The sequence below is a fragment of the Dromiciops gliroides genome, chromosome 3 (genome assembly GCF_019393635.1).
Source record: "Dromiciops gliroides isolate mDroGli1 chromosome 3, mDroGli1.pri, whole genome shotgun sequence".
Classification (NCBI taxonomy): Eukaryota; Metazoa; Chordata; class Mammalia; order Microbiotheria; family Microbiotheriidae; genus Dromiciops; species Dromiciops gliroides.
Genome location: NC_057863.1, coordinates 226333982 through 226478160, shown reverse-complemented (window position 1 = coordinate 226478160; position 144179 = coordinate 226333982). Strand labels below are relative to the sequence as shown.

General features: G+C 38.6%; 2 protein-coding genes across 7 annotated transcripts in view; both read left to right on the top strand.

The window, feature by feature from the left end:
• WWC3 (WWC family member 3) overlaps positions 1-13781 on the top strand; it is a 212791-nt gene extending 199010 nt beyond the window's left edge. For all 4 annotated transcript variants that reach the window (XM_043996696.1, XM_043996697.1, XM_043996695.1 and 1 more), the window contains 5 exons: positions 2602-2763; positions 3786-3878; positions 7577-7804; positions 8404-8531; positions 10655-13781. In XM_043996696.1, coding sequence (XP_043852631.1) covers positions 2602-2763; positions 3786-3878; positions 7577-7804; positions 8404-8531; positions 10655-10721 — 678 coding nt within the window. In that variant the 3' untranslated portion in view covers positions 10722-13781. The remainder of the gene's footprint in view (positions 1-2601; positions 2764-3785; positions 3879-7576; positions 7805-8403; positions 8532-10654) is intronic.
• A 15288-nt stretch (positions 13782-29069) lies between these two features.
• Positions 29070-128739, top strand: CLCN4 (chloride voltage-gated channel 4). 3 transcript variants are annotated; one of them, XM_043992558.1, is made up of 13 exons: positions 29072-29220; positions 31753-32062; positions 60404-60558; positions 62347-62446; positions 67888-68075; positions 71916-72038; positions 85980-86186; positions 86283-86363; positions 87533-88078; positions 93015-93201; positions 96740-97138; positions 112064-112280; positions 128152-128739. In XM_043992558.1, exons 3-13 carry the CDS (start codon positions 60415-60417, stop codon positions 128240-128242), a joined length of 2283 nt encoding a protein of 760 aa, XP_043848493.1. In that variant the 5' UTR covers positions 29072-29220; positions 31753-32062; positions 60404-60414; the 3' UTR covers positions 128243-128739. The 3 variants fall into 3 exon arrangements, with proteins under 3 accessions (XP_043848495.1, XP_043848493.1, XP_043848494.1); XM_043992559.1 differs by having other exon boundaries at positions 29197-29220; positions 31756-32062; XM_043992560.1 differs by lacking the exon at positions 31753-32062 and having other exon boundaries at positions 29070-29220.
• The last annotated feature ends 15440 nt before the right edge of the window (positions 128740-144179 follow it).

Genomic DNA, 144179 nt, shown 5'->3' with positions numbered 1-144179 from the left:
ATACAAGAAATACAGTAGATGGAAGATACTCTGAGAGGGAAAGCAATAGTAGCAAGGGGGTGGGATAGAGTATGAGATACCTATGGAAAGTAGGATTTGAGCTGAGTCCTGAAGGAATCCAGGAAGGCTAAGAGTTGGACGTTAGGAAGGAGAGTATTTGAGGCATAAGACATAACCAGTACAAAGGCAGTGGAGTCAGGGTGTTGTGTGTGAGGAACATCAATTATGTTAGTGTAGCTGAATCATAGAGAATGTGATGGAGAGTCAAGTATAAGAAAAATGGAAAAGTCGGAAGGATGCCAAATAGAGGTGGAGGTTTTGTTTGTTTGTTTGTTTACTTTAAATTATCCCAGGTAATAGGGAGCCATTGTAGTTTATTGAGTAAGTCATTATCAAGCCTGGGCTTTAGGAAAATCACTTTGGCATTGAGTTGGTAGATGGATGGGAGGAAGGTAGAGAGGTATAGATTGAAGAGCGGTAGTTGAGGTAGAGTGATGAATCGGGAAATTATTTCAATAGGCAAGGGGAGAGATGATGAGTACTTGAACAAGGGTGGTTGCTGTGCTAATGGAAAGAAGGGTGTATATACAAGGGGTATTTTGGTGGCAAGAGATGGTATATGTGAGGTGAGTGCAAATTGAGCCAAAGATGACATGGAGGTTATGATCTTGGTTTTCTCAGAGGCTTGTGTTATTGACTACAGTAAAATGGATATTTGGAAGAAGGGAGAGTTTGGAGGGAAATATATTAATGAGTTCTGTTTTGGAGATGTTGAATTTGGGATATCTACAGGGCATCTAATTTGAGATCTACAGTATATCTAATTTCAATGTGCAAAAAGCAGATAGCTTTGGGAGAGCAGTTTCAGTTGAATGATGAGATTGGAAGTCAGTTTGCTGGTGGTTTTAAAATAATGTGAAAGAAGTAGAGACACATAGTCTCCACTAGATGGCTTTCCTAAGAAGTTTAACCATGAATGGAGAAGACAAATAAAGGACAAGAGCTTTCAGGGAAGGTTGTGAGTCTTTGTGGCTCATGAGAGCCATGTTTATGGGCAGCAGGGAAGGAACCACTAAATGAGGAGAGATTGAGGGTTTTAGAGTCATTAGTGATGCTACTAGAGAAAATAGTAGGGGTTGGAATCAGTGATGCATATAGAAGAGTTTGCATGTAGATTCATGTAGAAGAGTTCTTCAAAAAGAAGGAGATACTGGGAGAAGACATTGTATTGAAATGAGGTAAGGAAGAAAGGAGAAGAGGGAACTTTTGACCAATGGTCTCAGTTTTTTTAGGTGAGGTATGAGTTGAGGTCCTTAGCTGAGAGGGCCAAGTATAGGTAACATCTACCTAATACTTAACTGTCAACTAGAAATTCAAGTAATAAACTAAATAACTTGCTCACCATAAATAGTTCTTTAATATCAAGATATATTTCCATTGTTCTTCCTTCCATACAAGTCAATAAATGCTAAGCTCCTGATTTGAGTTGTCAGCTAATAGGTTATATGAGTTTTGCTTTTCAAATGAAAAAAAAAATAAGGTATGGGATACTAGAAACACTAATAATCCTAAAGCCAGCCTGCCAAACTGGACATGGATTATAGATTATAGATGCTTAAATTAGACTAATTCTGTAAAACCCTGGGCCACATTTACAACTTCAGTAATGAGTGTAAATATACATCCATTAAATTCAAATCATTTCTGGCTATTATTCATCTAGCTTAATTTTAACTAATAGTACTGAAGTAAAAAAGCTTGATTTTGTAGCTTAAAACTTCTTGGAGCTGAATTCCAAGTAACTGATGAGTTTTTCCTTTGAGTTCTCTTAGATTTGACCCTTTGTTTCCATTTTTATTGCCACTACCTTAGGCAAGGCCCTTATTTTCTTCATACCTGGATCACTCAGTTCATCTTTTCACTAATCAAATACCTCCAGCTTCTGTCTTTTGCCATTTATTCCACATAGCACTCCCAGATTAATCTTTCTGCAACACTGCTTTCCATGTTATTTCTGCTTAAGTATCTATTTTTATTTCCTGTTCTCTCTCAGATCGCATTCAGGCTTCTCGGTTAGACTTTAAGGTACTCTGCTAACTAGCTTTGTCTTATGTATTTCTCTTCTTTGCTCACCAGTCCCCAATACGGACTCTCCTTCCTAGTATAATCCCTTCCTACCATTTTCCACACAATACATTCTGTTCATTTCCACATGTTTACTCACATTGATTTTTCCATTTGGAATACTCTCCATTTTTCATTTTGTGACTTTAACACCCCCAATTCCTTCAAGGCCCATTTTGACTCATTTTTTCCTGATGACATTTCTTGACTAATTTCACCCAGTGACCAATTTCTTATGCATGATGCTTATACTATATGTATTACACACTTGATTGTGTGATTCCTTTGAACAACTCTAGTTTTTATGTCATTTTTCTTGTTTCCTCAAGAAGATTGAAAATTCTTTGAAAGAAGGGACCCCCGTTCTTCTTTTATTTCTATCCTTCATTGTGTCCAGTTTTTGCTGAATGAGTACATCAATTTCATTTCCTTATGTCCTGGAAATACTAGTGATAGTAAATATAATTTAACTTGTAGGTTGATAAGGAGACCAACACAGAGGATCTTTTCCCAGAAGTACCAGTTCTTCCAAAAGAGAGGACCAGCCGCAGGTCTCGTGGTTCTCCTTTTGTTCGGAGTAGTACAATTGTTCGTTCACAGACTTTCTCGCCTGGAGCACGAAGTCAGTATGTTTGCAGAGTAAGTAAAATATTAATTTTAACATATTTGGAATATAATGCAATTCAATTCTCGGGATAATGCAGTGAGGTAAGAGTGTGTATTATCCCAAAACATATTCTGAAATATTACTTTAGGATCCATTATATGATACCTTTAGGCAACTGGATTTAATTTACTCAATATGAAAAAAGAAATGAGTTCTTCACTTTCACATTTCTTTGTGAAAGTGAGATATTTTTCACTTGCCAGGAAAAGGAGATGGATCAAACCTTGTTGTTGAGGAGTGTTTCTTTTTCCTTGGTGTGCTGCCTTGTCCTTCCCGCCCCCCATTGAAGTAATTTATGTACAATTACTGGAGACTCTTGAGAAAGAGCTCTTTGTTTGGGGGGGGAGGTTATGCTTTAATACTTGCACTGATTTTAAGTTGTCATGTTGCTAAATGTTACTTGAGAATTTGGGGTTAATTCACATGGAAAATAAGCATGTAAAGTTAACTAATTTGGCACTGTCACAGTTATGTATTTATCCTGAGGGTAGAGATTAAAACCAAAAAAGAATGAATTATATCTTGGAGTCCATAAAAGAGGCATTATGTATGGTTTTTTTTTTCATTTTAATACAGATTTTCCTCTGACTAGAAGAGCAGTATTTTTGTAATATTGGCTTATTCTCCAAGTAGTAATGAATCTCTTTTTAGAAAATTAATTATCCAAGTCATATTAAACATAGGAAATAACCCCCAAATGACAACTTTATTAATAAATATGGAAATGTGCTTGTCGTCATCATACCTAAGATAAATGGTAGTTTGTATTTATAGGAAGGAACTTTGTCAAATGAAACAGCCTGGAGATATTTTTCGATGACTTATATAGAACTACAGAAAGTATTTATGGCTTTCAGCCATTTTAAAATATGAAGATTTAAGAAATGCGTAAGGGAGACCAAGCAAAGTTCCAAGAAGGGTAAAAAGCTACTTAATTCACAACAAATATCCAGAATGCCTGCTGGATTTCTCACTACCTTTATACTCTTTGCAGCTCTATCGCAGCGATAGTGACAGTTCAACCCTGCCAAGAAAGTCCCCCTTTGTCCGAAATACATTGGAACGACGTACTCTACGCTATAAGCAGGTATATTTCATAGAGTGGTCATGAGGTATCAATTATCTTTCTCTGTCTTTGCTTTTGTTAACAAATTTAGAGGTAATGTTTTTTCTTTCAAATCCTCTTGTGTATATATATATGTGATGACTAAAAAGCATCTAAGATCATCCCCCTGGGTGGGTCCTCTCTGGAGAAGAGAAGATAGAAGTAGGAAAACAAAATTGCTATCTTGATTTTAAATACATGAAGCATGAATGGTTTTGTGCAAGAGGGTTTTGCCTTATTTTCTCCCTTTTTTTGTGGGTGTGAAAATTTTTATATATTTTTTCAAATTACATGAAAAAAACATTTTTAGCATTATTTTTTAAAATTTCGAGTATCATATTCTCTCCCTCCATTCCCCCTCTCCTTCAGAAGGCAAGCAGTTTGACATAGATTATACATCTGCAGGCATACAAAGCATATTTCCATATTTTGGCTTCTATGCTGAGACTCCTTACAGAGAAGAATGTGTTGATGGTATAGGGAGGCATTTGAGTTTTCTATAAGGAAGAACTTCCTACCAATTAAGACTTCTTAGAAAGCAGAATAGCCTGTCCTTTTTTTTTTTTTTTTGAGAGCATAGGATCATAGATTTAAATCTGGAGGGACTCAAGACATCATTAGTCCAATTCCCTTGTTTTATAGATTAGGAAACTGAGACCAAGAGAGACTAAGTGATTTCTCCAAATAATACAGGTTAAAATTAGGGTCCCCTGAATCCAGATCAAGCATCTTTGCTATTGTCTTTTTTTTCACTGTCATTTATACTTCTTTCCTTGCAACACCTACTTCTGCATTTTCCACTCTGTAAGATTTACAGTGAACAGAGGTTCATGGTACACAGACATTTTTAAGTTTAATTTCTTTTCACTGTGTTCTCTTAAGCATCATAGCTTATAGCAACATTGTTTTGTTTCTTGAAATTTTCTCAGGGTCTTGTCTCTGTGATGATGTTGACAACATTTCTGTTTCAAAATGTTTGTAAAGAGAATAAGGAGCTGAGGATATGACCACTGTAGGATTTTTTTTTTTACTGGCCCACTTCTAGAAAGGAGAGAGATCTATGCATTCATTTAATTTAAAAATTACAATCTTACATATGTTCTTATATAAATAAATCAATTTTTGAATCTGAAAACATAAAAATTATTGAATTATTAAGTGAACCATAGGGCTAATTAATCTTAGTAAAAATTTCTTTTCAGTGAATTTAGATATTTAGTGTTTAAAGTTAAGAACTTAATCATTGCTTAGAATAAACTTCTTCGGGGGCAGCTAGGTGGCACAGTGGATGAAGCACAGGCCTTGGATTCAGGAGGACCTGAGTTCAAATCCAGCCTCAGACACTTGACACTTACCAGCTGTGCGACCCTAGGAAAGTCACTTAGCTCTCATTACCCCACAAAAAAAAAAAAGAATAAACTTTTTGGAGCTTGAAGTAACCTTAGAAATCACCTAGTTAGAGCTTCACATTTTATAGGTAAAGGACTGAGACCCATGGAAGTGATGAGGCACACACAAAAGAGTGGCATCTCCTTTCTCCCAGGTCACTGTTCCTTGGGTTCTACCTTGCCATTACCCTGGCTATTGTAGACTTGGAATGTCTCCTCATCACCATGTAGCCCAGTCCCCTGTATGTGTTAGGTGCTTTCCAAATGTTCAAGAGCTTTCATTCAATATCCACCAAATTGGCAAAAATTATCACAGATGGAAATAGTCAAGAGAGAGAGAGAAGGGCGTGAATATACTGTTGGAAATTGGCTGTATTGGGGGAGAAGGAAAGGGAATAAGCATTTCTATAGTACCTACTATGTATGTGCTAAGTGTTTTACAAATATTATCTGATTTGAACCTCACAACACCCCTGTCAGGTAGGTGTTCTTATTACCCCATTTCACAGTTGAGGAAACTGAGGAAAGCAAAGCTTAAGTGACTTGCCCAAGGTCACACAGCTAACAAGTATCTGAGGTCAAATTTGAACTAAGGTCTTCCTGACACCACCGAGATGCTTCTACTGGGTCAAATGTTCTGAAAAACAGTTTGGAATTGTGTGGAAAAACACACTAAAATTATCATACTGTTTGACACTCAGCATTACCATTGCTGTGCATGTAGCCTAAGGAAATCAAAGACAAAAGGTAAGATCTCTTATGGGCAGCTAGGTGGTGTTTGGTTAGAGCACTGGACCTGAAGTCAGGAAGACTCATTTTCCTGAGTTCAAATCTAGCCTCAGACACTTACTGGCTGTGTGACTCTGCAAATCACTTAACCCTATTTGCCTCAGTTTCCTCATCTGTAAAATGAGCTGGAGAAGGAAATGGCAAATCGCTCGACTATCTTTGCCAAGAAAATCCAAAATGGGGTCATGAAGAGTCAGTCACAACTAAACAATCCCTTATAAATTAAAATATTCATAGCAGTGCTTTTTTTGTAGCAAAAAACAAACAAACAAAAAAACTGGAAATAAAGTACACCTACTTTCCCCATAGATTTTCCCATAAATTGGGGAATGCCTGAACAAATTGTGATATATCAATGTAATAGAATATAATTGCTTCATGCTAAATGATAAATAGAAGGAATTCAGAGTAAGAAAGGAAAATCTGTATGAACCTGTTTAGCACAAAGAATAAACAACCAAAAGAACGCACAAAATGGCCACAATAACATGAAGGAAAGGATTCTTTAAAAATCAGAATTTAAGTTAAATAATAATCTATCTTATTTCCAGAAAGCTGATCATGAAACCCGTTTCTTTCCTTTCAATGGAAGTGGTAAACATACATATACTGTCAGAAACAGTTGGTTTTGCTCTTTTCTGTTACAGAGATGAGGGGTGCTATTGGGAAATGTTAGTGATTAAAGAAACACCCCCCCCTCCTTTTCAAAGCATCAATAAACTATTAAAAAACATGACATAAAGTGGTAATTAGAAAGAGCCAACCTGGCTTCACCCATTACCTCTGGAATCAAATATAAAATCCACTATTTGACTTTTAAAGACCTTTATAGCCTACTAGTCTTATACCTTACTCCCCCTTCAGCATACTCTTTGATCCAGTGATTGGCCTCCTGACTCTTCCTTATAAAAGACACTCCATTTCCCACCTCCATGCATTTTCATTGGTCTTTCCCTGTACCTGGAATATTCTTTCTCCTTGTCTCTGCCTTCTGACATCTCTGGAATCCTTCAAGTCTTGAGTAAAACCCTACCTTCTGCAAGAATTCTTACCTTCTTTCCCCTTAATGCTAGTGCCTTCTCTCTGAGATTAGCTCCAATTTATCCTACATATATCTTATTTGTACACAGTTGTTTTCATGTTGTCTCTTGCAATAGACTGTGGCCTCCTTGAGTGCAAAGACTCTTTGTATCAGCATTTAATACGGTTCTTGGCAGGCAGTAGAAATTTAATAAATACTTGTTGACTTATTGACAAGGTTATTTGACTGGCAGATAAGGCAAATTCTCTAGATATATAATTTACTTAAATTTTGAGGAAGATATTTGAGAAATGTGGGTTTTTTTAAACCATACATATGGAAAGATAAAGTACCTTTACATTTAGTTGATTTCCTTCCAGTGACCAAGAATTAGTGTGTTATAACATTCCCAGTGGTTGGGTCAGAGTTCCTGTTCCTCTCTTAACTTGCATCTATTTTGATTTATCACAATCATCTTGTAGTCTTGTAGGTCTTCTTTGGCTGAGCTTATGGCACGGACATCCTTAGACCTGGAGCTGGACCTCCAGGCATCACGAACTAGACAGAGACAGCTGAATGAGGAGATATGTGCTTTGAGAGAACTGAGGCAACGTTTGGAAGATGCCCAACTCCGAGGGCAAACTGACCTTCCCAACTGGGTTCTTCGAGATGAACGATTCCGAAATTTGCTGAAGGAAGCAGAGAGGCAGGTAAGATGCTATGCGCGTGTTGTAACTACACATTTCCAATTTCTAGATTTGTCCTAAAATAAAGAATTCAAACTTAATACCATAAAAACTTGTGCTTTTAGCATTTTATTTCCAAAATAAGTAAGTTTATGCTATGTATGAAACTATATCGCAAAAAAGGAAAAAAAAGAATACGTATTAAAGATTCATAAGAAATATGCTGAATCCAGTTTTCTTCCTCGAAGTGGAAGGATGGGGAGGAGTATTCTTCTGTTTATGTGGGAAAGAAAAAGTTAGGAGAATGCCCTTTTCTCATATATGAGTGCTTAGGTTCCTAAACAGAGTGGATATCAGCGTAGGGGCAAAGCTAGACAGAGCTAATGTTGGCATCGCTGGGACCCTCTGGTCCTCTTTAACTCAAGTATATGTAGCTGGGACGCTCCATTTTGGCCAAACTGAAACTGCCCGGGGGGGGGGGGGCACAGATCTTTTTTTCTGGAAATCTCAGAGTATAGAAAGTACCTTCTCCTCTGTGCTATGGCAGTTCATAGCAGGCTTTTCCCTAGACTCAAAAGGCTTGATGAGTTGAAATGTTTCTGGTTTTTATTTTTAAAAAATAGACAAGACAAACCAAACTTGAACATCATCAAGAACAAGCAGCTGAGAAAATGCTTAAGAAAGCATCCAAAGAAATATACCAGCTGCGTGGGCAAAACCAGAAGGAACCCATTCAGGTGCAAACATTTAGGTAAGCAAATTTAAGTGATACCCGCTCACTCTTTTAATGCTGTCACTAAATTTGGATGTATTCCTCTTATAACAGCTTCTTAGCTGCAATTTATGCATACCATTCCTTCTCTTTTGTTTTGCTTCATATTCTTAAGTGAAAAACTCTTTGAGCTTTAGTTGCATCAGGTGTTTTGAAAAAAGGGAGGGGTTGGACAAGATGATCATTAAGCACTAATATTTTATGGTTACATTTGGCAAAATGTTATTTCAAGTTTTTTGAGTCATAAGTGGAAAGGAACCTTGGAGGTTTCCTAGACCAAATTTGATTTTTTTTTTCAACCATCTCATTTTACAGATGAGCAAACAGATGAACTAAAAAGTTCAAATGACTTGTCTAATACACAAGAAATAGTAGGATTTAAATCACAGGGGCAGCTAGGTGGCACAGTGGATAGAGCACCGGCCCTGGATTCAGGAGGACCTGAGTTCAAAAACGGCCTCAGACACTTAACACTTACTAGCTGTGTGACCCTGGGCAAGTCACTTAACCCCAGCTGCTTCGCTAAAAAAACAAAAACAAAAACAAACAAAAAAATAAATCACAGCCCTCTGAGGCCAAATCCATCAACTTTTCTACTGACTCAGATTTTGGTGGTGGTTATGCAGTATCTTATATCTCATATTTATTGTTGAGTGATTTTTCAGTCATGTCTGACTCTTTGTGGGCCCTTTTGGGGTTTTCTTGGCAAAGATACTGGAGTGATATGCCATCTCTTTTTCCAGTTCATCTGATAGATGAGGAAACTGAGGCAAGCAGGGTTAAGTGACTTGCCCAGGGTCACACAACTAGTAAATGTCTGAGGCCCGATTTGAACTCACAAAGAGGAATCTTCCTGACTCCAGGTCCTACATTCTATCCACTGTACCACCTTGCTGCCCATTTCTCATATAAAGCTAGTGACTAGACCTGTGATTTTATTGTTATAGGGAACTTTGAGGTTAGAAGACTACCTCTGCCAACTCAGTTTGGCACTTTTTTTTTTTCTTTTTTTGGTGAGGCAATTGGGGTTAAGTGACTTGCCCAGGGTCACACAGCTAGTAAGTGTTAAGTATCTGAGGCCAGATTTGAACTCAGGTCCTCCTGAATCCAGGGCCAGTGCTCTATCCACTGTGCCACCTAGCTGCCCCATGGTTTGGCACTTCTATAACTGATCATTTTAGACAGTTTCAACCAGAATTTAAGACCAAAATAGGAAAATTGAAATCTTTAATTGGGACAAGTGAGTTACAGTTCAGGGTGATACACAGCAAGTGATGAGGTATCTGAGGAGCAGACTTGGAACGGGGTTTATATTGGGACTTTAACCAGGCAGAGGGAATAGCCAAGCTGCAGTTGGGAGGGCTTAGGCACATCTCACATTCTTACCAGGTAGGTTGTTTTACTGTTATGCTTATTATAGCAAAGACCTTAGAGGAAGCTTGGGATTCTCTAGAGGGGAGAGTTTGGGACATTTGCAAAATAGTCCGAGGCTGGGAGTAATAATATCTGGTCAGGGGCGTCTAGATGGCGCAGTGGATTAAGCACCGGCCCTGGATTCAGGAGTACCTGAGTTCAAATCCAGCCTCAGACACTTGACACGCACTAGCTGTGTGACCCTGGGCAAGTCACTTACCCCCCATTGCCCCACAAAAAAAATAATAATAATAATATCTGGTCAACCTCAGGCAATTCATGGATCTGGAAATGGGCTCAAGATGAGATTCAGTCTGCTGAATTTGACTACTGCTAGATCTGTCTCTTCAATTTGCCCCTGGTCACCAAGCCTGGCTGTGTTAGAGGCTGTTCTTGAAGTTTTTAATTTTGAGTTTAACTCTCTCTGTGCACTAAGCGAAAACTTGTAAACAAAGACTAGAAGTTGCCTGTAGCTTTAATGTAAAAGGTCATTAAAATGCTTTTCTATGGATTGTTCCTCATTCTTGATTAAAGTCTGCTAGAACTGGGCTGCTTATCTTAAACTCCTTGACCCTGTGTCTATCAATCAATATTTTCATTCTACTCTATTTATATTCTATAAGGAGTAAGAAAAGACATCTGATGTTTTTGATCATTTTTTTTTTACTTGTTATTCTCTTCATTGACAGGGAGAAGATAGCATTTTTTACAAGACCAAGGATTAACATACCTCCTCTGCCAGCTGATGATGTATGATGTGTTGTGTTGTAAACATGAAGTATTTATCTGTTTTATTTTCATGAAGTTATTAGACTAGCTAAATTTATCTTAAAAACGTTTGTGCAAAGCTATTAATATACACATTTTGTAAAAAACAAAAACATATATAAATATATATACATATATATTTTATAATAGTGACTACAGCAAGGCTTGGTTTTTCCTTGTTGTGAACTTGACATCTCTGAAGACAGCTTATTTTATAAAAGATCAACTATCCCGTTATAAGTGTACAGTTTTTAATGCTGTTTTATTTGACTTAAAGGCTGGAAGACAGAAACAAAGTGAGTTCAGGCAAATTCACTGTATTGTAATTTATTTATAGTACTTTTTTTTCCTTGAAGGAAAATACTGACTTTAAGATGTATTTTAAGACTGAAATTTTGTTCTTCAGTATTTGTCATACAGTAGAATGGAACTATTGGGCTGGTTTTGTTTCTGATACCTAAAAATGAAAATACTATGTTCTGAATTTGTCACTTTTATCAGCTTCTAATATTTGTATCTTATGTGTATTGTATTCTTTAGCACTGTTTATGTGTTATATTAAAATATTATAGCCTGCAATGTTTTTAACATTGATTAAAATCCCATTTATGCATTGCAGAACTTAATGTCATAGTCTTACTGTGCACTAATAGGTTTGCATTTCTATTTTGTCTAATGTATCTTTATGCATTATGTGATCTGAAACCAGGTATACGAAGTCTCAATTATCTGGGTATGTCAAGATCAGCTGCCTGCCGTGCTCACATTCATTAGTAATGACCAACTCACCACTTTGCTAAGATGATCCAGTGATGATAGACAAGGGATAAAGTAATAGGTGACTAGGAAATCACCATACTAATGTAACCACTGAAGAATATAAGAATTCAAACAAGTTCGAGATAACAGCCTCTCTAGGAAATGTGTCTTTAGGAAAGTGAGCAACCATATGTTTTTAGGCAATAAATCATTTACCTCAGAGTATTTGGTATATAGTTGGAGAATATTATCCTAAATCTGGAAACACATTGTTCCTATGACATCATGAAAATGTCATAAATATAGTTCTTATGCAATAAAATACATGATGGTGTTTTTTTTTTAAATCTCAAGCCATATTAGTATGAGACACTATCATTTATGAAGTAGGTCCTACTTCACAAAGCTTTGGAGCAAAAAAAAAAAAATTGTTTATGGTCCCACAAAATGTCACCAAAAATTCTTTTTTTCTTCTATTTCTTTCCTCACCCCTTGACATCTCCCTAATGAATGAGGCTTTATCCCCTCCAGTCTTTACTAGTCTTTCTTATCTCATCAATTCCTAGACTCCCACCCTGCATACCCAACCTTACTATCATTTTACATGGATTAAGAGTGGGTTTTGCAGGATTATTAAACAGACCCCAAAAGAGTCTGTTTAATGGTGGTAAGACTTTAATATTTATGTTACTTGTAACCTCTATATTTGTTATGTGTCTTCTGCTTTGGTCTTGCTTTGTTGATATATTTATGCATGTTCACACACACTACATACACACACGTATTCACAAACTCACAAAACATTAATACTAATCAGAATTTCTGGTCCACAGATAAAAGTATTTTCCACATTTCTGTGCAAATGAAAGCTAAAAACAGCATTTCCCTCTACCAGATGTTGCACCTTGCTGTGCTGCCAAAACATTTGTTTGGTTAACGGAAGATTTATAGATGGGGTAGTTAGTAAATTCTCCTTTCCTACAGTACTCCGCTTTCAGAAATGGAAAATACAACAAGGCACTTTTCTGTGCACCTGAAAGCAATCACACCCTTTCTGTAGCAATAAATATCATTTGCCCTCCTATGGGGGTTCGTGATGGCCTCAACTGCCAAATAACAAGCCATGCTGGAAAACTGGTCTGCCGATATACCAAATGCAGAATCAGTATTTTCCAGGTAGCTCCTTTCACTGCCCCAATTTACATAGAAATCTACTTTTCCAGAGTGGCAGCGGCAACCCTTCCTTGACCTCCATTTCAATAATTCAAAATATAAAAAATGTAGCTAGTTCCTTCACTTGCCCAATTTGTTTTGTGCTTTTCTACCCCTCCTTTGTTCTGCCTTCCTCTGCCTTCTCTGTTTTGTTGTCTCTGCAATTGAGTGGGACCATAACAAGGAGATGATATTTAGTTAAATGAAAAATAGAGATGTGAGGAAGGAGTCAACTGAATTAGAGGCAGCTAGGTGGCACAATGGATAAAGCACTGGCCCTGGATTCAGGAGGACCTGAGTTCAAATCCAGCCTCAGCCACTTGACACTTACTAGCTGTGTGACCCTGGGCAAGTCACTTAACCCTCATTGCCCCACCCACCCCCCAAAAAAAAGAAGAAGAGTGAACCGAATTGGAGAGCCACCTTCACAACTCTGTTTTATGATATCCTTTGACTACCCTAGCTCAAAAAAAGAAAAGAAAAAGAAAAAGAAAGCCTAGAGCTAGAACCTTCAAGGTTCCCTGAAACAAGATAGGAGGTAGCCATGATTGTTCAGCACTTACTCACCATGATTTCTCAGTTGCTATAATAGTGAAACTTGCCATACCATACCTCACACTCAGTAAATGGAATGTACAGTCACTAAAAATGTCCCACACAAGGAATACTAAGCCTGAAAATGGAATCCTAAAGTCTTAAGCTGATGTTATCACTAGTTTTCATTTTGCCCAATCACTGTGTTACCTAAGGAAGAATATTCTGCCCTGGTTTGACTGTGATTCTAGGCAGAACGTGATTAAGTGGAGGGGTGTCAATGTTAATACTCCTATTTGAGAAACACTTGGGAAAATGTCAAACAAAAGCAACAAAAGTTTAAAAGTTGGTTTGTTCAGTATACTGCAACATAGCATCTCAGCGGGTCAAGTGGCTTTATTTCTGTGCCTACAATTGTTAACTGCTCATGAAGCTAACCATTGAAATGAATATTCTTCTGTCGTGGTAATAAGTTATAATCAGTATTCATCTCTGTTGTTTTTTTTTTGTCATGGTCTTCTAAGATTCTGTCATTTGTATTCTTTGAAGGTATTTCTTCTATAAAATAAAAATAACTTACATTAAGAACAGTGTGAAAAGTATTGTCACTCAAATGGGGAAATGTAGTATGTATGGTTATAGACTACTGATGCATTTTTTTTTTTTTTGGTGAGGCAATTGGGGTTAAGTGACTTGCCCAGGGTCACACAGCTAGTAAGTGTTAAGTGTCCGAGGCTGGATTTGAACTCAGGTACTCCTGAATCCAGGACCAGTGCTCTATCTACTGTACTGATGCATTTTTAAGCAAGAATCAATCTCAATATTCCATGTATACGTGTGCCTAAATTTCAAACTTCTTTGCCACCCCTCTGCTTACTCACAGGAACACCAGGTAGTAGATGATCAAGTGATTTTCTGAGGTAGATCACAAACTACCCTAACCAAAAATAATTTCCACTGATAGTGAAGTTACCAAAGAAACTATTCAGATTTATTCACTCGGGGCAACTAGGTGGCACAGTGGATAAAGCGCCGGCCCTAGATTCAGGAGGACCTGAGTTCAAATCTAGCCTCAGACACTTGACACTTACTAGCTGTGTGACCCTGGGCAGGTCACTTAACCCCCATTGCCCTGCAAAAACAAAACAAAGAAACAGATTTATTCACTCACTTGTTCATTCATTCATCCATTCATTCATTCATTCAAGTAAGGGGGAAGGGAAGCTGAAATTGTACTATAGAAACAAGCTGTAGCTTTTCAAATTGTATAGGTTTGGGATTAGTATGGCCTACCAATGAACCACAAGACTAGAAATAAACTTCAATACCTGTCCTCTTTCTAGTCTCTTTTTTGGTAGATGGGGAATTCATGGGAACCAGTAGACTTTTTCATTCAAAAGTGTATCAAACAGGGAGTGGGGGGGAACACTTTTTGACAAATTGCTTTTTTATTTTTATTTTTTAAGCCACATAATTTGTAGTGAGCTAAAAATTCCTGTGTCTGTGATACTTAAAGTGCCAGGTTATTGGTAGGCATCTGTTTTAATGATCTCTTCTTTCAGAGTGAGAGTTTAAACTATGTAATGATGGTTCCTTCATTTTTCTTTTTTTTTCTTTTTTTTTTTTTTTTTAGTGAGGCAATTGGGGTTAAGTGACTTGCCCAGGGTCACACAGCTAGTTAAGTATTAAGTGTCTGAGGCAGGATTTGAACTCAGGTACTCCTGACTCCAGGGCTAGTGCTCTATCCACTGCGCCATCTAGCTGCCCGGTTCCTTCATTTTTATAAGGTTTTGCAGAATGCTTTCACATGCTATAATACATTGATCCTCATAATAGTCTTAGGTGATGAAACAAATATATTTTATTTAATTTCAAGTTTCTATTATTCTTGACCATCACCAACAAAAATGAACATTTCCATATGTACAAGAAGCAGAAAAGCAGGTTATATATGAAACCACAAAACTTAATAAAACACCCTGCATTTTACAGAAAAAGAAACAGTTACATCTTGCTGAGGGTCACTCCAGTGGGAAGGGCTAGAGCTGGGAACTAAAGCCAAACTGCTTAATGCTAAGTGATCTTTCCACTATACCACACTGCCTATATATAAAGTTGACCCTCAGGGTGGTTGCCATGGCCAAACTTGAAGGGTAAGTTTCACTAGGCAATAGATAGATGTCTGTTAAGACAGGCTCCTACAGAAAGGTGATAAAGAGGTGCTGGAGGTCCTATAGTGGAAATGGACCACAAGTTTCTTAAGTCCTCTGTAATTAGAGGGAAAGTCCATAATAAATTCCACAGGACTCCCACTTCTTTGGATGCATCAGGCTTTTGTTAACACCACCGCAGATTGCATTCCCAGGGGTCTATAGAACCTGAAAAGGAAATAGAGCTTAGGTCAGCCTCTCCTGTGAAATGCCCATTGAAAATGTGTGCTTTGAAACCCAGTAAGACAACAAAAATGTTTAATCTGGCCTCAGACATTTAGTAGCTTTGTGACCCTAGGGAAATCATTTAACCCTGTTTGCCTCAGTTTCCTTATCTCTAAAATGAGCTGGAAAAGGAAATAGCAAGCCATTCCAGTACCTTTTGCCAAGAAAACCCCAAATGGGGTCATGAATAGTTGGACTCAACTCAAAAATGACTGAACAACAAACAACAAGACTGGGTTCTCCACCCCTTTCACAAGGAACCTCTTTCCTGTCCTTTGAGTTCCATGGTTAGAGACTAGAGAAAGAGTAGTAAAATGTCCATCTTTCTCTCCCCATCCTGCAGTGGGTTTAGTGAATTTGTAGATTATGAATAGCTTAATTTTTTCTTTTTCTTTTGTTTTTAGAGTTGTTAAATTTAATACAAATAGCTCCCTTACTGCCCTGCTTGTCTGACCCCTTTTTATTTTCCTTTGGTGCTTTTTTGTGTATTTTTAAAACATTTAACTGACACTTTTTTTATTTTGGTATCACTATCACTTCCCCCATAAATCCCTCCTCCCATACACCCACACATACAACTTCTTCCTTTGTAGAAAAATAATTATTAAGAAGATGTTAAAGATAAAAATAGAGAGGAGTAAGTAAGAATATAACGCATCTAGGAAGCAGAATAAATAGCATACTGCAATACTGGAACTGGAGTCAGGTTAGCCTGAGTTTCAGTCTTGCCTCAGACTGTGTGAGGCAGTCACTGGTAAACCACTCAACATCTGTTAGCCTCAATTTCCTCATCTGTAAAACGGTGTTAATAAATAACATCTGGTTATCAAGGTTGGTGTGAAGATCAAATATAAATGCACACACATATCTTTTCAAACCTTAAAATGCTAACACATTTTAGTGGTGACCAATAATTTCCCAAGGTTTATAAAGGTATACCCAACCAGAAAGCTACCTTTTTTTTTTTTAAGTGAGGCAATTGGGGTTATGTGACTTGCCCAGGGTCACACAGCTAGTAAGTGTTAAGTGTCTGACTCCAGGGCCGGTGCTCTATCCACTGCGCCACCTAGCTGCCCCCAGAAAGCTACCTTTTTAACATTTAATTTTTATTTTATTTTTTCCTTAATTACATGTAAACAAAAGTGGAGTTCCACATACTCTGCCTCTTTTCCCTCCCCACTCCTTGAGAAGGCAAGCAATTTGATAAAGATTATACATGTGCAGTCATGAAAAATATTTCCATATTTGCCATGTTGCAAAAGAAAACACAGACCCATGAAAAATAAAGTAAAAAAGTACACTTCAATCTGCATTCATACTCCATCAGTTCCTTCTCTGGAAGTGGATAGCATTTTTCATTTTAAGCCCTTCAGAATTGTCCTAGATAGGGGCAGCTAGGTGGCGCAGTGGATAGAGCACCAGCCCTGGAGTCAGGAGTACCTGAGTTCAAATCCGGCCTCAGACACTTAACACACACTTACTAGCTGTGTGACCCTGGGCAAGTCACTTAACCCCAATTGCCTCACTCAAAAAAACAAAAAAACAAACAAAAAAACATTAAAAAAAAAAAAAGAATTGTCCTGGATATTTTAATTTGCTAAGAATAGCTTAATTCTTCACAGTTGATCATGGTACATCATTGCTGTTAACTATGTACATGGCCCTCCTGGTCCTGCTTACTTCACTTTGCATCAGTTCATGTAAGTCTTCCCAGGTTTTTTTGAGAGTATCCTGTATTCTATCACAATCATATACCCCTACTTCTTCAGCCATTCCCCAATTAATTGATAAGTATCCTCTCAATTTCCAATTCTTTACCACCACAAAAACAGCTTTATTTTTGTACATCTAGGTAGATCCTTTTCATTTTTCTTCGATCTCTTTGGGATACAGACCTAGTAAATTGTAAATAATAAATTGCTGAGTCAAAGTGTATGCACAGTGTGATAGGCCTTTGGGTGTAATTCTCCAGAATGGTTAGATCAGTTCACAACAGCAACAGAGCTTTAGTGTCTCTCTTTTTCCACATCCTCTCCAACACTTGTCATTGTCCTTTTCTGTCATATTAGCCAATTTGATAAGTGAAGGGTAGTACTTCAGAGCTGTTTTAATTTGTATTTCTCTAATCAATAGTGATTTAGAAGCTTCCGCTGTTTTTGGCACTGGTGCTAAGGTGTTATGGGAGAAGTATTCTCAGTGTATGGAATTCTTTTTAGGGTCTGCTGCAACCAAAGCAGAGACCTTCAAACATTTTACTGAAGGAGATGTTAACTTTGGCTAGCTTGAAGGAGTCATCAATGTCACCTTACCACCTTAACAGGGAGCCACAATGGTAGGAGTTTTTCAACTGCACATTGCTTAATGTGATAGGGACAATGAGGCCAGAACAAAATCTCTGTAATCAGCATGTGGTTTTCCTACTACATGTATACATCTACATCAGGAATGATGCCACAAGCCCACACAATACTGCTAGCGTTAAGCAAGAGCTTCTAAATAGCCCAGTAGATAGAACCCTAGGCTTATAATCAGGAAGACCTGAGTTCAAACCCAACCTCAGATGCTAGTTGCATGACTTCTGGCCAGTCATTTTAATCTCTGCTTGCCTCAGTTTCCTCAACTGTAAAATAAAGATAATAGCACCTCTCAGGACTTCTTGTGAGGATTAAATAAGATAATATTTATAAAAAGCACATAGTAGGTGCTACATAAATGCTTATTCCTTGGGGCAGCTAGGTTGGTGCAGTGGATAAAGCACCAGCCCTGTATTCAGGAGGACCTGAAATCAAATCCTGCCTCAGAAACTTGACACTTACTAGCTGTGTGACCCTGGGCAAGTCACTTAACCCTCATTGCCCCCAACTGCCTTACAAACAAAAACAAAAACAAGCTAGGGGCAGCTAGGTGTTGTAGTAGATGGAGCACCAGGCCTAGAAGTCAGGAAGATCTGAGTTTAAATCTGGTCTCAGACACTTATTAGCTGTGTGACCCTGGGCAAGTCACTAAACCCTGTTTGTCTCAGTTTCTTCATCTGTAAAATGAGCTGGAGAAGGAAATGAGAAATCACTCTAGTATCTTTGCCAAGAAAACTCCAAATGGGGTCATGAAGAGTCAGATATGACTTTAAAAAAGGACTAAACAATAGCAACAAAAGCCAGTTGCACTTCCTGATCTGCAGGTGGAAAGTGATAGACGCTTATCTCAGCTTACTCTAAGCAAAAGAAACCACAATTATACAAAGACTGGGTGTGCCTGACAATGGCTCAAAAATAGATGTTCCAAATGAAGGAGGCTAAGTGTGCTATAACATAGCAACCAGTTCCTATATGAAGAGAAGACTAGACCCAGGGCACAGGCATGGGAGAAGTAGGTAGAGGAGGAGGCTCCCTGGGAGCAGCCAGACAAGTATGAGAGTCTGATAAAGAAGAGATCAAGTCATGGAAATGAGAGAATTACTCTGCAGACATCAGGTTGGCAACATGGATTCTAAGGACATGAGATATATCTGGATGGATCTTGTTTTTGCTAAGCTCACCCAGGGAGGCCGATTCAAGGCTAGTGATCCCTCCTGGGGGAGGTGTGCCTATTCCCCATTTCTTAAGGGTTTGCTTGTTTTTTGTTTCTTTCTGCCTTTTAAGTATGATAAATAAGTTTAACTATTGGACTGTTGACCTCATGTGTCTTTGTATAAGTGTAGCAAATGAAAACAATAGTGGCAACAACTTGGGGGAGATGAAGGGGGAAGATAGAGAGATTGGAGAAAGAGATATAGGAGAGGGGGGAGAGAGAGAGGGAGAGACAAAGACAGAAAGACAAAGAAAGAAAGGAGGGAGAGAGAGAGGGAAAAAGGGAGGGGGAAAGAGAAAGGGGGGAGAGAGAGGGAGGGGGGAGAGAGAGAGAGAGAGAGAGAGAGAGAGAGAGAGAGAGAGAGAGAGAGAGAGAGAGAGAGAGAGAGAGAAAATCCATGCAAAGTAGTTTTCCTGGCTTCAAGTCACTGCTAAAGTCCTACCTTCTGCAAGAAGGGGATTTAGATAAAACAAAAGAATTGTTGATTCAATTTTACAATTTCCCAGAGCAAATAAAGAACTTAGTCCCAGATCTTTGACCTAGATCTTAAACCCATCAGCTTTTGTCTGGGAAGCTGTATCCATATGAGACTGCTATGAGAGGTTGGATATTGCATTTTTTTTCCTCCCCAATTTGAAAGGCAAATTAGTCTTTCAGTGAGAAGAGCTAAGGGAATCCCTAGAAGAGTTAATGTGATGAACCCTAAGTGAGAGGAATGACAATTTATCTTGCTTTGCCAAGCTTTGGTCTTAAATCACTCCCACTATATTGTTATGGGCCCAGGGCAGCCCAGAAGTTCTCTGGGGCACATCAAAGAACCTTCTCCTTGAGAAACTAAACCAAAGGACAGACACACTTAAAGAGATAAGTGGAACCAGATTGGACTGAGCTAGCTTCGGGACCTCCACTCTTCATTCTAGTCTCCCTCAACCCTGGGGAGATAAGTTTGGGTGTGCTTGCTGCCTTTGTGTCCTGAGGAGAGAGATGGCTTGAGAGATCTGTAGCCACCCCTCACCCAACTCCTCCATCCACCACCAGTGGGGGATGGTCCTCCCTCACTAAGGGAACTTTCCACAGTCAGATGGTCATCCCCATCAGCATCAGTCCTCTATAAAAGTACCTGCCTGTCTCCTGCTTGAGGAGAATGGTATCTCAGAGCCACTCTCTCTGTGCCATGCCTTTCTCCCCATGAGAAGTCCAAGGATTTCTTTCATGGTTCCCTTCCCTTCCCTTTCCCTTCCTCAGCCCCGAAATAAACTATTCTAACTGCTTTTGTGTGCAAGAGGGTGTAATTCTTTAAAGAGTGTGATGTTTAACATCTAAATTGTGGTCGCCTTAAATTAGAAGCTTTAGCACCAGTCCTTGGGCATTAAACATTTATTAAAGCATACAGATATTCCCATGGAGTTCAGAAAGTTAAGAAAAAAGCCTATTTAGCCTAGAGTTCCAGCCTGATCTGGTTCTTCCTCAAGTCCTCTGCGACAAGCCTGCTTCAATCATGATCTCTCTCCAGCAAACTGATTGTGGAAGCTTTTTATAGGTCTGGAACAGAGGCGGTCCTTACACGCTGCTTCAAGCTGATTGGTTGTCGTCATCCAAATCCATTGGTTCTGAAGGTGTTCTCAAGGTGTGATTACAATCCAGTTAACTTGAAGTAGGCTAATCAGCAGTTAATCACTCTCACTTGAGTCAATCAGTCTAGATTAATCTCCAGGTGGGTGTTTGAGTATCTGCTAAATCTCATTATTTCATCACAAGAGGAATTCCTAAGGACCCTAAACCCCTATCCCTTCCCAAACCCCCTACCTCATTTTCCCCATGACAATATGCTGCCTTCATACCTACTCGTGTGCTTATGGAACAAAGTGGAAGAAAATCACAAAACCATGCTGAATCCACCACAAGTTTATGTTACATAATCTCAACTAGGCCCTCACTGTAGCAAAGCAATCCTTTTGTGCCTCTCTAACTGACTCACCATCCCACTCACCATGTGGCTTTTCCATACCTTTTTATCCCTCAAACCTCCCAAACACCTCCTTCCTATTCCTTCTCTGCTGAGAACCTTATCTTATATTTCACTGAAAAAAAAATTGAAGCCATTCTCTGAGAGCATCCTTTTGGCCCCTACCCCTCCTCTCATATCACTCAGTTGCCTTTTGGTATTATCATCCTCCCTCCTGTCTCACATGAAGAGATGCTCCTTCTTGCCAAAGCAATCTCCTCTACATGAACAAATGATACCATTCCATCCTGTCTCCTCCAACAGATAGCTCCTTCTATCATCACCATTCTCACTTATCTTCAATTGGTAAAAATGATGCAATATATTACTTCAGGTTGCAAAATTTTAGCACCTACTGAATATGTAGATAACATCAAAGGATCAGGATTAATACTCCAGATATCAAATCCTTCATCAAATAACATGACAAAACTCCATTCTACAAACAAAATATCCTTGAGAACTCAATGAATAAACAACCCAGTTGTGTCAACAGACAAAACTGTTGTTCACAATTACTGAATATAACATTGAGCCATAAATGTTTAAGAATGTTTTTGATAGGGGCAGCTAGGTGGCACAATGGATGAAGCACTGGCTCTGGATTCAGGAGGACTTGAGTTCAAATCCAACCTCAGACACTTGACACTTACTAGCTGTGTAACCCTGGGCAAGTCACTTAATCCACATTGCCCTGAAGAAAAAAGAAAAAAAAAAAGAATTTTTGGGTTAGATGTTGCCATATCAAACACTCATTCCTACTAATCTATGGGAAAAAAAATAGACAATAAGTAGAAAAAATCAAAACCATGTGGGGACAGGATGAAGTGACTCCCCATTTTCCTATCCTATACATTATCTCATCTCTACTGGTCTGTTTGTCTTGTCCCAAAGAAACTTTCATTGAACCTATGAAAGTTGAAGTTACATTCCAATATTTTTATTCAATTACCAGGAAAAAATCATTTTTCTACTTTTATAATAGTTCATTAAACAGTAAAGATAAAAAATACAAGACCATGTCTATCTGAATTCCTTCAACTAAAATGACAAGAAAGAAATGATCATAGTAACTGACTTTTAAATATTGCTTTAAGGTTTCCAAAGCACTTTATGGAAATCAACTCATCCACATTTATTAAGCACCTTCTATGTGCTATGCATTGTCATTTGGTCCTCACAACAACCCCTTGAGATAAGAGCTCCTGACATTACTATCCCTATTTAATAAATGAGGAAGTGAGGCTCAAAGGAGCTAAGTCATTCACCCACTACCATAATAGCCAGCAAATCTAAGAACTAGGAATGAAATCCAAATCTAGTTCTCTACAACAAAGGTATTGAGCATACCGCCTGCCGGTTACATGTGATGCACAGAACTTTTGAGTGCTGGAACCAGATACAATTGGGAAATATTTAGCAAAATGAATAAAAATGCAACAAAACATAGATAGTTAATATGTGTTTTTCTGAGTTAATATGTACACAGGGAGCCTTATGTATAATTAAGTGGCCCTGTTTCTGAGTTCCACACCACTGCTCTCAGGCACCTTCCAGCCTCTTCATTCCAGTATTGAGGAAGTAAAACCAATCTAAGTTGGGGGCTGAAGGATGGATTGGAATTCAATAATCAACAGTAATTCTGGAAGGACATCCAGGTAGAGAGACCAGGAGTAAAGGTGTGAAAATGAAAATGTGTGAAGATGTGTTCTGGGAGCAGTGAAGAGACTGGCCTGAATAGGGTAGAGGGAGATAAAGTAGAATGTCTAGGAGAAGGATCAAATTATAGTGAACTGGGGCAGCTAGGTGGTACAGTGGATAGAGCACCAGTCCTGGAGTTCAAATCCAGCCTCAGACACTTAACACTTACTAGCTGTGTGACCCTAGGCAAGTCACTTAACCCCAATTGCCTCACACACACACACAAAATAGTGAACTTTGAATATCTTGAATGCCAGGCTGAGGAGTTTGGACTTTATCTTATAGGTGATGAGGAGTCTGTGAAAATTTCTGACATAATGAAGGTGGTTTTAAGAAATAATTATATTTTATTTACTTTAACATTTATTTTTAAAATTTTGATTTCCCACTTCTCTCCCTCCTTCCAGCTCCTTCCCCATCTATTGAGAGGGCAAACAAAATATCAGTTATATTTGTGAAATCATGCAAAATATATTTCCTTATTAACCGCCAAAAAAAGCAAGAAAAATAAAGTGAAAAAACTATGTTTAAATCTGAACTCAAAGTTCATGAGTTTTTTCTCTGGATATAGATAACATTTTTCTTGGTGAGTCCTTTGAAATCATCTCAGATTATTGTATTGATTAGAGTAGGTAAGTCCTTCATTGTTGATTATCATTACAATATTGCTGTTACTATGTACAACGTTCTCCTGGTTCTGCTCACTTCACTTTGCATCAGTTCATGTAAGTCTTCCTAGGTTTTTTAAAACTATTCTGCTTGTTATTCTTTATAACATAATGGAATTCCATCACAATCATATACCACTACTTGTTTAGTCATTCCCTAATTGATGAATATCCTCTCAATTTCTAATTCTTTACCACCACAAAAAGAGCTGCATATATATATATATATATATATATATATATATATATATATATATATATATATATATATATATATATATATATATCCTTTTTCTTTGATCTCTTTGGGGCATCCCTAATATTGAATTGCTGGGTCAAAGGATATGCACAGCTTGATAACCCTTTGGGTGTAGTTCCAAATCGTTCTCCAGAATGGTTGGACCAGTTCACAACTCCACTAACAGTGCATTGGTGTCCCTATTTTTCCAATACCCTCCAGCTTTTGACATCTTCCTTTTCTGTCATGCTAGCTAGTCTGATAGATGTTATGTGGTTCCTCAAAGGTAATGTTTTAGGAAAATTAATTTGACAGTAGGATTTTTAGAGGGACAAGAGCATGGAGACAAAGAGACCATTTAGGAGACTATTGAAGTTGGCATGCCAAATTAAGGAAGAGAAGTAACAAGATCTAGAGAAAATAGAAAGTATAAGAGAGGAGAAATCAGGCAGAAGGGGCACTGAAGTGTATGCTGGTGTTAAGTTGTTTTACTGTTCTTCTGGGTCATGAATAAATTATTGTCTGTCATCATCCTGGGAAGTGCTTTTCAACAGCTTTTTGGGGGCTACGAAGCAGCCTGTCAACTTTCCCTCCCTTCATAATTCAAAGTTTATTTTTTAAATAAAAGCTTATTTCCCCAGGAATTCTTTCTTTTTTCTTTTTTTTTTTTTTTTGTCCTTGTGAAGGACTGGAGTGGAGATTCTCTCAGAGCTCTTGGCTTGACAGGCACATTTAACACTTTAATAGGGTAGTGCTTTACCAAGTGTTTTGAAAAAAATAATGTCATACAATTGCAAAGTATCATTATTACCTTTGTACTCTTATTGTGATTGACATGTCTGTTCTTTGACAGATAAAGTTGATCTCACTCTTTAAACAATAATAGCATTTATATAGTGCTTTAACATATGCAAAGCATTTTACAAATATTATCTTATTATAAGGTGGTTGGTTGTTGCCTTTCATTCTTGCAAAAGACCAACATGACATCACTATGTTGGGGTCAAGGCATAGTGTGTCCAACTGTGATGGATCAGACCAATACAAGCTGCAAAGGCTCTAGATCACAGGTCGGGCACAAATAATCTATATAAAGCTTTAGAGTGGAGATGGCTCTAAACTTACACTTCTGTTACACTTCTAAATCTTACACTTCTGTTGAATCTCATGTTTCTTTTGAGAAATGTATTGAGGGCAGAGGGCTAATGTGGAATGGGCACTGATTTTGGAGTGAGAGGATTTGGGTTTATATCTTGCTTCTGTCACATGCTACATGACACTTCTTTCTGAGTCTCAGTTTCTCTACCTGTAAAATGAAATAGGTGGACTCTGTCACTTTTAAAGTTGATTTCATCTCTAAGTCTATGATCCTATGAGTGACTGGCACTCCTTCCCAACCCCTTATCTTGAAGTTCAAAGGACATGGGTCATGATCATTTGAATAAACCTGTCTATTTGACCCTAGAGGAACTTGGTTTCTTAAGGTACAAAATTTCATTTACTACCTCTTCAATACACTGTCTTCTTATCTGGAATGTTTTTAATGCTGATTTCAATCTCCATTCAAAGCTCCTCTCTACTACCATCTCCTAAATAAGTCCTATCCAGGCTTCTGGAGAAGAAGCTCATAGGTGACTTATTATTTCCCATTAATTTCCCTATTTGTTTTCTTTGACTTATGCATAAACCTATTGAACCTTTAAGCCTTGTGAACTGTGTGCTTGCAAGGGGAATTGGTAACAACATACCAAGTTGTGTCAGATAGTTAAATTCCCAGCTGGTCTCTGGCAATATACTGAAAAGTCCCCCAAGGATCCCTTGGGCACTTTGTAACATGTCAGAAACCTCCAACATAAGGATCATGCTTCAAAATGCACTGTTTTAAAGGAAATCTATAAAGAATAGATTTTGATTATATAAAGTTAAAAAGGTTTTGTGCAAACAAAACTAATGTAACCAAGCTTATAAAGGAAGCAGAAAATTCAGAAATAACTTTTGAAACAAGTATCTTTGATAAAGGTCTCATTTCTCAACTATATAGAGAACTGAGTCAAATTTATAAAAAATACAAGTCATTTCCTAATTGATAAATGGTCAAAGGATTTGAACAGGTAGTTTTCAGACAAAGAAATCAAAGCTATCTATAATCATATGAGAAAATGCTCTAGATCACTATTGATCAGAGAAATGCAAATTAAAACAACTCTGAGGTACCACTGCACACCAATCAGTGTGGCAAATATAACAAAAAAGGAAAATATTGGATGTTAGAAGGGATGTGGGGAAACTGGAATGCTAATCTACTGTTGGTGGAGTTGTGAAAAGATCCAACCATTCTGGAAAGCAATTTGGAACTATTCCCAAAGGGCTATCAAACTGTGAATACCCTTTGATCCAGCAATACCACTGCTAGGTTTTTATCCCAAAGACATCCCAAAAAAGAGAGAAAGACTTATTTGTACAAAAAATATTTATAGTAACTCTTTTTGTGGTGGCTAAGAATTGGAAGTCAAAGGAATGCCCATCAATTGGGGAATGGCTAAACAAACCGTAGTATAAGAAATGACAAGTAGTATGATTTCAGAAAGGCCTGGAAAGACTTGTATGAACTGATGTATAGTGAAGTGAACAAAACCAAGAGAACATTGTTCACAGAGACAACGATATTGTTTGATGAAGAACTGTGAATGACTTAACTATTCTCAGCAATACAATGATCCAAGACAATCTAAAAGGATTAATGATGAAGCATACTGTCCACCTCCAAAGAAAGAACTGATATTGATTGAACACAGACTGCAGCATGCTAGTTTTCATTGTCTTTCATTTTTGTTCTTTTATTCGTTTTCTTATACAAAATGACTAATATGATAATGTTTTAATTAATAATTTAATAATTGCACATGTATAACCTATATCTGATTGCTGCCTCAAGGAGAGGGGAGGGAAGAGAGAGAAGGAGGGATAAAATTTGAAACTCAAAACTTTAAATAAAAATGTTTATTATTCAAAACAAACAAATAAATAAATAAAAAGAAGAAGAAAAGAAAACAATTTCCACAGAGGACTGTTTCATTGGTTACCCCGCAATGTTTTCTTATATTGCTTTGTTTTAATTCTTTTTACATATAATAGATATTTTTATTTCTACTACCACAAAAGAAATGTTTAAAACACAAGAGATTCAAATTGTGCATTATAGATATTTAAAACAGAAAACAATAACATCACAACTGTAATAAAAGATAAAGACATTTTTGGGGGTACCAAATAGATATTTCTCTTTTACCTCTGACTGTTTCTCTCCTAGAGAGTCTTATTTCTTCCAGCTCAGCATCCTTCTGGAAGTTTCTTCTGACAGCAGAGAAACATTTTTTAGAAGTGAGCCACTGTTTGTCCTTCATTCTAAAAGAGGACCATGACATTGGGGTGATTGTCATGACTTGCAGTGAATTGGATTTAAGGGCTATGCAAGGTCACCAACCTCACTCCTCCAGTCATCTGGGTCCAGTAGCAAGATATACATCAGGGCGGGGGTGGCTAGGTGGCACAGTGGATAAAGCACTGGCCCTGGATTCAGGAGTACCTGAGTTCAAATCCAGCCTCAGACACTTGACACTAGCTGTGTGACCATAGGCAAGTCACTTAACCCCCATTGCCCTGCAAAAAAAACAAAAAACAAACAAAAGAAACAAACAAAAACAAAACCAAAAAGATATATATCAGGGCAACTGGAGATGATGCCGGATGTTTAAGGCAATTGGGGTTAAGTGACTTGCTCGGGGTCACACAACTAGTATGTGTTTGAGGTCATATTTGAACTCAGATCCTCCCAACTTCTATCCACTGGAGCAGCTAGCTGCCAAGAAGTGGGCTAGTTGTCACTGGAACCCCCTGTTGGACAATCAGCAGTGACTTGGGAACTCAAGAACCCTCATACTTACAATGTAACCTTGTAGGTTGGAAATATCCATCTTTTCAGGAATTTCTTTGGTTACTTGTGCTTAGAGAAAACCCAAACCATAAAGATCACATAGCAAAAGAGGCAGCCAGAGATTTGAGGTCTGGTGTCAGGTTCACTTAGGTAAGCACATTTTCTTGATAATATTCATGATCTTGAGTCGCAGCCACCATTGTTTCTTAAGTTGAAGGGAAAAGAAATCTCTCTTCCTCCACTGTTGAAAGTCCAAGGGAGAGGCACATGCTCAAAGTCACATGCTCAAAAGGAAGGATGAGAGAGAGAGTCTCCATACAATATTCAGTGATCTAAGGGAAGGTCTCCAGAAGGTTAGCCTCTCCTCCACCCTGAGAATTTTCAGGACACAAACAGGAACTGCATGGTAGCAGGAGTGGATGGATTGTGATCAGCATTGCTTAAAAAAAACGCCCACTGATCCCCTAAAATACAAAGAAATAAATGAAATTTATTAAATAAAAAAACTTTTTTTTAAAAGAGCTCAATAATTTTGTTCTGTGATCAGAGTAATGCATTTTCCCAAAAGTATCTTTTCTTTTTATTGGTACCTTTTGTTTTCATGTTACCTCAGTCCTCCTTTGTAATAAAGATTTAAAAGCAGATCAAAAAAAGGTAACAACAGAATTATACAGCATAACTGTCTCACAGTATGTGCACTCATAAGAGAGATATATAGTTTTTGTTTTTTAAATTTTTCTCAGGTGTTAAGCTTGGTATGACACTTTAAAAAACACCCAGAAACTTCGAAAAAAAGAAAGGAAATAGATGCATTGCTGATAATAACTGCACTGTGTAAATGAATACTTTTTTTGTTGGTCAGCCACTTCGGTCATTTGACTCCATTTAGGGTTTTCTTGGCAAAGATACTGGAGTGGTTTGTCATTTCCTTCTCCAGAATAAAAACTATAGTTTGATTAATTTCTCCTGCTACATATGCACATAGAGGGATCATCATCAGCATTTTCGTCAGTGAATATGAGCTGCAGCATTTTGTGCGCAAACTGCACCTCTAATCGATTCCTGAAAATCCTTTCTGAAAGCATGCAGTTTCTGTGTCCACTACGTGCCTCTTGTCAGAGAAGCTGGTAGTAACAGCCACAATCCAAAGACACAGCTGATACAAAGAAAGCGAACTGCTTGTGGGTGAAGGAAGCTGTGACCCAGCAGGGTGAGAGGAAAGAGGGATTACTAGCTAACCCAGGACATGTGATGACTTGACTGTTTACCCCCCCGGGGCATTCTGGGTACATTAAAGATAGAATCTATATTTAACTCTGCCTCTGAAAACTCACTGGGGGAGTTTCAGTCTTTCTCAGTCAAGCTCGTAGTTCAAAGTTGGAGTGGATTTCCATGATATTTTCACATTATGCCCCGGGAATCCTAAACCAGAAGGTAAGCTATTTAAATAATATGCAATAAAATTCAGAAAAACAAACTTTTAGACGAGTGTAATGCAAAACAAAACAGCTTCTTTTAAGTCTGCAGTTGCAGACGACTGTATTAACTGTGTAAACTGCTAGGATAGTAGAGGTTCTGAGGTCAGAGAACCGTAGTCAGAAGAGAAAATGGATTGATTTGGAGAAAAAGTGGAAGAGAGTGGAAAAAAGAGCCAGAAAGTAAATAAGGAAGAAAATCCTAATGCCCATCTTGGCATTAGGAAAACTCCATGTCATTTCCCAAAACTACAGCTCTATTTTGTAATTCTTTAGGACAGGGCATGGATTTTTTGCCTTCTCACTGGTTGGGGGGGGGGTGATGGAGGGAATGAGAGAATTTAGAATTGGAAATCATTCAATAATTAAAAAAAAAAAGGAATGGTGAAGAGAAGAATATGAAAATGCTGTAATTTAAACTGAAAGGAAAGTAATGAAACATCCTATAAAAACAGAAATGAACTCCTAAGGAGGCCACTACTGCGTTTGAGCTTATGTATTTTGAAAGCATTTATTTTCTAATAACTGTATTTGAGATGGCTTGAAAATCCCACCTATTTACTGTGTAAACTCCGCATTTCAGGAATTTATTTCAAGCGGCTCCAAGTAAAACTGTGACCACAAATAGATTTTCCCCCCTATTCATTCTGAATTTCAGTGGTGAATGAGATCTGTTGACATTGTACATATTTTCTGCCTTAGCAAGTTGACTCACATCATGGTAAAACTATGACAATGTGAGTTATCTCAGTAATTACTAGAAGTTTATTCTTAGAAACTCACTATATTAAAATTCCTTGCTTTAAAAGTAAACACATAAATACATATAGTACATTGTTTAATTTGACGTTATAAAGTTGTTAGTATAAATTGTGTAAATCTGTGATATCATATATGTATGTATGTGTAATTTTCATATTAAAATGACACCAAAGATATGGTATACATGCATGCATGCATTTGTTGAAGTCTTTTTCACGTTGGAATACTATATTAATTATGTCAGGCGAGTTGTTCTTTTATCAATAAGCACTTCTATTTAAGCACATGATTAAATATATACTTACACACAGATATGTATACATGGTGCATTTTTTACTTTTACTTTAAAGTTATAAATCAGTAGTAAGGATGAATGGTGAAAATCTCTGATATCTCCTATATATGCAATATACCATATCTATAGAAATATCTTCATTTATTTCCTATCATAGATAGGATAGTACCTGTCCTGTGTATAGAAGATAACATATATATGATATCTCCTATATATCCAATATCTATCTTTATAAAGATGTAATATGGGGGGCAGCTAGGTGGTGCAGTGGCTAAAGCGCTGGCCCTGGACTCAGGAGAACCTGAGTTCAAATCCGGCCACTGACACTTAACACTTACTAGTTGCGTGACCCTGGGCAAGTCACTTAACCCCCATTGCCCTGCAAAAAAATAAAATAAAATAAAGATGTAATATATATCATATCTTAAATATAGGAAATATCACAGATAACATATCCTAAATATAAGGTAACATATCTGTGATATCTCCTATATACAGGGCAGTTCCTATCCTATATAAAGAACGCATCATATGTCTCCTACATGTAGGAGATATCATAGCCTGTCCTTGTATATGTCAACAGGTAATCACAACTTAACATATATAGGAAATATATCTTGTGTGTGTATTTGTGTGTGTGCATATATATATGTATATATTATCACAGATATGTTATCTTCTAGTATATTTATAGGTAGGGCAGTACCTGTCCTGTATATAGGAGATATCATATCTGTGATATCTCCTCTGTGTGTGTGTATAGGAGATATCACAGATAGGATATACCAGTTTTATACACAGGAGATAACATCTCTGTGATATTGCTTATATATAAAGTACCTATCCTATATATGTGGGATGTAATATGTTGTATTCTATATACATAGAAGTCACAGATAGGACAGTATCTATCTGTTCTTTATATAGTAGATAACATCTGTGATATCACACACATTTATCATAGATTTACACCATTCATTCTACAGATTTATAGCTTAAAATTAAAATAAATGTAACTATGTGTACATATATATTACTGTACTGGCATAATTATTGCAGTGTTATAACATGAATGGGCTTCAGATGAAGAGATCAGAAATCTAAAATAATTGAGTGAAAGAATACATGCATCCTTATCATACCTTTGGGGTCATTTTAACGTGAATATGAAAATACCCAGGTATATTATTTCTGCTTAATTTAACATGCTGCTTTCTCCAATAGGACATTTCATTTTGTTTGCTTGTTTTTGCCTTTCTTTTCATCTCTTGGTATTTTGCACGATGCTTGGCGTACAGTAGGCGCTTCATAAATGCTCATTGACTTTATGATCCTGATAAATAATGCTTTCACTTGATTCTCTTGAAAATCGTAGTTGGACCCGGGTACTTAATTTTACAGGCTCAAAAATAATTTTTCTCCCTTCTTTCTAAGAAGTGTAGCAAATAGTTGTTTGCAGGGGACAGTAATCCAGACAGCTTGAAGAAGGCTTCAGTGCGAGTTAAAAAGAAAGAAACAAACATAAAACCAAAACCAAAACAAGGGGCCTCTTTTATGGCCACTTCATACTGATCTGGGAGGATTCGAAGCGTGTCACTCTCCAGGAGACTCTGTGGAAAAAGGACCCAGTCACGTGACCCTCCCTGTTCCCTCCCCCATGACGTCACTGCGTTGGCAGCCGTAGCCCTAGAGAAAGGATGCTCTCCCAATCCGTGGGGCTAGGCTGAGCGATGTTGCAGTGCAGGTAAGAGGCCTCCTTTCCAAAGCCTCATTGGGTTTTGGCTTTTGTTTTTGTCCCTGTTTCCCCGTCCCGGCTTTCCGCGTTGTTGTGCACGGTTAGGAAGAGCTGGGTTTTGTCACAGTGCAGGGCAGGCTTTAAGAACAGAGGGAGTGCAGGTGCCCCCAGGCTGTGTGTTGGCAGAACTGGAGTCTCCTGGCTGGCACCCCCAGCAGAGGCTCTGCCAAATGGAGCTGGGGGCTGAGCAGGCCTTGGCTGTAGGGAATGGGGGTGGGGGATGGGGGCAGGGGATAGGTTGTGCTTTCATTCCCTCCCTAGCAGTGCACAAGATAGGCAGGTAAGGAGTGCTGGGTTATAGAGCTTTTTAATGCCTTGGCTCACTTCCTAATGTAAAAAAATAAAAAGATTAGATGAAAAAGCTATCTTCATTGAGAAATGAAAAGATTGCAATTACAAGGACAAAAATGAGGAGGAACTGACCTGTTCTGTTGAGCTAAAATGCAAAATATTACCAGGATGTTGTTAAGAGTGCTTAAATAATGAGCAATTGAACAAAATGCAGTAGCTATTTTTTTTTTTAAATCAGCTTTCAGCTCCCAAAATTTTATCAAGGCCAATACTTGCTGAAACATGGAAACTTCCTGTTGGTTAACCCTTTAGAGCACTTAACCACTGGCACTTCATTCAGTAGTTTTTTGGAAACCTGTTTTTTCTTAGTTTTATTTTGCAGTATTTTGCAGTTTAAAGGGAGCTACTTCAGAACAGAAATATTGTACAAAATAACTGATTTTTAGAAATGTTGTTTTTTCAAAATGAAGCCCCCAAAGTTCTAGAAGATTTTGGGCTTCTAGTTGTGGGAAGGAGGACAATGGCAGCATTTCTAAGAATAAACTGGTTTTTATTGGGAGGCAGAACTCAAAATTAATTAATTATTATTAAACATTTATTAACCCTAGCTCTTCTCATATTTTTAAAGGACTGAATGGAAGTTCGAGGGTTTGCCAGGGGAAGAAGGGGCTATGACTCAGCTGCCTATGTAGGGGTGGTGGTGGGGTGGTCAGGTGACTTTTTAGTTCTTTGCATGACAGGGTATGATTTTTTAAAAATGTACTTTCAGAGTTTTAGCTTTTGCTTAAAATTCCCTGCCTGTTTCTTCTAATAAAGCAGCTCAAACATAACTATTTGCTTGTGAAAAGTCTAATTAGGGAAATTCAACAGTATTTTACGCTGCAATATGAAATGTGTCTACTGGGATAGCAAAGCAGTCTTTCAGAAATGCCCACTGTCTTAAATATTTATAGAGATGAGGATGTCTCTACAAACAAAAATTATTTTTGCTCCCATCACTGCTTGCATTTCAATTTCACTGAAATGCAGAGATGCTGTCTTTTTCAGAAGGAGCAAAATGGATTGAATTTGAGGCATTTTTATTTACTTCCTAACTTGATACTAACCTGAAAGGGTGAGGTTGGTGCCCATCACCTGAGAAAGAGGGTATAAACTGTGTATGGAATTTTAGATTGACAGACAGATAAAATTTCCCTTTGCAAAAGGATTCTTGTTTAAATAGCCAGATCCCAGATTTCCTTGTGCACTTGAAATGGCTTGAACAATTTTTATTTACAAAAACATACGTTTTGAGAAATTCATCAACTATGTAAAGGGAGTTAAGCATGGGGATTAATATGTAGTAATAGTTAACATGTAAAGTTTACAAAGAACTTCTTCCCAATAACTGAAATAAATAGAACAAGTATTATCATCCCTTTTTACAGAGAGGAACCTGACATAAAGTGAATGAGATTACACAGCTGAAAAGAGGCAGGGCTGGGATCTGAATATAAAATCTGACGCTTTTTTACAATATAATACTGTGCGGTATTGAAAAAATAAATTCTTTTTTATTCACAGTGCCTTTCTTATGGGCCCTACACACTTAAATATTACTCCCCATGGTTCAGTAATTCTTGAAAGCATCACTAGAGGAAGGCAGGGCATATCAGTGCCCTGAATAGAACACTGTAATAAACGGCAGATATTTAGTCAAAAGAGGGGCAGCGAGGTGGTGAAAGTGCCTAGAGTCCTGGGCCTGGAGTGAGGAGGACCTGAGTTCAAATTTAGCCTCAGACTGCTGGGTGACCCTGGGCAAGTCTCAACCCTGTTTGACTCGGTTTCCTCATCTGTGAAATGAGCTGGAAAAGGAAATGGCAAACCACTCCTTTATCTTTGCCAAGAAAACCCAGAAGGGGTCATGAAGAGTTGGACAGGACTGAAAAGGACTAAATAAAAGATTTAGTCAAAGAGCAAGCTAAGCCTCAAATACTTCAATAGCCGCAACTGGTATCATTGTCTCAAAGCACAGTAGAATAACTGATTCAACCCTTTGGAGGGTTGACTCACAATGATGAGATAATATTAATTAATAATTAATAAAAATTAATAAAAAAAGATTTGTAAGAGCTTTTACAAGTATCTCATTTTATCTTCAAAATAAGTCAGTCTGTAAACATTTATTAAATGCCTACTATGTGCCAGGTGCTGTGTTCATTGCTGGTTACACAAAAAGAGTCAAAAGACTCTCCCTGCCCCCAAGCAACTCAATCTAATGGGGAAGACAACTAGGGAACTATGCCAACAAATAGGAAGTAAATAAGAGAGAAGGCAGAACTCAGGTGATTGGGACAGCCCTGTGAGGTAGGTGCCTCCATTGAGGCAGACAGGTTAACTACAAATTCATTGAAGTAAGTACAGCAAGCATTGTTTGTAATGATCAATTAATCATTCGTTAATCTATTAATCATGCCTTTATTAAGTACCTCCTATGCAGTAGGTAGGGCAGTGGAATAGAGTACAGGAAGACCTAAGTTCAAATGTGGCCTCAGACACTTACTAGCTGTGTGAACCTGGGCAAGTCACTTAACCCAGTTTGCCTCAGTTTCCTCATCTGTAAAATGAGTTAGAGAATGAAAAGACAGATCATTCTTTTACCTGCCACGAAGCCCCCAAATGGGGCCACGAAGAATGGAACAAGACTGAAACAATAGCAAATGTAGTAAGTAAGTACCATGGTAGGTCCCAGAGATACAGATAAAGGAGAAATTGTCCCTGCCCTCCAGGAAATTTTAGGAGAAGGAGAAGGGAGGAGGGGGAAGGAGGAGAGAGAAAGAGAGATGGACAGACAGAGAATGAGAATTGGCAGCTAGGTGACTTAGTAGGCTTGGAGTCGGGAAGACCTGAGTTGAAATCCTGCTTCAGACATTTACTAGCTGTGTGACCCTGGGCAAATCACTTAACCTGTTTGCTTTAATCTATGGGAGAAGCAAATAGCAAACCATTCCAGTATCTTTCCCAAGAAAACCCCATGGACAGTATATTTCACGGATCACAAAGAGTTGAAGATGACAGACTAACAACAATATATTTTTTAAAATGCAAAAAATATATACATAATAATACATAAAAATACATAATTTCGTGCGTGGGGAATCAACTAGCAACTGGGAAAAATCAGGAAAGGCTTTCTCTAGAACAACACTTCTTAAACTCTCTACTTGCAACCCTTTTTCGCTGGATAAATTTTTACATGACTGGGTATATAGGCATATAAAATAGGTATACATAGCCTTTTACTCTTGCCAAATTTTCTCGAACTCCACGTTCAGTTACATCACCCCATATGGGGTCATGACCTACAGTTTAAGAAGCTAGGGACTAGGGGGCAGCTAGGTAGTGCAGTGGATAAAGCATAGGTCTTGGATTCCGGAGGACCAGAGTTCAAATCCAGCCTCAGGCACTTGACACTTACTAGCTGTGTGACCCTGGGCAAGTCACTTAACCCTCATTGCCCTGTAAAAAAAACCCAAAACAACAACAAAAAAATAAAACAAGAAGCTAGGGACTAGCAGATGGCACATGAGCCAAGCCTTAAAGGAAGTGCTTACCAGTATGGGGAATAGTGCAAAGGCAGGAAGACAGGAGATAGCAAGAAGTTAGAGGGCTACTGATGAGGAATAGTCAAAAGGCGGGTTTGACCAGATTGTAGTGTGCACGAGATGTCAAGAGAGTTGAATTTTGTTCAGAATGCTTGCTAAGATGGAATATTTCTATATTTAAAAAAAAAGGTTAGAAATAAGTGTGCCCTAGTAATTATCAGATAGAATCTCTTATCTAGAATTTCCAATTCCTTTATAGTGCCAGAGGCTAGGAACTGGATTTGTGGTTTCATTGTTATGGGGAATGAGGAAACTCCCTGATCATTCTCGATAAAGGATGCATCTGAGAACAGAACTACTGGTGATATCTTGGGCAAATCATACACCTCCATTGTGCCTGCTTTCCAAACTATCTCAACTAAAGCTTTTAGTATATAAGTATTTAGAAGCTGAAAAAGACTACTTTTATAAAATTAAAAAAAAAACCCAAACTAAAAAATCCTTAACTTTTTTATTCTGAACTTGAAAACCTAAAAAAGAGAACATTCCATACACACAGCATAATACAAAGAAGTTTTCTCTGTGAAACCTTGAACCATCATTTGGTATCATTTGCTTTTTTTTTTTTTTGTGAGGCAATTGGGGTTAAGTGACTTGCCTAGGGTCACACAGCTAGTAAGTGTTAAGTGTCTGAGGTCAGATTTGAACTCAGGTCCTCCTGACTCCAGGGCCGGTGCTCTATCCACTGCGCCACCTAGCTGCCCCCGTATCATTTGCTTTTTAAAGAAAAATATATAATAGCTACTATAAATTAATGAAGAGACTATATTTCAGGAGAACAATCAGTGGGTTGGCTTTGAATGCTTATGTTTTTTATTGGGAAATTTATTGAGAGAAAGGAAGGAATCATTTTCACATGACTACTTCTTTGAGAGAAAGTGGTATCTCGAATTGGTGGGCCAACATACTTCTCAATTCTAAGATGGCAAATGCAATAATTATTAATTAAATGATTAAGTAGCGTCTCTTAGCTATTCCAGTGGTAGTTGATCTGCCATCTTGATCTTATCCATATGGGCATTCTTCTCAAATGATGTTTATTACAAACCATCCATGCATATGTATCCTTTGTGGCTCTTTTCTGATTTATCCTAGGGAACTTCTCTTCAGATAGTCTATACAATATGCACATATCATAATCTGGACAGCAGAACTTTTTCATCCACTTGACTCTTCCTGTGTGATTAGTTGGGCCAAATTCTTTTTTGGTTATGATGGATCTCCTCTAGGAGATTTCAGTATTCAGGAGCAGCTATGTGGCATAGTGGATAGAAAACTTAGGGACACCTGAGTTCAAATTCAGCCTCAGACACTTATTAGCTGTGTGACTCTGGGCAAGTTACTTAACCTGTTTGCCTCAGTTTCCTCATTTATTAAATGGGAATAATAATAACATCTTCCTTCTAGGGTTGTTATGAGGCTCAAATGAGATAATAATTATAAAAGTGCTAAGCACAATTTCCTGGCACATAGTAGGTCCTATATAAATGTTAATTATTATTATTATTATTATAGGCATTGATACAATTAACATAATTTCATGCACAAACAGCATCTGGGAGGACCTCACCTCACCACAAAGAAGCCTTTTTTTAAACTTAGAATTTGCTTCAGACTTATATGCCCTAAGTAAAACAATATTTTGCTTTAAATAACATAATATTTCAAAGATCTGTGATCTTTATCAGTGTGACTAGTCCCTCTGCTGATATAATTCATTCCCCTCCCTGATGTAGCTTAGTGGAATGTCATTGAAACTTGGTGTAGATGAAAAATGTACCGCTCTGGAGCAAACCACTGGCTGGTGAGGGGTCTCAATTTATCTAGGCTGGTCTTCTGACCACTGATGTTTGATCCTTGCCAGGCTCACATGCAGTCTTTGCAATTAGGCAGTATTGACTTTGCCTTTGAGAACCCAGGTTCCAAGCCAGGTTGAGGTAGGTGAGGAGGACTCAAATGGGGAGGGTTTAGTTGATTAATCTGTAAGAACTCTCCCATTTTGGCCCAGGACCGAGTAGTTTTCATGCTTTTTCTTTTCTTTTTTCAGCCTAAGGAATTGATCTGTAGATTTGGTTGTGTGTATGTCTCGTTTTCACCCCTAAACTGTTGCTACTTGCAAGTTTTAAAATAATCTGTTGAGTTTAAAAAAAGAAAAAAAAAAGATGAAGTTTGAGCTGATTGTGTGATTCCCAGGGTTTATTGTAGGAGAACGGTTTTGTGGAAAGAGTGGGCTAGCATTCAGATAAAATGGTCTGGGTTTGGCTTTACCACCCATCGGATCCAGGGCAAGTTAGTTAACCTTTCTGGCCTCAATTTCCTCATCTATAAGACAAGGGAGTTGGAATAGTTGATCTCTTAAGGTCTCTTCCTTAACAATCCTAACTAAGAAGATATTTAAAGGTGAGGATTAAGTGTTCAGAGTTGTAGATGTGACGTAGGAATAGAGACAGAGCCTGGGCTTTTAATGGTAAAAGAATCTCCCCTTACCAAGACAGGACAGCACTTCTTCTGCAACTTACAATCCAGTAAGTTGCCTAGAACACTAAAGGGTTAAATCACTTGTCCAGGGACACACAGGAGGTATTTGTGTGAGAGGTTGGACTTGAACCTAAGTTTTCCTGGCTAGCTCCCAGACCATGATATCCTGATACCTCTTTGTGAAATGAATGCATCAATAATGTTTGTTTTGTAAATAAGACTCCTCCATTCATTCATTCATTCATTCAACATTTATTAAGGTCCTACTATGTGCCAGGTCTTATGCTAAGCACTGGGGATACAGAAATCAGCAAAAGATAGTCCCTGCCCTCAAAGAACTTACAATCTAACTGAGAAGACAACATGCAAACAAATATATACAAAGAGCTGTTGCTGTTTGTCCTGCATTTTTGAAGAGGATCAATGACATCATGGTGTTGGGATCAAGGTCCATTGAGTCTGACTGTGGCTGATGAGATCAGTAGAAGCTCAGAAGGCTCTGCCTCAGGTTGGGCACAAGTAGCCCCTGACTTTTGGGTTGGAGATGTCTCTAAATTTGCTCATCTCAGCTTTCATTTGAGCTATTTCAATTCTGCTTTGCTCATACAGCACCACACCTTCTTTGATGTGGGCATGCCATGCCTAATGGTCCTGTGCCAGCGTCTCCCATGTCTCACAATTGGTACCCAAATTCTTTAGAGAGATCTTGAGAGTGTCCTTGTATTGCTTCTTCTGACCTCCCTGTGAGTGCTTGCCTTGTGTGAGTTTTCTGTAAAATGGTCTTAGGGCCTAGCTTCTTAAACTGTGGGTCGTGACCCCATCTGGGGGTCATGTATCTGAATGTGGGGGTCATGAAAAATTTGGCAACAGTAAAAAGTTATGTATATCAATTTTATATACCTCTATACCCAGGGTCACATAAAAATTTTTCAGGCCAAAAAGGGGTCACGAGTGGGAAAAGTTTTAAGAAGCCTGGTTTTAGGCAAACATGAGTTTGGCATTTAAACAACGTGGCCAGTCCATCAGAGGTGCACTCTCTGCAGTCGAGTTTGAAGGCCTGGCAGGCAGTTCAGGACTTCATTGCCTAGTACCTTATCTTCCAGGTATTCTTCTGAATCTTCCTAAGACAATTCAAATGGAAGAGTTTTACTTTTCTGTCAAGAAGCTCCTATGTCCAGGTTTATATAGGAAATAATTAAAAGAAGGAAAGCATATATACATATACATATACCCAGCCCTTGGTATATATAACACCTGGCACATAGTAGGTGCTTAATAAATATCGATTGATTGATATACCCAAAGAGCTAACTTTCTCTTTTTCCTCAGAAATTGACTTTTGCTTTTAATTTTCTTTTGACTCATTTGACTAAGTAGGAAACACCCCTATTTCCTTTAGTTTTAATTCCTAGAAGAATTGGTTGGATTAATCTTTAGATCGTGGTGTCTGTGTGTGAAGCAGCGTGTTTCTTCAGAGAGCAGTCATGTGTTTCTGAAGTAGCTTTTGTTTCTAATACCTTACCAGATGAAATACAGAACTTAGCATCGGCATCCTGTGTGAATGGGCAGTTGGGCCAGACTCTATCTGAGTGACTATGGATCTCATCCAGGAGGTTCTAAAACAGACTAGACAATATAAGCTTTATTTCCAGCCCTGATGACTTCATTCTGCTTCTTAACCTTGAAATATGTATATAACTAGTATTTCTTGTTTACCATTCATCATCATTTTTACCTCACAGATAAATAAATTGTTGTTGTTTGTTGGCATTGGGAAGGAACTGTGGCCCAGAAGAAGAATGTTATATTAGCTCTTAACTGTGTGATCCCTTGGGCAAATCACTTTCACATCTCTCTCAATTTTCTCAGGCAAAATGGGGATTTGGTTGCTGTTTACTTGTGGCAGACTCTTCGTGACCCCGTGGACCAACTGTCCACGGGGTTTTCTTGGCAAAGAAACCACAGTGGTTTGCCATTTCTTTCTCCAGTTTTATGCAGGCAGTGGTTAAGTGACTTGCCCAGGGTCACACAGCTAGTAAGTGTCTGAGTTCATATTTGAACTCTGCCCTTTCTGATTCCAGGCCCAGTGCTGTATCCACTGAGCCACCTATCTGGCTGAAAATGGGGATAATACCTAAACTATGTACCTTACAGGGTTGTTGTGAGAGTCAAATGAAGTAATATGTGCAAAATGCTTTGTAAACTATTTGGGGAGGGAGAGAGCAAGTATTATTAAGTACCTACTATGTGCCAGGCACTGTGTTAAGCACTTTACAAATATTATCTCATTTAGATAATCACATTTATCTCTAGATAAGTTCCAATTATTATTTATGATTGTAAATTCTTATATAAATATAAGTGCTTGGATAAAATAGATTTGGGTTGGGGAATCTGCTAGCTATAGCACCTATAAAGCAGATAAGAGATGGTTCTTTCAGGTAAGCGTTGACAAGCCCTTGGCAAGAGTATGTAAAAATTGTCTACCTGTTCGGTCCTTTGTAATTGATTTAGGTTGTCTGTGCTTCTTCCTTCTTGCTTCTTTCTTTTATATATGCCATTTAAAAATCTTAGATGATCAATTAATTAACCAGTATTTATTAAATACCTCTTCTGTGGCAGGTATTGTGCTAGGTGCGGGGTTTATAAAGGCAAAAAAAGTAAATAGTAAAGAGCATATATTGTCTCAGGAGAAACACTTAGGGGGAGAATGGTAAACAGAGTGTAGCAGATAGTGCTTGAATGTGGAAATGAGTGGGGGCTACTCAATTCTGCCTTGTGAGGGTTGACCCCACTGGGAGGAAAGGCATTGGCCAAGGTCCTCATCAGCTGTCCTGGCTCTAGGATGATCAAGATCTTTGGGAGTCATGGAAATAGTAACTGAATGTGGGTACAGAAAGCTGATAACCACAGTGTGTGTATGTACATGCTACAGATATGCACAGAAACATAATACACATGGATACATGTATACACATGTACATCTGTATATATGAGCATACACATATATGCTTATACATGCTGTCACTTTAACATATAATATATAACAGCTAATATATATATGTGTGAGTAGTATAGAGTTAATAACCATAGTATGTGTGTATGCCCAAATATTCACATAAATAGACATCTGTATGGACACACATATGCAGTTTATATACATACATACATGTGTATACACAGATACGTATGCATACAATGCTATTACTTTTATATATATATATATATATATAAAATATACTAGCTATTATATTTGTATAGAGAACCAATAATTATAACATGTGTATATGGAAAAATTGGGAAACTAACTCACTGTTGGTGGAAGTGTGAACTGATTCAGTCATTATGGAGAGCCATCTGGAATTATTTGGCCATGAAGAGTCAGACACGACTGAAAAATGACTGAACAACAGATTCATAATGCAAGTTTGGATCTCAGGAGAGAAATAGGACTGAATGTATAGAACCGGAATCATCTAAATAGAGATGGTCATTGAATCCATGAGAGCCAGTGAGGTCAACAAATGAAAGAATATAGGGATAAAGCCTTGGACAGCACCCATAATTAGGGGACTTGATAATGATGCTCCTGCAAAGGCAGTTGAGAAAGATGGGCCCAGAGGAGAACTAAGAGAGTGTGTGTCACAATAACTTAGATAAGAGAAGAGTGTACTGAGCAATGCCTGGGTGTCAAATACTGTCTAATAGAATGAGGATGGAGAACGGGCCATCAGATATGGTGATTAAGGGATCACTGGTAACTTTGGGAAGAACAGTTTCCCTTGAATGATGAGGTCGAAACCCAGTTTGCAAGAGATTAGGAAATGAGTAAGATGAGAGTGGAGATAATGAATCTAGATAACGTTTTCTAAGATTTTAGCCCGGAAAGAAAGGTTTGGGACAAGAGTTTGAAGGGATGAGTGAGGGATTTTTAAGGATGGAGGACACTTTCAGGGGAAGCAGGATGTCTCTGAATTGAACACTGTCCTGGTTGGTTGAGGATTAAAAAAACCCTTGAAGCTCTTCACTTACACTATCACCTCCCTTCTCCCTTCACTCTCATACCCTGCCAGCTTGTAGTTTTTTTATTAACATGCTACTAATATTAATTCCTATTTTGAGAAGAGTGCCATACCTAAGGGCAGCAGTGGAATTTGTTAGTTTTGATACCATAGCAATAATATGCAGAACAAAGGTTCATTTTTTTCTTTGTAGTGTTTGCACCAACCATTTGCAATTTCCCATAAAGTTTAAGACAATTAAGTGTATTTTAAAATACCCTCTTCCAAACCCTACCTTCTTCTTGATTTTTAAAAACTTGGAGTGTAGTAGGCAACAGGGGAATGAGCCAGTTGCTCCGGAGAGACTGAAGATGGGGGTGGGTGGACATAATTGTGGGGACAATTGGCTGGGAGATATAGGAGGGCTTAGGATCGAGTATACAAGTAGAGATGTTGGCTTTGGTGAAGAGAAGGGTCACTTCTTCATCAAAAACTGTAAAAGAGGAGAGAATGAGAGGTGTTAGATGGTCAGTAATGCTCTTTGTGCAGCCAAATCAGTCCCTAGTCAGCTTCCTCTTTTCATTATGTCCAGAATTATTTGTGTTTGAGGCTCTCGTGAACTGGCTTCCCCTGAAGAGTCTTTTCCTTCCTGTTCTTTTTCAAAATTATTTGAAGTTTACTATTTCTAAAGCCTCTTGTACACATCAGACCAAGCCTGAAATTCCCCTTTTTTATTATGAAATTTAGATGTTGTGATCACTTTCTTTTAAGGCTTCCATAATTTTACTTTGGTAACTAGGTTCAGATCTCAAATATCAACTCTATTGCTTTTTCTTTCTTCCTGAAGATTGAAATTAATAGTAAGGCAAGTTCAGAATATATCAGCTATTATTCTTTTAGGGAAAAAATAAATCTCCATTGCATAAATCCTTAAATGAATTTTGTTACTCTATATAGACCTCTCTTTTGCCTATAAAACATTTTTACCTAAGTTCATATTTACTCGTGTACTTGCCTTATTCTGTCTATTAGACTTAAGTTCCTTGAGGGCAAGGACGGTCATTTTTCATCCTTAGCGTTAGGGCAGCTAGGTGGCACAGTAGATAGAGTTCTGGGCCTACAGTCAGAAAGATTCATCTTCCTGAGTTCAAATCTGACCTTAGAGATGAGTATCTCTGGGTAAGTCACTTAACCCAGTTTGCCTCAGTTTCCTCATCTGTAAAATGAGTTGGAGAAGGAAATGGCAAACCAGTCCAGTATCTTTGCCAAGAAAACCTTAAATGGAGTTAGTCATGACTGAAAAAAACGACTGAACGACACAATCCTTAGCATTTTGTGCAATTGAAACATCTCCCTCCTGACTTACTCAAATTGTTGAGCCTGAAAAATAGGAAATGGATAAAAGTAAAGATGTTGTCTTTGATTCTCACCATTTCTTAGAGAAGTTTACCTAGTATAAAACAATTGGCGCAATGAAAGGACCCAAATAACCTAGATATAGCCTCCACCATTGTACATGACATTGAAAGGGAACACAAATGTAAAGTGTAGGCTTATTGGCAAAATGTTTCAGAGGAAGATGATGGAAAGTTAAGCATAGTATTGCTTCACAAAATGCCCCGAAGGAATAGCATGGAAAACGAGTTTACAGGAACCTTGGCACGAGATTTGGCTGAAGCTAGTAATTCTGAGGGGCAATGGATAGTGTACTGGGACTGGGAGGACTTGAGTTCAAATGTGACCTCTGACATTTACTAGCTGTGTGACCCTAGTCAAATCACTTAACCCTGTGTGCCTGTTTCCTCATCTGTAAAATGAACTGAAGAAGGAAATGGCAAACTACTCCATTATCTTTGCCAAGAAAACCCTAAATGGGATCATAGAGAGTTGAACATGATTGAAAGGACCCAATGACAGTCATTCTGATTGCCTTTAGAGGTAAAACTGGAAGGACAACCAATAGGCTCTAAATGGTCTGCATTTGCTATCATTTCCGTATTGGCCTCTTATCATGATCAGGAATAGTCCTTTTGGATACTATACCTCAGATACTTAAGAAGATGAAGTTAGGGCCTTCTAACAGCATGGCACAATAGACTAGAGAAGTGGATTCCTAGCAATCGGGAAGACCTCCTCAGTTCTTGCCTTGGACACAAACTAGCTGTCTGACTTTGGGCAACATAGTCAATCTCTCAGTGGCTGAAGCAGTCTCTAAATTGCAGAACAGCTATCAATCCGGATTGATAAAGGGAATTTCTTTTCAGAAAGTTCCTTTCACCAATAAAATCATAGATCCTGTCCAAAAAAGAAAAAAAGTTAAAAAAAAAAAGATACATACCAAATACATACTTACAGAAGAAATCTTTTCTGGAAGTGCCAAATTATGTAGATGTTGACTTTAAAAAAATGAAAATTTTATTTTCACAATCACATTCTCTCCTTTCATCCTCTTCCCCTCCCCCCTTGAGAAAGCATGAAAAACTGTTACAAATATGTATAATCAAGCAAAACAAATTTAGTGATTACTTTTTTCCAATTCAGTTTGTTTCAGCTTTTATTCATTCATTTACTTATTAATTTAATTTTTATTTTTTAAAAAGTAGTAAACATTTTTATTTATAGTTTTGAGTTCCAATGTTTATCCCTCCTCCACTTCTTCCCATCCCCTCTCCCTGAGGTGGTAAGCAATCAGATATTGGTTATTTTGTCTTTTTTTTTTTTTTTTGTGGGGCAGTGAGGGTTAAGTGACTTGCTCAGGGTCACACAGCTAGTGTCAAGTGTCTGAGGTCGAATTTGAACTCAGGTCCTCCTGAATCCAGGGTCAGTGCTTTATCCATTGCACCACCTAGATGCCCCCATTTAGTCATTTTGTATAAGAAAACTTGAATAAAAGAAAAAAAATGAAAGTGAAAAATAGCATGCTTCAGTCTGTGTTCCATCAATATTAGTTCTTTCTTTGGAGGTGGATGGTATGTTTCATCAATAGTCCTTTGGGATTGTCTTGGATCATTGTATTGTTGAGAATAGTTAAATCATTTATAGTTCTTCATAGTGATTACTTTTAAAGATATCTGATAGAAGGGAGGATCCAAAAGAATGGGAATGATCATGTATAGTATCATCACATTTAAAAAGCAGTTCAGAAGGTAGCAGTAACTACCGGCCCCTATTCCTATTTTGTCATCTCCATTAAATCTTTGTAAGAATTTAAAGGGTGTCCCAAAAATCTTAATGCACTTTAAAGTTATTAAAGCTTTTTATGCAAACCTTAGAGATATATTTGGTGAAAAACCCGAGGGAAAGCCTTTCTGATTTTCTAAAGGACACTGTGTCTCAGGTATAGAGAATATGAGATTGTGGGTTTTTTGCTTGTTGACTTTTTAAAATTTTTGTTATTATTATTATTATTATTTTTGGTGAGGAATTTGAGTTTAACTCACACAGCTAGTAAGTGTCAAGTGTCTGAGGCTGGATATGAACTCACATCCTCCTGACTCCAAGGGTAGTGCTCTATCCACTGGGCCACCTAGCTGCTCCTTGTTTATTGATAATAAATAAAACATTTAATTCAACTCTTCTCCACTATTGAGACCACAGCATTCATTGGAAGGAATCTCAGAATTCACATAGTCCAACCTTTTGTTGGGTTATGGATCCTTTTGGTAATCTGGGGAAAATGCAGTGAAAGTAAAAAGGGAAATTTTTTCCCTACCTAATTTCACAGGCATCCTGGTCTGAAATCTATCCACAGATCTTTTGAATATCTATGAGGCCCCTGGTTAGAAATCTCTAATCTACTTCATCTCATGCCTCTGAAGACATTCCTTTTGTAACATCTCCTAAAAGTCATCAATCTGGCCTTTATCAAAAGGCTTCCAGGGAAGGGTAAATCTCCTATTACTTCCCCTGGAAGTTTATTCAATTTTTTGGACAATGCTAAATGTTAAAAAGTTTTTCTTTTCATCAAACTGAAATCTCCTTCTCTGCAAATAGCACCCATTGTTCTTTTGTTTGTTTTTTTCCAGAGCAATGAGGGTTAAGTGACTTGCCCAGGGTCACACAGCTAAGTAAGTGTCAAGTATCTGAGGCTAGATTTGAACTCTGGTCCTCCTGACTCCAGGGCTGGTGCCCCTACCCATTGTTCTTCACTCTGTTCTCTGGGGCCACTGGCTATCAGTGTTCCACGTAAAACTCTACCATGTGCCAAGTATGGTGACAAATGCCAGTAATCCTCACTACTGGCGAGGCTGAGGCTGGTACGTTGTTTGAACTTGGGAGTTCTGATCTGTAGTGGGACTAATAGGACTTGTGCAACCTGAACAAGAAAGGGAGACCTTGTCTTTAAAAAATGAAAAAGAATCTTATCATGTTTTCCTCCAAGCAGTTCTTGAAGAAGTGTGGTTTGGAGGTCTCTGGGGAGGGGGTGGGGTCTTCAAAATCCTTTCAGGGATTTGGTGAGGTCAAAACTATTTTCATAATAATATTAAGATGTTTTAATTTCCGGTACTTTAAATGTCAATAGATGTAATTCACAGACAAAAACTCTTTGGAGGTGTCCTCAGTAATTTATAACAGTAATGGGATTCAGAGACCCAAAAGTTTGAGACCCACTGCTCCAAATCTCCAATCTGATCATCTCCAATTCTTTCAAATAATTCTCCTCTTATGGCATAGTCTTCAGTTCACAATAGATAGTTCAAATAGGGTCTGAGTACAGTGGGCCTAGGAGTCGATAGATGGCACAGTAGATAGAGCTCAAGAGACCTGAGTTCAAATGTGGCCTCAGACACTAACTAGCTGCTTGACCCTGGGGCAGTCACTTCAACTCTGTCTGCCTCAATGTCCTCAACTGTAAAAATGGGTATAATGGTAGCACCTTCCAGGGTTGTCGTGAGGATCAGGTGAGATAATATTTGTAAATTGCACAGTGATTGGTATGTAGTAGGTACTTAATAAATAATTTAATAAATATTTTCTCCCTCCCTCCCTTCTTTCTTTTCTTCCATCCCTCTCATTCCTTCCTTCCCTCCCTCCCTCTGTAACGATTGGAATAATGCCACCTGCTGGATACTTACTGTAGAAGAGTTCTGCCCATGAAGGGAAGGTCTTTGAGGGCAAGACCAGGAGTCTTTTCTTCAGGAGTCAGGAAGTGACGCGGACTAGTGGGAGGAGGAAGGAAGAGACTGGCGCTCAGTCTGGGCTCTTTCCTGAGGACGCTGGCGGAGAAGGGAGCTAGAAATGTGCTCTCCCTTTAATAGATAGGAATCTAGGCCTTTCTCTCTCTCTTTACCAAATTCTTATTCTCCTTAATAAATGCTTAAAAGTCTAACTCTTGCTAAAGCTTATAATTTATTGGCGACCACTCATTAGATATTTTAGACAGTTTAGCTAGAATTTTAGCCCTTAACAGATGGCTGACCACGAAGAGGAAAGCTAACCCTTAGTCTTCTTCTGATCGGGTAAGAAATTTCCCCTCCCTCTCCCTTTAACTGCTAAGTACTGGTGTACTGGCTGTGTTTTTCCTTTGAATTTTTTCGAATGGACCTTTTAAACTCCCTAATTATCCTATTTTTGATTTTGGTCTGTTTAACCAGACAAATGGGAGATAAGATCATGTTAATGCTTTGTTTTTGTGGATTTTCTATTTTTCTTTTTCTTTTTGTTAAAAGAGCCAGCAACTTACTCACACAAGGAAATATCTCTCCCTCTCCCAACCATGCTTTTTCAGAGAAACCTGAAGAGATTCCCGCAGCTTTTCCCAGTTCTAACACTAATTGTTGCTCTAATTTTGCATGCCTGGAGGCAATGACCCACCCCCTAGAAGCTTTTAATCCCCTAGCACCTGGAGGCAAAGTGGGGGAAGAGGAATCCAGGCCTGAGTTCAAAATCAAGTCTGATTCAAATTGCTCTGGTCCTTCCCCTCCTCTCCAGACCCCACCCTCTACTCCTCCTATGGCCAAGCCCATAGCTTCCCCTGCCTGGGAAGTCCAGAGATCTGATGCGCATGCTCAACTTTTTCTACCTGCATTTGCAGCTTCAGGCTCAGCCCTTCCCCGGCCTGGCTGTGCTTTTGAGACAATCTTAGAAAACTCTTTAAATTCCAGATATGCTTGTTTTGTTCATAATTTTGCTAACCTGCTTTTGTCTTTAATTAGTAATCTTATAAAGCATTTGTATGGTGAAAAGACTGACAGACAATATAAAGGGGTTAAAGAAGAAAAACTTAAGCTGAATAAGAATGACAATCAACATAGTTCAAGACTCTGCCTCTTTTGCCATGGAAGGGTATATATTTTACAGAAATGTAGAAGTAAGCAGCAAGGTATTGATATGAGTATTGGGGATTTTAGATATCGGAATCAAAGGTGTTCTGAATTCACTCAGAGTATTAATATCAGTTCAGAGGTTACATAGGATTTCTATGCTATTACATATACATTTTGAAATTAATGGTATGGGTTTATTTTCATAGAGATTTTCATGCTTTTGAGATTGTGTTTTATATTTAGTTTTTAAAACAAGGAGAATATTTGTAAAAGCTTTTTATAGTCATGTGATCAAGTTTATATTTTATAATACTCTTATTAATATTAAGTTCATTCTCATTTAGATTTCCTTAGTTTGAATTTCACTGTCTTTTATTGTTCCATGTGTATTTTCTTCTATTCATTTGTCTATCTAATTTTGAAACATTGCAAGATGGTTTTGATTTTATTATACAATGTTAATTCTAGGAGTATTGTGCTCCCATATTCTGAGTTGTTTGTTTTTGTTATTTTTTCTCAACTGATTATTTGATCAAACTCTTTAAAGCATTTCCGTGGCAAATTGGTTGCCATGGCAAGTGTAAATTGATTCTAGAAGTATTATTTTTGATAAGCATATTCCCAAAAAAAAAAAAAAGAGGGGAACATTTGTAAAAGTTTTCTATTTTCAAAAAAAAAAGTTCTTTGAGATTCTGTTGTGCTTTAACTTGTATTTAAGTATGTTCTGATTTTTCACAAAAGTAATTGTATACTAAGTAAAAAAAAGGGTATTATTTGAAATTGTTGCGTAATTATATATTGTGTTCTGAGTCAAGATGTATTCACATTTTTTGCAATCATTTATTATCCTCAATTTTAAATCCATATGAGACTTGAATTATGGGAACTTATCATTTAAGACATTAATTGCCTTTATTCTGAGTTATCAGATGCCAGTTGGCCAAGATGCCATCCAATCACAAGAGGAATACATGCAAGAGCAGACACTGAACTGTCACATGAGGGGAGACATGCATGAAGTCAAGGTATGGCCGAGGGAACGGCTTTTGACTAATGTTGAGGTTGGATTCTCTTGGTTTAATATTTTATTTTATTTTTCCCCACAATATTGTACAGATGGCTGGAAGTATTGATCCCACCCATCTCACTTCTACACCTGGCTTCTATGCTCCCTCCTATATGCCTGATGCCATGGACATCTCAATCCCATGCATCTGATTAAGTCTGACTCAGTTTCTTCCAATATGTTCGGTGGCATGGACATATATTCCATCCACCTATTTTAAGCCTGGCATACTGTATGGGCAGTACATATTGCTCAAGTGTGGGAATGCTCATATCCCATCATTTCTCTGTTCTTTTATGGTAACCCCCATAATTATCTCAGGTGTCATGATAAATACAGTGTTGAATTTGGCCTTGACACCTGTTACCAATTATATTAGATTTTTAAATTTCTCATAATGGCATGAGGATAATTAGGCAGATGATGCAAAAAGTGATGAAACAAAGATAAAAAATTATTTTTAATAATTAATATCGCAGCAATTGTCTTCTCAATTACCCTCCATAAGGGGGGGACTATAGTAATATTATAATTTTAAAGAATGGTTCAATTTTTGTTTTATTGTATGTTTCATGTGTAACAACTAAGATTCTGAATTCCCTTAGACATGTTTTTGAGAACTTTCATTGTTGGATTTGATTATTGACAAAGCTATTTTAAAGTTGTGTTAAGCTCAATTTTGTAGGAAATTTTCCTGGCTGATTACCAGTATCCACACATCAACCCCTGAAAAGACTTCCATTCCACGACTACACCTAGAGGACATCTGAGAAAAGACTTTCAGAGACTTTAAATGAACAGCTTTGTTTTGTTTTTTTTTCTCTTTTCTTTTTCTGTTATAATATCATCTGTAATATGTATTTTCTGCAGAGGCCCTCCCTTTGCAAGACCAATGTCAAAGCGTCGGTTCATGAGGACAAAAAATCGCCCCTCTGAACAAAACTTTCCTCTCTTCCTTTTCTATATTGTTGTTCACATATTATTAGTTAGCAATAGTTATTATATTCTTTTTACTGTTCCGTCAAGGAAACATTTTGTTTCTTGAGGAACAACAGGGGGGACTGTAACGATTGGAATAATGCCACCTGCTGGATACTTACTGTAGAAGAGTTCTGCCCATGAAGGGAAGGTCTTTGAGGGCAAGACCAGGAGTCTTTTCTTCAGGAGTCAGGAAGTGACGCGGACTAGTGGGAGGAGGAAGGAAGAGACTGGCGCTCAGTCTGGGCTCTTTCCTGAGGACGCTGGCGGAGAAGGGAGCTAGAAATGTGCTCTCCCTTTAATAGATAGGAATCTAGGCCTTTCTCTCTCTCTTTACCAAATTCTTATTCTCCTTAATAAATGCTTAAAAGTCTAACTCTTGCTAAAGCTTATAATTTATTGGCGACCACTCATTAGATATTTTAGACAGTTTAGCTAGAATTTTAGCCCTTAACACCTCTCTTCTTCTTCCCCTTCCTTTCTAGCTTTTTGCAACCTGAAAATCTGATAATAATGTCATCCTTGCCTTTATCCAAGCCCTTGGTAAGAATGTCTAGCTATCTACTAGGAAACCAGAGTCTACCTAGCAAAGGGCAATTTGCCATCTGCTCTGCTACTAACCACAAGAAAGAGTGACCTTTAGGACCCGTTCTCCAGAGACCAAACTCCTCCACTCTAGGGAAGTTAGGTTTGACACTCTGCCCTGGGACTTGGCTATCCTATCGTGATCGTGCTGTGAATCAGTAAAAACTCATGGAACCTACCTGCTCCATGTAGCCAGCCCCATTTAATCATCTGCCAAGAACTCAGGACTTCCTCAATGAGCATCTTGCCCTTTGCCTTGCTGCTCTTGATATACCTCTCCCACTCCACCCAACCTCTCTTCTGCCTCTTGTTGTTTTGTGGGCATGGTAGGTAACTCCTGGCAGGTAACTGACCTTTGTCTCCATTTATGATCCCTGTGTTTTTCCAAAGTGAAAGCCCCTTCTCTAGCTCCTACTTCCCCAAATATATTAGAGGCCTCTATTAGCATGTAAGCTTCTTGTAGTTAGGGACTTTTGTATTTGTTTCTCCAGTTTCTAGCATAGCACCGTGCATGGTAGGCACATGTTCTTACTCATTCATCCTGTGTCATATAGCCTAAGATCAATAATAAATCCTTACTAGACCTTTCCTTCCAAGTTCACCTTATTTTGTTAACGATTCCTTTTCGGGTCCAGTCATTTAAATTACATGTATCATCGTTTAGCCTGCACCTATCCTTATTTTTCATAATGATAATACTGATAATAAGATAATGATAATAAGATATTATAAGATAATAAGAAATTATCAGATGTTTTGCTGAAATCCAGGTGTCCTAGATCTATGGCATTCCATTTACCAGTTGACCTATTGCCCCTGTGAAAAATGGAAATCTGAAGACTATACTGACTTGTTTTTGATGGAGTCCAGTGGCTCTTAGTTATCGTCTATTTCATTTCTAAATGCTCAGAAATCAACCTTTAATGATATATTCTAGGAATTTTCCAGGGATCAATCAAGCTCATAATTCTTTTTATTTCACGTTTATATTAGAATTTTATTTTTGAAAGTTTCCCGCCCCTTTTGGGCCATCTTCCCTTGTAGAATTTTAGGCTATGTATGAGATCCTCAAGTTTTTTCCTTTGTACTCTTATAAAATCCACTCTTCCCAAATCTCTGGTGCATTTCAGACTATGCATGGATATTCTTATTCATTTCCTTCCTTCCTTCCTTCCTTCCTTCCTTCCTTCCTTCCTTCCTTCCTTCCTTCCTTCCTTCCTTCCTTCCTTCCTTCCTTCCTTCCTTCCCTCCCTCCCTCCCTCCCTCCCTCTCTCCCTCCCTCCTCTCTCTCTCTCTCTCTCTCTCTCTCTCTCTCTCTCACTCACCTTCGCCCTCGCCCTCCTCTTCTTTCCCCTCTCCCCTTTCCCCACATCTCAAACAGTGAATTACTAAGTGAGAAGGTCTCTTCTACCCAAGGTTCCCATATTTTGCACTTTAGCTACCAACTTCTCCTTGTTTGTAAAAATGAGATTGAGAGTTGAAGTTCCCCTTGTTTGGTTCCTCCACCTTTGAAAGAATGAAATTTTCTGTAAAGCAGAATAAGAATTTGTCAACTTCTCTGCTTTAAACAGTCAGAACTCCAGCAGATTGTCTGGGTAGCTGAAGTGCCCTATCGCTATCACTTACGCTTCTGATTGCCATGTTGAATTTCTCATCTCTTTCCAAGTGGCCTTTCTTCCTTGAAAGTATTGCTTCTCTTTTTCCTTCCACTGAATCTCACTCAAATGTGCTGTGCCTTGCTTCTTCACTCAGGTTTGTAGATTTCCTTACAAGGATGTATCTTCTTTATTATGATGCTTTTTGGATTTCTCCTTTTATCTCTTTTGTTCTTCCTGTATAATCAAGAATGCTCTTTTTCCTGTCCTACCAACTCAGTCTTTGAGGTCAACTTTGCCTCCTTGAATTAGAGTCTATAATTTGCCTTGTCTTTTGCTCATGTTTTGTGTATTTGTGTATGGACAAGTGAGGCCATAGATTTTATTGCTGGATCTTTTATTGGATATTGTCTCCTATGAATTACTGCTTTTTTAAATTGATATTCCTCTTTCTTTATTGCACTTGGTGCTTTTTGTTCTTGAAGAGGACCAGTGCTGTCATGAGGCTGATGTCAGCCTCATTCTCTCCTCCAGAGTCATGGAAGAACAGTAGCAAGACAAAAGTCAAGATGATTAGTGATGTCCCAGAATGCAGTGGATGACCTTGGCCTTTCTAAATTAAGGTCCCTCCTAGGTCTCAGTTTGTCTGAGGCCTGGGTAATGAAAGATGGCCCGATTTACTGTCACCAAGAATTTTATAGCATCAGTTTTAGCAGATGGACGTGGGCAGTGTTCTCCTCCCTCCACCAAGCTGAATGATCAGATTTGCAAGACTCCAGGAAAAAAAATTTTTATTTTCCCTTATTAGATACATCTTTAGGGTGCTTTTTGTGCCTATGTTAACAGAACATAAGATTCCACAACAGAGATGACTTTGTTTTAACTGTTTTCTGAGAAAGATTTTCATCACTGGCATGATGGATGATATGGTAAGTAAAGTCTAAGTAGGGCAGGATTACCTTTCATCTGGTGAAATTCTCTAGATGTTCCTTTTTATGGCTGACATTAGATTGATGACACTGAGCCCCAGAACACTACAAGACCTTCTAAATGCGGGCCACAGTCACTGGAAAGATAATGGCCTTGTTAGAAAGTTAGGACTTAGAAAATTATGATTGTGGTTATGCATCCTACTGTCATCTTTGCATATCACATTTTAGCCTATAAAATATTCAAAGCCCATTGATTTATTAGGATAATAATACTGTGCTTTTAAAAGAGCTTTCACATCTTTTATGTCATTTTACCAGACGAGAGAAATAGGTAAGGGGTTATCATTATCGCAGAAAAGCAGGAAATCAATCATAAGGTAGGTCTCGTCTCTATCCGGTGCTTTCCCTAACATACCACATTCTTTCTTATCTGTCCTTGCCAGAGCCCAGATGTACATACAAGCTTATGAAAATCTAGCCTCTCTGTCTTGGTAACACAGGCTTGTAATAATCTCAGCAACTAGGGAGGCTGAGGCTGAGCTACAATGGGCTCCTGATGGGATGTCTGTGCTGTCTGGCATTAATATATTGAGCTCACGCAGGTTTCTTAATGTGGAGCCAACCAGCCCAAGTGGGAAACAGAGCAGGTCAAAGCTCTGCTGCTGATCACTAGTGGGATTGGCCACTTCTAGTCTGGACAGATAGGGAGATCTAGTCTTTTAAAAAATCTAGCCTAATGAATGTAAGTTTCTTGAGGGCTTTGTGTTTGTACCTAGAAGAGTGCCGTGTACAAAGCAGGGGCTTACTGTTTGTTGAATTGAATTCAGTAATCACAGACTACATTTCTTACTAATTAGCTGTGCAAAATGTAAAATATGCTTTCTTGTGGGTGGAGATTTTTTTTTTATCTCCAATAGAGACAAAAGAGATTGTCATTTTGTTTGAGGCTGTAGGAAGAAAGGAGGGAAGCTATTGTCTAAGCAGGAAACAGGTTTGCGGAGGAGTTTCTTGGTTGAATCTATCTGTGGGGGCCCTCCTAAGACTGAAGAAAGCAGGTTTAGGAGGACTGGGGCTCTCTAGGTGGAAAGGGGTTACAGAGATAACATTTGATCTTTAAAAAAAATCATACTAGGTTGCTTTTCATTCTTTAGCCTTCCGGTTCAATGCATGCACTGTATCTTTGTAACCTCTCTACCTCTTGCACTCAATCTATAAGAAAGAAGTCAGAATTAGCAACCTAGGCAAGATGTAGACTTGGCCCAGCCATCTGGGCACTGCCTACTACCCTCTTGTGGCCTTCTGATGCTATAACAGCCTTTTGTATAATACCTTACTTTTAGTAAAGCTCCAAGGGAGTGAGTGTCATAGGATATCTCAGATGAAATGAAAGATCGTCCAGTTTGACATTTCCCAAACTGTTCTGCAGAGCCCTGGGTTTCTGTGTGATGTGAATAAGAGTCTTGTGGGGGAAATGCTGATATACTTAGTTATATTTTTCCTTATAAAATTTATACATTAAATTGAGTATCAGATCTACTTAGCTCATGTAGCAATTATTTTTTCCAGTTTGAAAATAGCCTTAATGTCCTCTAAAATTTTCCCAATTGCCCTTCATACCAAATATCTTTCCCCTTATTTCAGATATCAAAGTTTTACCAGATATCTTTCCTCAATATTTTTGAGCTTCCAAATATGATGGGAAAATGCTGAGCTAATTGATACCTTCACAGATGAGGATATCAGATAAATTACACGCAAAGAACTTTGCAAACCTTAAAACATTATATAAATGTTAGCTGAGGCCCAGAGAAATGAAGGGACTTGCATAGGGTCATACTACTAACTAATTAGTACCAGGCAGGCCTGATATTTGAAATCAATTTTCTTAAGCTCTGTGTAGTTTTTTCCTATTACATCTTGCTGCCCTTTAAAGATTAGAATTAGGGGCAGCTAGATGGCGCAGTGGATAGAGCACTGGCCCTGGAGTCAGGAGTATCTGAGTTCAAATCCTGCCTCAGACACTTAATACTTACTAGCCGTGTGACCCTGGGCAAGTCACTTAACCCCAATTGCCTCACTTAAAAAAAAAAGATTAGAATTTAAGAATGGGGGTGGGGGGGTAAGGCACCTAGGTGGTACAATGGATAGAGCTCTGGCCCTGGATTCAGGAGAACCTGAGTTCAAATTTGGCTTCAGGGGGGCAGCTAGATGGTGCAGTGGATAAAGCACCGGCCCTGGATTCAGGAGGACCTGAGTTCAAATCCTGCCTCAGAAACTTGACACTTTCTTTTTCTTTTCTTTTTTTTTTTTTTGTGGGTCAATGGGGGTTAAGTGTCTTGCCCAGGGTCACACTAGTAGTAAGTGTCAAGTGTCTGAGGCCGGATTTGAACTCAGGTCCTCCTGAATCCAGGGCCGGTGCTCTATCCACTGTGCCATCTAGCCACCCCCTTCACTTGACACTTTCTAGCTGTGTGACCCTGGGTCAGTCATTTAAGCCTCATTGCCCCACCAAAAAAAAAAAAAAACCCAAACAGACAAACAAAGCAAAAAACAAATCTTGCCTCAGATACTTACTATCAGTGTGACCCTTGGCAAGTCACTTAACCTTAATTTCTTCTTCCTGATCACCCATAAAAAAGAATGGCTCAAAAGATGAAGCTGTGTCAATTGACAGTGCATTTTTTTTTTAAATCAATAAGGCAAAGAAAGGAAAGAGATAGTGGGACGAAAATTATTTCAAAATAAAATTCTATCTGCTTATGGTTATTTGTATTTAAAGTACATTTGTTCAAATAGGAGTAATTATAGTAAAGTTTTAAAAATCATGTGTCAAAATTGATGTACTAGGTTTTTCAAGTGTTTCATAATCAGGCCAGAGTCCATGGTTGTGTGTAGATATAAAATGCTAAACACAGATCTTCACTTAACTTATGGTAGGTTAGGAAAGAAGGGGTTTTTGGGAAATAATCACAGTTGTGGATCTTTTCTTCCATAGCCTGGAAACAAGGAAACAAGACTGATTTTTAAGCTATTGGTCTAATTTCTATTATTTCTTACATTTCATTATGTTTGCTATGATTTGCCTTTTAACTTTGGTCCTGGGCTATCAGTGTTGTGAGGTAGAAATAAGGTTGAACCAACAGGAAAGCTGGACTCAAGTACTGACTTTGCCACTAAGTTGGTATATGACTTTAGGGAAGTCATTTTACCTCTCTCAGGGCTTTAATTCATCTGTAAAGGAGAGGGTCACACTATGTTTTCTAAGGTTGAGACTAGTTAGAGGATCTTGAAAAGGCACCATGGCAAAAGAGATGGCATGATGGACTGAAATCCAGCAAGATCTGTGTTCAGATCCTGCATCAGATATTTGTGACCCTGGACAAGTCACTTGATTTCATTCATCATTTGTTGTTCAGTTTTCAGTCATGTCCGAGTCCTGGTGACTCCTTTTGGGGTTTTCTAGACAGAGATACCATGTTTAACCATGTCATTCCCTGTCAATTAAAACTTCACCATTTGGTTCAAATCTATCTTTCCAAACTGATTACATTTTGTAAAATGGGCCTAATTACAGCACCTGCCTGATTGTAAACACCAAGCGAATTAATGAATGTAAAACAATTCCTGAACCTTAAAACACAACATAAATACCAGCTGCTATTGTTATTTTATACTTGCCCACTTTTAGGAGTAGGTGATCGTATTTTATTTATTGATTAAAGACATCTGAAAATCTGGACTATTCATATAGCATGGTGAGTTCTTTTCTTCACAATTAGCTTTTTTATGAATGGGAAATGACAGAAATCCCCAACCTTTCTGTGGCAGAAGCTATTTTTATTTCCCATAATCATTCAGATCACAGTGAAATGTGGGATTGGAAGTGGAGTGGGGATGGATAATAACAATGAAGTCTTGAGTTGTTTGTGTGCTTAGAAATTCTAGGGAGCCCCAAAGAGGGAGACTTGGGGCCTTGTGATGGCTTCTAGCCACACATGCCTTTTAATGAAGTGCTCACAGACTGGGAAGGAACACAACAGCAATTGTGACTCTGTAATCAAAGAAGTTGTATTTTTTTCTCCATTCAGTCAGTAGGAATTCCCTGGAATAGGATTTCCATTTCCTTACCCCTTCCTCATTAGTCTGAGAGGATTACCAATGAAATGCTAGAGATTAACCAATGCTTATGAAGAGAGGCTATTCTATCCAGATTGGCAAGATGGGAAAATTCCATTGGTCATTGGATAGAGCTTTGAGGGTGGTAGGTCACTTTCCCTCTATTTTTCTTTTTCTTTCTGAACTTTGATATATTCAAGGCATGATGGAGGTAAATGCCTTAATTAATTCAGACCTTTCTGTAGACTTCCCCGGAATCCATGTCTCTCAGTGATGGTGGTAAGGTTGGGTACTATGCAGGATTGGGAAGGGATTGGTCACTACCTCCTACTGGCCCATGTTACTTGTTGGCTCTACTGGGGGCAGCTAGGTGGTGCAGTGGATAAAGCACCGGCCCTAGATTCAGGAGGACCTAAGTTCAAATCTAGCCTCAGATACTTGAACCTTAATAACTGTGTGACCCTGGGCAAGTCACTGTTTGCCTCAGTTTCCTCATCTGTCAAATGAGCTGGAGCAAGAAATAGCAAACCACTCCATTATCTTTGCCAAGAAAACCCCAAATGAGGTCATGAAGAGGCAGACAGCGACTGAAACAACTGAACAATATGGCTTCATCAACCACAGGGTAGAAAACTCCCCTTCAGTGATAAAAATCAACAACTCATCTGTCACTTTTAGTCTTAGTTGCCTGGCATGATGTGATGTTAAGCAGCTTGCCCATAATCAAGCAGCTAGCATGTGTCAGATTTAGGACTTGATACCAGGGCATTCAGAATTGCAGCCTACCCCTTGTCCACCTCAGCACAAACCAAGATACCTTACTTCCCTGGTATACTTCCTCCCTCTCTAGCTTCCTTGAGAGGATACTTTAGAATATTTTATCGATATCTTCTTTATATCACCATCCTTTCTGAGTGTATCCTTTCTGAATATCCCTACCCAAAGAGTTATATCCTTTTTTTTGGCAGGGCAATGAGGGTTAAGTGACTTGCCCAGGGTCACACAACTAGTAAGTGTCTGAGGTTGGATTTGAACTTAGGTATTGCTTATTCCAAGCCCGACCCTCCATCCATTGCACCATCTATTTCATGGACCTCAGGAGAAGAAACCTGGTCTAGGACATCTTTCTGTCCTTCTTCTCACAGGTATACCTGTCTCAATACGGTCTCTCTCCAGTCATCATTTTACACCACTGTCAAAATGGAATCCTTGGCTTTTTCAAATACCATATTCCAATTATCAAGGATACTTGCCTCAGATCTTTTTTTTTTCTTTTCCTCCATCAATTACACATTTGGTACTTATTTGCATAGTCTACTATGCCAACAGAATGCTACAGGAAAAAAAAAACCCACATCAACTCAGAATAGAGATTAGAGTCATGGGCTATATTTCAAAGAAAGCCTTTTGTTTTAGTATTGGTTGTAGGGAGTAGCCAAATGGCTACACACCTGTTAAATCTTAGTAACACAAATAGGTTTTTTTGCTCTAAATCCCAGTTCTTTACCATCCTTTATGCTTTTTCCATATGCTGCTGTTCTTTTATAATAAATGCCATCCTTTGTGGGCTAACTGAATCTTGTCTGGATTTAAAGCTCTGCTTATTTAGTTCATCAGAGATTTCTCTTACCATCACATAATAATAGGAGATCTCATACTACAGTGTTTGTAGAAATGAAAACAAATTCCCCGCTTTCTGATTTTACTCCTTTGTTTCTCTAATATCGTTGGTTGCTACCGTCTTAGGCTATATGATACTTCCCCCGGGGCCCACAAATGGGTACAATTTTTGACTTGGCACTTGGTTCAAACTTCAAACTGTAAAAGGCCTCTTAAAGTTTTAAAGTGGCTACATTACACTGTAGGTCAATAAATCAATCAATATAACTGCTTTATGACTTGTAAGGTGACTAGCCCCATGTTGATCATAGTTACTTTTCAATTTGATTAAAATGCAGTTTAATCTGCCAGTGGTTTGCTCTTCCTGATGCAGAAATACTTAAAGGCACTGAGAAAATCCACACTCAATATTTCTGTGACCACATTTCAACTCTTTAATTGTCTACCAAAGCACTTCTGTGGTTCATCTTCTGTAATTCTAATTTACGCCACTCTTTGCCTTGGTCTTTTGTGTCCAATGTTTATGAAAACCCATTGACTTGGTGCCGGGTTATTAGTTTTCTTTCTAAATGTAGACGTGATGATGGGGAAGCTGGGAACTGTGCCGTGATCATTCCTTCTTTTACGGGAAAAAATAGTGGGTCTGTATTATTCTTCTGGGAAGTCAGGCTGGCTGGAAATAAAGTTGAGATGTGAAACTATTCTTCTTCTCTTCCAGGTGTTATTAATATGGTTAATGCAGGAGAGATGAATGGGTCTGGTAACCTGATGGATTTCCTCGATGAGCCTTTTCCTGATGTTGGGACCTATGAAGACTTCCATACCATTGACTGGTTAAGGGAAAAGTCACGTGACACGGATCGACATAGAAAGGTATGTAAATGAATAACTGAAAGAATGCATGAATGAAGGGAGAACATTTATTATGCCCCAATTATGTGCCAACCACCTAATCACTGGGGATACAAATACAAGAGCAATATAGTCCCTATCCTGTAGCAGCTTATGTCCGGATAGGAAGGAGACACTATCTAGAGTGTCTGAAAAGTCTTAATACAATTTTAAGATACTAAAACTTTCCACGCGTTGCTGTGTTTTTCTAATTAGTGCCATCGTTATAGGTTTAATTGACTCTTTTTTTTTTTTTTTTTTGGCGGGACAGTGAGGGTTAAGTGGCTTGCCCAGGGTCACACAGCTAGTAAGTGTCAAGTGTCTGAGGTCAGATTTGAACTCAGGTCCTCCTGAATCCAGGGCCACTGTGCCACCTAGCTGCCCTACTGATTCTTGTCTGGATTTAAAATTCCACATATTTAGTCCATAAGAGACTTCCTCTACCACCATATGATAATAGGAAATTGCATACTGTAGTTGTAGAAATGAAAACAAAAAAAATCCTTGCTTTTTTATTTTTAATCCTGTGTTTGCCTTATGTCTTTGGTTGCCACTTTATTTGATTTGTTCAAATTTAAAGCTGCACCAAGACTTTTGGGACACTCTGAAAAAGAGTGAAGTGGCCAAGGAAGGCTGTATTAACTTGGGAAGTTATGGGGATACTGAGTGGAGCTCTAGGAGAGTCGATTGACACAGTCTTTGCAGTCTTTGCAGAAGCAATGGTAGCATTGATTTGATTACTGCTACCAGATAAAGAGGTGGCAAGGGAGGGGTTGGGTCAGGACTTTTGTAGCAAGATGACAAAGAGATATATAATCGTACTGAAAGTAAAGTATTGCCTGTAAGGCCATGTGGCATTGCATTGGTTGATTTAGCAATCAGGACAGCATAACTCCGCAGAGGTAATTTCTAAGAATAAGTGGATTGTCACGCAGGTTATAAACTCAAGAGATTCAATGGCCTGGTGGGAGTAGCAATTGGTCAAAAGGATGGGGATCACAAACGTACACATATATTAGCTTTATTCATTCCAAGTCCAGAGTTCTTTTCTCTATTCTGTGATGTCTCTGATAATTCTACTAACTAAAATATTTGATTAAACAGGAAATTCCCTTCCCTGAATGTGGTTTACTGTAATTGGGTCTTTGGAAGTAGGGTACAAGGCATAATGGATAGAGAGCCAGCCTTGAAGCCCAGGAGAACAGGGTTTAGGTCCCCCCTGTGACATATACTGACTGTGTGACCCTGGGTCAACTTAACTTCTCGGTGCTCTAGGGCAGTGGGGTCAAACTCAAATAGAAATGAGGGGCCACTAAACCATACATAAGGATCCCTACAGGTCATATGTTGACTTAGAAAACCACACATGTTTATCTTTTAAAATTATTGTTTATTGACACATCTTTTATCAATATTATTGATACTTATTTATTATTTTCATCAGTAGATCAGCACATTCAAATCAAAGAGGAACTACATTTTAACCTGACTCAGGCCACACTCAGTAGTGTGTGGGCCACATGTGTTCTGTGGGTTTTGCATGTTTGACACCTCTATTTTAGGGAACACGCTAAGATTGTAAATTGAAGAGAAGGTGCCAACTTGCTCTGGTAACTGGAATTTTCTCACTAAGGATCTAGTGCCTATCTCTGGTATATTTCACTGACTTTATGAAATTAAACATTTATTTTTAATAAAGTAAAATAGCATTCTAAGGTATGTCCAAAGCAACTATTAACAAAATGTCATATAATTTCTGCTTGTTTTCAGATCACTAGCAAAAGCAAAGAATCCATATGGGAGTTCATCAAAAGCTTGTTGGACGCTTGGTCAGGATGGGTCGTGATGCTCCTCATTGGTCTTTTGGCAGGTGTGTTAATGGTGGTTTAAAACTCTTGCTTTCAGACACATATCATTTTATGGAATTTACCACAATGGAAGGGGGGATATCTTTATTTGATTCCATCCCAGAGAGTTTAATTACTTAAATAACAAAATGAATGAATTAAAGGGCTCACTTGTAATTTGGATTCATGGTATAAACCCCAAGGGTAGTGTTTTAGAGAGGGTCTTGTGTAACTGTAACATCAGTAAGACTTTTTTGCCATTGCATGGCTTTCCCCAATGTTGTCTTTATTTGGTGCACACTTTTCACCTCTCCTCCCACTTGTATATATTATGAGCAATATCATATGGGAAATATCATGGACCAAATAATATAATACATTTAGGATTGGCTTTTACTCATCATAATAGTCCCATGAAGGAAACAAATGGCCCAAGTCTCTGAGCATTCACAGGGTTGCTTAGCCATCCTTCTGAGTTGGAACTCTGAGGATGTCACCAAAAAACATGGGTTCAAGTTCTCTGGATCCATGGATGATTACTCTAGGATCCAAGATTTTGTAATAGGCACATTTTGTGAAACAATTATTTGATATTATTATTCAGCACCTGCCTTCTTATTTCAAACCCTCGATAGCATGTTGGCTATCCGTGTACCATTTTTTTTCTTTTTTCTTTTCTTTTTTTTTCTTTTAGGTTTGAGAGGTATTTTCATCAGGTTAAGCAGATCCCATTAAGGAAACACCTTCACTACTTTAGATAAGCAGCTATTCTGCCACGTATATACTCTTACTTACTCTCCCCTGATAGTGATTCTCGACCCCTAGCTGTTATTGTATAAATGACAAATTCCTGTTGCCCATTGCTTACTCTCAGCCACCTTACCTTATGCTCATAACATCCCATTCCACTGTGTTCTCTTGAATTTCTTCTCTGTAGTTAATAAACTTGCTTTCATTTCACTCTTTCCATCTTCTGGCATTCACTGAGACCTGGCTCCCTCCTGATGGTGCAGCCTCCCCGGACACCCTTTATATTACCAGTTGTATTTTCATTCAAACCTCTCCCCCTGATTTGCTGGTTGTCAAGGAGGAGTTAAAATACTTCTTGGGCTCCATTGCCCAAGATTCTACCTTTGCCACAATCATTCAGCAACCTCTCTTCCTGTGAGGTTCCTTCAGTCTATATCATCCAGACTGGATTCTTCTTCTTCTTCTTTTTTTTTTTTTAAATTGAGGCAGTTGGGATTAAGTGACTTGCCCAGGGTCACACAGCTAGTAAGTGTTAAGTGTCTGAGGCCAGATTTGAACTCAGGTACTCCTGACTCCAGGGCCGGTGCTCTATCCACTGAGCCATCTAGCTGCCCCTAGACTGGATTCTTATAGCTGTTATCTGTTGACCCCAAAGAAATTCTTCTTCCTTCTTAAATTAGTTAAGTGACTGCTTCATGGCCTTTCTTTCCTTCCTGCTTTCTGCTCTTATACCAGGGAACTTCAATATACACATTGATAATCTCTCAAACACCCAAACTTCCCAGTGCCTCAATTTATTAATTTCTCATGATCTGTTCCTGCACTCCCACTCAGGTACACACTGTGATAGTCATTTTTCTTTTTGCTAATCATGTCTTGCCAAATCCTAGCCTTGCATGACTCCAGTCATCTGCTGCCTTTGCTCCTGTTTGTGTCCTGCTGGACAAAGTCATGAAACCATGCTGACTGGATCCACTACAAGTTTTGGTTGGTTACATTGTCTCAGTTGGGCCCTCGCTGGATGAGGCCATCCTTTTTTCTGCCTCCTAAGCCATTCACTATTCCACTCAACACAGGATTTCCCAAACATTTTCATTGTTCCTCAGACCTCCTGTGGTACCCCTCCTCCACCCTCTGAAAATATTGAGGCCATGTTAGCACCATTTTGCTGTCTCTTTTCCTCTCCTCATCTCACATCATCAGATGTTTCCTCACCTCCCACCCCATCTCCTGCTCCACTCCTATCTCACATAAAGAGGAGGCCTTTCTTCTTACCAGCACCTCCACATGTAGGATTTCAATCCTTCCCATCTTCTCCAGCAGATTGCTCCCTCTACCATCTCTACTCTCTTACTAATTTTCACTAATCTTTCTCCTTGTCTATTGGATACATTCCTGCTGCCTACAGACATGCCTCTCTCTTGCCTATCCTTTAAAAAAAACACCCTCATTTGATTCATCCACACTCAATAGCTAATGTTCTGTACATGTTCTCCCTTTCATAAGTAAACCCCTTGAGAAAGCCATCTACAGCAGAGGCTTGAACTTTCTCTCTCCTCTTCCTGTCTTCTAAATTCTCTGCATTCTCTTTCTAACCTAACCTCGTTATTCAACTGAAACTGCTCTCTCCAGAGTTACCAATGATCTTTTCTTTAAAAGATGATAGGATCTTTTCCTTTTATTAAATGAAATTCTAGGGGGCAGCTAGGTGGTGCAGTGGATAAAGTACCAGCCCTGGATTCTGAGTTCAAATCTGGCCTCAGACACTTGACACTAGCAGTGTGACCCTGGGCAAGTCACTTAACCCTCATTGCCCTGCAAATGAATGAATGAATGAATAAATAAACAAAATTTTTTTATCATAAGCTTAATTAACAGCAAACATAAATACTTCAGCATACAAATATAACACTTCTGCTCTCCTCTTGGCAGAAATGTAGAGGTCACGTTATTGGCCTTGACTCTCCCCAGAACTGAAAAGTTAAGGTTTTTATTTTTTATTTAGTTTTCATTAATAGTATTTATTTTTTTCCAATTACATGTAAAGATTGATGTGGACTCTTCCCTTAGACTAGTAGCTCCTTGAAAGCATATACTATCATTTAGCTTTTTTTTTTTTATCCCCAGCTATAGCACTGTGCTTGGTACATAGTAGGTACTTAATGTTTATTGACTAAATGTCTCCTTACTTTTACCCTTCTACCCCTGTGACCAAGATGAGACCTCAATTCTAAAATGACAGTCAGTGGGAAAAAGAAATTAGGTATGTGAAATTTAAAATCTTTTTAGCCAGCCTTGTTAGCATACATCTATTAAGAAACATGTAAGAAGTTTGAGTGGTAGTTGATGGAGAATTGTACTATAGAGCAGGAATCAATTTATTTGGGCTTTTATGTATCTATGTGTGTTTATATACATACACACAGCCATATATACATATGTACATATATATATATTCTTATTAAAGAATAGATTTATACAATATAGTACAATATGTTTCTTGGTCGAGGAGAATAAGGAATAATTTGGGAAATTAAGAAAACTGACCCTAGATCCTCCTGGAATCTAACCTGACCAGATCCTGGACCTCTGAATTACTTTGCAACTACAAATATCTGCGATTTCATCCAATAAGCACTTATCATTTACTATGTATTTGTGCTAGACCCTGGGGAAACTTGCCTGTGCTTTTGCTAGACATTGTACTATGTCTATGTAGTGTACTATGTGTACATTTTACTGGATATACAGTGTACTATGCAAGACATTGGGACTAGAAAGACAAATATAAACAGTTTCCGCCTTCAAGGACCTTATGGTCTGCTGGGGAAGATGTAGTATGTTTAAAATGAATAGTAGATGAAATAGAGTGATGGGGGTGGGGATGGGCAGAAACAAGTGGGAGAGTCAGAAAAGAAAAAGAAATGGGAATACTCTATGAAGTAACTCTAATTGCAACTTATTTATATGCCTGCCAGACTTGTGTGACTTTCCTCTTTGTTCCTGTAAATTCTTTACTCAGTAGCCACCCAATTTCTAGGGGCCTTCCTTTAGTTCTCCAGAGGTTGCATAGATATTAAGGCAAGACCTAAAATGTCCATTGGTTATCCTTCCTTCTCCCCATATGAGCAGTTAATCTGCTCATATTTATTAAGCACCTACTATGTGCCAGGTACTATGCTAAGCACAAAGAAAGACAAAGGACAGTCCCTACTCTCCAGAGACTTAGTGCACTCCCCCCTTTTTCCAGTCATCAGTATGTCTGATCAGTATGTGCCTTTTGCTCTCTCCTGCACAAGTCTTTGCAATACATCGCAATCCACTCATCCAAACTCTCCATTGCCTTTTAGTTGAACCTTAATTTTAATTCCTCTGAGAATATGGTATTCTGGGAGGTGCAACCATACAGCTCTGAGTCTGAGGACTATTTCTCTGTTACCCAGTATTTTGTTACTTGGCACATTCTATGAACCCGTTCTTTGATAAGAAGAGGTTTTGTATCTGGTTTCTTACCAGAGCCATGACAACACCTGTTGAAGAGGACAAAAATATTACATTAATATTTTAAATTTTTAAAAAATGGAGTAGCTTTAGAACAAGGGATAGCTGTGAATTGGACAATAAAGGTGATGGAAATATTTTATCCAGTTGAATTTAATGCAAAGTGAAAACCCGTGATTTTTGCCTCATACCTCTTCCTGACAGGTGGGCAGGTTTGGAAGCAGAGCCAGAAGGATGATCCATTGACTTGGTCCTTTCTCCAGTCAGCATTCCTTGTTGATGGATCAAACATCATTTATATTCAAGCTTACTTTTGTTTGAATGGGGTAGCTTTTAAAGGGTTTTCCTCATGATCCTCAGGCAAGCTATGGGGAAACTAACCACTAGATGTCACTGTTGTGCCACAAAAAGAGAGCTGGTGTAGCACTTTCCCAGTAGAGCATGGAAGGCATTTCAATGAAATTTTGGCTTAGGGTACATGTTGAAAACGTGACCAGAAACCCCTTTTTTACATTTAGTACAATGAAAACAGAAATACCTCATCAGCATGATGATGCCTGTGTGGAGCCTGGAATATGTTGTCTTCTGAGGTAATACATTAGGGAAAAAGCATCTGAGGAATTGAATTAAATTGGCAAAATTAGCTTCTAAAATCCCACCCTCTATAAAGGCTTCTACAGGAAGCCTTTCCCAATTCCCTTGAATGATAGTGTTTCCTCTGTTGATTATCTCCAAATTGTCCCCTATAGAGCTTTTGGGTACATAGTTGTTTGCATGTTGTATTGCATTTTGTACATATAATTTGCACATATATAAAATTATAAAATATTCTATATGTGTACATGTATGTATATACACACATGTGTGTATATGCATACACACATATTATACACACACCCACCCATCCACCCTCCTTTTCCTCTTTCTGTATTCCCAGCTCTTACCTGGCACATAATAGGTGCTTAATCAGTGTTTTTGTTTTTGTTTTTTATTGACTGATAGGTGACATTTCCATGTCAACTTAAGGTTTAGAAAGCACTTTACACATGTTTCAAAGTGGAATACCTCTTCCTTTCTTGGTGCACTACTAATGCTCAGACTGTTACAGTCCAAGCTGATTCACAGGCCGTATTTTCCTGTTCGATAACACTAGAAGCTCATTTTTCTTGACTTCGGGCTGCTCCTTATGAATAAAATGATTTCCTTCCTTCAGGAACTTTGGCCGGAGTTATAGATTTAGCTGTGGACTGGATGACAGATCTAAAAGAGGGCGTTTGCCTGTCTGCATTTTGGTACAGCCATGAACAGTGCTGCTGGACATCCAATGAGACCACTTTTGAGGACAGGGACAAGTGTCCGTTGTGGCAAAAATGGTCCGAGCTTCTGGTAAATCAGTCAGAGGTACGTGCCCAAGTTAGATTTTTGGTTAAAAGACAGAAGACCGATTTAGAACTGTTCTTGTGATTTTCTTTCTTCTTCTTTAGATTGAGATAAAGCACCTTCACGTGTTGGTTTCTACATTAGTCCATGGCCTTCCTTGTTTAATACTCAGGCTACATGTTTTTGTTTTTTTCCCCCCATGTTCATGTCTTTGCTGATATAAGCCAGATTTTAGTTGAAAATCCCTTCATGAATGCCTTATATATGTGGGCATTTGTGTAGAGATGTTAATCATATCTATATATTTAATATATTCATGCATATATGTGTGTGTATCTCTAATACCTAACACCTCTCTGTCTCTCTGTCTCTCTGTCTCTCTGTCTCTGTCTCTCTGTCTCTGTCTCTGTCTCTCTCTCTCTCTCTCTCTCTCTCTCTCTCTCTCTCTCTGTGTTACTATATCTATTTCTGTCTTCATAAATACTCCATAAAAAGGATTCCTGGTTTCATTGGTGAAGATGCTCTTTTACCTTCTTAACAACCCTTCTATTCTTTAGTAAGCTGTCTTTGTAAGCTGCTTTGGCCAAACCTTGTGACCAGTCTCTTCCAACTTTGACTAAGCTGTTTCTTGAATGATGGACAGCCATCCCCTCCTACCCCTTGCCTATATTCCCTTCCTGGTTTGATAGGACTTGCTAGAGTGTGTCTTCTGCTCTCATAGCCTTTAAAAGTGCCACATCTGTGCTAAGATTAAGAATTTACTAGAAGATTTATATATAAATCAATGTAATGCACACATATGAACAAGTTTATAAACATAGAAATGCACATACATACATATGTATAACTGTATACATACAAGTATGTAATGCATATGTACCAGTGTTTATGGAATACTCTGTATAGGTGATTCCCACAGAACACATCTGTGTGTCTTTATACATGTGCACAGTGTGTATGTACTCATGTATTAGACACATGTTATATACATGGATATGTATTTATTTATCAATGGACTTTCTTCCTTGGGTGTTTTATATACCATTGAAATTACAGGTATAGTCCAGAAAAACAAACAAAGGTGTACATTTTTATCCTTGATTTTCTTATCAAGGAGCTTTTCAGTTATGTGGAAGAACTATTGTTATCCTATGGGATCCTAACCTGGAACAAGACATAAAGATAATTTTATAAATCTCTTATTTTCCATGCTTACAGTAGAGGAGTGATTTGTGGATGTATGATGACAGGAAAATTGATTGATGGGTCCTGTGGAAATATGACTTAAAATGAAAGAACTGAAACTTTAGTTGGGAGGCTTCACATAACCTTTATCAAAGAAAGGCAAGCATAAAAAGATATATATGTCAGTTGAGTTCTAATTCAACTCACAATTTTTACATGGTCATATATATCTATTCATATATATGTGCTTATTTTCAAATCACATATACAGTATATATCTATATTTGTATAACCCAATATAAACATACTTACATAAAATTATAGTTATAAAGTTTTAGAGATTATATTACATATTAAAAGAGAAATATGTATATACATGTACTCACAATGTATATCTGTATACATATAAACGAATATATGCACATATATATACACATATGTATCTATATACATATATGTGCCCTTGAGAGACCAGGAACCCAGAGAAGGACTAGAGTTGGTTGTTAATATTCACATTAGAAGTAATTTGAAGAATACTTAAAAAGTAACTTCTGGGGGGGCTTTTAGGTGGCACAGTGGATAGAGCACTGGCTTTGGATTCAGGAAGACCTGAGTTCAAATGTGGCCTCAGACACTTGACACTAGCTGTGTAACCCTGGGCAAGTCACTTAATCCTCATTGCCCCGCAAAAAACAAAACAAAAATGAAAAACAAAAACAAAAAGGTAACTGTTCTTCAAGGGGTAATCTATGCAGACTTTATTTTTCTTATGTCTGATTGATTTGCCATATCTGAAGACATTTGGAAGGTAATTTGTCATTTTGCTAAACCCCTTTCCCTATGGTTTTCTGTATTGATTTCTTCAAGTCCATTAAATAGACTTGGCTCATGAAATCTCACCCATCCACCATGCCTCTGTATGTACAAAAATAGATACTTGATTTGCGTTGATGAGAGAATCTCATGTATTTTGGGAATACTCTCTGGTCACCTTTTTGACCCTCTTTAAAGATTATGCTACAAGTGTAATGGATGAATCTTAATTATAGTGAGGCAGTTTCTTTTCCTCCAAAAAGGATATTTTAAAGTTTATATATATATATATATATATATATATGTATATATACACATATATGTATACACACATATATATATTACATATATGTACATACTCACATGTGTGTATAAATTCAACAGGATTCAACATATAAATTCAACCTAAATTCAGCATGAGTGTGTGTATGTCTGACTGTATGTATTTGTATTGATAGAACAATCTAATACATCACCTCTGTGTACATGTGTAGCCATGTTGGCTATAGAACTATTTTTTGTGTGTTCTCACTCCATTTTTATCCCCCAGACCAGCTAACCAGAGAATCAGTGAAACTTAAGGCTGGGGGCAAGGGGAGTGTCACATAAAAGTAATCCCTGACCACAGGCTCTTTTGTGCTGTTTCCATGACAACAAAAGGAATAATTGTACTCATAAACTGTCCCCTCTATAGATTTGAACACGTTGTTTGAAATAAATGGTTGAATGAATGGGCCATCCAATTCAGTTCTTAAAACACTGGAAGCCCTGCTTTTATTCAGAAATGTCCTCTTTTCCAAAATGGTTGCCTGCTGTTGTGTAGACGTGGCCTCAATGAATGCTGAAAGAAATGATCTATTTTATAGTAGACAAAACAAATCTGCTGTGAACTGGAAGGCAGAATTTTTCTGGTTTATTCCTTCCACAAACATTTGTAAAAGTTATGATTAGAGCAAACAGTGTAATTCACTCTTTCCGTGACCAGATATCCTGCATAGCAGCAGGCCACTATAAACAGCACATGTAAAAACCTTGCATTATATTCACATATGAGGGTCTTCCCCTCCCAGATTGAATTTTTTTAATTTTGACTAGGTTAAAAGAGGCCATTTTTTACCTCATTTCTTACTTAGCCTTAATCACTGAATGGGCATTGCCTCAGACAAACTCAAGGTCTCCTACTGCATCCAGGGCCATCTGCAGTCGTCCTGATCTATATCTTGCCACTGGACCCAGATGGCTCTGGAGGAAAGAGTGAGTCTGATGATGAAATTGCACAGCCCTCTCTCACTTAAATCCAATTCACTTGCAAGTCAGGACATCACCTTCCTGCTGTTATTGGTCCTCTTCGAGAACAAAGGACAAACAACAACAACCAATAGGAATGATGGGTAAAATTAACACGTCACTTTTATTCTGTAGAATAAAGAGTAAATGAATATAGACAAAATGAAAATAAAAATATATTATTATAAATAAATGTGGATAAAATGAAAACAAATATAGAAAAAAGTATATAAATATACAATAAGGGTTCTCAACCTTTCATCCATAGGCCACAGATTTTAGGGAGTCTGTCAGCTTGGATGGGAAAAAAATCTTTATTTTTACTAGCCTTTAACTAAAATTTAGCATTTCCTTCAGTTATTTAAAAACTTTTTTTTTGAGGGGAAGTCCGTAGCAGACTTCACCAGATTGCCAAGGCAGTCCATGAGATAAAACAGGTTAAGGACACCTGCATGGAACATTAACAGAACCTGGCCGGGTTCCCCATGACTTTGATGTTGGTCAATAATAAGGTATATTGCTTTAGACTTTACAATGTCTGATGTTAGGTTTCTTGTTTTGTTTTCATTTGTTTAGGGTGCCAGTGCTTACATTTTGAACTACTTTCTGTACATTCTATGGGCTCTGTCTTTTGCGTTTTTGGCTGTCTCCTTAGTCAGGGTGTTTGCACCATATGCCTGTGGCTCTGGTATTCCGGAGGTGAGTTACTTTTTAGCTTTATATACTTTTAATAGTTTTTTTTTTTAAGCACAGGTAAGTGAAAGCCTGTCTGACAGACGTAAGTCACATGGCCTTTGGAAACTAGAGCTCATAAACAACAAAAACACACATGGCAAAGGAATAACTCATAAATAAAACCATGATGTAATGTAAGCCAAAGAAATAAATTACTGCTAAGAAATCTTAGCTGGTGACAAAGTGTATTTTCCATATTTTGCTGTGTCAATGACAAGGTAATCACAGTATTTCTTTTTTTTTTTAAAGTCAGTGTTCAGGCTATGTGCTGTATAGGTATGTATAAATATTTTGAATTCCTGTAAGTTTTCATCACTTACATATGACTTTGTTCAGAGGAAGTGACATTATGAATTATGGTTGATATCTGAAACTAGAACCCTAGGCCAAGGGGGAACAAAATCAGAAAAGTAGCAAAGTAATAAATAAAAATAGTTCTAAATGTACAAATCTGTAGAAGTGACCAAGAAAGAAAAGGCTTGAAGAGGAATAAACACCCATGCCCCCCAAAACATGACAGTGTTGTTTTCTCCATAATCTCCCAAGTTAGCAAAACTGTGGGGGGAGGAAATTCCTAAAAATTCGACTTGTTTTCTTTGGTTTCAAAGGGTAGGATTAGGATAAGGGATAAATATTCAAAAGAGGAAGGTTTATATTTGATATTAGCAGAAAACAAAGTGTTGTAGTGAATTTGAAAAAAAAAAAAAGTGGTAACAGGATAATTATATGACCTTAGAAGAATCATTGGAATCATCCAGTCTGTTGAAAAACATCAGTATCCTACTTGATCCAATTGTTAAAGAGTTGACAAATTAGCTCGAAGTTCTGGCTTAAAGGGACTGTCACAGTTCTAATATGAAGAGTCAAAAGACAATGATAAAGACAAGGGAGGAAGTGTCTAATTTTTCACAGATTAGAATTACAAAGGAATGGAATTATCTAGGTACTTTGTATTGAAATGGTTAGCATAGATTTATTTTTTAAAATAGTGTTTTCTTTTTTCCAGTTACATGTAAAGACAAATTTTAACATGCATTTTTAAAACAAATTTTGAATTCCAAATTTTCTCCCTCCTTCCTTTGCCTCCCCTCTCCTCAAGATAGTAAGCAAATTTATATAGGTTATAGATGTGCAATAAGGTTAACATAGATCATGCAAATGGAAGAAAAAGACTTCCCAGTAATGGTAAATGCATACATAGGTGGGGTTTTGTTATCAAGGCCCAATGGATATCAAAGGAACTTTATAGCCCAGTTTATAGACACAAGGATCAAAGACAAAATATCAAAACAAGCAAGGCATAGAAAGAAGGTCACTGCAATCCAAGAATAAGCATATTATGATATTTCAAGCTATAGAAAGGTGGCAGTTGAGAAAGGGATCACAAGATGAAAGAGGTAACAGAAATCTTGGTTATTACAAAAGGTCAGTTCACTAAGGCTTTCCTTTTCAGGTGTGTAATTTAAACAAAAGACAGTTTTTATCAGCAGAGATGCCACAAAGGAATGGGAATTGCTGAAAGAGCCTTTCCCAAACCCACAATATCATTTTAGGGATGACATTGACAAACATCAAGAGGAGGCAGGCTAGGGTGATGAGCGATCTATAGATTGCATGTACATTGGTTGAGAGAACTAGAGATGTTTAACCTATTTATGTAGGGAAAAAAAATCCCTACCAATTAGACTTGTTCGTCTCTGAAGGCAGAAACAGGGTAAAGGGTAGATATTAGAAAGAGGAAGGGTTATATTTGATGTTAGCAGACATTTTCTAACAATTTCAGCAAGTCAAATGTGAGACTTCATTGGGATGTGATGGGTTAAAATCAATTCCCTTCAGGTCAAACATTTTATGCCAGATACTGTTTGGGAGCTGAAGATACAATGCAAAAATAGAAAGAGTCTCTGCTTTTGAGAAGCATACATTTTATTGGAGGTTTTCATGCAAAAGGTGAATGACCTCTTGTTGGGTATGTTGTAGAGAAAATGATTAAGTAAAAGTTGTACCAAATGTTCTCTAAGATCCCCTCCAATTCTGATATTTTATGATTCTGAATGTCTAATATTGTTATAAGAGTACTAAAGAACCAAACCTTATGCATAACAGTGTTTCTGTGGGAAAATCCCTCCAAGGGCTAGGCTCACACATCTCAGGGGCTCAGTAGTGGTATTGAGTACACATTCTCTACTGGTTAGTCCGTGCTAACAGGAAACTCTATTGATAGTGGTTCCGTGACAGGTACATGCTCCAGCTCAGAAGCTGGGGTAGAAATAACAGGCATGGGGGCAGCTAGTTGACACAAAGGTTAAAGCACCAGCCCTGGATTCAGGAGGACCTGAGTTCAAATCCAGCTTTAGACACTTAATACTTACTAGCTGTGTGACCCTGAGCAAATCACTTAACCCTCATTGCCCTGTGAAAGCAAGAAAGCAAGCAAGGAAGGAAGGAAGGAAAGAAGAAAGAAAGAGAGAGATAGAAAGAAAGAAAGAAAGAAAGAAAGAAAGAAAGAAAGAAAGAAAGAAAGAAAGAAAGAAAGAAAGAAAAAAGGCATTCTGATAATAAAGGGATGAAGAGTTATGTATACATTCCCATCAATATAAGTGCTAGTGTCAAAGGGAAATAATCAACGGATTAGAAGGCTCTCTCTTATTTTCCATTGCTCATGGGCTGTGGATGCCAGTATCTTTGAGTAAGCAAGAAAAAAAGCAAATTTGAGTAGACTCAGGCTATTAAAACAACAGTAACAACAACAGAATTGGAACTCAAGTGTATACAACTTGGACTCTAGAATGAGGAGAATAATGGAACTAACTGATTTGGGTGGGGTTAAGATGGGGTGGGGGAGTGAAGTAAATGGTTAGAGAGAAGAAAAGAATAAATAATACCAGGACTGGGGAGTTGCAGTAATTGGGGGTGGGATTCAAAGGGAGGAATAATTTGGGGGATTAACTTGGTCTCTTCCTCTGTATATCACCAGTCCTTCCATTGTGGAGCAGTGTGAGGTTGAGAGGGACAGTCTACTTAACATCCAGGTGGTCAAAGAAGGATGAGAATTGAGAAAAGGCCATTAGATGTGGCAATCAAGAGAAAGTAACTTTGGAGAGAACAGTTTCTGTTGAGTGAAGTCAGAAACTACATTGTAAAGAGTTAAGAAGAGAAAAAGATGAAAGGAAGTAGATTTTAGCCACAAAAGGGCAGAGAGATAGGGAAGAGTAGCTGGCAAGGATGGATGAATCAAGGGTAGGTTTTTTGAGAATGAAGAGAAACGGACACGTTTTTAGGCAATAGGGAAAGAGCCAGTACTCAGGAAGAGACTGGAGAAAAATGAGAGAGTGGTATGATTAATTCATTTGTTTTATAGGGCATTAACTGAATTCCATTTAAGCTGGTCTCTTGCATTTTGGTTTAGTTTCATGGAGAGCCAACTGATTCATAGTTTATTTGATCTTACTTTTGTTTTATATAAATTCTGCTGGAAATATTGATGCATCTTCTTAAGAACATTTATGTCTTAACAAGTTTCACTTTGTACTTTCCTCCCTTTTCCATAGACCTGGTCTCCAGGTGTTTTGAGGTTGGTTTCCTAGTGACAACACCTTTCCTAGAATTACTATTTCCTTTTTCTCTCCTTTTTAAGTTAGGAGATATTGATGTACATTTGGGTATTGATTGATGTTAATAAATCCTGTGAAGTGGTGACATGGCTCGAATTAACACTATCATAAATGTGATAATCCAGTCCAATGGAACTATGCTGTGAGAATTCAAATGATGCAACCACTTAGGGGTATTCCTTATTCGCAATAATCAGGACCTACTTCTTACTATAAATATTCCCCTCCAGCCTCCCAGCAGTGTCTCTTGAGACCAAGTATGAATAGTTGTAAGGAAATTATTTAGTAATTATTGTTGAAGGTCTTTCTATAATAAGTCATATAATAAAATTGAATTGTTAAGCCTCTAGTCTGGTCCCTTATCACTCTTTTAATTTTGAAGACTCTTATGTTCTCATCTCAGCTGACATAATCAAATTTTCCCAAACTGATGAAATTAAAATATAAGCCAATCTAAACTTAATTCTAAGTCTGGTGAATAAAAAGAATAATCCTTTATAGATGGGTTTTGTAGCCCCAGCTGTCTGTGAGATTACGGCATGTATGTACATCTATAACCTGATCTGTGAGCTGCTAGTTCCTTCGCAGTCAAGGATGTGAAGGGCTTATCCATCTCTGTATTCATTACTTCACTGAAGTCTTCTCTCACTGTCTATCCCCAAATATGTGAATTTTTTCCCAAAGGTTTAATGTAGCTATGTTCCTAATTGGGCACTAGAAGCCTATATTGAATTTAAGATGGTCTATTCATCTCGTTATTGCTTTTAACAAAGACATAGCATCTGTTAGGATCTCTGTTTCAAGCCCATCATTTGGGAAATTTTTAGCAGTAAGTATGATGCTACATCTTGCTTTTGGGGCCCCTGCAACAAGGGATTGATGCTTAAATCAAAAGCATCAAATGTAATTTGATTCAGAAGCTTTCTGTGCATTTGTTGTGACATGTTTGCAAATAAGTCTTTCCTTTCCTGGTAATTTTTTCCATCTATTCCTTTTTTTATTGACTTTCCTAGACCATAGTTGGTGCTTGCAGGCATTTTTGTGCTCTGTACTTATGATAAAACTTTTTGTAGTGAAACTATTTGTTAGCCCTCAGATGTAGTTCTGTCTCTAGAACCAAAATATTAGAAGCTGAACTTCTGAACCAGAATGATTACTAAAAGTAATTTCCCATCACTACTGCCTGTGAACCACCACCATCACCTCCTCTGATATTTAAACTGTGGCAGGAAATCTTGGATGTATGACAAAGCTTTTGTAGAAAAGCAAAAAATAACCCCAAATTGAGGAAAATATGGAACCTAGGGATCAGGTTTCTTATTCAAGAATGTCCATGAAAATGAAGCACAAAGAAATATTCTATAAATCAAACCATAGCTATACACCGAATCTCTAAGTTGTAAGTGCCCAACCTACTTGTATCCTTTATATACAAACTATTACCGTAGCGCCCAGAGAAACTCCCCTTTGACTTCTTACTACTTAGAAGTCCCCTCCCTTCTTTCCCTCCTTCTCTGACCACTCTTTTCTCCTTGATAAATTTTTCTCTTTAGGTTTTTGCTACTCTCTGCCGGTTTTCCTCCTACCTATCTAACCACTCTTTCTCAATCTCTCAATTTGCTGAATCTTCATCTAGGTCACTCCACTAATTGTGAGGGTCCCACAGGGCTCTGTCTTGGACCCTCCTCTCTTCTCTCTCTATGCTGTTCTACTTGGTAATGTCATCAGCTCCTGTGGATTCAATGATCATCTCTGCAGAAGATTCTCACATCTTCTTATGCAACCCTAACCTCTTGGTCTTATGTCTCCAACATCTTAAAACCATTATGTCCAAAACTGAACTCATCTTTTCCTTAGAACTCTTCCCTGTTCCAGATTTCCTTATTACCACCCAGGCTTGCAACTGAAATGTTATCCATGACTCCTCGCTTTGTCTTACCCCTCCGTTTCCAATCTGTTGCCGAGTCATTCATTTGACCTTCATAGCATTTCTCAAATACACCCCCTTCTCTTCGGTCATATAGCCACCACTCTGGTATAGGCCCTTATCATGTCACACCTGGATTGTTGCACGAGCCTGCTGGTTGGTCTTCCTGCCGTGAGTCTCTTCACAGTCCATAAACTTTGGTAGCTCTCTGTCACTTCCAATATAAAATCCTCTGTTTGGTATCCAAAGCCTTTAGTTACCTACCTGGCTCTCACCTTTTTAGTCTTCTTACACCTCACTCCTCTACCCACCACATACTCCCTAATGCATTGACCCTGGCTTCCTTGCTGTTCTCTGAACAAGGGACCCTATCTCTCAACTCTGGGTGTTTTCGCTGGCAAAGTTTTTCCTTTTGTCCCCCTGCTGACTTTCCTCCCTTCCTTCAAGTTCCTTGCTAAAATCCCACCTTCTACAGGAAGCCTTTCCCAATTCTTCCTAATTATGATAGTATTTCTCTGCTGATTATTGCCTATTTATCCTGCATATAACTTGTTTGTTCATGGCTGTTTGTATGTTGTCTCCCCAATTAGTCTGTGAGTTCCTTGAGAGTAGAAACTGTATTTTACCTTTGTTTTTATCCCTACTGCTCAGCATAGTGCCTGGCACATAGCAGGTACTTAATAAATATTTTACTGACTCTGTGCAAAGCATTGGGGAGCATACAGATAGGAAAATAAAACAATTCCTCCTTTCAAGGAGTTCATGTTCTAATCAGGGAGAAAATACATGTAGAATATTTTGGCTGCGAATCAGATGAAAAGGTTCCCGTGGTTCTTAGGGTGTAGCAGCAAGGCAGATGTTAATGCATCTTCTTTAATGTCACTTCCACTGACAAAATGATATCAGTTTCTGATGTTGAACCAGTTGACAGTGCTAAGGACTTTGGTGGCAAGAACTTTTTCCCTTGGGTCTTCACCTGGAGGAGTAGTGGAATGGAAGCAGTGCTGTTCCCATGACTAAGGATTTATTTGTCACTAGAATTTGCAAATGCTCTATAGTTCTCAGACCACAGTCATTTGAAATTTGTAAATTCTTAAACTCTCATTTTTCTGAAAAACTATTAGTCCTTTATAGTTTTTTTGTGTGTATGTCTCAGAAAAGGAACTAGTAACTATAAAGGACCTATGAAGGAAGGAAGATACTAACCATCTTCAGAGAAACATGGTGGCCTTCTCTAGTGCTGGGAGGGAGACAGACCAGAAGTTAAGATGTAACTAAAAATTAAATTTAAAAAAGGAACTAGGGAGAGTCAATAAAAACATTATTAGCAATAAGACACCAGGAAGAAATAGATTTACCACGAAATTTTATACAGACAATTCTGAGGAATATTTAAAAATTGTTTTCCAGAAATATGCAATGGTATTTCACTGGTTTGGAAAATCCCCAAATCATGGATAAAGATAGATGCCTTAGCTGTGTTTTTTTCACGTGTAACAGAATCCTACCAAAACCTTAGAATCAAGAGCTGGGAAGAGCACCTACTATATGCCAGCGAGTTCCTGCCCTCAAGGAGGACATTCTGTTGAAGAATTTGCATTCCATATCTCCTCTCTAGACCATCTTCCATTTAATCTAGGGGTTCTTAATCTTTTTTCTCTCAGAAACTCTTTTGTCTTTTGAAACCTATGGAATTATCTGAATCAAATTTTTAAGTGCATAAAATAAGCTACATAGGATTGCAAAGGAAACCAAATTTATTGCAATGTAATTATCAAAATTAAAGTCCTTTGCAAACCTCAAAGTGCTATGCAAATGCTAGCTATTATCATTATATTGTTATATTATACTATTATGATATGTTAATTATATTGTTAATGATACTGTATTAATAATAAGGTAATTAATTCTCGTTATAAATAGCTTAAGATATACTCAAGAGCAAATTATCTTGAGTCTTTAGTCTTGTTAATCAAAGCAGTGATACAGAGTTCTCTAGTCTCTTCCTATTGCTCTCTCCACCAGCAGTTGATGTGAGACATCATCTCCAATTACACAGCATACCATTTGATGTTCCCAGATCCCTTTTCCCCCCAGATCCTTTTAAAAGAAATAAAGCTTTGACAAATATTCTGCAAATTGGGATGGATTTGAAATTAATTACACAAAATCAGAATTTGAGTCTCTGCTAAATTCACAGTCAAGCTGTTTATTGGATCTTGGTGACTCCTGGCAATAAATGTCATTTTCTCTAGTTCGATTAGACAGCTATGCTAATTTATTTTATAGAATTTTAAAAGTACTGGTAAACTCTCTTAATGTCATGAATCAGATAATTCACATGCTGAAATTGTCCCAATTTGGATTTCTCTTTCAAAACGATACCATTACAACATTCAGATCCTTAAAATACAATATGCTCATTTAATAATAGATTTGGAAATTTTGTTGAGGACATTTGGTAGAATTATCTCTCCCAGGAAATAATCCCTTCTACATTATCCCTGAAAGATGCTTGTCAGATATCTACAATGCTTGTCCTAGTTATATATACTGATGGACCAGCCAAATGGACCATATCCATCATAGTTTGAGCAATAGATATTCCCTATCCGCGTGCTTTTTCCTATGTTAATTTATAATGATATTAACAAGCTAATAGCATATTTGGAAAGCATGATCTTACACATTATCTCATTTGATGCTCACATCATCTCTGTTAGGTAGGTCCATTTTTCAGATGCAGTAGTTGAGGCTGAGAGAGAGGCTTATTTCCAGAATCACACAGCTGGTGTCTAAAGGATAATATAAATCCAGGTTTTCCCAACTTCAAGTTCACTAGTCTATTCTTTATTCCATACTGCCCAAATCTTTTGAATGATTAGGAGGCACTATATGGGGCTGATACAATCAACACAATGTTATTTGTAGAGTGGATTATCTGTAGGACCTTATTACCTTTAAAGAATTCCTCTTTCATTGGGACTTTCTGATGGACTTTTGACCAGCACACATTCGTTTATTAAGTGCCTACTAAATGCTAGGCACTGTGCTAAGTATTGGGGATGCAAAGACAAAAGTGAAATGATTCTTGTCCTGGGAGCTTATCTTCTAATGTGAAAGCTGGCATGTATGTATATGTAGAGAGACTGTCTGAGGCACCCTATGTTTGTACCAGACCCTGTAACACGTGTATAAATACACACATGTGTTCACACACATATATACATGCATGTGTTTCTGTGTATACATATGCCTTATAGAACATATACAAAATGTATTTAAATATATGTAAAATGTGAGATAGTTTTGGGAGCTAGTAGGGAGGACACATGGCACTCCTTTATGTTTGGATTGATATGATCAGAAGACCATAAAACAATCTTCTTCCCATAGTACCATTTATCTGAGCATCTTATAGGATCTTGGCATGTTCATGGAAGAGGTTTTTGGAGGAGAGTCTTCTAGGTTGCATTTTGCTCTAGTGAATCAATTGCTTTTTTATAGTCAATAAACTCAGTAGGATCTCATATTGTCTGTACTTTTCAGTCAGTTGTTTGATTATAACCATGCCTACTGGAGAATACAGTGAAATCCTATTTGTTCTTTCATGTTTTCATCAAGGATACCATGTAGACATGTTACAAGATACTTTTTATAAGGATTTTGTACAGATTAGAAAGTAAGCGTATGGGTCAGTAGTTTGATTTTCTTGTAGCAACTTAGTTGGTAGTAATACCATTGGATTCATTTCAATTTATTTGGTATCCTTCCTTCTTTCAGATAGTTTGAGAATAAATCCCTCAATCCCCTCAAAATTGAGATAAATCCAGCATGGACTTTCTCTGTATATACTCGGTCTGTTTCAACTGTGGAAATCTATTTTTAAGAATAGTCTTTGTATCCAAGGAGCTCATAGACTAATAAGGATATATACCACATGTAGACAGGTATGGTGTAAATCAGAATGTGATGTGGCAAAGGACAGATCCAAAGTTTTTAATGGAAATTGTAGGAGAGATTACATGGGGAATTGAAGAAGTATTCATGGAAAAGATGGCAGCCAGGATATATCATAAGGAGGGGAAAGATTTCAATGGATAGGCATGCATTTTTATTTATTTATTTATTTTTAGTGAGGCAATTGGGGTTAAGTGACTTGCCCAGGGTCACACAGCTAGTAAGTGTTAAGTGTCTGAGGCCGGATTTGAACTCAGGTAATCCTGACTCCAGGGCTGGTGCTCTATCCACTGCACCACCTAGCTGCCCCGATATATATATATAATTTTATATTTATTTATTTATTTATTTATTTTTGGCGAGGCAATTGGGGTTAAGTGCCTTGCCCAGGGTCACACAGCTAATAAGTGTTAAGTGTCTGAGGTCAGATTTGAACTCAGGTCCTCCTGAATCCAGGGCCAGTGCTCTATCCACTGCGCCACCTAGCTGCCCCGATAGGCATGCATTTTATAGATGGGGGAGTGACCTGCACAATTGTGTGAAGGTAGGAGTTGGCATAGTCCAGTTTGGCTAAAACATAGAAAGTATGGCAGGTAATAGTGTGGAATAAGACTGGAAAGGTTATTTGGAATCAGATTTTTTTAAGGCTTTAAGTGGCACTAAGGAGGTTTAATTTTTTTTTTAATTCTAGGGGCAGTTTGAAAACAGGAAGGAAGGAAGGAAGAAAACAAAGCATTTATTAAGCACTTAGAATGTGCTGCACTGTGAGAAACACTTTACAAATATCTCATTTGATCCTCACAACAACTCTGGGTGGTGAATATCATTATTTTGTTTGTATTTTGTTTGTTTGTTTGTTTTTTGCAGGGCAGTGGGGATTAAGTGACTTGCCCAGGGCCACACAGCTAGTGTCAACTGTCTGAGGTCGGATTAGACTCAGGTCCTCCTGAATCCAGGGCTGGTGCTTTATCTACTGTGCCAGCTAGCTGCCCCAGTGGATTTCATTATTAATCCCCATTTTATAGTTGGAGAAACTTAGATTTCCCCTAACAGAGGTTAGGTGACTTGTACAGGGTTACATAGTAAGTATTCAAGTCCTGGTTTGAACTCAAGTCTTCCCGATTCCAAGCCCAGCACTCTTATCAGCTGCACGACCAGCTGCCTCTAGGTAGAAAACGGGAATGACATGGTCAGATTAGGACAATTATTTTGTCCACTGTGTAAGAGGGTGACTTGGAGAGGGAAGAACCTGTATGTAAAACTCCTATTATATTAGTTCAGGCAAGCAATAATAAAGGCTTGAACTGGGATGGTGTCGCTTTTTGTGGAAAGGAAGGGGGAAACATTTTAAGAAGGACTCGGGGGGCAGCTAGGTGGCACAGTAGATAAAGCACTGGCCCTGGATTCAGGAGGACCTGAGTTCAAATTTGTCCTCAGATACTTAACACCTACTAGCTGTGTGACCCTGGGCAAGTCACTTAACCCCAATTTCCTCACCAAAAAAACAAAAAAGAAGAAGGACTCGGGGTAAGGACAGAGAAGAGATAAAGATCTGTGGTAGTGGTACTCTCAACAGGGAAGTAGATAGAACTCAACTTTGGACTCCTGTTTGAAATGCTGACAGGACTTTTAGGTAGAGTCATCTGGAGTCCAAAAAACAGATTAAGGTTGGATATATGAATATGGGAGTCACCTGTATAGAAATTACAGCTGAAAACATATGAGTGGAAAAGATCATCAGGGGAGTCTAAAGAGAGGAGAGAAGAGGGTGGGCTCAGCACAGACGCCCATGGGACATGGAGTCAGGAAGAACAATTCAGACCAATGATGGAGGCTGAGTAGTAAGTGGAAGTAAATAGAGTGTAGCATCAGAAAAGACAAAGGAGGTGGCAGTGTCGAAAAGGAGGGTTGGTCAGTGTTGTGAAAGTCTGCAGGAATGTAACAGAACCATAGCTTTAATGATGGAAAGGACCTTAGGACCAGGACTATCTGGGCAAGACATTTAATTTCTTTCAGCCTGTTTTCTCATCAGTAAAATGGGGATCAAGGACTTAAGGGCATAGGGCAGTCTTAGAGTGGGAACAAATATATTACAGAATTCACAATGTAATTGTGTCTTCTCAGGAGAGTAGATGATGAAGTCAGATGTCAAGAGAGGGGGGTGATGGGGTGGAATTAAGGTCTGAAGGTTTGGGATGGCCACTGTGGGGATCGATACAGGGAGTCAGTCGGTGAATAAAAAGTGATAACGTGAAGCGATGAGGTTAGATAGTGTGAATTTATGGTGATTCTTCTCAACTTCACTTACTCCAATAGTGGCAAAAGGCTTGGTAGTAACTACTTGGTAGTAATGGGACTGAGAGTTGAAAAGACGTTTTATTTGCAACATGTAAATAGCTCCACACAGTGATGATATTCTACAGTAATATTTTACAAAATGGCAGAGATATTAATCACACCCTCTGTGACCACATGTGGGTCCACATTGGCTCACTGGTACATAGGCTAAATTTATTTTTTAATATGAAAGAGTCTTTAAATTATTAGTCAGAATATCTAATATTCAAAGAAGTCTGCTATATAAACTTCTCTTTCTTAGAAAATAGTTGGGGCAGCTAGGTGACGCAGTGGATAAAGCACCGGCCCTGGATTCAGGAGGACCTGAGTTCAAATCCGGCCTCAGACACTTGACACTTACTAGCTGTGTGACCCTGGGCAAGTCACTTAATCCCCATTGCCCCACAAAAAAAAAAAAAAAAGAAGAAAAAGAAAATAGCTGAGAAGGACATTGACACACTGGTAGCTAGGTGGAACAGTGGGTAAGATTGCTGGATTTTGAACACAGGAATACCTGACACAAATACTATCTGTGTGACTCTGGGCAAGTCATTTATTTTCTTTCAGCCTCAGTTTTCTCATGGGTGAAATGAAGATAACAATAGCACCTACAAGGGTCATTGTGAAGATCAAATGGAATAACATGTAATGTATTTTGCAAACTTTAATGCATTACATAAATGTGGCTGTTATCAAAGAGGTTCATTTTATCATTTTTGGTGACTGTGCTCAAAGATAATTAAGTTTGGGGACTGAGTACTTCAATATGTAAAACCCATCCATGAGAATAGTATTATTTTAGTTCCATTTGAAATACTACTAAATATGTAAAGGAAAGACATATGTCGAATTTAAAGGAAAGAGTTTTTCCTTTGCCCTTTGAACAGGTTTGCATGGCAAAACAATGAAATAAGAAGAATCCACCCACCATCAAAGACTTATTTGATAAGATTTTGCCAGGATTGGGGATATTGATGCAAAACATTGAGATATTTCTGTACTCCACATATAGTTTCCATGAAGACATCATTAGATCAACATTTTATTGACAAGAAAAAATAAATTAAACAAGTCCACGATGTTTAGAAGCCGTCATGTCCCAGAAATTACATTGAAGGTGATATGAATGAAGTATTGATTTTAGTATTATTACATTTAAATTTTAATTTCATTATATTAGGTAGCATGGAATAGAGCTGGTCTCAAAGCTAGGAAGACCTGGGTTCAGGCTACACCTGTATCTGACAGATGCTCTTCAAATAATTTACCTTCTTGTTGTAAGCAATTCTCTGAGACTGTAAGTTTCAGTAAAGGTGCAGACCTATGTGGATAAAGGGCATTTCTGGTGTCAAAGGAAACACAGACAGATCCAGTTCCTATCCCTATCATTATATTTATATTTTAATATTATGCACTATTATACAACACAAAATAAAAATAGAAGACAGCATAGGATTTTGACATTTATTGTTTATTATGTAACGATTGGAATAACGCCACCTGCTGGAGACTTACTGTAGAAGAGTTCTGCCCATGAAGCGAAGGTCTTTGAGGGCAAGACCTGGAGTCTTTTCTTTGGCGTCAGGAAGTGACACGGGCTAGTGGGAGGAGGAAGGAAGAGACTGGCGCTCGGTCTCAGGCTCTTGCCTTTGGACTCTGGTGGAGAGCGGAGCTAGAAATGTGCTCTCCCTTTAATAGGTAGGAATCTAGGCCTTTCTCTCTCTCTTTACCAAATTCTTATTCTCCTTAATAAATGCTTAAAAGCCTAACTCTTGCTAAAGCTTATAATTTATTGGCGACCACTCATTAGATATTTTAGACAGTTTAGCTAGAATTTTAGCCCTTAACAATTATGATGCATAAAAGCTGCTGTTTAAAAAAACCCTGTATTTTTTTTTTGAAAGATGTAAGCAATTCCTATGTGCAGCTACAATCTCATCTTTACTGCCTGATTTAGTAATTCCAAAAAGCAAACATGTTTCTCTGATAAGTTCAAATTGGGTTTTTTTCCTAATCTTGGAATTTTATTACCTTATCTGTCAACTCTTCCTCCTTTCTGTCTTTCAGATAAAGACCATCTTAAGTGGTTTTATTATAAGAGGCTACTTGGGGAAGTGGACACTCTTAATCAAAACTGTTACCCTAGTGCTGGTGGTATCTTCTGGCCTCAGCCTTGGCAAGGAAGGCCCTTTGGTACACGTGGCTTGTTGCTGTGGTAACTTCTTCAGTAGCCTGTTTTCCAAGTATAGCAAGAATGAGGGAAAGAGGAGAGAGGTGAGTTGGAGTCAGCTTTCCTTGGAAGCTTCCTCTTCTTCCACACTTTGTTTCACCGTAGAACTTGGAACTTATATGTAAATATTTGTATTGTAGGTACTTTCAGCGGCAGCTGCTGCTGGGGTCTCTGTCGCCTTTGGTGCTCCCATCGGGGGTGTACTTTTCAGTCTTGAAGAGGTGAGAAATAAATAATTTAGAGGGCTAATGGTTTTGGGTAGTGGGGTGGGTGTATCTAGAAATGTTTTGATGATTTTTGCAACAATAGACTATACTTCTGAATTTCCTGGTTTTAAAGGAAAGTTATACAGAGGCTGGTTGTAGGTCATCAACCAGATTTTATCTGTTTCTGTTTTCAGAAGTAGTTTTTACTGTTGTGTAAAGGTTCACTTGAAGAAGAAAAAAAAAAACAACCCAGCCCTCCTCTATCCATAATGAAGTCTTTTCTTAGCATTTAAGCCTTTCCTTTTCTCACTTCTAGAATAAAGCCTGGGGATTGCTTTCATAGTAGGGACCATATCCCACCATAACTAAACACTGGTTGCGGCTTTCCCTTTTAATTTTCCTATCTTTTCAAAATAGTAGTGAGTCAAATTAAAAACAAAACAAAACTTAGAAACTTAATAAAAAACTCCCTATTATAATTTTAGATTTGGTTACATTCATTGAAGTGTTTTTGTTGGTGCATCTTACTCATATCTAAAATTAAATGGGTGAGTTAGCTGTCGTGTTTTGGGGCTTATAACATTTTTTGAGTGACAAGTGCCTGAATGTAAATACTAGGATAAATCACAAGATGTTGGAATTTGGAAGAGACTCAGTGATCACTTAGTCTACCTTGTTCACTTTACTTATGAAGAAACTGATTCCAAGAGAGATGAAGTTATTTGCCTAAAGAACTGAATAAGCATGGGTAGCTAGGTGGTGCAGTGGAGAGATGCCGGGTCTGGAGTCAGAAAGACCTGAATTCAAATATGGCCTCAGGCACTAGTTGTGTGACCCCCGGGTAAGCCACTTAACCCTGTCTGCCTCAGTTTCTTCATCTGTAAAATGAGCTGGAGAAGTAAATAGCAAACCACTCCAGTATCTTTGCCAAGAAAACCCCAGAGAGAGTCACAAAGAGTGGGATGTGCCTGAAACTACTGAACAACAACTGAATAAATGTAAGTTATTATTATAATAATGTTTTGCCCATGGTAACATTGCCACTTTGTGAAAGCTGTGGGCCTAGAACTTGGCATGATTCTAATCTAGCGTCCTTTCACCATATTATCATGCATATTGACCCAAGATGCCAATTTTACCTCTCTCTTGGCTAACCCCTAATTATCTCTGTTTCTTTATTTCAGGTCAGTTACTACTTTCCCTTAAAAACTCTCTGGCGGTCATTTTTCGCTGCCCTGGTGGCTGCTTTTACACTGAGGTCCATCAATCCCTTTGGGAACAGCCGTCTGGTTCTCTTTTATGTGGAATACCACACACCCTGGTACATGGCTGAACTTTTCCCCTTCATCCTACTTGGTGTCTTCGGAGGTCTCTGGGGGACCCTTTTTATTCGTTGTAACATTGCCTGGTGTCGAAGACGGAAGACCACACAGCTAGGAAAGTATCCTGTGTTGGAGGTCATTGTGGTGACAGCCATCACTGCCATAATTGCCTACCCTAATCCATACACCCGCCAGAGCACCAGCGAGCTCATCTCCGAGCTGTTCAATGATTGTGGAGCCTTAGAGTCCTCCCAGCTCTGTGATTACATCAATGACCCCAATATGACCAGGCCTGTTGATGACATTCCTGATAGACCAGCCGGGCCTGGGGTTTACACTGCAATGTGGCAGCTGGCATTAGCCCTCATCTTCAAAATCATCATCACAATATTTACTTTTGGCATGAAGGTAAGGAGGAAGGAAGCGAGATAGTGACCAACCTGAAGTGTTTGGATTAACTGTCTAATACACAAGGGGGAAAAAAGAAGCCTAATTAGAAACTGGGGCAACCACTGATTGACATGGTACCAGGTGGAAGGAACTAGACTGTGTATTTATCTTAGCTTATCTCTTGGTGAATGTACATCATTAGCTGCTGAGCTATACTTTCAAAAGCCGCATCGATGTTTCTTTTGAGAGGAAAGCCCAAATTACATAAGATTTAGAATGATGGTGTTAGTGGGTTATGGCCACCATTAGAGATAAAGAAGAATCCAAATCTGGTTGGAACGTCTTGGTTAAAAAAACACACAGGGGCAGCTAGGTGGCGCAGTGGATAAAGCACGGGCCCTGGAGTCAGGAGGACCTGAGTTCAAATCTAGCCTCAGACACTTAACACTTACTAGCTGTGTGACCCTGGGCAAGTCACTTAACCCCAATTGCCTCACTAAAAACAAACAAAACAAAAACAAACAAACAAACAAAAAACACACAGCTCCTCATCATACAGTCTATTACTTGAGGAAAACTTTTAAGTTTTCCCCAAATTCCCAGTAATGTAGGCAGCAATTAGAGTCACAGAATAATAGAATCTTAGAATTATAGGAAACCTTAGAGGAAATCTAGTACAATCTCTTTACCTGGTATAAGAATCACCTCAAATAATTTTTCTGTGTTTCAGATGAAGAAAATACTGGCTTTTGTTAAAAACTCTTCATTAATTTCCTCTGTTTCCTTAGTCAAGGTCACTTAACTTTTCAGGGCCTCAGTTTACTTCTTTATAAAGATGAGGGGAGTGGACTTGATCTTTCAGGTCCTTTCTAGCTCAAAAATATTTCATGATTTTATGGTTTGTGAGATTCTGAGAAGGAATATAAGTGCTCAATTGAGTGACATATGTGTCGCAACATAAGTGTTCAAATTATCACAAACAAGGTATTTTGTTGTTCACATGGAAGTGTGTGTGGCCCTCCCAGAGGGCACACAATGACTGTGGTGGTTCAGGTGTACATTGGGCCTGCATCTCCTAGATTTCTGCTCTTATATCTGATTGTTGTTGTTGGGCAGATTTACAGGGGCTGAATGGGATGGGGGACCTTAGGAGTAGTCAATCAGTGGGTGGTCTGGACTGTGACTCCCCTTATCAGCCACGAGGACACTGTGATTAGTAAAGTTTGCTATCTTACACACCTGGATTAGATGAAGTTTGCTAAACTGATAGGATGCTAGCGCTTCATTCCTAACTCTAAATGTAGCTGAACAAGCCAGTTGTTGGGTACCTAGGAACTTCCTGGAATATAGGCAGGTTAATCAGAGGTCAGACATGGAGTCACTTCTGTTAGCTTCTGAGCTTAGCAGAAGGTCAATGCTGACATGGTTTTATTCTATTCTATTCAAAAAGCATTTAGTAAGTGCTTACTGTTTGCCAGGCATCATGCTATGTTGTGGATATAAAAATAAAGAAGCAACAGTCCCTGTTGTCAAATAACTTATCTTTTACTGAATTGTGGAGAATTATAAATTCTCTAAATCTGTGTAGTGGCAGGGATGGTAAGATACCCATGAGGGGGGGCACCTAGGTGGCGCAGTGGATAGAGCACTGGCCCTGGATTCAGGAGGACCTGAGTTCAAATCCGGCCTCAGACACTTAACACTTACTAGTTGTGTGACCCTGGGCAAGTCACTTAACCCCAATTGCCTCACTAAAAAAAAAAAAAAAGAGAGAGAGAGAGAGAGAGAGAGAGAGAGAGAGAGAGAGAAGATACCCATGAGGGGTAGGAACTGGTTAGCTGGTGAATGGCTAGAAGGGTTGTGAAGTATGGATTGGGATAGGCTAGATGTAGTTAGGTGAGTTTTCGCTCACCTAACCAACCAAACAGAATGGCTCAGGGCTAGGATAGCATGCCAGATGGATAGATAAACTCCCCCAGGAAGAGGGTGAAGGCATACTGGTCTCAGCAGCATCACAGTAATAATCACCTCGATATAATATTGATCCATAAAAATTTAAGAATACTTTCTAGATTTTGCCATATTGAATACTTATCTCCAAACAACATTGAATGAAAAACTTTCAAAATATAGAGGCCTACAGGAGGAAATTAAAACCTTGGGGGAGACAGGACATGTCATCCCTACCATTCTGTTTCCATACTGTACCATGTATGCTAGGTCTGTATTAAGGGAGCTTGGTCCAAGTTACTTCCTGTCAGGCAGGGATCCCTGGAGAGCACTTGCTTTGCAGGCACCGTCCCCAGAGAATGCATTTTAGTTGTTTCTGTTAAACAAAACCAGAGAAAACAGCTTTCTATTTTTCAGAGTCCTTTTGTTAAACTCTGCCCAGAGTGAACTTCTAACCAGCTTAGCAAAAGGACTTTTTTCTTCTCTCAGACAATGGGATGGAGTGTTTTCATTCCCTTTCAAGCCTATTTTTATGCATTGTTTCTTTTTGGCAAAAATAAAATAAACAAAAATCAGATTTATCTAGTTGTGTGTGAAAGTCAAACAAGAACCCAATCCCCCCCCCCCCCTGCCCCAAAGCTGGTATATTTGATTAAATGGCTGGCTGAAGGTTTCAGAGAATTGATCATCTCATGTCCAAGGGACTCAGTTCTTACAATTCTATATAAGAATGAGAACATGTTTTTTGAAGAGAGGCTCCCCAAGAGAGGGTTCTAACCTTCCTTTTGACTCGCCTGGGATGAAATGAACACAGAGCAAGGTGAACCCCCATAAAGGGCATCATTTCCTCCAAAGTGCCCCCACCCAGCTTTAGGGATCAGAGATAAGGAGTCAGAGACAGCTTCTATTAGCTTGCAAGTCCTGTTTACTTTTGTAGTGCATTGATTAAGTTCAGGGACAGGGATAATGAAAAAGATGCTTTGTGAACAAAGGTCAAAAGCAGTCTCAAAATTTAAAGAAAAACCCAATTGAGCCTATATAGAATCTGGTATGTTTTACAATACTTAAAAAATCAATAATAAACTATCTTGAAGGTATTTTTTATATTTATAAAGAAATCAAAACATTCAAGGTTACAGTGGCATTCCCCCCCCTACGTCCCCCCCAGGTAATTAAATAAATTCCCATAATTCTTTTCGCTTATATGGCACATCTGTTTCTTGCAACCCATTTCTAAAATGTTCAGAATAATGTAGGAAAATATTGATAGGCTGGAGCAATTAGGACTCTCTTTTAACTAAGGCCTAAGTGGCTGTGTATTAAAGAGAGAATTAATATTTTTAAAGTGTTTTGGAAGATGGAACGCTGCTGAGAAGATGGTTTGAGTTTCTTTATTTCACCTGTGAGCATTCAGTGCCCCCCCCCACTCCTGCCTCTTTTCATGCTGTGCTTGACATTTAATTTTAAAATCCAATCTAAATGACACAGAAAGGAGAGAGATAAAGCAGCAGAAAATCTCTTACAGCAGAGACTCATTTCTACATGTTATTTGCAGTTGGGTTTATCACTTCTGTAATCCCTAACAAGCAAATCAGAGAGGAAATGAAAGTGAAAATCACTTCTTTCAAGGTAATAGTGTGCTGTGTAGCGCATTTTGAAAGTATTAGAAATCAGTAATAACAGAAAGGGCATTAGACTTGGAGTCTAAAAAACTCACTTTGAAGCCTGGCCCTGCCACTAGTGGGGTGTCATTGAATGAGAAACTCTTTGAGCCCCTATTTCCTCATCTTTGAAAGATAGAACATTTTGTTTGGGTGTATACATATATAGCTACACACACACACACACACCCGCCTGTTTGACATAGTTATTGAGGAAAACTCATAGTAACCCTTAAAGTACATTCTGTAAGCCCAAAATACCCTCTTTCCTTCCTCATCTCCTCCTCTTAGTATCCCCAGCTTCCTTCAAAGCTCAACTAAAGGGTCACCTTCTACAATGAGGCTATTCTTGATTTCCTCAGTCACTAGTGCCTTCCTTCTAAAATCACTTTGATTTTACTTTGTATATATTTTGTATGCATTTGTAAGCTCCTTGAGGGTAGGGACAGTACCTGACAGATGGCAGGCGCTTTTTTTTTTTTAAAGTTTTGGTTTTTTTTTTAAGTGAGGCAGTTGGGGTTAAGTGACTTGCCCAGGGTCACACAGTTAGTAAGTGTTAAGTGTCTGAGGCTGGATTTGAACTCAGGTACTCCTGACTCCAGGGCCGGTGCTCTATCCTTTTTGCCACCTAGCTGCCCCCATGGCAGGCGCTTTTAATGACTACTTGTTGGTCGTTTTGTTGTTGTCATTATTATTAGTATCTCTTAGATCTAGAGCTGAAAAGGATTCCAAAGCTGAAAAGGAGTCGTTTAGTTCATAAATGGAAACTGAGGTTAATACTACACAACTGATCCAACTAGCTGAAAATTGTTTATCACCTTTTATATTCGTGAAACATTCTCATTCCCTCTCTCTTGTTCTTTCCCTCTTTTTGCTTGTTCTCTCTCTTGCTCACTCTCTCTCTCTCTCAACCTCTGTCTGTGTGTCTCTGTCTCTTGTCTCTTTGTCTATTTCTTGTCTCTGTCTCTGTCTGACTTTTATAAGAAGGAATTGCCTAGGATTAAGAAGAGGGAAGCTGCAATTATGCTTTCTCCTAATCATGACATTGTGATATTTTGGTTGTTAGGAGAGGTGTGTTCCTAAATGTTTAACAACCAGATTGAGAGTGAGGGGAGGGGAAGATGTATAGGATACACTTTTAGGTTTAATCTGCATTACTAACATTTTTTTCCATCACTTTTTAAAATCCAGACAATCAGTAAAACAATAGCTCAAGTTCTGATTTGTAGCTTGAGCTGTTTGGGGCTGACTACAGCACTCCTGAGTATTACAAAATCTCTGGGGTTTCTGGGATATTCTAGCCCCTCTACCTTAATGTCTTTCTTTTCTCTGTTTCTCTGGAGATCCCTTCAGGTCTTTTCATTCCCAGCATGGCTGTGGGAGCCATGGCAGGCAGAATGGTGGGCATAGGAGTGGAACAGCTGGCTTACCACCACCACGACTGGATCATCTTCAGGAACTGGTGCAGGCCTGGAGCTGACTGCGTCACTCCTGGACTTTATGCCATGGTGGGAGCTGCAGCCTGCCTCGGTATGCTCTTTGTGGGGTGGGAGGAGCAATATGATTGGATGCTTGTTTACCCTTGTGTTGATCTAATGTCCAAATTCACTGTTAGAATTAAAAATGAAAATTGGCTAGGAATTGTAGGGCCTTAGACATTCAGGCTTTGCTGCACTACAATGTCATTGTTAGTTTCTTTTTGTTTTACCAAATATAAAAGTGGGCCAATCTTCAGAGGCTTTCAAGGCATGAATGTTCCACAGAGACTTCCCTAAAAGGCCCAATTATGATGTAAGATGTAAATAGATGATCTGGCTTAGTCCCTCTTAGAGGTAGAAAATATTAATGCTGCTCTGAGACAGAGTATAACCTTAAGCTTTTTTGTCAACTGGTCTGGGAATGAGGACAATAGGACTTTAATCTTGGCTCTGTATTTGATTTTGTAATCCCATCAGAGATGCTGAAATGAGGCTACAGCTGCCTTTCAAAGGAATGATGTTTTATGTCCTTTTTTTGTTTTGGGTTTTTTTGGTCTGAAGTAGGTTGAAGTGAGGGAGTTTTATCTAGGTTTATCTTTTCCAGCTATAGACAAAGGACAGTGCCTCTTGTTTGAATGCCAAGTTGTTAACATCTCATCTTCATTGATGGTGATGTTATTCACCCTGTGGAATGTTATCCCTGATGCTCTGATTTGGCAATCCACCTAAAAGTTTGTGTGGTTAAAACAAATTATTCACTAATGCCTCTTTTCTCTTTATGTTTGCTCCTTTGGTGACTTTTTCTTTTTCATTATTTATCTGTCTGTCTGTTTTTGTTTTGTTTTGGTAATTTTTCAATTATTGACCTGTGTGATGGCTCCCAGTGGTGACCAAATGGTACAGTTCATAGAGTATCAGACCTGGAGTCAAGAAGACCTGAGTTCAGATACAGCCTCAAATACTTGCTAGCTAGCAAATCACTTCACCCTGTTTGCCCCAGTTTCCTCATGTGCAAAAAGAGCTGGAGAAGGAAATGGCAAACCATGCCAGTATCTTTGCCAAGAAAACCTCAAATAGGGTCACGAAGAGTCAGACACAACTGAAACAACCAAAAAAAAACCAACCCAAAAACAACAAAATTTTGTCTTGACATCTTTTACTTTTTTGCATTTTTATGTCCTGGCTACATTGTCTAGAATGGACCTCCCCTACATATCCAATTGAAATCCCTTTCTTTCTTTAAGGCCCAGCTCAGATCTAACTACTTCATGAAATGTTCCCTAATTTCTTCCTGTCCTCCCCTTTGCTGGAAGTGAACCTTTCCTTTAATCTCTCTGGCCACTCTGACATCTCTTATATGTGCAATCATATTCTGACTTTTCTTAATAGGTAGTTGTGAACATGTCTTGTCTTTCTCTTCCCAATTAGATTATAAGTGCTTTAAGGTAGGGCTTGTCATTTCATTTTTATATTCCTAGTAGTTTACATATAAGCAAATGCTTAACAGAAAAATGTGTTACAGTGGAAAGAAAGCCAGATTTGGAGTGAGAGGAGCTGGTTTCAGATCTTGGCTTTGCCACTTAGTACCTGGGTGCCCTTGGACAGGTCACCTTAGCATTGTGGGCCTCAGTTTTTTCATTTGTAAAATAAAAGTTTTAGATGGTCTTTAAAATCCCTTCTGGTTATAAAACCAAGACAAGAATTTGTTCTTTAGTATGCCAGCTGTGGCAACATTAAAAATCTTAGTCTTTTTTTTTTTTTTTTAGTGGGGCAATTGGGGTATAAGTGACTTGCCCAGGGTCACACAGCTAGTAAGTGTTAAGTGTCTGAGGTTGGATTTGAACTCAGGTACTCCTGATTCCAGGGCCAGTGCTCTATCCACTGCGCCACCTAGCTGCCCCCAATCTTAGTCTTTTTTATCCATTTATTGAAAGCTCTGTTAAAGTTATATAAATATGGTTTAGTACTAGTGTTGCCACTGTTACTACTGCTACCCCTGGTTAATAGTACTGCATGTAGTTAATATTTGGTCATATCAGGTTTATTAATATACTAAAGATTCTTAGGAGTGGCAGCCTACAGTGGTGATGAAATCTGTTAAAGGTTTATCTGCATCCTTTCATTAAGTGGCTAGTAATCTCAGTCTCTTTAGGAATGACGAGGAACATGGAACATGATTCCTGGGGGTGTGAGAATTGGGTAGATGGGGGTGGATGAATATACTCTGGTCAGTGACATTACTCAGCTGATTCTAGGTTTTGGGGGGCTATGAATTCCACTGTGTCAGACCAGAAACATTTATATTTCATATATCAAAAACACTAATCAGAAAGTGAGGTAATTGATGCTTTGGATGGTTTCTCAGATCTGGGACAATGCCTGAGCTACACAGGTGACTTGTAGATAACTAGTGAAGAGTGAGTTCAGTGACTCAATTTAAGATAACTTATTTCTTCCCCAAACTGGAGGCCCTGGATCACATAATTGGGCAGGACTTCCTTGAATAAGTAATCTTTTCTTTGTTATATGTTGTGAAAATAATTGATATTTATATAGAATAATATAATAAGTAATCTTTCATTTGATATGTATTGTAATAATGACTGTTACTTATATTGCATTTTTAGGCAGGTAGGTAGTGCACTGGACAAAATGCCAGTCCTAGAGTCAGGAAGACTCATCTTCCTGAGTTTAAATTGGCCTCAGGGGGCAGCTAGGTGGCGCAGTGGATAAGAGCACCGGCTCTGAAGTCAGGAGTACCTGAGTTCAAATCCGGCCTCAGACACTTGACACTAGCTGTGTAACCCTGGGCAAATCACTTAACCCCAATTGCCTCACTTTAAAAAAGAAAAAAAGAATAAATTGGCCTCAGACACTTACTAGCTGTGTGACCCTGGGCAAGTGACTTAACCCAGTTTGCCTCAGTTTCCTCACCTGTAAAATGGGAGTCAGGAAGACTCATCTTCCTGAGTTTAAATCTGGCCTCAGATACTTACTACCTGTGTGACCCTTGGCAAGTCATTTAACCCTGTTTGCCCAGAAAACCTCAAATAGGGTCATGAAGAGTTGCACATGACTGAAGAACAGCAATATTGCATTTTCGTGTGCAAGGTCTTTGTTTTTTATACATGATCTCTATTTCAACTTCACAGTAACCCCATGAAGTAGCAATTAAAGATGCTATTATTCCCAGTTTACAAATTAGGAAATCCAGTAAATGATGGACAAGATTTAAACCTATGTCTTCCAGAATTCAAGTTCAGAATTCTATCCCCTAGGCCATTCTGCTTTCTAGTACCTATCATTTTTGCAGATTGCTGCACAGCCCACACCATTGTGTTAGCATGGGAATTGACTCTTTGAGGTTGAGGCAACACGGGAAAGAGTGTGGTATCTGGAGTCTGAGAACCTGCGTTTGAACTCTGGCTCTATTATCACTACCTGCGTGATATTGGGAACCATCACAACTTTTCAGCTTCTTAGTCTTCTCATGTACAAAATGAAGGAGATTTTCTAAACAAGCCGAAGTCTGTTTTGGCTGTAAATTCTTCAAAACCTCGGAGTCTAACTAGATGTTCTTTTCTTCACAGGTGGAGTTACCCGGATGACTGTTTCGCTGGTGGTGATCATGTTTGAGTTAACAGGAGGTCTGGAGTACATTGTACCACTTATGGCAGCAGCTGTGACAAGCAAGTGGGTAGCAGATGCCTTTGGAAAAGAAGGCATCTACGAGGCGCACATCCACTTAAATGGTTACCCGTTTTTAGATGTGAAGGATGAGTTTACTCACAGGACGCTGGCAACTGATGTCATGAGGCCCAGGCGTGGGGAGCCGCCACTTTCTGTGCTCACTCAAGATAGCATGACGGTGGAGGATGTGGAGACGCTGATTAAAGAGACGGATTATAATGGCTTCCCTGTGGTGGTTTCCAAAGACTCAGAGCGCCTCATTGGTTTTGCCCAGAGGAGGGAACTCATTCTTGCCATAAGTGAGTAAAAAGAATGAACCTAATATTTACTAAGAAGTCAGTAGGGGTATAGCAGCATCAAATGAAATTGAAAAAATAAATAATTTATAGGTAATGAAGAATGATAAACTAAGACTTGGAAAAGTTGCTCACTTATAAATGTCCAACTTACAGATGACTCGTGTACAGATGACCTCTGCTCTGAATCCCTCTTCCATTCTGGGTTCTGCTCCAAGGCCCCATCACCCCATCAGATTAGTTCATAAGTAGAGGAAGGGAAGAATCCATGAAAATCAGGGACCACTTACCCCTAGAGATGGTGCTTCCTTTTCTCTAAATATTTTCACTTTACTTTTTTCTATAATTTTAAATAAAAAACTCTAGACATTTATCTTTGTTAACAAATATTGCCTTTTGTTAACACAAAATATCACTAGAGGGCTATAAAACCATTCATTCATTAGCATGAATTATTTAAATTGGATTGTTTTCCACCTAATCCCTGTTTTTACTGAAGGAATGGAAATTTTGATTAGCAGAGAAGGCCTTCTGGGTGGTTAGGGCAGTATCAAGGTACTTGGGTATCTGAGGAGAGTGGTAGTAGGAGATGAGAGAAAATTAAAGAAATAGAGATGGGAAATTGTGTAGGACAAACACTAAACTCGGGAAATGAGTCTTCCTCTACTTCCTTCCCTATATTCTCCACCCTCAGTTCTCGGGCTAGGATTGTTAGCATAGTAGTTAATCTACAGCAGTAGTCCCCAAACTTTTAAAGTATAGATAGGTAAGTGAGTGTGGAAAACATTGATTAAGTGCTTGCTTTATGCCAGGCAATGTGCTAAGCATTCAGGATACAAATTTAAGACATGTAAGGAAGTTCCTACTCCATGGGAGCTTACATTCTAACCGGAAGAAGAGAATGCATGGAAAGGAGGAGACATTCCCATGGCATGAATTGGATATAATTGTGAACTGCATAAGATAAGATAAGATCTTGCCTATTGCCTATCAGAGCCCAAGGTGATTCTAAGGGGAAGAGCCTAAGGCTTCATAGTGGAGGAAGAGGGGTGGCTTAGAAGATGAGATGGACGTCTGGAGTGGTCAGACAGATCTAGGAGAGGAAAAGGAGGGATAAGAATCAAGAAAACCGAAAGGGGACAGGAGGTGATACTGACCAGCACTGACAGAGGCTTTAGACAGATTAAGAAGGATGAGGATGGAGAAAAGACTATTAGATTTGGCAATTAAGAGATCCCTGGTAATGTGTGTAGCATTGTTTCTTCAGATAATGTGCCCTCAGTCCTAAATGATCAATTTACAATTGAGTTTTTAGAATTGAGCCTCAATTTTAAGCTGGGCATGGCTTGTACACCGACTGGATTCATTTTGTTAAGTTTTTTATCAAGTTCAAGTGAGCTTCATTATTTTATTGTTCTACATTACACACTTCACTTCTTATCTGAGGAAATAGGTCTATAAAAGGATTTTCTTTTAGCTTATGAGCAAAAGCATTTATAACAGTAATCTGATAAGTTTTCAAATCTGCTGACTTAATAAGGAATGATACCTTTTGGATTCATATATAAAAGTCATTAAACTTTTAAATGAGCTTTTGAAAGAGAACTTTCTTTTTGATAAAGTATAATATATAGTAAAATCTTTTGAATAAAGTATAATTAAAATGAATTGAGCAGTTGGGTAGCACAGTGGATCTCTATACAGAACTGACCTTGGAGTCAAGAAGACTCATCTTCCTGAGTTCAAATCTGGCCTCAGACAACGTACTAGCTGTGTGATCTTGGGCTAGTCATTTAATCCTGTTTGCCTCAGTTTTCTCATCTGTAAAAATGGGGATAATAATAGCACTTACATCCCAGGGTTGTTGTCAGGATCAAATGAGATAATATTTGAAAAATGCTTTGCAACCTAAAAGTTCTGTATAAATGCCAGCAAGCTAGCTATTACTTGCCCATACAGTTTGCTTGGCAGAGCCAGGATTTGGATGTAGGTCCTCCCAACTACAAATACTATATCAGGAAGCTGTATCGTGACTGATGACCTAAACCTTTCTTGGACCTATATCTATATCTATATCTATATATTTTCAACCATAATGGATAGATTGCTTTATGTTATGAACATAAGATATGGGAAAATAATCTCTAAACATAGACCTGGACTGAAGCTGAGCTTCCATTTTCTTAGTACGTTTAGCATTTTATAAGATCATATTACTGTTTTATTCTTGTCAGCTTAGCACTTCAGTATCTGTGAAAGCTTAGTGTCATCTGCACACTTGGATAGCTGACTGTATTCTCCCTTTGATATGATATACAAAAATGTTCCATAGACTTGTCCCAGACCATCCGTCATGGATTCCAGGATTCTCTGTCTCTGCCCAGAGAAATCCTTTTTTTATATTTACCCCTCTGTTTCCTATCTGTCTATAAGCCACTTTCTTATCCTTGTTAAAAACTGTTCCCTCAAATCCATGGTGATTCAATAAAAAAACAAAAAGGTTTTTGAAAATCTCAATAAAAGCATATCCACTCGTTTCCCCTTACCTACTGCCTTAATAATGTCAGACATAATCTCATCTGACAGAAACCATAGTGCTTTTCTCACCAAAGATTATATTGGCTTACATATTTGGGGTATATTTTTATACATTAGGGATAAATCTGGAATTGCATTATAATTCTGTTCTCTTTACATGGAGCCTGGGTTTGTTTGTTTTTAAATATTTTAATCAGATGTCCTTTTAAAATATACAGCCTCTTTAAGGACATTTATGGAAAAGGTACAATTTGAAAAATCTTGCTAAAGTAATAAATGTCAATGAATCAACCATCCATTGTCTAGCTGAAAAGGCACCTGCATAGAAACTACTGGCTAATTACTGATGAAACACATTCCTGTAATCAAATGGTAAATAGTAATTGCCATCAAATTGTTAGAGAAGGAATTTAGGTTTATGAACTGATAGCTCTCTAGGTAGGTAGCAATGTTTGGAATGTCTGTAGTCCGAAAAGTAAATGTAAACAGTGTCTTTATGCTTTCAATCAGACAGGTAATAATGTAGGGGAAAGAGAGGAGTAATGTTTACCCTTGAGCAATCAGAGATGCTTATCTTCTTAGACTGTATAGATAGATAGGAAAAGTCTACTTCCCCAGGTATTGGGGAGGAAGGTAATTTCTTACATTCTTGGGTTATAGGAATGGGGTCAGAATTTCAGAATTTTAGAGTTTGAAGGGACCTCAGGCAGTCCTCTAGTCAAACCCTCATCAGAAAAAGGAATCCCACAGTTATACCATATATGCTAAGTGGTCATTTAGCATTTCTTGTAAGATCTTGGGGTAGGGTAACCCATTACCTCCCTTTCCACTTTTGTATAACTCTATTTGTTAGATAGGTGGGTTTATTTTTAAAAAACTTCAAACCTAAATGTGCCTCATTACCTTTTACTCACTGCCTCTGGTTCTTCCTTGGGGTGCCCAGCAGACTAAGTCTTTTCCCTTTTCCACATGATAAAGAAGGAAAGGGAAAATAAGCATTTATATAGCACCTACTATGTTCCAGGCACAATGCCAAGCACTTTACAAATATTATCTCATCTAATCCTCAACAACCCTTTAAGGTAGGTAGTTATTATCCTCATTTTTTACTGAAGGAAACTGGGGTAAACAAAAGTTAAGTCACTTACCCAAGGTCACACAGCTAGTGTCTGAGGGAAAATTCGAATTCAGGTCTTCCTGACTGCAGACCCAGTGCTTTATCCACTGTTCTTCCTAGCTGCCTCAAAATACCCCTTCAAATACTGGAGGAGAGATTTCATGTCTTCCCCTGTACCCTGAGTCTTCTTTTCTTTAGGTTAAATATTCTCAATTCCTTCAGCTGATCTTCATGTGATTTTACTTCAGTCTCTTCACATGATGCTGAACACACCAGGTTACCAATGTCCTGTTTAAACTGTGGTACCCAAAACTGAACCTAGTATCTCAGATGCAGTCTAACCAGGGTCAAGTAGAGGGGAATCTATCACTTTCTTTTTTCTGGAAGCAGTCTTTTGGTACAGCCCAAGACACTGGCATTAACTAGTCTTGTCCAAAGCCATTCTTACTCTTTTACAAAAAATTCTCTTTCCCCCAACTACTTGTAAAAAATTTTGACTTAGTAGTTACAGAAATGAGGGTCTCTCAGTCTCCCAGATGTATGCTTTCACACATTCCATCTTTCCTGCCTAGAATGTTCTCCCTCTTTATCACTATCTGTTAGAATGTTTAGCTTCCTGTACGGCTCTGTTTTACCCTCCATAAATCCATCTCTTATCCTCCAGTTGCTAGAATTCTCTCCCTCTACCAGTAACCTTGTCTCATTCTTATCTGCACCTTTGTTGTATTCTGTAAGTCAAATGTAAGTCACTTCAGGGTGGGATTTTGTATCATTAGCTTTTAGCACAGTGACTTGCGCACAGTAAAAACTTAAATGTTTTTTTTTTTAAATGAATTTTTTTTGGGGGGTGAGGCAATTGGGGTTAAGTGACTTGCCCAGGGTCACACAGCTAGAACATGTTAAGTGTCTGAGGCCGGATTTGAACTCAGGTCCTCCTGACTCCAGGGCCGGTGCTCTATCCACTGCGCCATCTAGCTGCCCCTAAATGTTTTTTTTTTAATAAATATTTTGTTGAATTTAAAATGGACAAGAGAAAAATTATAGAATGTAGAGATTATAGTAGATATCCTGACTTGAAACCCTGGCATGTGGTATCTATTTTCAAGGGGATAAAGAGGCTTCTAGATAAGGAAGCTTGCAAAGTTTTCTCTGAAGGACTTCAAAAAGAAGAAAGAGCCTTTTTAGTGTGGGCAAGTCAAACAGATTTTAGTTTTTGGTCCAACAGTTTTGAACCTGTTATTTTACTGTGTAAGGAACTCCTAGGGAGAAACCAGCTGTGTGAATGCAGGTCAGAAACTCATGGGTAACTTTTTGTCTTAGGAGGTGGTCTACGACACTGAGAAGTATCCATGATCATGCTGCTACTCTGCACTACAGGAAGACTTAAACCCAGGTTTTCCCAAATCCAAGGCCAGCCACTACAATGCATTGTCTCTCAGTTATACAAAGTGCTTTCTCCATAAGTATTTTCACACATTTTAATGAGGGTTTTAAAGAGTCATTGATAAAGGACTTATAAGGTCTTCTGGCTTCAAATCCAACACCCTTTCTACTGAACCACACTCGCAGTTATTATTCATTCATTTCAGTCACGTCTGACTCCTCATGATCCCATCTGGGGTTTTCTTGGCAGAGATACTGGAGTGATTTGTCTTTTTGTTCTCAAGATCATTTAACAGATGACGAAACAGAGGCAAACAGTGACCTGCCCAGGGCCACACAGCTACCAAGTGTCTGAGGCCAGATTTGAACTCAGGAAGATGAGTCTTCCTGACTCCAGGCCCAGCACACTATCCACTGTGCTACCTAGCTACCCCATAAAACTTGCAAATTATGCATAACACTTATTATACCTGCATAATTTATAAGTTTTATAGAGAAAATCCTTTTGATTATTTATACTGATGAGTTACTATATTGCTATTAACTTATTATCAATATAATTATTATTAATTCAGTAATCTGATAGCTCATTCAAGATCAATTAGAATTTTTGCTTTTAATTCCTGGTATTTCAGAGATTATATAATACATATTAACAAATATCGTTGAACACCAGCTATGTGCCTAACACTGCTTGGGGATGCTGAGCTTTTTCTATATACCTTTAATAGTAACATGTCATATTGGATTGATCAAGAAATGATCTAAGAGGGGCCGGCTAGGTGGCGCAGTGGATGAAGCACTGTGGGCCCTGGATTCAGGAGGACCCAAGTTCAAATCCAGCCTCAGACACTTGACACTTACTGGCTGTGTGACCCTGGGCAAGTCACTTAACCCTCATTGCCCTGCCCCCCCAAAAAGAAAGAAATGATCTAAGAGTAAGAGAGATCTTGTTTTAAGTCCTGCCTATGAGCCATATAGATGTGTGACCCTGGCTTAGCACCTCAGGCAGCTTTCTAAACCCACAAGGTAATATAGATGAGTAGCCAATATGCAACAACAGAATCAGCCAGCCAGTAAACATTTACTAAGTGCCTGCTATGTGCCAAGAACTGTGCTAAGAACCAGGGAGACAAAGAAAGCCATATGACAGTTTCTGTCCTCAAGGAGTTCACAGTCTAATGTGGGGAGATAACGTGTGTATGGCTATGTCTGAATAAGATAATCAATAGAGGTAAGGCTCTAGACAGAAGGAGGGTTGAGAAGGGCTTCTTGTAGAAGGTAAGAATTTAGGTAAGACTTGAAGGAAGCCAAGAAACCAGGATGTAGAGATGAGGAGGGAAAGAATTCCAGGCATGGGGAACAGCTGTGAAAATGCCAGGAGTCCCACGGGATGTGACTTGTCTTGTTCTAAGAATAGGAGAGGAGGCCAGTGCCACAGGATTGCAGAGTTCGTGGTGGGGCATAAGGTATAAGAAAATTAGAAAGGTAGGGTTGGAGGTGAGGATGGGGATTTGGTTACTCTACAGAGGATCTGATATTTGATCCTGGAGGGAATTTCCACACTAGAAATGCCCTGTATCAGTGAAATCACAGGCCCAAATACAGTCTTCCTTTCCCTGGCTCTTCCCAAAACTTTTTTTTGGGGGGGGGGGCAGGGCAATGAGGGTTAAGTGACTTGCCCAGGGTCACACAACTAGTGTAGAGTGTTTGAGGTCAGATTTGAACTCAGGTCCTCCTGAATCCAGGGCTGGTGCTTTATCCAGGGCTAGGTGGCTGTGCCACCTAAAGCTGCCCCTCATTCCCAAAACTTTAGTGTTACCATCTGTAACCAGGTAGAATATTAAATCGTATAAACTATATAAATCTTCACTGCACAAATTTTTTTCCTTCCTTGTCATCTTGTACAAAATGACTAATATGGAATTTTTTTTTGCATGATTGCCCATGTATATTCCTTATCAAATTGCTTATAGTCTCAAAGAGAGGGAAGGGAGGGAGGGATAGAATGTGGAACTCCAAACTTTAAAACAATAACAACAACAAAAACCCAAATGTTTAAAAAATGTTTTAATGTAATTGGAAAAAAAATCATATATTATTTTAAAAAACTCTTCAGGAACGCAACACAACTAGGAAATATGCTAAGAAACCTATCATTTTACAAGTGCTGAGATTTCTCATAATAGTTGATATCACAACAACACTGTGAGATAGGTTTTAAACATATCATTTGACCCATTTTACAGATGAGGGAACTGAGTTTTCAGTTAAGTGATTTCTATAGTAATATGCCTTTAGTTTCAGAAGTGGGATTCAGATACAGGCTTTTCTCACTTGTTTAGCACTTAATTTATTGTATTATGGCAACTGACCTGCATGATGTACAAAGGAACAGGGTTCTGTCTCTCCTCCTATATTATAAAGACTTAAATTTTCTTTCCTTTTTTAGTATTTTATTTTTCCTCAATTACATGTAAAAACAATTCTTAACTTTTGTTGTAAAAATTGAGGTCTAAATTCTCTCCTGTTTGCCCCCCCCCCCATTGAAAAGGCCAGCTATTTGGTATCAATTATACATATGTAGCCTTGCAAAGCATATTTCCATATTAGTCATGTTGTCGAAGAAAACAGACCCAAGAAAAAATAAAATTAAAAAAGTATGCTTCAATCTTTATTCAGACACCATCATTTCTTTCTCTCGGGATAGATAGCATTTTTCATGTCCTTCAGAGTTGTCTTGGATCATTGTATTGCTGATAATAACTAAATCATTCACAGTTGATCATCGTAAAGTGTTGCTGTTCCTATATACAATGTCCTGGTTCTATTCATTTCACTTTGTATCAATTCATGTAAATCTTTCCAGGTTTTTCTGAGTACATCTAGCTCATCATTTCTTACAGCACAATAGTATTCCATCACAATCATATACCACAACTTGTTCAGCCATATCCCAATTGCTGGGCATCCCCTCAATTTCCAGTTCTTTGCCACCTACCAGAAAAGAGCTGCTATAAATATTTTTGTATTATAAAGACTTTTTAAGGGAGACCCCTTGCAAAGTATCTGAAGCATTTTGATAGCTCTAATTCATGATCCCTTTTTGTTTCTGTTCCTTTGTGGATTCATATGTCTTTGGGTTATCATCTTATCAATGAGTATGTATGAGATAGTGTTCTTTTCATAAGATCAGTATTTAGAATGGGAAGGATTTTACAAATGAGGGAATTGAGCCTTAGAGAAGATTAAAAAAAGTTGTCTAGGGACAAACTGATAATGAGTAGCAGAGTCAGGATTTCATTCCAGGTCTTTTGACTTCAATATGAATGTTCTTTCTTTATTATGTAGCATGTGTACACTGGCTACACCCTCTCAGGGCAGGACAGCTATATTATTTCTCCTCAGAGTTCTCGGGTACCCTGAAGCGTTTGTGAGCCATCAGCTCAAGCCCACACTGGCTATGCCTCCTCCCATTATTAGGGAGCCACTGACTAGCAACTCAATTGCATTTAACCACTTCTCAGTATGTTGCTTTTACTAAGGGATATTTGCCTTGAAGATAGCAAGAACAGACTTACCAGTATATCCACCAAAATCTGCAGGGTGTATTCTTCCTTACACCAGCTCATTTTTTTGATGGAGTAGGTCCAAAATTTACTTTTAGTTCTAACATAGCATTGTTCTCACCAGTTTCACATCCAGGGTTGCATCACTACTGGATGAGTACTGCCCAAGGCCAGAAGGTCATTTCTGAAGATTATTTCTTGATCTCTGGCAAATAGATGCTGGATTTGCTTTAGTACCTAGCCTAGGTAACATCTCTTGGATTTCTGTTACTTCCTCTCCTGTGGTTGGAAGACTCTACTACCTATACCCAGAATACCAAAAAAAAAAAAAATGAACAAAAAGGTCAAGCTAGCTCCATTTCTCGGGGGCCACATGGTCTCAGAGGGCAAAGACCCTAAGGCCCTTTCTATTAACACATATAGAAAGGGTCACCTAGTTCCTCCAGACTCTAATGCAACAAAAAGAGATTATGGCCAGAATTAACTCAGACTTTTTTTTTTTTAAAGATGCTTACAGTTTTGGCTACCCAGACAATCAAAAATAAAATCTCCTCCCAACTGTGTAATGAGCCAACCAAAAGCAATTACAGAATTCCACACATGTCCCATACATAGTCTCCCTAACATATTTCCCTTAGATGTCATGATAATTCTCCCAAAAGCAGGTCTCTTGTGTTTTCCACAAGAGGACGCCCCATCTGAGCAAGCTGGTAGGGTCTGTGCATGTGCCAGACCTGCATTATAATTATATTGTACTTTCTCCATTTATTGAACTATACCTTGAATTCTGTGGGAACTCCCACATCAATTTCTAGGTATGTTGCTACAGGTGACAATTTCTAGTTAAGCTCCCCCATAGGAATCAGGGAAGAACAGTTAGCAAATTAATTAATTTTTCTGTTTATATTTTGAATATTCAAGATAATTATTTATTAGTTGAACCAACTGATATTACAAATCACAACAATTAATAAAATAAATCATACTTGCATTTGCATTTGCATTTGTTAATGGGCAAATTTCACAAGTCCTACGGTTTATATATACCAAAAAAGGACAGATTCAACCAATATGGAAGCATAAAACTTTCTTTAAACAAACTTTAAGGGGCAGCTAGGTGGCATAGTGGATAAAGCACCAGCCCTTGGATTCAGCCCTTGGAGGACCTGAGTTCAAATCTGGCCTCAAACACTCGACACTAGCTGTGTGATCCTGGACAAGTCACTTAACCCTCATTGCCCTGCCAAACACCCCCCCCCAAAAAAAACCCCAAAACACTTTAAATCTTTGAAATTTGGGTACTAAATAGCAGAATGATGGTCACTGAATTTGTTAATGTTTGTCTTTGTGGTATACGTGAAGTCTACATTAGCACTAGTGTTATTATTCATGCTTGTATATACTATAAAGAAAAATAATGTCTCTTTTTTAACAATGGAGCTCTCTTTCCAAATATTGTATCTAACAGATCATTTTAAAAGGTTCCCTGGTAGACTCAGGATTGTATTTCAGATCTTCTGGCTTCCAGGCCCCCTACTCTCTCTGCTAGGCACATCTGTTTTTCAGATGAAGTAAACAAAATGAGAATAAAGAGGAGAGTTGACAAAGCCACAATGTCAACTCCTTCCTTCTTGGATCCTGAATAGGTCTGGACCCTTTTAAATAAGCTGCCTGAGACCAATCCAGCATTCTGGAAAAAATTAAAGTAACAAACAAGAATGACTAATACAACTTTATTTATTCTGCATACCTTTAAGTACCATCCAGTGATAATTTTGGCGTTTTTTTTTGTTCTCTGGGTCTGTGATATACAATGTACTGTGTATAAACTCTGTACATTACAGTTTCTTGCCACCTGTTTAGTGTTTGTGGGCCAGATATTAATAAAGAGTCTTATTGTTTATCCAAACCAATGCATCTTCACCATCCATCTAAACAGATGACTTCAGTGTTTACAAGAGACAAGGTTGCTGTTTGTTTTTCCACATGGAAGATGTGCACGTTATACGTTTATTAGCCAAAACTTTGAGGATGAAAACCCACAGCATATTTTCTTCTATAAACTCTGAACCCCTAAAGTCTAAGTTTACTCTCATTTCCTCTTTCTTCATTGAAGGCCACGATAAAAATGAGACAGACAAGGATTTTAGACCCAAAGCTGAGTTCTAGAGAGAAGCAATTCTATCCTCTTTCATACTTCAGTGATCTGTGGTATGGTTGGCATAGGGACTTCCTCTATTAATGTAGATCACAAGCTCTTTATGAGCAAAAATGGTCTCTAAAGAATTCCCGTGAGTACAAAAACTCCTCACTTTATAGTTGACTATAGTCAACCTAGAGACGAATTTCCCCAAACTTAGCTAGACTGGTCTTTGTGTAACAGAAATATAGTTCTTTCCAATTCTTCCCTAGTCTTGCACTTGCCTTTCTGGCTTGGTAGAATATTCAAGTTTGCTCTGCTGTCATAGCTTCCGGGAACCCAGCATCATCTTCACTCCATGATAAGACTAGAGAGTGGGACTTTGATGGAGAATTCTGCACACAAGTTAAAACAGAACTCAAAACCAGAAACTGACTCCTCTTTCTCTCTTGACAGCTCTTAGTATCATATCTTTCACTCCCCAAAATGTATTTTTTACTGACTGACCCTCACTAAGAAGTCAGCTCTTTCTGGGGCATTTGAAAAATGGTTGTTGGGCCATATGAGTGGGGTAGTTTCTAAATTTGGGCTCTCCTTGGTTCACCTGGGAAAGAAGGCTTTTTTTTAAACCTGTCATCCTTTCCTGTTCTCCAGTTCAAGCACCCTTAGGCCCCTTCAACAACCCCTGGATACAATTTGCAATAGCAGGATAAGCCTTTTTTTGTTCTATTTCAAAAATCCATATCAAAAAATTTCTGGAAAGCAATGGTGAATACTCACTATGTGAGTGACAGAATGAACAAACCATATATCATCAGCACTGTCTCAGGTCCATATTATCCAGACTTCTTTTGGCAGTGAGCAGTCAGGCATCTTTTGTTGAGTCCCTCCAGGATGTTATTTAACATAAAAATTGAAAACTGGGGGGCAGCTAGGTGGTGCAGTGGATAGAGCACCAGCCCTGGATTCAGGAGGACCTGAGTTCAAATCCAGCCTCAGACACTTGACACTTACTTGCTGTGTGACCCTGGGCAAGTCACTTAACCCTCATTGTCCCACAAAAACAAACAAACAAACAAAACAACAACAAAAAAATGTATATCAGAAGAGGTGCCTCAGATATGTAGAAAGGCAAAAGGTTCAATTTTGGATAAAGCACCTGCCTTGGATTCAGGAGTACCTGAGTTCAAATTCGGCCTCCAACACTTGACACTTACTAGCTGTGTGACCCTGGGCAAGTCACTTAACCCCCATTGCCCCACCAAAAAAAAAAAAATTTGAAAACTAGGTTATCCAAATCTTGGTAGGTATGATGTACTTAATGTTAGACTAGGTTTTCAAATCCAGTTGAGTCCAGGTTCATTTTGGAGAATGTTTTACGCTTCTTATTCAGTAGTATTACGTATATTGATTCAGTTCTAGCTCATATGTGTTTATTAATTTTCTTGAAACTCAACAAACTAATGTAAATTCATTCAAGTTTGCATTCAATAATTGGTTCCACAAATTAGTGTATCTAGTTCTGGATTGCCATTTATTGTGAAAGTGCTATTTTCAGAATAGCTTAGAAACATGCAGTGTGATGGTGAAAAATCATCAACCTGAAGATAAGAGCAAATAGATGTGCATTGGGCATTTTTGTAAAATCACTAAAAAGGAGAAAAGTCTTGATTCAGCAAAGAAGCACTCAGTGCAATACAGACCTTTAAAAAGATGGACCTCAGTCGGTGTATTTGCTGATTGAATCTTATCCTTTTTTTGATGTTACCAGAGCGGGCTCCATCATCTGAAGGCATTTGCTCTGCAGGCCAGCCTTCTGTTTCCATTTTAACTAGGGCTTCTTCCCTCCATCCCCATCTCAGTGTGATCCCAAATGCTCCCATTTTTCCAATAGAGTAGTGTATTGCAATGAAAGGCCTCAGAGAACACTATTGTAGTCTTATTCTTTCAAACAGACATCTAGGTGAATAATAGTGTGTAAGAAGAGAAGAGATTTATAACAGATATGGAACCATTCTCAGGGCAGACCTCACCATACATCTTTTCTAACCTTTTCCTATTCACTAGCCCTAGACAGATCTATTGTGGCCAATAGATTTATTTCATTTTTTATTTACAAAAAAGTTTTCAGCCCAGATTTCTACCATTTCATTAAGTTGTTTTTAATGAACTCCTAAGTTCTCAGCAGAGAAAAAGTAGGGTAATTGTAATCATAACAATTTTACTATGATATTATTTTTAATCCAAGAAATGACTCATTTAAAAAATATGAAAAATGCAAATCAAAAGAGAGAAAAACGTGTTCTTTCCTGAGACATTTCTCTTTCCCCTTTGGGGATAATTGTGTTTAGACTTAAAAGTCCTGGATACAGAGGCAAGTTTGGTCTCAGCCTTCTCATCCTGCAGAGAGTTCACCTTCCCATTGTGAAAATTATAAATTAGTCTGTAATTAACAACTGTCATTTTAAAAATTAATAGTAATTGGGTACTTTTGAACCTGTTTCCTTTCCCTTTTGGGAACACCAGGTTCACCCTGCCTCACACAAAGAAGCCATGGCTTTTATCAGACCCATCTTTAGCACCCTTGGAAGGATGACATGTGCTCTGGATTTCAGGTGTGATACTTGTGTCATGGAGTCTCCTTCATTCAGAATGTTCAGTTTGTCCTTGTTGCACATTTTCTGGGAGATTCTTGGAAAAGAATCCTAGAGGCTGGACTGCTGGACTTGATGTTAAGAAAAACCAAGTCTGAATTCAGCCTTACATACTGATTGATTGAGCGGGGGAGCCACTGTTTCCTCTTCTGCAAAATGGGGAAAATAATTGCACCAAACTCCCAGTTTTGCAAAGTTAAAATGACATAATATATGAAAAGTACTTTGCAAACCTTAAAATACTATTCTTACTACTAATCCCATTTTCCCCCTTACCTTTTCAATCGAGTTCAAATAGAAAGTCCGGGCAAGTTGAGATATATCATGCTATCTCTCTTATATCTAATGTTTGGCATATTATTTATTATGCAGGTGTATTAAAAGATTACTCTTTTGCAATTGAATAAAATATTGGGATAGAATCTCTTCTTCTCTGGGCGTACTGAAAGTATCTCTGGGACACCTCTAGCATCATACAAGATGTTGGGATGATATGTATTCTATGCCATCCCCATGTGGTTTTTATTTTTTTTTATTTTTTATTTTTTTACTAGGAATCTAAAATGTTTTGAAAGCCTTTGATTCCATGTAGTTTGGAGATGATGAGAATTCAGAATGGCTGCATTTATTAAAATATTGTTCTTAAAATTTTGTGGCTCATTATCTTATCTGGGCCATTGTGGAAGGAGGGAAAGTAGGAAGGAAGGAAACAAAAGGTTTTTTTTTTTTTGTGTGGGACAATGGGGTTTAAGTGACTTGCCCAGGGTCACACAGGTAGTAAGTGTCAAGTGTCTGAGACCAGATTTGAACTCAGGTCCTCCTGAATCCAGGGCCGGTGCTTAATCTACTGCACCACCTAGCCGCCCCCCAACAAAAGTATTAAGCACCTACTATGTGCAAGGTACTGTGTTATGCACCTCACAAATATTATCTTTAATTCCCACAACAACCCAATTAGGTAGATGCTATTATTATGGTCATTTAACAGTTGAGGAAGCTGAGGCAAACAGATTAAGTGGCTTGTCCAGAGTCACTTAGCTAATAAGTGTCAGAGGCTGTATTTGAACTCAAATCTTCCTGGCTCTATCCACTATCCTACCTAGCTGGGTCAGTATTCCAGGTAAGAGGTTATGAGGGTGCAAATAGTGGGGATGGCCTTGTGAGTTGAGAGAAGTGGATGGATGCAAGAGATATGATGGAGGTAGATTCAGTAAGACTGGGCAACTGATTGGATATGGGGGGACAGGGAAGAGCTGAAATACCCCTGAAGCTGGGTGATTAACAAAATGGTGGCACCTTAAACAGAAATTTGTAATAATGTTCTGCTCTCAGTACAATATATTTGTTGAGTTCTCAAGGATATTTTGAGGTCTGTATTTGCAGTAAAGGTTTGTATATGTTAGTTTATGAAAGATAGTTAAGCTTCTGATACATAATCCTGTCTGTTATAATTGCTAGAGTAGGGCAGAGTACCCATGTACCATTGGGGCTGCTTATTCTAACTGCCCTTCTCCTCTTGTTGTCTAGAAAATGCCAGGCAGCGGCAGGATGGGATTGTGAGCAATTCCATCATGTATTTCACCGAAGAGCCCCCTGAGTTGCCCGCTAATAGCCCTCATCCCCTGAAGCTGAGGCGTATTCTCAACCTGAGCCCCTTCACAGTCACTGACCATACCCCCATGGAGACGGTGGTGGACATCTTTCGGAAGCTTGGGCTCCGGCAGTGCCTGGTGACTCGTAGTGGGTAAGTAGAACGGCATACTTGAGTTCAATTTCAGTCAGCATTTAAGAGCCTCACTATGTATAAGGCACTGTGCTTAGCGCTGATAATACAAAGACAAAAATGACAAAGAGACCTTACCCTAAAGAATCGTAACATTCTACCAAGGAACATCGAATGCAAACAGGTAAGTGCACGCAAAAAAAATCTGAACAGGCAGGGAACACTTGACAGCCAGGGAGATAAGGGGATAGGAGGAAGCATCTGAACTGAGAATTCTAAGAAGTGGAGATGAGAAAAAAAAATACATTTAAGGCATGTGGGATGGCTCAGGTGAAGACAGAGCGAGGAGATATCTTAGAGGCAATAGAAAGCCACTGAAGATACTTGAGCTGGAGCATGACGTGGTCAGACTTTCTCTTTAGGAAGATGAATTTTACAACTGTGTGGAAGGTGGGTTAGAGAAAAATTATGCTGGAAACTAGAAAAGGAATTAGGAATCTCTTAGAGGCAGTCTATTACTAGTACACTGTCTAATCTAGTACAGGGGATAGAGTGCTGGGCCCGGAGTCAGGAAGACCTGAATTCATATCTGACTTCAGACACTTACCAGCTGTGTTACCCTGGGCAAGTCACTTCACCTCAGTCGGCCTCAGTTTCCTCTTGTAAAATGCAGATAATAATAGCACCTCCCTCAACAATCAAATAAGATAACATTTGTGAAGTACTTAGCATGGTGTCAGACACATGCCTGTTTACTTCCTATTTCAAAAGTCCCCATAAGAAGTAATGAGGAATAATGGGAGTGGCCTTATGAATGGAGAGAAGGTTTGGATGCAAAAGATGTCTTGGAGGTAGAATCAACAAGACTGAGCAACTGATTAGATATGTGGGGAGAGGGAAGAGCTGAAGACACCTCGGAAGCTGTGAGCCTGGGTAGCTGACAGAAAGGTGGCATCCCAGACAGAAGCCGGGAAGTATGTAGGGAGGGACGATATAGAGTCAGAAGAGCGAGATCTGCTTAGGACATATTGAGTTTGAGATGCTTACAGGACATGTAGGGAGAGATGTCTGGAAGACATCTGCTGATGCCAGTTTGAAAATATAATCAAGAGACACAAAAACAGAAAACAATGGGGGAGAGTAGAAGGGAGGGGGTGGTGGTGCTGATGGGAACTGATCCAATGTGATGTAGGAGACAGCTTCCAGGGGCTCTGTTCACATAACAGTCAGTTCTTCTTAAGAACTGAGAAATCTGAGACAGAGACTACGTGATTTGTACTGCATTTGACTGTGGTCGGGGGCACAGGAAGAATAATCGCTTGGCTTCCTACTCCGAATGTGTCTTCTCACAAGTGTTATTTTTTCTTTCTGTGGGGAGTTTGGTTGTGACTGCAACACAAAAACAGACCCAGACTACTCGAGCAATTAGTGAAAATATACTCAGCAACAGACCCCTTTCAGCCTGTGAATAATGTCTGACCATGTATTGTAAGCACTAAGATCAACCAGCTTTGAAAGGGGGACTTTTTCTTTCACATCCCTGCCCTGAGTTGGAGAGATTGAAAGATTTTATATCATAGGGATTTGAGACCAAACAGGAGTCATCTGTGCCCCCCAAAAAACAAAAACAAAACCCCAGTTCTCTAGCTAACCCTATATTGACATTTTAAAGATATTACGGAAAAATTGCATAGGAAGCCTGATTTAAATTAGGGTAATTAACCAAGGGCTACTTTGTTGCATTGTTCCAGTAACTGGTGGATTATTTTATGCTATATTATGTGGCTACTACATTGTCATTCTATGAGCATTTTTTTTTAGTGTAGATCTATGATTTTATTGGAATAGAGAATTCTGAGTGGAAACACTGGGTGTGATACTATGATCCTATGAACTGCTCAATCAGTGCAAATCAATCAGTGCAATCAGCAAATCAGTTAGAGGGTTGTTTGCAGGCACACATTTAGTATATTGGAAGGAAGGATTTGAATCCAGGTCTTCCTTCAAGGATGGTCTTCTAGCCACCATGCCCACTGCTCCTTCTAATTCTGTGTAGAATACCTAAAATGAAATGTACCTGGGAGGTGGGGGAAGGGAGAGGAAGCATGTAGGAGAAGCCTCCTACCATAATAACGGTGATAATTATTATAGTAACATAATCCATGGCACTTCATTGTTTAATGTGGAGCATTTTGCAAACCTTAAAGTGTTATGCAAATGTCAGCTACTATTGTTGTTACTTTTTGAAAGCACTTTCACACATAATTAGCTCATTTCATCCTCATGCTAACACTATGAAACCGGCAAGAAAGCTATTATTATCCTTCTCTGACAGATGAAGAAAATGAGAGGACAGATTCATTAAGTGACAGATAACCAAATTAATGGCAGATATAAGACAAAGTGAAAGTTAAAAGAATAAGGGATAAAAATAAAAGAATAGGTTCTGGGAAAGCAAAGTAATTGGGTTAGAGAACAATTTTTCTGGAAGTTGGTGTGTAGGATGGAAAGATATCATATCCCTTGTTGACTAGGAGACAGTTGTATTTGTCCAAAGATAAGGGCATGATCCTTTGGGCTATAGTTTTGGCAGAGAAAATAGAGAAAAGTCGATATCAAAGACAACTCAGTAGACCCTAATGATAGACTGGATGTGGGGAGATCATAGGATCATATCTGTTGGACTGGAAAGGAGCTCTGAAGCCCAGTTCATTCATTTTTCAGATAAGGACACTGAGGTTCAGGGAGATTTGTAGGTAATAAGGGTCTAAGATGGGATTCGAATCCAGGGCTTTTGACTCCAAAGCTAATTGTCTTTCCACTGACCTCCTGATGAAGAGAATGCTAAGGTTTTAAACTTGGGGGGAAATCAGGTAGATTCTTTGACAATAGTGGGGAAATTATTTGTGTGTGTGCATGTGTGCTTGCTCTCCCTCTCTCCTCTCTGCTGAGCAGCTGTGGTGGTTTTAGCTGCTTAGAAGCCAGCTTAATTTTTCAAATGCTGGGCCACTGGGCCCACCAAACAACCTGGTGGCTTTGATTGTAAAAATTGCCAGATGGTATTTATGCTTTTGAATAAGGGTTGAGGTAGATATTAAAGTAATGTGTTCCCTTGATTGTAATCCTTTGATGATCCATTGCTTGGCCTTATATTCTCCTGGGTCCTATTAGAAAGGCAGATAAAAATCTGGTTGAGGAGGCCAAAGGGGCCCCAAAGCCCAGCACTGACTAGAGTGAATTGGCAGCTTTTGTTACTATATAATCTGATAACTCAATACTTTTCGGTCCTTTACTGGCTGATGTAGCAGCCTACATAGCTTGAAGTAAACGATTAAGTCTACTAGATTGTAAGTTCGCTGAGAGCAGGGACTGTGTGTCTTAGTAATATTCCTACCCCATACAGTGTCTCGAATATAGTGGATATGCAATAAATGCTTAATGGATCCAAGTACTTGACCTTGATTCTGCAGACCATTTCCCTAGGCAGTATCTAAAGTAGACTTCCTCTGCTTGAATTTCCAGTACTATGCAGAATAAATACCAATGTGGTCACCCATAGCATTTCAAGTTTATAACACTTTAGCCCCTTTTAAAAAACTCACACACATAAAAAACTAGATGTCAATTATCATTGGAATTTCCAATTTAGTCAGGAAATTCTGCCCTTAATACTCTCTCACAACTCATTGGCTCCCAAGAGTGTTTCATGTGAAGATCTAGGGACACAAATTGGCTCCGAATGTTCTGTGAGAAAACAAAATCACACTCTCTCTTGTTTTATTTTTTAAACAAACACAGATGCTGATATGTTAGTGCTGGCAAGATATCCTTATATGCGAGGGACTTTCATCTCCTTGGGCTTCCAGCCAGGTTAGGCATGTCTCAAACATGCTCACTCTTCATATTCATTCCTTCTCTTTGTGCTTTCCCTGCTGAAAATTGCTAACGATCTTCAAATGTCAGGATCACCTGGTTTGTGATGTGATGGGAGAGTGCAGGCAGCTGGAAGATGGGGGCAAGGCCGAAAAGGGGGCCTCCAGCTGCTTCTTAAAATACCCAGAGTCCTGAGGGAAAGGCACAAATAGTATTAGCAGACCCACATAGACATGAGCTGGTACTGGTGGAGAAGACTGTGGCCTTTTGCCCCCTGAACACCACAGCCTGGGAGCCCATTGGTGGCAAGAGAGGTGAGTGGTGTTAGGTTACCGGGAAGAAAATTGAGAAAGCTAAAGTGAGAGAAAGGTAATTCCCCAAGGCTCTTGGCAGGGGGTGAAAGGACTATGTGATTTCAGTTAACCTCAGACAAATCCAAAGCTAAACTGTTCTTAGTGGAGTAGAACCTGTTAACTGTACTGTGTTCCATTTACTTGAATTGATAGCTGGGAAGGATCAAGCCTTCCAACTCTCAATTTAAATGAACTAGGGCATCCTGTCTACTGCCAGACTGGGCTTGCCTTCCCCTTTCCCCAAGGAACAGAAAATGAATGGCCTTCTTTCTTTGTGGCACCCTTTCCTTGTCAGTCTAGGACTCACACTGCTGTGGACAGATAAACCACTGAAATGATTTTGCAGTCTTCAGTATCTCCGCTTTGTGGCACTGAGGTGATATTTTCAAAGAGACATTCTAAAAGGTAGTTGCAGACAAATGGCTGATCTTTTGATGTTGCCTTGGGGAAGTAGGGGGTCTAAAACTGCTTTCACATCTGCCTCGTAGGAGTTGGTTTGTGGGTCATAGGTGTGTTTTTGTCCACTGGCAAACATTGGTAAGTAATGACTTATCAAAACAGATTTGCCTTGGGTCTGTCAACACTTATTGAACAGTAGTCTGAGAGAGACAGTGGTAGGAAGACAGCTCATCAAAAAAGAAACAAATTGGGGGAGCATTGAGAAGCATTCAAGAGATAGATGCAGTTAAAGGCAGTAATCATTGAAGGAGGGAAGAAACAACAGCACATGGAGTGCTGTTGAAGTGGAGGAGCCTTTTTACATAGTTTCAGCAACAGAGCCTCTCTTTGTCTTAAAAAAGATAAAACAACAAAACAAAACCTTAAAATGTTACCCTGGGAGGATTGAATGAAATTTTTTCTGGCATCAGAACTTTTTTTGTTAGAGGGCTGTTCTTTATCTCATGTCATGTCAGTTGCCAATTTTCTCATTATCCTTTGCTAGTTTTAAAAAGAGGACCTAAATCTTCATTAATACTTATAAGCATTTAAGGTCTTTTATTCACATCAACTATTGACAGTTTCCCTAATTTTGTGATTTCATGACATGACTTGAGGAAAGAGTAGAATTACATAACAGTGCTGGCCTCTAAGCCAAAAAGACTTGGTTTAAAATTACCTTTCTCTCATGCTGACTGTGTGAACGTGGGTGAGTCTCCTTACTACCTCCTCGGTTCTTGAGAAGAACTCTACTTATAGTTTCAAGGACTATAAATTTCAGAGAAGGTCCGGATCTGATTACTCCACTTTGCAACTGCTAGTCTGCCTGGAACAAGATACCCTTCCCAGGTTAAGCTCATCACCTCGAATTTCATAGTTGTTCATTCCTTTTTTATTTGTTTCTGACTCCTCTTGACCCTATATGGGGTTTTCTTAGCAAAGATACTATAGGTGTTTGCTGTTTCCTTCTCCAGCTCATTTTACAGATGAAGAAACTGAGGTAAACAGGGTTAAGTGACTAAGTATATATAATCGAATTTGTACCTTTCAGAGCTGTTCTAGTTGTCTATGATTCCTTCCAGCCTTCCTTTTAAAATTTTTGGGATTGTATCCCAACCCTCCCCTTTCCTCCTACCTTCCTTCATTTTTTTTTCTTTTGTTTTTGTTTTTGTTTTGGGTTTGGGTTTTTTTTGCGGGGCAATGGGGGTTAAGTGACTTGCCCAGGGTCACACAGCTAGTAAGTGTCAAGTGTCTGAGGCCGGATTTGAACTCAGGTACTCCTGAATCCAGGGCCAATGCTTTATCCACTGCACCACCTAGCCGCCCCCCCCACCTTCCTTTCTAATCTTATATTTTTATAATTGAATAAACTGAGGCCCTAGAGAGGGGAAATGACTTATCTATATAGACATCTGGTTAGTAGGAATAGAACCGAAATTTCCTGATGTTCTAAAGCCAAAGTTCTTCCTATAAAACCATGCCTCAAATTAAAAACTGATTGTTTCTTGAAGTTGAAGGATTGATGTGCTTCTTTGTATGTGGTAATCTAAGATTAACCCTTGAATATAGAATCATACTTCTATACTCCAGTGGATCCATGATTAGATCAGTGAGGATCTACTTTCTCCTAATACCACCCTCCAGCACAAATTCCAACTCATCAGTGCCTTCCAATTCATACATTCCTTTTCATACATGTATTTCCATGTATCCTTTATAGATGAATTATCTAATATAATAGAGGCTTCCCTGTTTTTTTAATATTTTGTGAATACTAGTGCAACATATTATCCTTTGTTTTTGCCCAACACGTCCATTTCTATTTCTAGTCACATATATCCTCTCTTTTTATTCCGAAATTAACAAATAAAATGAGTATTTTCAATACATTATCTGTTTGAAGAATGTATATTAGTAATATTGTATTACTGTGAATATATAGTCATTTTGCATGCAGGTCATTGTTGGCAAGCTTCTGTAGCCTATTTAAAACCACCTTGCATTTTATCATTGCCTTTTGGGTGCTTCCAAATTTAATTCTTTGAAGACCATGGTATTCCATGATTTGCAGCTGTATTGCCTTATTGAAAGAATACTGGTGACGAAAAGATGAACTTTTTGTTTCAGGGAACAACTTGGAATCGTTGAAAATGCTGAATAGTTTTGTTTTGTTTTGGTTTTTTGGGTTTTTCGTGGGGCAAAGGGGAATAAGTGACTTGCCCAGGGTCCCACAAGCTAGTAAGTGTCAAGTGTCTGGGACTGGATTTGAACTCAGGTTCTCCTGAATCCAGGGCCAGTGTCACCTAGCTGCCCCTCTGAATAGTTTTTTAAATGCAATTTAGTACACTTCAGTGATGGAATCCATTCAGTCTTTCTACAGTGTTTGTCCAAGATGCAGCTTATGCTGGACCAACTCAATGGACTGTGCAGCCATGTTTTGCAATATGCATTCTTTATCCATTTTGTTTTTCCTATGTGGATTGCCGAGTTGTTTTTGTTTGAGTGGACCTGGATTTCATTGAGGAGGTCCATTAGTCTTCTAGGGGTTGGGATGCCAAGCGCCACATTTCTCACAAACAGAAGTATCTGGAGAACCTTGAAATGAAAAGGAAATAGCCTCTCCATTGAGATTCTTTGCCGGGTGTCCTCTATGACACCTTTGGTGAGCATACTTATCTCCCTTAATAGTGATAACCAAAAAGTTAATTAAACAAAATTTTCTCTGTGGTTTCATCTATTAGGGAGTTTGAATGATCTTAACAAATGCTTGGGAGTTATTCCCTTATTGCATGGGCTGACTTTAAGGCTAGGTTTTGTTCTACCAAATCAGATGCTCTTTTTGTTTTTGTAATTATAACCAATAAATATGGCAGGGTCATGTATTCTGCATATTTCAGTGAGCATTTGGGCCAGCAGTTACCCCCTGTGGTAATAATACCTTCCATAGTATTCTTCATCCTTTAGGTATCTTTCACTCTTTGGCATACCTTGGAAATGAATTCCTGGGTTCTTTTAAAATCACATCACTACCCGTGCACCTTTCTTCTACGTATATTTGATCAGGCCCAGATGCTTTTCTTGGCTTCATTTTCCTAAGTTCTCTTTGTAATTCTTTTCTTAACACCTGGAGAACTGAAGTGTTCCTCTAACTGTGTGGGCTCCCCCTGTGATTTGTGATGAGAAGAGATCATTGCACAAACGCTTACAAATCTGTTTCAATTTGTATATATTTGTTATCCTTCTTCCAGATTTATCTATATGCTCTGGGAAGAACGTGTGTCCAACTTGGGGCTTAAATGAAATCAAATTTTTTTGCAGTCCCTCACACTCACCCCAATGTTTTTTTATTGCTTTGTAAAGTGATTGTATTTCCAGTCTTCATTCATCCTCCTTCATAATGATTTTTAAATTGTTAGCTCCCTTAAAAAATGTTTTTCTCTGCTTGGCTGCCATGTCTCTGTCTCTCAGACAAACTGTTTCTTGATTGAGGCTAGCTTTAAGCTCTTATTTTCCTCCTTATGGTGGCTTTTATATCAGGTAAATTTCTTTAAGAAATGGTGATAATCTAAAATGTCATTGTTTTTACTTTTATTTATTTCCCATTTTTTAAAGTAGACTGTTGGCCAAATGGGTCAGGTTGGAATTGTTTTAATTGCATTTGTGGGGAGGAGAGTTCCTCATCTTTATATTTTTTTATGATTGGTGTGGATTTTGGTCACTGGTCAAACTACTAGTCATTGATCTGACTGTACACAGCTCATTCTAAAATAATGTTCACGTTAATAACCAGTTTTTTCCTGTCAATATATCAATTCCTAAAAACAAAAAGTTTTGTTTCCATGTCATTACCTTTTGATCCTGTATATAATATGATGAAAATCTTCATTATATATAGGTATATGGCTTCTGAATGACCTAAGGCCTTTGGCCTCTTTTATTTAATTTTGCATCATGGGGACAGGTTAAGGAGGGGTCCTGGATCTGTGATTTTTTTGGTATTTGGAACTCCCTCTAGCAATTGAAATTCAAACTTTGTCTACAGTGGTAGTGTTAAGGGAATGAACTATAGTACTGAAACATTAAGTGATTCTTTTAGAATCACACAGTCAGTATGTATCACAGGTGAGACTTGAACCCACATCTTGCTGACTATGAGACTAGCTCTCTATACATGACATCATACTGACTCTTATAATTGTAAACTGAACTGTACTTTCTAATGTATTTTTCACTATCTTTTCCTTTCCCTACCTTCCCATTGAAATCACCAAGACTCAATATGAGTATTGACTTTGGAGAATCTTACCAAGTTTTTTGTTGTTGTTGTTTTGTTTTTGTAGAAATCCCTTGCTTTTTCATCTTCAGAAGAGGTTGGTGCATAAACTATAATTACCTCTGTGGTGATCTTTCTTTCCATCATGAGAACTCTAAATCCAGGTACCCAGATGCACCATGAAATGATGCTTCTTGTTGCCCTTGGGTGCATGACAAAACCAGTTTCCTTAGCACCTTCATTCATCTTTCTGAGGATAGTTGTGAGTCAAACTACAATTAATTGTAATTTCTTTGTCTTCTGATTTCACATAGAATGCCAATGGTTCCGTAACTCTAGTAGTTTATTAACTCGTTGGTATTTGGACAGTAGTTTCATACTTAGAGCACAAAGGTTAAATTAATATTTATAGATGGTCTGTAAACTGTGGTTCCTAGCATGCTACTCCCACTTTGCATTTTGTAGCTGTCATAGGCAGAGTTGTTGCCATGGACCACCTAGTACTAACAGCTATTAATTTTTTGTTTATTTTTGGGTTGGCATGAATAAAGAATTCTTCACACAATGTTCAACCTGCTGGTGACTAGTCTGTACTTAGTTGGGCTGATTGTCAGGTGGCAAACATAATCTGTTACTGGGTCTGTAAACAAGAAGAAAGAAGAGACATTAAAAAATACTCTCAAGGCAAGTGGTGATGATGGTGGTAGGTGGTGGTAGTGGTGCTGCTGATGACGATGATAATAATAATACCTTTGAAGTAGAAGGAATCACAGATATAATCTCTTCTAGTCTTCCTTTTTACAGACGAAGAGACTGCAGGCCAGGAAGGTTGTGAGTGACCCAACGTTACATTGTGAATTCCAAGATCTTCTGTGGACCCAATCCCAATCAGTGCTTTCCCCATGGTAGTGACTTGGCTCTCCCCACTGGTTCTACAGTTAGTCCCCTAGAAGCTCATCCGGGTCATTTATACACTACAGATTCCCAAACTCTAAGACATTAGGAAGTATCCTTCTACCTCAGGTCATGGGCAGAACTTAAAATCATACTAGAGGGTTGTGTTGTATGAGAAGGGAATCTTCCTGACCTGGACCACATCTTGTGTGGTGGAAGCGTATCTACAGCCAAATAATTAAGGAAACTATTTGATGTTTAAGACCCACATAGGCTTCTGAGTGGACCCAGAGAAGATTCCTTAGGGATTATTTGTGGACCCTAGCTAAAGATGACACAGGCTCCCTCACAGATTGGAATACCTGGTTCTCCAGAGTGCTTTGACTTTCAGGATAGAAAGGGTATTCAACAGTTCAAATATGGCCACTAAGAAAATATAAGAACTGACTACAAATAGTTGGAGGACTGCTGGAAGCTTCTGGCAGCTATAGAGACCCCCTTATTTGGTTGGGAACTGGGTAATGGCACTTTGGGGAATAATATTCTCTTCAATTTGAAAGAATAGGTTGGGGCAGCTAGATGGCGCAATGGATAGAGCACCGGCCCTGGAGTCAGGAGTATCTGAGTTCAAATCCGGCCTCAGATACTTAACACTTACTAGCTGTGTGACCCTGGGCAAGTCACTTAACCCCAATTGCCTCACTAAAAAAAAAAAAAAAAGAAAGAAAGAATAGGATGGTGCCATTATCAGGGAAAATGAACTCCTAAAGCAACTGAATCAAAGAGAAAAAATGAGGAGTAGGTGGAAAAGGGTTACCTTGAGACACAAACTGAAGTAGGCAATAAACCTTTGGAGTTTAGAGCCTTATTGTGTCTAAGTAGTATAACAACTATTGTTCATCCTTGGCCTGGAATGGGGTTGAGGGATGGGAAAGTAGGGAGGGATGAATTGTCTCTCAACAGCAGCAATAGATCTTGGAGACTGAAAAAGATGAGTAAAAAGATTGAGAGCTTCCTGTAGGTGTGTCTTGTTTCAATATTTTGACAAACATTTCTGGAACTGGCTTTGTTTACTTGAATCAGGCCTATGTTTTTTCATGCCAGTTTTTTTTTTTTTTTAAGTCCCATAGGTTGAAAAGTGTGAGACATTCATTCCAGATGTGAAAATTTTCCCTAAATAGTTCATGCATTAAGTCTAGGTGTAGCACTTATGCAGTGATGAGCATTCTGTGGGGTGGTTTGATCTGTTTTTTCATTGTGTTTTTCATTGTGTTCAATCTACTACTACTTGATATATTTCTTCTAAGGTGGGGAGTTTCTAGTTTTGCATTTTATCCAAGCATTTATCCTCACGCTTGTTATTGTTCAGTTGTGCTTCAGTTGTATCTAACTCTTCTTGATCCCATTTAGGATTTTCTTGGCAAAGATACTAGAGTATTTGCCATTTCCTTTTCCAGCTCATTTTACAGATGAGGAAACTGAGGTAAACAGGGTTAAGTGATTTGCCCAGGGTCATACAGTGAGTGTCTGAGGCCGCATTTGATTTTGGGAAGATGAGTCTTCCTGACTCCAGACCTGGCTTTCTGTCCACTGTACCACCTAGCTGCTCCTGTGGTAGTGTTGGGGTTGCTCACATTGAAAAGGCTACTGACGGGGCAGCTAGGTGGCGCAGTGGATAGAGCACCGGCCCTGGATTCAGGAGGACCTGAGTTCAAATCTGGCCTCAGACACTTAACACTTATTATCTGTGTGACCCTGGGCAAGTCACTTAACCCCAATTGCCTCACCAAAAAACAACAAAAAAAGAAAAGGCTACTGGCTAACTTGATGGGGAGAATTGTTGAGGTCATTGAAGGAATTGCGAGAATTGAGTGAACCACACTGACTCCATCTTTTGACTCAGTTGAGTCCTTCTATTTAATTATGGGTCTGGTCCAATTTTTATCCCCATGCTTCAGATAGGAAAATGGACATTGAGAGAAGTGATTTGCACAGAGTCATATTAAATCATTACTTGGTCACTGATGGGGCTGAGACTTCATCCCAGGCTAAGGCCTATTTCTTGTTGTTATTGTTCTCCTTCCTCCTTTCCCCATATCCCCTTTCTTGTTCTTTTATTCTCTTAGAGGTCTCCCTATCTCACCCAAGTGGGGTGATTCATCATTCGATCCCACTATTGAGCAACTTGGTGACTTTAACCTCCCTTTTTCTGAGCTGGACTGCTTCACCCCTCTGCAGGCAGTCTGGTGGCCCTTTGCTCTCTTGTGTTTGATTTGGTCACCCATTCAATAATCTTTAGCTTTTCTGCAACTCATAACCCCCAAGTTCAGGTGATCCATGAGTCTTGGCCTTCCCTGGTGGCAAGGAATACATAATCCTGTGTCGCCATGCCTGGCCAGTGCTTATTTCCATATTGCTTTTCATCGTTTCTTTTGTTTTTGTTTTTCCAAGCTAGGTTTCAGGCAGAATTCTAATCTGTAGACATAAAGGGTTATTACTTTAAGCATAAACTGGGGAAGGATAGAAATACAAGCAAAAAGAAAGACAGGGCAGCTAGGTGGCACAGTGGATAGAGCACCGGCTCTGGATTCAGGAGGACCTGAGTTCAAATCCAGCCTCAGACACTTAACACTTACTAGCTGTGTGACCCTGGGCAAGTCACTTAACCCCAATTGCCTCACCAAAAAAAGAAAGAAAGAAAGAAAGTCCCTGCTTTCAAGGGGTTTACATTTTAACAGGGTACAGGGTAAGACAACACATAAAAGAGAGCTAGTGTGTGCAAATGTATATGGTGACAAAGTCCAGAGAGTGAAGCATGGCTGGTGTGAACCCTTCCTCAAAACTTATCTAGGGGCTGCAGCTAGGTGGCATAGTGGATAAAGCATCAGCCCTGGATTCAGAAGGACTTGAGTGCAAATCTGGCCTCAGACACTTGACACTTACTAGCTGTATGACCCTGGACAAGTCACTTAACTCTCACTGCCCCACCAAACCCCCCCCCCCACAAAAACCTTATCTAGGGGGAAAGGGGGCTGCAGGGACAGAGGGAAGAACAGTTAAAACATGGTAGCAGAGTCTGGAGAGGAAAGGATGGCTGGTTGGGCCCCTCCCTCAAAATGGGGGGTTCAAACCACACAAGGTTGCTGTGAGGATCAAGTGAGATGATGTGTATGAAAATGATTAACTGAAAAAATTATTATTTTAATATTATTTTAATTTAGATCCTCCAGTGACACTAGAGCCTTAAGCTTTTCAATTAAATATATTCTCCAGTAGAGTTCTTCTGAAAGACCTTAAGCATTATAAACAATTTGCGTGGGCCTGCATAGGTTATTTTCAAGGTAAAGTTGTTCTAATGTTAACTCTTAGGGTATTTATCTTTTTTGTTATCTTTCCATCTACTTTTACTTAATATCTCAGGCCAGTTATTATCTCGAGCCCAATCTTAGTGAATGAAAGTTAGGAAGAAAGGTATACATGGAACTCTGGAAAGGAGAATGAATTCTGGGGACTTTCAGAACTGCCAGAAACTTTTATTGGGTCCCAAATGACTATCAAACCACAGTCGAGAAATTCCTGGACTTAGCGCTATATATGTCTGTGTATTTTTCCCCCTATGTTTAGAAATACTTTGATTTCTATATACTTTAAACATAAAATGGGAATTATAATGTCCTCCCTACCTCACATGGTTGTCATGTTTATCATGACATGAGATCTATAAAAATATTAACAATGAAGTATCATATAAATATTAACTGCTATTATTTCATTTAAATGGTGCTACAGTTTTAAATAATAGTATGTATGACATGGAATAGCAGATAAAGGGTTGGCCTTAATGGTTAGAAAAACCTGGGTGTAAATTTTACCTTTGGCACACTGGCTGTGTGCAAATAGTTAATTTTTCTGTGCTTACAGGCAACTGTCAAAGACTAAAATGGAGAGATCTTGATCTGCATTGATATTTTAGTATATAGGAGGCCTTTATTTTTAGTTATTTAGCACTTGGGGCATATGCCTAGCTATGGACATTTTAGTCACTTTCTTCACATAATTCCAAATTGCTTTCCAGAATGGTTACACTAATATGCAGCTCTACCAGTAATACAATAGCATTCCCTCTTTCCCCAACCCCTCCGGTGTTGACAAGTTCTGTGGTTTTTCATCTTTGCTAATCTGTTGGGTATATAAAGAGAAACCTCAGGGTTGTTGTGAACTGCTTTTCTCTCGTTAGTGATTTTGAACGTTGTTTCATATGGTTGTTAATGACAGTTTGTGAAAGAATTGCAAAACTTTCTTTGACCATTTGGGCAATGGTTTCTGTTCTTAAATATTTCTGTTCTGTATATTTTGAATGTGATACCCATATCAGAGATATGGGTATACAAAGATTTTTTTCAGGTCAACAACTTCCCTTCTTATCCTAGTTTCTCTAATTTTCTTCATTCAGAAGCTTTTCATTTTTTTGTAATTCTGTAATCACCTCTGTCTCTTGTTTGATTAAGAATTTGTCCTTTACCCATGGCTGTGAAAAATATATTCTAATTTTTATGATATTTTTAATATTCAAATCTATTATATATGCATACATATGCAAATTTATCTATTGATGTCTATTTATCTGTCGGCTAGGTGGTATAATAGATGGAGTGCCTGGTGTCAGGAAGACTTCATCTTTGTGAGTTCAAATCTGGCCTCAGACATTTAACAGCTGTGTGACCCTGGGCAAGTCACTTATCCCTGTTTACCTCAGTTTCCTCATCTGTAAAATGAGTTGGTCAAGGAAATGGCAAACCACTGGGGTTGTGAGGAGTTGGACACAACTGAAATGATTGAATAACAGCGTTTGCGTGTAATGTATAAATATATATCTGTACACACACACACACACACACACACACACACTTGTTTTGGTATGTGGTGTAAATGTTGATCTAAACCTAATTTCTGCCAGTCTACTTGCCAGTTTTCCTAGAAGTTCTTGTCTTTTCCTTTATAATTAATGTTTTTGAATTTTAATTCACACTGGATTATTGAATTCTACTGTTCGTGTTTCTCCCTTGGCTGTTTTGTTCTATTGATGTACTTTTCCATTTTTTACCACTATTAAATGGTTTTGATTACTGCTTTAAAATCTAGTTTGTAGTCTGAAAGTGCTATTACCATCTCATTCCTACCTTTCCCCACTATTTCCCATGATATTCTAGATTACTTTTTCTTCCAAATGAATTTTGATTTTATTTTGTCTAGCTCTGTAAAGGATTAGTTTTGATTAACACAGCACTAAATCTGTAAATTAAATTTGGCAGTACTGTCACTAGCAGCCACTGCCACCGAATAGCCCTTCCATTATTTGAGTTCCTCTTTATTCCTTGAAGGAGTGTTTTATAATTTTATATATACAACCAGTAACTGTGCTTTGGTAGATTGACTCCCAGGTATTTTATATATTTTGTATTTTTTTTTGTTTTGTTTTGTTTTTTGGGGGTAAGGCAATTGGGGTTAAGTGACTTGCCCAGGGTCACACAGCTAGTACGTGTCAAGTGTCTGAGGCTGGATTTGAACTCAGGTCTTCCTGACTCCAGGGCCAGTGCTCTATCCACTGCGCCACCTAGCTGCCCCCTGTATTTATTTTTAATGGTACTTCCCTTTCTGTTGCTACTCCTGGATTTTGTTATTGCTATATAACATGCTATTGATTTTGAAAGTTTCTTTTGTAACCTGAAACTTTATTTAAACTATGTAAATTGTATCAATTAGTGTTTTTTTTCCTTTCTCTGGGGTTTATTTGATGCTCTTTTTAAGAGTGGAAAAGCCAGGAAGCAGCATTTCCAAATTTCCTTAGTTTTCTTAAAAACTTGAGCTCATTTAGTAATATGTTCTGATGTTGACACCAAACTTGGTATTGCCTACAAGACAGAAAATAGAACCAAAGTACTTTTGACTCGCAACTAATTTGTTCTAATCAAGTTTCCTTCCCCCCCCCCCCCCCGCCAGTTCATTTTAGGAGGTGGTTGTTGACTTCTTGTTTCTCTCTTTTTCTTCCTCCCCATTTCAGGAGGCTGCTGGGCATCATAACGAAAAAGGATGTGCTGAGACATATGGCCCAGATGGCAAATCAGGACCCTGAATCCATCATGTTTAATTAGACCATTCATACTTCTAAGGCATGTGAATATTACTTTGGAGGAAAAAAAAAAAAGGTTGTATCGTCATTTTTTTAAGAAAGAGAAACAATATGCCACCATACCAAAATGAAAAAACTACACAGGGAGCAGCATGAGACAAAACTCTGAAAGGAGTTGAAGAAGGATGCGACTTTTATTAAATCATTGGGTATATAGGTTAGCACTTTAACCCTCTACCAGTTTCAAACTGTGTTTCCCTAAAGTGTTTACTAACAACTCGGCTGGTACCCAGGTAAGTGTAAATAGCATGGCCCACACTTGGTGAAGAAGGCGAAACAACACTGGAGGAACATATCGATCTAGAGGACCATGTGGGAGGCCTTAACTTAGGAACAAATGTGAAGCTTCAAATGCAAAAGCATAGAGGAATAAGTATGTGAACCTCTTTATTTATTTGTAACTGAAGTTTTGTTGCTTTGTTACTGAATCATAAAAAGACATTTGTCACTTATTTTGTTTTTTAAAAAAATTAAATTTGAGGAGATTTAAAGCTGTAAGTATGGAAAGAAATCTATTCATGGAAAGTCTTTTTCTTGTTCTTTTGGTTATTTTGGTTTCCCAGTTGTAGCCTAGCTGTGACCATGGCCGAGTGTTAAAATCAGAGATGTTTGGGAGAGTGAATCTGTTCTCTATGCAAGACTTAGATCTCAGAGCTGCACCATGAAAGTGTCCTTGAGTTTGGTCCTGGATTTCATTGCCTCTATACAAAGAAACACATTTTTATTTTGAAGGCATCCAGAGCTTGGTGATTTATTTGTACCCGAGTTGCATTAGCCCAATTTCTCCATTCCTAGTGATTAAATCTTCTTAAATACTACTCAGTTCAGCAAGGGACAATAGAAATGCTTTTGATGGGTTAGAACCTTTTGTGCCACCAGCATGCAATAAAAACTTGCTCTAAGTTCCAAGTGGGACATATAACAGTCAAAATAGGTTAACCATTGTTAGTACCTTATCACCAGATCTTTTTAATCACCACAGTCAAATAGAGTAAAGGTTCATAATGGAAAACCACTCTGCTTAAAAAAAAACCAAAACAAAACAACCCCCAAACCACTAAATAGATAATAAATCCTTTCCATTCTGTTCTCTCCTGGATGTCACCTGGACCAGCAGTTTTAATGTGTTCTTTCAAACTGACCACCAGTATATCAAACATTAGTCTCATTTCAGCCTCCTGGTGCCCTCTTCCCTAGGGTGGGTGTCTACACTGGAATATAAATATACTACAATTTGGGAGAAAGGTTTAAGGTGTCTTAGGAATTAAACAATGGTGCAATCATTTTAGGTGGAACTTGTCAAATTACCCCTTTTATTTTCTTCTGTGGCTTTTCCTTTTCTGGTTGCCCTCCTACTCTTTTCTGACTCGGTCTTTGTGAATAATTAGATACTTTGATTGTCCCTACCACCTACCCCTTCCCTCCCTTTGCCTTAAGTTCCAAGACACAGAATCTACAATCTTGGCATTTCAGGTTGGTTTTAGACTAAAGATTTTTCACTTTGGATAAAAACATGGCAAGAATTTATTTTTGTGAGGCTTCCAGAAGAACATTGAGAGCTTTTGTTTGTCAGTTCAAATCATATCACATTGACACAAATCATATCACATTGACACAAAGCAGTCAGTCCTGGGTTTTTCCTACACACCCCTTCACAAAGTAATATAGAAAGCTACTTCATTTAAAAAAAAAAAGTCCAGAAGATAATAAATTAAAAAAAACAAACATTTTTTTTGCGAAAAATGGAGGCCCTTTTTTTTTTTTTTTGCTCTCTTAGTAACCTTTTTTTTTTTTTTAAGTGAGGCAATTGGGGTTAAGTGACTTGCCCAGGGTCACACAGCTAGTATGTGTTAAGTGTCTGAGGCCAGATTTGAACTCAGGTATTCCTGAATCCAGGGCCGGTGCTTTATCCACTGCACCACCTAGCCACCCCTCAATAACCTTTAATCACATCAATAACTGTCCTTGTAAAAATTGTTATGTATTAAAGCTTATTTTGAGGGGCGGCTAGGTGGTGCAGTGGATAGAGTGTTGGGTGTAAAGTTAAGAAGACTCATCTTCCTGAATTCAAATTCAGCCTCAGACCCTTTCTAGCTATGTGACCCTGGGCAAGTCACTTAATCCAACTTGCATTAGTTTCCTCATCTATAAAATGAGCTGAAGAAAGAAATGGCAAATCACTCCAGCATATTTACCAAGAAAATCCCAAATTGGGTCACAAAGAGTCAGAGGTGACTGAAACAATCAAAAAACAATAAAGGCCCCATACTTAATATTTTGACATTAGGTTTTTATTATTGGGGTTTGTCCTACAATGGACAAACCAAAACATCTCAGAACATGGAGGAAGAGAAGTAATGTTAGTGTTAGAAAAATCCTCAGTTGCTTGAGTTGAATCCTTGCCTCATTCATATTATTACCTTCACCCTTCAGACCATACACTTATTGTGAATTAGAATGAGATATAGGTTTGATTTTCTGTGTTCCAGAATCACTTTTAGTTAAAGCTTTCTTAGTTTACTATAGCTTTTAAAAGGTGAAATTCTTCTAGCTAGGTGGCACAGTGGATAGAGCACCGGCCCTGGAGCCAGGAGTGCCTGAGTTCAAATCTGACACTTGGCACTTACTAGCTGTGTGACCCTGAGCAAGTCACTTAACCCCAATTGCCTCACTAAAAAAACCAAAAAACCAAAAAACAAAAAAAGTGAAATTCAACAATGATAGGACATACATAAAACTACAAGATTGACTTTCACTCCAGCTTAAACTAATAAGAGTGTATTCCACTATATTCTAAGGTTATTTAGGAGAAGATGGGAAGTTGGGTCTTTGCCCTACCATGGCTCTGGTTAGAGATACAGGTGAATTCACTTTAGTTTGCAAATGGAAGTCTGGTTCAACATTTAATTCTAATTCAGTAGGACTGGACTTGGGATTTCTCTTTTCTTTTCCCATATCACAGTTTCCTTTCAACTGTGATTTTTACTTGCTCCTCAAAACAAACCTGGAATCACAATAATTGGATTAAGGTGAATAATAAGGGAGAGGGAGCTTAATTGCCTCTCTGTATCTTCTAAGAACAATTTGGCTTCTCTTATTCCTTTTTTCTTGAAAATTTACATTGGTAATTCAGCTAGTGCTGAGTTACCAGTTGATGGGGGAATCCTGAGGCTATTTCTTGTAGACAAATAGGATATTTTAATGCCATTAGAATTGTCATATAAGGAGCAGTTATAGGAGTCAGTGATATCAATAATTATATGTGTGTATACATACACATATGTGAGAAATGTATATTTTTTAGGCTGGTGCATATTTATTTACAGGACCAAAGGCTTTTAGATTTGTTTCCAAGGGTGATCTGATTGTTTTGCCTGAATTTTATACAATAAACACACTAGCAGCAGTGTTCCACAGTTTAGATTTTCTACCTCTCCCTTTTTCATGGTGCAATGAAGAGCATGCTGGATTTGGAGTCAGAAAACTTGGGTTCAAACTGACTTGCCATCTGTCCTCCCTGATCCTCATTTTCCTCCATCATAAAATGAGGGACTTGGACTATATCACATCTAAGATCTCTTCCATGAAGGAGCCCACCCTTCTTCCTCTGCAGCAAAAGAAGGCCATCCATGGACAAACTAATGGTAAATCAAATGCAGACAAACAAATTACTCTTAAGTAAATGGATTCTCTGGAAATGAAGGTGTGTACCATTCAATAGTGAAATAAAATTTCTGGAAAAAAACCCTCACATTATTATCCAACAACCGACATGATGTTTGAATTTCCTTCTAGGACCAATCTCTAGAATCAATCTCACATTTCTCTTTAATTCATTTTTCTGGTGTTGGGTTGACCTTAAGGCATTGAAGACTATGCCAGTAAACTGAACTCTGGCAGGGTCTTCCATGCTGGACAGGCCAGTTACAGAGAGAGTCCTCACAGCTAGGCTTCCCACCAGATGATTGATAATTCTTTGGCTGTGGCAACACAAGAAACAATAGTCCTTGCAGTCCCGACAAAAGAAAAATTATCAATGTACTTCAGTCTTAACATTCATAAAGGCTACACTGCTGAAAATTTAGAACAGCTTCACCAACTTCAGGGAGAAATGATTACTTAAGTATGTAATTTTTACATCCACATTCAACTCACTAATCAATTTTAGTGTGCTGGACTGGAAGAGGTAAGAAACCAAATGGATGAGAAATCTTGAATCATGACAAGTTCAGTATTGTACTTTTGTTTTATTTTTGCATGAGCAGTATTTTGTTAGACTCTGCTTCCAACATTTATTCTAGAAGACTAGCTAATGTACCCACCCTGGGTGACATTAACCAGATCCTAAATTAACTGCCACAGGAATACGATTCATTTTATGTCCTGGACATGCTGGAAATGAACCCATGTGAGAACTATAAGAGATCTATTTTCATTTGGTTTTGGAATGACAGCATAACAATGTCAGCTTAAAAAAAATGTAGCACATTGTGTAAATGTTGGCACCTTACTGAAAATTAATGTTTGGACTCTATTTTTCAAATAAAACAAATCTAGAACACACTATGTTGTGAATTGGATAGATATTTGTTTCATATGTTTAGGCTATGAGTTTAAATAAAATATAGCTTCAGGATGTTTAATTAAGATAGAATGGCTTAAAATTTAGGGATTCAACTTTCTTTCAACAAATACTAATTGAGCAACATAACACGGCAACATTTTGTTGTATTCTGGCAAGATACAGAGACAAGTAAAACAAAATCTCTGCCCTCAAAGAACTTATAATATTGTATTCTTAATTCTCTAGTGAACCTGTGAGCCTTCCTGAAATTATCTTTATCTCAAGGATATCGATATACTTTTCACCAATTATCCCTCCCTCTTTTCATGTAACTAACCCATTTCATTTTACTTTTTTTTGGCATTTTTCATATTCTTTGTAATTCCTTGACTGTAACTGGTAACCCACCTAATTTAGTAAGGAAATAAAACATGTACATAGTAGTATGTGTAAATATGTACCTACACACACACACACACACACACACACACACCCCATGTACACTTTATACATACACACAGAGCCTGGCCTTAGAACCAACCTATTTATGTGGTCAGATGAGTTTATGTTCAAGGGAATACCCATTACTCTCTCAGAATCAATTCACTTACCCCAACGTGCTCTCACAATGGCAGGTCTAGGTGACATTCTCAGAGTGAGCACCAGCCATAGATATGACTCTGTAATTGTCCCTCATCCTCTCCAGGTCTCAGTAGTATATAGGTAGTGGAGGGAGTGGATTAGAGGGGGAGTCCACTCTTGCCAATGTAGCTCTCCGCCAAAGGCATGAACCTGTGCCTACATTTAACTTGCGGTCTCAGGGGTTTGTGTGGAGGGGATCAATCCTTGCTACTATAAATTCTGAGCTCTTACTGGTATGCTTCCATTTGTAGAAATTAGTCAGTCACAATAACACCACTGACAAACGTGATACATTTCTTAAATAAGTTAAAAGCGATAATATTTATCCTGCAGAAGGAAAGAGCAAGAATAACCAAGATGCTGTACTCTACCCATGTATGTGGTTCACACTCTCCCACCAATACACATGGAGTCCATAGGGACGTGTTTGGGGAAACCCATATGCCCAGGGCAACTGATAGTTTTAGATAAAAGACAATGTCTTTGGTCTCTTTAGAGAATAGTCTGTACAATGTGCAAAAACTGCTTCTTTGCTTTCTATTCACCAGTTGGTCCTCACATCTCTTCTGCTGGGCAAAACCACTTTTCTGTTTATTTCAGGCTGTTGAAACAGATACAAGCTCTTTTATCATACAGCAACCCTTGGTAGGGTACTGAAAAAGAGCTAAGCTTTTTCAGGGACAAGTAGTTTCCTTTAACTGAAGAACTGCCAAACTCTCAAATTTGTCCTGGGCCCTGAAGAATTGCTTTCAATTTGTCGATAGTGATAAAGCCATATAGCTAGCTCCTCAAATGGAAGAGGAATTCTGCTCTGTCCAGTTCTGTCAGCATAGCTATAGCAAAGCTGATGCAAAACCTATCTTTCCTCCTCTATTTCTCCTTCTGAAACCAGAAACCAAGTGAGCAAAGTGTTTTTTTTCTTTTCAGGTTTAGGTGGAACAACGAGCTTACACAGCTTACCACTCTCAGCAGGACTTGACTCTCTGCAAATGACCTTTCAGAACTTGTAAGCCTACCATACTTTAGTCAGCTCTCAGGTTCCCCCTGCAAATCAGTTTTCAGTAAAGCCCTGTGTCTGTTTTAATCATTGGTAGTGCCCAGCAAAACAATTGTTGAGTCTCCTTGTTAGCCTAGCTCCTGGAAATTTCTTTGTTCTGTAAACAATTATTCTTCCTTGCTACTAATTCATCTTTAGATCAACTTCCGTTTCTTCCTCTCTCCTTCCTGCCTCTGCTGGGACAAGTCAGTGGTTGCAGTGGATAGAACATAGGACTTGGACTCAGGAAGGTCTTAGTATGAATCCTGTCTTAGACCTCTACTTGCTTTGTGACTTGGGGCAAATAACTTAACCTCTCTCAGCCTCAGTTTCCTTACCTGTAAAATGAGGTAAGTGTGGGCAGCTAGATGGTGCAGTGGTTAAAGCACCGGCCCTGGATTCAGGAGTACCTGAATTCAAATCTGGCCTCAGACACTTGGCACTTACTAGCTGTGCTACCCTGGGCAAGTCACTTAACCTCCATTGCCTTAAAAAAAAATGAGGTAAGTGTAGCATATTTGTAAAGTGCTTAGCACAATGCCACATAGTAAGTACTTAATAACTGCTTCTTTTCTCTCTTTTCTCCCTTCTCTTCTCTCTGACAAAGTCCTTAGAATAGTTTGTATTTCTCTTCAGCAATTTCATCTGAGAGGATATTTCTTCTCAAGCTACTTTTATCCATTTTCCTTACACAATTTTTTTTTGTCCATTTCAGCAACCAAAATGTCTAAGAGGCTATAACCTTGTGTATCGACACAATTATGTTTGGATACATCCATATAGATGTAAAAACTTAAGTTTAAGGTTATTAAGATTAGGCATATTTTATATGCTTATGCATACAAATTGGATTTTGTATACAAGTGATTGATGTTCAAATGAAGGAAAAATCACTTTCAGCTTAGAGCATCCAGAAGGCTTCATGGAAGAGGTGACATTTGTACTTGGGTTTGAGTAGGATGTCAGTAGATAGAGAAGGAGAGTATTCCAGGTAGAGGGAATTATAAGAACAAAGATGAAAAGTTTGGAGGTTGTCTAGAACAGTTACCCCTTCCGTATCACAACTCTCCCCATCTCAGTTTTGGCATATTATGGGTCAGCATGAGAAGTTAAATGGGAATTTGGGGGGAGTTTTGTGGAATCCACAGATGACATATGAAGGCCAGCAGATGATGCAGATACTATGACCAAATACTTAACCCACATTTTACAATAAGGTAGTGTAAACACTCCGTGAAATAAAAAGGAAAAATTCAGACTTCTGTGGTTTGAAGGGAGGGTCAAAAAATTTTACTCAGATTTTCCAGGCTGCGGGGTGGGGAGGCATCCCTAACTTGCCCCGTGGGGGGAGGTCCCCTTCCCCCCAACAATGTGAAAGAGATGATGTAATCCATTTTGGCTGTACTGGAGTGTATAGTATATAAGGGATGTATAGTAGTATAACGTAAGGCAAGGATAGAAACACGAGTTGGAAGTAGATTAGGCCTAGAAAACCAGGCTAAAGAGTTTGGTAGTGACTTAACGGGGCAGTTTAGGTGCATAGAACACTGGGCCTAGAGTCGGGATGACCTCTGTCCATATCTGGCCTCAGACACAAGCTGATTGGAATGGAGTGGATGATGTTGGCTTAGACCAAGCTCTAAGCGTCCCAAGGCACCTGCTTCAGGTGCCTTCATAGCCACTGGCATAAATTGTTTTCAGCCCATTACACTGGAGGAAGTCTTCACATGCTTGGGGTAGACATGTCCCCAACTCACCAATGGGTTTGAGGCCTATTGGTTACCCTCGTCTGCTTTTATCCCATCTGCTGAGTTGAGTATAAATCTTCAGACCATCCTAAAAGAGGTGATAGGAGAAGGCGAGATCACAAATGGAGGCAATGTAGAGATAAAAGAGAAGATAAATTGTATTACCTCTGTATTTAAAGAACAACAAAAGATGTCCAATTTCCCTAGTTTATATGTTAAATTATCATATAGTACTATAAAATGTAGATCATCTGATTTACCAGAAACTGTCTTAATGCTAAGTGGGTTGATAGATTTAAGAAGATGATCATAATTCACCTATAAGTTGATTGGGTTAGCTTAAGGAAATGTTATGGTGTGAGATTGTCCAGTAGAAGGCCAAGCTACAGTTGAGTCTTTTGCAGTCATTGAATAGCTGAGATAGGAAGAGCCATTTTTGCCTGCTATATGCAAACTTCCAAACTTGTAACTTGCTGCATTTGAAAATTGGGCTACTTTGGGGGAAGCTAGGTGGCGCAGTGGATAAAGCACCAGCCCTGGATTCAGGAGGACCTGAGTTCAAATTCGGCCTCAGACACTTGACACTTACTAGTTGTGGGCAAGTCACTTAACCCTCATTGCCCTGCAAAAAAAGAAAATTGGGCTACTTGTATGTTACTCTCCTCCAGAATCTGTGCCCTCACTGTATCACATGTAATTTCACGTAACACAAAATACCTCCATTTAATGAAGAGAAAAATTTTCTGGTGTTAAAAAATTGTTGTTCAGTTTGACATGTCTGACTCTCGATGATCCCATTTAGGGTTTTCTTGGCAAAGATACTGGAGTAGTTTGCCATTTCTTTCCTCAGTTCCAGCTTTTTACAGATGAGGGAACTGAGGCAAACAAGGTTAAATGAAAATTTTAAGAACTGTCTGTTGTTGGACTTCTCTGCAGGTAATACCTTGGGAGAACCACTATCTTGCCTATCCCCAGGCTGAACTCTATCAAAGGGAATACCATTGAAAAAATGATTTAGCCTATTTTGTCAGCATGCAATCTAAATGACTGAGCAGTTTGATGAAATCCTGGAAAGACCAGCCTAGCTACTTGGACAGTGTCAAGATAGTTTATAGTGAATGAAACCATGCACATTTTATGCTTGGTTGATGATCATCACATAAATTTAGCAAAGGAAAAAACCTTTTGGATTGGAAGTTGTAATTAGTATCTAAAGGAAACATTGTCAACCCACTAACTGTAGAGCCAGACTTTCAACTCATTTCTCTATTAGTAGTGATGACATGAATTTCTTGTCTCCCACTTTCTTATCCATCCTCCCTTGTGACCAGTGCCTTGCATTTATGAATTAGCTAGGGTTAAAGATACAGCCTGGGACTAGGAAACAGAGATAACTAGCTGCTTGGGGCTTGACTGGAATGATCTGGCCTTCATCTGCTCTGTGTCCTAAACATTGGAGATAACCTCTGTGGCTGTGAGGTCTCGACATCAAGGCATTTCTCTCACTCCTCCTATTGAGTCATGTCTCCTTCAGGTTGGCTTGAGGTTATTGGCCCCCTTTAAACACTGGGGTCAGTTCAAAAGGGCCATGTCCTTTGATGGATGGCTAAGGCAGATGGTTTCTGTGGGGACTCCATCTTTATCACCATTAAAAGAAATGTCCCAGTAGAATTCCATGGTGTGTAATTGGATCTTCTATTGTCCTGAAATTTCCCAGATATCTTTAGGTGGAGCTTATTTGAGTAGCATTACATGGGAAACTTCAGTAGTCAAAGGAAATTTTCCTTTTTTTAGATTTTACAAATGATTAATTATGGAATTCCAGGAAATAAATGCAAAACAGTACAGCCAAATACCATTCAATTTCCTTCTTCTTTGAAACCTTCCCCCCCCCACAATATAACATTGAAAACCCAGGGCCATCTAACATATTTTAACAGTATCACCTTAACTCCAAAGTAATGGGAATTTTTTTTTTTAACAAGCAAATGAATAGCAAACACTACTGGTCTACACTTGTCTATTGGCTTTGAGGATGGAAAAAATCAAATATATTGTGTGGTTGCTGAGACACTTAATAGCTTGACGTGTGGAACGAGAGTTCAGGAAACACAGAAGTGTGTGTAACTTGCCGCTTTTCAGACAACGTAAAACTGAACATAGACCACACTTCCTGATGGAGGAAAACCTCCCTAGTGCTGCACGGTTAACATCGTAGTAATTCTTGTTGGTGAACGTTGGGAAAGCTATGCCTTCTGCAGTCATCCAAGCCTTCTAAGAACAACGGAGTTTAAAAAAGAAAAAGGGGGGCAGCCAGGTGGCGCAGTGGATAGAGCACCGGCCCTGGATTCAGGACGACCTGAGTTCAAATTCGGCCTCAGACACTTGACACTTACTAGCTGTGTGACCCTGGGCAAGTCACTCAACCCCCATTGCCTCACTAAAAAAAAAAAAGAAAAAGGGGAAGAAGGTGGTGAATGCTCCCTGGTTTCACCCAGGGAGGACTGGCCCCTCTCAGTTTTAATTTGAGGAGGTTAGATAAATCTAACGAGGATGACCTGACAAATACACAGCTGAATCCTAGGAACCTGCCTCCCTGAATTTGTCCAGGTTAAGATATTCCACAGACTTCTACTTTTTTTGATCTTCTGGAGGAAGCCAATGCTGAGATAACACGTCATCAGAGGGGCTGAGCAGAAAAAGGACTCGGAATGCATGTTGCTACAATCCCTCCCCAGTTCATTGGGAGTTAATTGGCTAGAAAGGAACTACCTACCATATGTTCAGGCAGATAGGGGAGCATCTATTTTTGGCAACTCTTCAACATTGTATTTCATTAAAGAAGTGGTTTTGCAGAATGAACAATAAGTACGAGCACCTTGTGGGGATTTCCAAAAAGCCCCTTCAGTCGGTTTCTGGCTCTCAAGATGATGTGAGCAATTTATATGTAAGTCCAGCCTTTGTTATGGGAACACATATTTCAGAGATTAAACCGCTTCTCCCAGTCCAAACAGACTCAACGAGAGGAATTAAAAACACACACATAAATTTGTTCCCTCAGACTACTTAACAGGTTAGACCCAGTGGACAACTTGAGGGGAGGGAAGAAGGACAACAATTCTGGGGGCTGTGTGTTCATGGTGTACTTGCACACGGAGAGGCTTTTCACCTGTCCACCTGAAAGGAAATTTGAAATTGCCTCCTTCCTATCTCTGTCCCCTTTTCTTGCTAGATTTTCTTTCCTGGGGAGTCCTAAACTTCATTGTGTTCCCATTGAGGCTAAGTAATTTCCATATATGGTCACTCTATTGGATTAAATGATTAACAAAACAATTTAGAATCATAAATGGAAGGCACCTACCTATGATGTCTTCTACCATGCATATGTAGTACAAGTTTAAGCCCTTCATTTGGGGAAACTGAGGTCTCAAAAGATTAACTTGTCCAAGATCATGTGAGTAGTCCAGGATTTGAATTTAGGCCCTCTTTGACACCAAACTCAACGTTGTTTTGATTGTACCATGTATATCTTTTTTATTTTAAAAATTTATTTAATTTATTATTTTATTTTTCACCATGTATTTCTACAAAAACAGATTAAACTAAGGTGTTCTAAGCCTTAATACCACTGGTTGCTATGAAGTGATACGGAGTTGTGGAGAGAAAGTACAGGATACTGAGCCTGGTATAGAGGGGAGGGCCCTTCAGGCCAGTACTGGAGGTCCAAATTCTTATTCACCTTCCATCACATTTGGTCTGTGTAATTTTAGATCACTTAACCTCGTGGGACCTCCAGTACTTCCTTTACAAAATGTGGATAATAATATCTTCCCCATTGAGGACCTGGGCCCGTTGACCTCTTCCAGTTCTAAGACCTAAGGTTCTAGTGATTTCAAAGGAAGGGAGTAGGACAACTGTGGTAATTAGGCCACAGAATGAGAGTATAGCCTGAATAATTAGGATGGAGGGAAGCTTTTGACTTACGAGACCTGTAATTTCATATTTATGAGGTCAACCATTCTCCAATTTTCTAGCTGTAAGAGAAAATATTTCTGTATGATGCTCTAAATGTGCTGAATGGAGCCTTGTAATTTTATGAAGTATGGGGAACAGTGACTAAATTTTGATATATTTTTAGATTATTTGTTCCAGCCTAACAATCACAGAGATTGACAGAACTGGTTAGCACTAGGGAGAATATTATTTAGGGCACCCACTCAGTTCTGTGTGTCAGTGTGGACTTGCAGTATCCCAAGTACTGAGAGCTGAAATGGTGCTTTTAATCTTTCTGCCCAGAAGCAAAGAGGGTGAAAAAATTTAGGGTCCAGTCACTTTGCTTGCATTTATCAAAAAGAATTTGAATCAAGTTTCTAGAATGAACAATTTCATATTATTACCTTTATGCAATTTACATTTTCTATCTTCTTTAAATTATCTCACACTTTCAGACCACATGTACAAACATGAATATAAATCATTCTTTATTCACCACATTCTGAATCAGAAAAATTCCCAGACTATAGTCTCAAGTCTAATCTTGAGCATTTTTGCCCTTACTGAGAGTTGAGAATAAGTTATGGGGATCAAACCACAGGATGGAAACCAAAAATAAATTAGCTTTCAATTCAATTGTAAAAGTAAATGCTCATGGGGGCAGCTAGGTGGCGCAGTGGTAAAGCACCGGCCCTGGATTCAGGAGTACCTGAGTTCAATTCCGGCCTCAGACACTTGACACTTACTAGCTGTGTGACCCTGGGCAAGTCACTTAACCCTCATTGCCCTGCAAAAAAACTAAAAAACTAAAAAACTAAAAAAAAGTAAATGCTCATGCTGTAGTTGCTGGAGAATATGAATCCAAATGGATTCAGTCCCTACCCTCATAGAGCTTACCTTAGAGATGGGGGAGAGAGGAGAAAGTGGAGGGTAGACAGATGAGTACATACAAAATAAATACAAGATAAAAACAAATGTATTTTTATGTATTGTAATATCTTGGGAAAGTGTGAAGAACCCTTAACAACTGGGGGAATCAGGAAGGGAAGGTTCTATTATAAAAGGTGTTACTTGAGTGGGACCTTGGCAAGAGCTATGCCCTCCCAGAGGTGCAGTTAGGGGTGAGTGCCTTCTACACATGGGTTAAAGCCTGGACAGAAGCAGATGGGGAGAATGTTGTCTACAGGGAATATAGGCAGCCAGGTGGCATAGTGAATATAGAATGCTGGACCTAGAGTTAGGGAGACCTATGTTCAGATCCTTTCTCTGACACTTATTAACTGTGTGAACTGGGGCAAGTCACTTAAACGCTGCCTAAGTTTTGTCATCTATAATGAGGATGATAAGAACACCTACCTCCCAGGGTTGTTTTAATGATTGAGATAATATTTGTAAAGTGCCTTGAAAATCTTAAATTCTAATTATTATTATTATTAGTAGTAGTAGTAGTAGTAGTAGTAGTCAGTTTGGCTGTCATGTAGGGTATTTGTGGGATAGTAAGTGTAAGGGCAGCTCGGTGGCACCATAGTGCCGAGCCTGAAGTGAGGAAGACTCATCTTCATGAGTTCAAATCTGGCCTCAGACACTTAGTAGCTGTGTAACTGTGGGCAAGTCACTTTAACCTTGTTTGCCTCAGTTTCGTCATTTTTAAAATGCCAAGAAAAAACCAAATAAGGTCATGAAGTTGGACATGACTGCAAAAGGATTGCACAACAACAACAAAATGTAATGTTTGGAAAGGTAGATTGCAACCAAATGGTGAAGGATTTTAATTGACAGGAGTTTATAAAGTATTATAGAGACAATAGGGAGCTACTGAAACATCTCTAGCTGAGGAATGACATGATCAGACCTATGCTTTAGGAATATAACATTTTCAGTTGTGGGGAAGGTGGATTAGAATGGAGACAGACTGGATGCGGGGACACCACATTGGAGACTACTGTAACATCCAATGCTAAAGGTGATGAGAGTATAAGCTGCTTCATGGAACTTTGAAGTTTGCAAAGAGCTTTACAGAAATCTTATTAGTTAAGAGCCATATAGACATGTCTTGTGAATGGAGTGAAGGGGACAGGTATGAGAATTTTGGGAGAGGCCAATTAAACAAGATTGGACTTGGGAGGAGAGGAGGTGAATGACGGGGAAGTTGAGAACCTTCATGGTCACATCCTCGATAAACATAGAGGGGTAGAGGTAGAGGGTTTTAAGGAGAAAGATGAGTTGTGTTTTGGACATGTTGATTTTTTTTTTTTTTAGTGAGGCAATTGGGGTTAAGTGACTTCCCCAGGGTCACACAGCTAGTAAGTGTTAAGTGTCTGAGGCCGGATTTGAACTCAGGTACTCCTGACTCCAGGACTGGTGCTCTATCTGCTGCGACACCTAGCTGCCCCAGGACATGTTGAATTTGAGACCATTATGCCACATCCAGATAAAAGTAGCCAGGAGAGAGTTGGTAATGCAGGGCTAGAGCTCAGGAGAGAAAGGAGGGTCGGATATGTAAGTTTGTGACTTATCTGCATAGAGGTGATTGTAGAACTGTTGGGAGCTGATAACTTCACTAGGCAAGAGGAGAAAACTTAGGATGGAGCATTATTACCCTATGGAGGAGATTGAGAAGCAATGTTACAAACACACACACACACACACACACACACACACACACACGCACGCACACATCCAAATCCAAGCTCTCTCTTCAGGCTGATTACATATTTCTTTCTCGGGATTCTCCCTTAATTTATGCGCTTGGTCAGGGGTCTGCAAACTTTTTCCATAAAGGACTAGGTAGTAAATAAATATTTGGGGCAGCTAGGTGGCATAGTGGATAGAGTGCTGGGCCTGGAGTCAAGAGAACCTGAGTCAAATGTGGCATCAGAAACTTAGTAGATGTGTAACCTTGGGCATCACTTAACCCTGTTTGCCTTGGTTTCTTCATCTGTAAAATGAACTGGAGAAGGAAATGGCAAAACACTCCAGTATCTTTGCCAAGAAAACCTCCAATGAGGTCATGAAAAGTTGGACACAAATGAAGAAGAGTCAGCAATGAAAAAAATATTTTAGGCTTTGTGGGCCAAGAGGCAAAATAGAGGTTATTGTGTGGGTACTTATATAATGAGACAAAGCAAATTTCCACAAACTTTTTGCTGATGAAATTAAAAATAAAGTAATGATAATCGAATGCATTTTTTTTTGTAATACTGGGCCACTAATGAGAATGATGGAATTCTTTTTTTGCGGGAATAACATTTCACTTAATTGGAGTTCAAAGTTCCCTATCATCAAAATCCATTATAACTGTACATTTGTTTGTGCTGATCTGTAATTGCATTTTACATATTTCATCTTTGAAAATGTCTTTTCACAGATAGGTATTCCCAAATCCTGATATCAGTTCATGGGCATATCAGTTTAACTGAGCATATTCATCACTTGGAAGGTATTTATAGAATTCAATTAGATTTTTTTCTTGATATTTGCCATTTATCATGTCATTGTATTGTAGATTAATCACTTCCAATGGAAAGTTAGGTGGAAATTCTTCAATTGCACAGTTAAGTGGAGTTTGAAATATGGAAATTTCTTTTGCACTTTCAATGATGTCTAAAAAATACTGCTATATCTGCTGCAAATTTATGGGGGAATGGAGATCTCATTTTTGTTTTAACTTTTGACAACATGGGAAATGTGTAATACTTGTTGTTACTTGTGATTGAAACAACATTAGTTGTCCTCAAATCAGCTTTATCACAGTCCAGGTTTTGCACATAAGTGTCAGTTTGCCTTGTAATTTTAGGCTGAATTAATTAGGAGACATCAAACCTTCAGCAAAAACTAATTAACAAAGCCTTTCAGTGTTCTATAATAATAGTTGAAGGTGGTTTGTCTCATTCAGAATTATTTCAATTTCGTCTTT

Bases quoted from the DNA above. Each gene is read 5' to 3' on its own strand.
- CLCN4 (XM_043992560.1), top strand. From the start codon at position 60,415: ATGGTTAATGCAGGAGAGATGAATGGGTCTGGTAACCTGATGGATTTC. The intron at 93,202-96,739 runs GTATGCTCTTTG...TTTTCTTCACAG, and splicing joins GGGAGCTGCAGCCTGCCTCG to GTGGAGTTACCCGGATGACT. The intron at 112,281-128,151 runs GTAAGTAGAACG...TCCCCATTTCAG, and splicing joins TGCCTGGTGACTCGTAGTGG to GAGGCTGCTGGGCATCATAA.